We start from the raw sequence: 131176 nt of genomic DNA, 5'->3' as shown, positions 1-131176 counted from the left end.
CAGAGTGTCACTGACACATTTCAAGAGCATGGGGGCCCAAGCAAGATCTTAGCCTTTGGGTGAGTATTCCTGGGTATGCTCGCCACCAGCTTTTATGTCTCAAGAGAGAGCCGCAGCCTCCTCAGGAGACCCTCCAAGACCAACAGGAAGAAGCAGAGACACGAGGAATGCACATACATAAAAGGCCACGTGAAGACACAGTGATGAGGCAGCCACTGCAACATGAGAAAGGAGAGGTCTCAAGAGAAACCAGTCCTGCCAGCACCCTGACCTTGAATTACCAATCTCCAGAACTGTGAGAAAATGAACTTCTGTTGTTTAAGCAAAAAAAAAAAAAGCATGGAAGATAGAACATATATTGGTTCAGCTATTTTTGGAAAATACAATCTACCATACTTGGGCTTATAAAATGAACCAATTCAGTGGAAGCTTAAGCTCCAAGCAGGAGCTAATCAAGAGAAATCTTAGACACAAGTCATGAACCAGAGGTTCCAGCCAATCTCATATAGCTATTAAGGAGCAGGGAATAAATGGAGAGTCATATATTGACATTCCTGGATAGGAAGACTCAACGTTGCAAAGAGGTCAGCTTAGTCTATGAATTCCATGCCATCCCAATCAAAATTGGAATGTGGTTTATAAAAAATAATTTTATTTATTTCTTTTTGGCTGTGCGGGCTTTTCTCTAGTTGCAGCGAGCTGCAGCTACTCTTCATTGTGGTGCAGGGGCTTCTCATTGCTATGGCTTCTCCAGCGTGCAGGCCTCAGTAGCTGCAGCACATGGCCTCAGGAGTTGTGATTTCCAGGCTTAGTTGCTCTGTGGCATGTGGCATCTTCCCAGACCAGGGTTCAAATCCGTGTCAGGTGGATTCTTTACCATGGAGTCACCAGGGAAACCCTGGAATGTAGTCTTTATGAAATTTGACAAACTGATTCTAAAGAGATTCTAGGAGAGAAGTGGCATGAAAATAGCCAAAAAAAAGTTTTAAAGTAAATGAGAAACACCTTTATCACCAGAGATCAAAACATACTCCATAGCAAGTAGAGTTTTATCAGCCCAAGGATAGAATAAAGAGAGAGAACACATATTCACACTCATCACACACATTTAATCTATGATAAAGGCCTATATATTTAGTTTATGATAAATGTTAAATTTAAGGTCATTGAGGAAAGGGTAGATTAGTCAAAAATTTTTGAAGCAATTGGATATATAGTCAGAAAAAAAGTCAGTTTTATAGTAAGGAATACTTTTCTGAGCAATAGACAAAACCATGAAAAGATGTTTAAATTTGACTTCATAACACTTTTTAAGTTGAAACATGTAAACTATCATATGTGAAACAAATCACCAGTCCAGGTTCGATGCATGATACAGGATGCTCGGGGCTGGTGCACTGGGATGACCCAGAGGGATGGGATGGGGAGGGAGTTGGGAGGAGGGTTCAGGATGGGGAACACATGTACACCTATGGCGGATTCAAGTCAATGTATGGCAAAACCAATACGATGTTGTAAAGTAAAATAAATAAATAATTTAAATAAAAATAAATAAATAAGTAAATAAATGTCTTTATATTAAACATGTTTAGATAAAATTAAAAACAAAAAAGGAAATATTCATCATGTACATTATCAAAGACTTAATTTGAATAACATGCAAAAGATTCTTACAAGTCAATAAAACAAACCCTGACAAACACTTCAAAGGATTATCTAATTCGAATCTTATACAAGCTATTTAGAGAATGGAAAAATAAGTAATACTCTTAAGCTCATTTTATGGGGCTAATAAAACCTTAATATCCAAAGCAGTGATGGACTGTAACAGAAAGGAATATTGGAGGCCAATCTGTTGTATGAATACAGATGGAAAAATCCTATTTAAAATATTAGCACATTGAGTATAGCAATCTATTAAAGGAAACATCATGACCAAGTTGGTTTTATACCGGGTGTAAAATTAGAAAACCTATTAATGTGATTCACCACATTATTAAAGAAGTTAAGATGATTTCAAAATGCCAAAAAAAGAAACTCAAATGTCTGCTCTTGTCTTTCCACCTGCCATAGTCATTACCTCTGCAAGAATAACCTGAAAACGGGGGCCCAAGAAGCCAGATACCAGACCAGAGGGAAACAATGACATCACACCCTTTCACCCTCATCTCTCCCAGTGGGTGCGCAGAGCCTGGACACAGCATCATTAGTCATTAGTGAAGTCACTCAGTCGTGTCCGACTCTTTGCGACCCCATGGACTGTAGCCGACCAGGCTCCTCGGTCCACGGGATTTTCCAGGCAAGAATACTGGAGTGGGTTGCAGTTAGGGAAATGCAAATCAAAACCACTAGTAATGGGCTGCTACATCACACTCACTGGTGTGGCTATAATATAAAATCAGATAATGAAAATGTTAGCAAGGATGAGGAGAAATTGGAACCCTCATACACTGCTAAGAGGAATGTAAAATGGTACTGCCAATTTGGAAACAGCCTGGCAGTTCCTTGTTCATAAATGTCCATTATAGCATTACTCACAATGGTCAAAAAGTGGAAACAACCCCAGTGTCCACCAACTAATGAATGAATAAATAAAGTACAATGTAATATATACATACAATGGCATATACATATAATGTAATATTAACTGGCAATTAAAGGAAGTACTGATACATGCTACAACATGAATGAACCATGAAGACATCCTAAGTAAAGGAAGCCAGTCACAAAGGACCTCATATTCTATTATTTTATTTATACAAAATGTTCCTGATTGATAGGTGAATCTGTAAAGGCGGAAAGCAGATCAACGATTGACTAGAGCTGAGAGAAAGAAGTGGTTGAGGAGAAATGGGTTGTGACTCTTATAGGTACAGGGTTTCTTTTTCTGAGATGATGAAAACATTCTAAAATTAACTGTGGTGATGATGGTACAACTTTGTGAAAATACTAGATATTGTTAAATTATATGCTTTAAGGAGATGAGTTGTGTGAATGTGGATTCTATCTCAACAAAACTGTTATTTAAAAAACTTATAGAATTGAAAAACAGAAATAGACAAATGCACAGTTTGAGTTGAAGACTTCAACATCCTTCTCTCAACAACTGATACAACAGCTAGAAAATCAGCAAGAATATGGAAGAACTCAACAATCTTCTCCAGAAAATAGGAGAAAACACTTTTCAGTTCACTTTAGGAAGCTACCATTGGTCTGAAAGCAAAACTATAGAGATATTACATTATAAATAAATAACATCATATTTTATCAGTTTCAGGGAAATATATAAAACTTATCTCCCTTTATGTCCTTTTAGCCTCCCTCATTTATCCTCCTTAATTATCCTAAACGTTTTTTTGACATACACCTAGAACCACATCAAAAAGTCTTACAATTTTTGCTTCAACCTCCAAACACAATTTGGATCTATCAGTTCCGTTCAGTCACTCAGTCGTATCCAACTCTTTGCGACCCCATGAACCGCAGCACACCATGCCTCCCTGTCCATCACCAACTCCTGGAGTTTACCCAAACTCATGTCCATTGAGTCGGTGATGCCATCCAACCATCTCATCCTCTGTCGTCCCCTTCTCCTCCTGCCCCCAATCCCTCCCAGCATCAGGGTCTTTTCCAATGAGTCAACTCTTCGCATCACGTGGCCAAAGTATTGGAGCTTCAGCTTCAGCATCAGTTCTTCCAATGAACACCCAGGACTGATCTCCTTTAGGATGGACTGGTTGGATCTCCTTGCAGTCCAAGGGACTCTCAAGAGTCTTCTCCAACACCACAGTTCAAAAACATCAATTTTTCGGCACTCAGCTTTCTTTATGGTTCAACTCTCACATCCATACATGACTACTGGAAAAATCATAGCCTTGACTAGACCGACCTTTGTTGACAAAATAACGTCTCTGCTTTTTAATATGCTGTCTAGGTTGGTCATAACTTTCCTTACAAGGAGTAAACGTCTTTTAATTTCATGGCTGCAGTCACCATCTGCAGTGATTTTGGAGCCCAGAAATATCTGGGCTCCCCATCTATTTGCCATGAATTGATGGGACCGGATGCCATGATCTTAGTTTTCTGAATGTTGAGCTTTAAGCCAACTTTTTCACTCTCCTCTTTCACTTTCATCAAGAGGCTCTTTAGTTCTTCTTCACTTTCTGCCATAAGGCTGGTGTCATCGGCATATCTGAGGTTATTGATATTTCTCCTGGCAATCTTGATTCCAGCTTGTGCTTCTTCCAGCCCAGCGTTTCTCATGATGTACCCTGCATATAAGTTAAATAAGCAAGGTGACAATATACAGCCTTGACGTACTCCTTTTCCTATTTGGAACCAGTCTATTGTTTCATGTTCAGTTCTAACTGTTGCTTCCTGACTACCTGCATACAGATTTCTCAAAAGGCAGGTCAGGTGGTCTGGTATTCCCATCTCTTTCAGAATTTTCCAGTTTATAGATTGCTGCATTTTAAAAAAATTAAATTTAGAAGCTTGTCAGCAATATTTCCTCAAAATTTTGCTATTCCTCATAATCTCTCTCAAATTTTTCTGAAATTCCAATTATACACATATTAGAGCTTTCAATAGTGTCCCATAGGTCATGAAGTTTGTGATTACTTTTCTACAATCTTTTATTTTCCTTTGTGATTCAGGTTGCTTGATTCCTATTATTTTGTTTTATATTTATGGATTATTTCTTTGTGTCAAATCTGTTATTAATATATCCAATACATTTTTAAATTTCAGATGTTATTTTTTCATTTCTAGGCTTTCCATGTGGTTCTTCTTTTTTTTTTTTTTAACTGTTTCCAAGTCTCCCCAAACTTCCTCATTTTTTAACCTAATGTAAGTAATCATCCTTTCTTGTGGACTCTTAAACGTATTTCTCATGGTTATTTTAAAGTCCTTGGCTGCTAATTCCAGTATATGAGTTGCCTATGGCTCTGTTCCTATTGATTTATTTTTCTATTTGACTATGAGCCACATTTTCTTGATTTTGTTGTATATGTACATATACTGAATATGAGTGATGTGTTATAGAGACTCTGAATTTTGTAATATTCCTCCAAAGAATGTCAAATATTTTTCGGCCAACAGTTAAATTACCAGAAGATCATCTTGAATTTTGGATGTTTAGTTTTACTCTTTGTTAAAATAAGTCTACTTTTGGTTTTGCTCCTAGTTCTAGGGTCTAACTCTTAGTTATAGGATATATAGCTTTTTCCTAAGGTGTGGTCCTTTTGAGACCTTAATAGAATGTCCTGGGTATTTACTAAGGATTTCTAACTTGGCATAATTTAACTCCAAACTGTCATTCTTACTTTGGGCAGTAGCTGAAATCTTTGCTCAGTTCTCTCATCCTTCATTATTGATTTCCCCGTGGGGTACTTGGAGTCTTGTTCATGCGTGTGCTATTCGTTAGCTAAGGATTAGAACTCAACATTCAAAAGGTTAAAATCATGGCATCTCGTTTCAATCACTTCATGGAAAATAGTTGGGGAAACAATGAAAACAGTAACACTTTTATTTTCTTGGGCTGCAAAATCACTGCAGACGGTGACTGCAGCCATGAAACTAAAAGAGGCTTGCTCCTTGGAAGAAAAGCTATGACAAACCTACATAGCATATTAAAAAGCAGAGACATCACTTCGCTGACAAAGGTCTGTATAGTCAAAGCTATGGTTTTTCTAGTAGTCACGTACGGATATGAGAGTTTGATCTTAACGCTGAGCGCCAAAGAATTGATGCTTTTGAACTGTGGTATTGGAGAAGACTCTTGAGAGTTCCTTGGACTGCAAGGAGATCAAACCAGTCAATCCTAAAGGAAATCAACCCTGACTATTCATTGGAAGGACTGATGCTGAAGCTGAAGCTCCAATATTTTGGCCACCTGATGCGAAGAGCTGACTCATTGGAAAAGACCTGATGCTGGGAAAGATCGAAGGCGGGATCAGAAGGGGATGACAGAGGACAAGATGTTTTGGATGGCATCATCAACTTAATGGACATGAGTTTGAGCGAGCTCTGGGAGATGGTGAAGGACCTGGAGACCTGGAGTGCTGCAGTTCATGGGGTTGGAAAGAGTAGGACAAGACTGACAGACTGAACAGCAATGAAGGATTAGAGGGGAGTTTATGCATAGAGTTTTGGCCGTCTCTCCTTTTGGCTCTTTCGGTTTTGGAGTTTTCCCCTCAATTTTAGACACTGTGATAATCCTAACTTTGTCCTCTGATTTATCGAACAATAGATTTCTGGATTTCTGCCTGAAATTTAGCTTCGCTTTGCTGTGAAGATTGGGGAATACCTTCAGCAGAAAATCCATATTCAGTGTAGCTCCTTTATTTTATTTTTAAATTTATTTATTTATTTTATTTTTGGTTGTGTTGGGTCTTCATTGCTGCTCATGGGCTTTCTCTAGTTGTCAAGAGCAGGGAGTACTCTGTACTCTGTACTGCAGTGCATGGGCTTCTCATTGCAGCGGTTTCTCCTGTGAAGCGAAGGCTCCAGGTGTGCAAGCTTCAGTAGTTGTAACCTGTGGGCTCAGTAGTTGCGACTTGTGGGCTTAGTTGTTCCTCAGCAGGTAGGATCTTCCCGAACCAGGGCTCGAACCCATGTCCCCTGCATTGGCAGGCAGACTCTTATCCACTGTACCACCAGGGAAGTCCCTCCCTTATTTTAAATGCTAAACTTTTCCTTCAGTTTATGCCTGCTTCTGGTCACTTTCCTGTTACATAGTTCAGTTTTTATGTTAAATATTTTGACATCCACTGTTACCAGAACTGAAACTCAGCCCATTTTAGGAATTTAACAACTATTTAGTGAACACCTGCTTTATACTGGGTAGGTATAACTGAACAAGGTAGACACTTCACAGAGCTCACACCTGGGGCTGGGAGCTCAGATAAAAAGGAAGCCTACTGGAGGCGGTGTGAGGGAAACTTGGAGGCCTCTGGAGGCCCACGGACTATTGATGTCAACTCTAGTGGAGACTTTACTAGGGATCCTATTTATAGCTCCTTCTCAGATGTGCTTAGCACAACCAAAAAAGTTCCTTGCGTTTTTCATTATGCTCTTCCTCTTTTCCTTCCTTCCTTTCATCCTCTTTTACTTTCTTCTTTCTAAAATACTGGTAAAGAATCCTCCTGCCGTGCAGAAGACTCTGGTTCGATTCCTGGGTCGGGAAGATCTGGAGAAGGGATAGGCTACCCACTCCAGTATTTTTGGACTTCTCTTGTGGCTCAGCTGGTTAAGAATCCACCTGCAATGTGGGAGACCTGAGTTCAATCCCTAGGTTGGGAAGATACCCTGGAAAAGGGAAAGGCTACCCACTCCAGTATTCTGGCCTGGAGAGCTCAAACAGTCGGACATGACTGAGCAACTTTCACTGTTCTAAAATACTAACTTCCCTGGTGGTCCAGTGGTTAAGAATCTGCCTTCCAAAATGAGGATATAGGTTCCAGTCCCTGGATGGAAACTAAGGCCCTACATGCCCCAGGGCAATTAAGCCTGTGCTCTGCAAATTACAAGAGTCCGTGTGCCACATAAAGGAGCTTGTGCACCACAACTAAGACTTGATGCATCCAAAAATAAATAAATAAATAAATGTTTAAAAGTAAAATAAAATATTCACAGCATGTTATCTCTGTACACAGACACTGTTCTGTACGCTACAGAGGGTGTGGTTATCTTTAGCTGGTCTTTAAAGACTCTACCCCCAGAAACTAAGCCTCTACAACCTGGATTAGCCCAGAGAACATGAACATTGTTTTAAAAAATGTTCATTTCACTAATATTTCCCAAGGACCTTCTTACTATGTGTCAGGCCTGAAGTGTGAGGAATTAATTAAATGACAAAAATCATAAAAATGGTAGCTAGAAATGACTATTAAGAACAACATTCATCATGTATATATTTGTATTATAATAATATATATTTATAAGAATATACAAAGCACTTGCTATAAGACAGACATTGCACTCGTGTGTTATGTGCATTTGGTTAAGTCTCCAGAACCCCTCAATGAGATAGGTCCCTTGATTACTCCCATTTCATGAAAAGAAGACTGAGGCTTGGAGAAGTGATTTGCCCAAGAATGCTCAGCTGGGTTTCCACAGTTTCTGCCTTATGGTAGGTACCAGGAATGTGCATTTTCTCCCTTTTCCATTGAGATCACAGTGTATGGCTGTGCAATTTGAGCTCCGCACAAAAGTGGATGACAGAACAAGGTGTGGAATAAAATCCGTCCCTCCCACAAGCCTGACATTGCTTTCACTGCTCCTCCCAGTCCTTATGGCGCTAGTGGTAAAGAATCCTCCTGCCAATGCAGGAGATGCAAGAGACGTGGGTTCAGTCCCTGGGTTGGGATTGGGAAGATACCTGGGAGAAGGGAATAGCAATCCACTCCGGTATTCTGGTCTGAAGAATCCCATGGACAGAGAAGCCTGGCAGGCTACAGTCCTTGGGGTCGCAAAGAGTCGGACATGACTGAGAGACAGCTTCAGCACTGCTCTCCTTAGAGGCAAATTCTTAACTCTTTTTGAGTTAAGGCCTGGAGCACTCAAGTTTACAATCCTCAGACCTCTAATCTCTAAGCTTCCAATCTCCTGATCCTTTCTCTGCATTTTTATGGGGAGGAGGTCCAGAAGAAAAGGCAGGCTCCCTTCCCCACCCATTCCTCCCTCCCTGGGAGAGCCCAACTCCTTCGTTGTTGTTCAGTGGCTCAGTCCTGACTCTGCGACCCCATGGACTGCAGCAGGCCAGGGTTCCCTGTCCTTCACCATCTCCCGGAGCATGCTCAGACTCATGTCCATTGAGTCGGTGATGCCATCCAACCATCTCGTCCTCTATGGTTCCCTTCTCCTCCTGCCTTCAATCTTTCCCAGCATCAGGGTCTTTTCCGATGAGTCGGCTCTTCGCATTAGGTGGCCAAAGTATTGGAGCTCCAGCTTCAGCATCAGTCCTTCCAATGAATACTCAGGATTGATTTTCTTTAGGGTTGACTGGTTTGATCTCCTTGCAGTCCAAGGAACTGTCAAGAGTTCTCCAACACCACAGCTCAAAAGCATCAATTCTTCCGCGCTCCTGGCCTGCCGGCATCAGGCTTCTGGTACTCTGCCGCCACCTAGTGGTTATCGGCCGCATCACACCATGCTGAAAACAAGGTGAATGGAAAGCCTTTTTCTCAGGCAGAAGAATTCTAGGGAGATGGAAAGGAGAGAGAAGATAAAACACGGGAAAGACCACGACTTCTGGGGAACTGCGACTTAGAATTTGTATTCAGCTAGACTTGGGTCGTGATTCTACCACAAACTGTGTGACCTTGGGCAAGTCATGTCGCCTCTTTGAGCCTGTTTGCTCATTTGTAAATGCAGGGAACACTCATTGCCTCTTGATGGCCAAGAAGTGCTTAGCATAGCGCCCAGCAAGCTTTGGATGGTTATTTTAGGTAGAAGGAACTTTGTAAGCAAAGGCAGGGAACAGGATGAATGTTCAGAATACCAGGTAGATGACATGATCCCTCTTCCCTGCTGGAGTGGGGTGGGGGTGGGGGGCACAGGTCTCTCAGCCACAGCAAATGGGGGGAGCTGGAAGCCCTTCCTGGAATCAGCTGTGTATTCTAAGCTGAGCCCCCGTCTTAAGCAGGTTTGCTCCCCTGGACTCTGGCAGTCCTCACATATAACTGGACAGAAAATGCCAACCATCATACTTCCTTGTCAAGCTTCAACAAATCTCCTCCAAATTCCTGCGACCTGCCAAATTCTGGTTCTGGTTCCATGTCTCCCCCTATTTTTTTCCATCTGAGTCTTTCTCAGTTCTGGTATGACATTGATAAACTGCAGTGCTGGATTTCCCTGAGCTATGAAGTGAAGTGAAAGTCGCTCAGTTGTGTCCGACTCTTTGCGACCCCATGGACTATATGTTTATCAGTCCATTCCCGCTGCAACCCTAGACTCCATTCTCTTTTGCTTGAATTTGAGTTTTTTGTTTGAATTTGACTCTTTGCCTAGGTTTGGCCCCTTGTTTGTTTCTTGTGTTTTCTTCTGGAAGCTCCAGGGCAGAGTCTATTTCCTAGTCTTCTCCAGCTTCTTGAGGCTTCCCCGATTCCGTGGTTCATAACCCCTTTCCTCCATCTTCAAAGCCAGAAGACTTACATCTCTCTTACCATTCCTTCATAGATTCCTCTCTGCTTCTGTCTTCTGTTTTCTTCTTCTACTTTTCTTTTTTAAATCACATTTCCTTGTGATTACATTGGACCCACTGGTGTAATCTAGGGTAATCTCTCCATCTCAAGATCCTTACCTTCATGATACCTACAAAGACCCTCTTGCCATGTAGTTTAACAGATTCACAGACTCTGGGGATTGGGATGTGGACATCTTTCAGTTCAGTTCAGTTGCTGAGTCGTGTCTGACTCTTTGTGACCCCATGAACCGCAGCACGCCAGGCCTCCTTGTCCATCACCAACTTCCAGAGTGCACCCAAACCCATGTCCATTGAGTCGTTGAAGCCATCCAACCATCTCATCCTCTGTCATCCCCCTCTCCTCCTACCCTCAGTCTTTCCCAGCATCAGGGTCTTTTCAAATGAGTCAGCTCTTCGCATCAGGTGGCCAAAGTATTGGAGTTTCAACTTCAACATCAGTCCTTCCAATGGACATCTTTGGAGGGCTATTATTCAACCTACCATAGTCTTCTCTCTGCTCTTGAAACATTTGTGTCTGTCCTACATGAAAAATACATTCACCTATTCAAAAGTTCCTTCAAAGTCTCAGTCTTTTAAATTATCAACTCAAAGTCCAAAAATCTCATCCAAATCTCTCAAGCTCAAAAGTCTCAAATCTCATCATTGAAATTATCTGTGTTAGAAATTGGATGACACTCAGTATAATCTATCCTGAGGCAAAGTTTCTCTCCATCTGTGGACTTGTGAAACGAGAAAACAAGTTTTCTGCTCCCAAAATAGAATAGTGGTGCTGGCATAAGGCAATAGTTATAGACATTTGCATGCAAAACAAGAGAAAAAGAAAAGATAAAGGAATCACCAGTCCCAAGCAATTTCAAAATTAAGTTGGACAAACTCCATTCGATTTCAAGGCTTAGGAAGCTCAAGGTTCAGCCCTCTGGGCCTACAGCTTTGCCTTCTGAGTCATTTTTCCTTTTTCTTTAAAGATAGCACCTGTTTCAGACTTCCCTGGTGGCTCAGACAGTAAAAGCATCTGCCTACAACTCAGGAGACTCGGGTTTGATCCTGGGTTGGGAAGATCCCCTGGAGAAGGAAATGGTAACCCACTCCAGTACTTTTGCCTTGGAAATCCCATGGATGGAGGAGCCTGGTAGGCTTCAGTCCATGGGGTCGCAAAGAGTCAGACGGCTGAGAGACTTCACTTTCACTTTTCAGGCTAGACTTTTTTTTTTTTAAGATTTTATTATATATATATTTTAACATTTATTTTTGTCTTTTCATACTGTTCATGGGGTTCTCAAGGCAAGAATGCTGAAGTGGTTTGCCATTCCCTTCTCCAGTGGACCACATTTTGTCAGGAAAGGAGTATGAAAAGGCTGTATGTTGTCACCCTCTTTATTTAACTTATATGCAGAGTACATAATGAGAAATGCTGGGCTGGATGAAGCACAAGCTGGAATCAAGATTGCTGGGAGAAATATCAATAACCTCAGATAGCAGATGACACCACCATTATGACAGAAAGCGAAGAAGAACTAAAGAGCCTCTTGATGAAAATGAAAGAGGAGAGTGAAAAAGTGGGCTTAAAACTCAACATTCAGAAAACTAAGATCATGGCATCCGGTCCCATCACTTCATGGCAAATAGATAGGGAAACAATGGAAAAAAGTGAGAGATTTTATTTTTTTTGGCTCCAAAATCACTGCAGATGGTGACTGCAACCATGAAATTAAAAGACGCTCGCTCCTTAGAAGAAAAGCTCTGACCAACCTAGACAGCATATTGAAAAGCAGAGACATTACTTTGCCGACAAAGATCCACCTAGTCAAAGCTATGGTTTTTCCAGTGGTCGTGTATGGATGTGAGAGTTGGACTATAAAGAAAGCTGAGCACTGAAGAATTGATGCTTTTGAACTGTGGTGTTGGACAAGACTCTTGAGAGTCCCTTGGACTGCAAGGAGGTCTAACCAGTCCATCCTAAAGGAGATCTGTCCTGAATGTTCATTGGCGGGACTGATGCTGAAGCTGAAACTCCAATATTTTGGCCACCTGATGTGAAGAACTGACTCATTAGAAAAGACCCTGATGCTGGGAAGGATTGAAGGTGCGAGGAGAAGGGGACGATAGAGGATGAGATGGCTGGATGGCATCACCGACTTGATGGACTTGAGTTTGAGTAAGCTCTGGGAGTTGGTGATGGACAGGGAAGCCTGGCCTGCTGGGGTTCATGGGGTCGCAAAGGGTCAGACATTACTGAGAGACTGAACTGAACTGAATATTTATTTATTTATTATGTGAAGCTGCACTGGGTCTTTGTTGCTGTGTGTAGGCTTTCTCTAGTTGCAGCGAGCAGAGACTACTCTTCATTGTGGCGCGTGGGCTTCTCATTGCGGTTGTGTCTCTTGTGGAGCGCATTCTCGAGGTGCATGTGATTCAGTAGTTGCAGCCCAAAGGTTCAGTAGTTGTGGCACATGGCCTCAGTTGCTCCGCAGCATGTGAACTCTTCCCAGATCAGAGGTTGAACCCAGGTACCCTGCATTGTTAGGCGGATTCTTATCCAGTGCAGCACCAGGGAAGTCCCTCAAGGCTAGTTTTATCAGCCCGTTTCTTGCCTATAGAATTTTGGGAGTTGTGTAGTCTTTCATTTCATTCTCTCTGTCCCTTTTAGCCCAAGTTCCACTGTTTCTCCTGGTGTAAAATTCTCAAGAACTTTATAGATCTCTCATGTACGTCCCAAGAATGCACTCCACTAGACAAGAAGATCCATAGATCTTCCCTAGATAATTTCATTTCTATTTTTGGCTTCTGTTGAGATACCTGAGGGGAATCTGTGGGTTACATACTTTATCTCTCCAGAACACCTTGTGTGACTGAATACTCCAGTCTTTTGATCTTTCAGAGAAATTAATAAGAGATTGTCAAATACATCCTCAGCTTTTCCCCTCCAGGAGCTTTCCTGGCAGTGAATCTTTTCATGTTAACATCATATGCAATCTAGATAGGCTGAGAACTCCCCAAATCAAGTCCTGGTTCTTATTTGTTGGTCAGTTCTTCCCTCAATTTATCTGTTTCCTCTCTCATTTTACCAAAAGTAACAAGAAACCAGGCCACACCCTTCAACTCTTTGCCTGGAAATCTCCGCAGCTAAATATCCGAGTTCATTGTTGATTAAGTTCTGCTTTCCACAGAACTCAGGCACACAGTTCTAATTTGGGCGGAAGGGTGGGGAGCTCCTGAGTATCACCCTTTCCTCCAGTTTCCAGTGACATGTCCCTCATCTCCTCCAAGCGGAGCGGGAGCTCTCAGAGGCAGCGCCTCCAGCACCCGTATTGCTACAAGTATATTCGTGTGCTTTAGGTATTCTTCCAGTCGTTTATGTTTTCTTGGCCGTGCTTTTTTCTGAGTCCTCACCGGCAGTCCACCCATATTTCTCCTAAGGTCTGTCCAAGGTGATCCAGGGTTTTTTGTTTCATGTCTCTCAGAGTTTTTCCTGCCTCTTCCCACTGTCCAACTCCAAAGTCACTTCCACTTGTTTAGGTATCTGTTACAGCAGATGTTATTAGTTCTTATTGCTGTTGTAAAAAATTACCCAAAATTTAGTGGCCTAGAACAACACAAGTTTGTTATGTCAAAATTCTGTGGGTCAGAAGTCCAACACTGGGCTAAAATCAAGAGCTGAGCATAGCTGCTTTCCTTTCTGGAGACTCTAGCGGAGAGTCTATTTCCTTTCCTTTCCTTTTCTACCTTCTCTCTCTCTTTTTTTTTATTTTGGCCACGCCATGAGGCATGTGAAATCCTAGTTCCCTGACCGGGGATCAAACCTGTGCTCCCTACATTGGGAGCACAGAGTCTTAACCACTGGACCGCCAGGGAAGTCTCCTTTTTCTACCTTCTAAGGGCTTCCCACATTCCTTGGCTCACAGTCTCTTCCTTCCATTTCTCACAGCCAGTAGTGTTACATCTTTCTTACCATTCTTCCATAGCAAAAACTCCTCTCCCTCTGTCTTCTGCTCCTCACCCCACACTTTCACTTTTAAGAATGTTTGTGATTACATTGAACTCATCTGCTTAATCTAGGAGAGTCTCCACATCTCAGGAGCATTAATTTAATCATGCCTGCAAAATCCCTTTGGTCACATAATGTAACATATTCATAAATTCCAGAGATTAGGATGTGAACATGTTTGGGAGGTCATTATTCTGCCTACCACCACACCCATGCAAATTTTAGCCAGCATGGCCTCCCCAGACAAATTCGATCATGTTAGTCTCCTGTTTAAAATTCTTAAAATGAGTTTTGCCTTGGGGGCATGATGCTGAGTGAAAGAAGCCAGACTGAGAAAGAAAACAACCATATGATCTCACTTATATGTGGAACCAAAAAATGAAAAGCAAAAAATCTCATGGATACAGAGAACAGATTGGTGGTGGCCAGAGGCAGGGACTGGTGATGGTGGGGTGGGTAAAATAGGTGAAGGCAGTCAAAAGTTATAAACTTCCAGTTGTAAAATAAGTAATCCTTGGAAATGTAGAGTTCAGCATGATGGTGATAGTTAATAATACTGTATTACATAAGTGAAAGTTGCTAGGAGACTAAATCTTAAATATTGTTTATCACAAGAAAAAAAAATTGAAACTTTGTATGGTGATGGATGCTAAGTAGACTTATTTCGGTGATCATTCCATGATATATATAAATATCAAAACATGCTGTAAACCTGAAACTAATATGTTATATGTCAATTATACCCCCAATTTAAAAACCCAAAACCAACAATAGAAAAAACCTCTTAGGTGGCTCCCTGTAGACTTTGGGATGGACTTCCCAGGTGGTGCTAGTGGTAAAGAACCTGCCTGCAAGGCAGGAGACGTGGGTTCGACGTGGATCAGGAAGATCCTCTGGAGGAGGCAATGGCAACCCACTCCAGTATTCTTGGCTGGAGAACCCATGGACAGAGGAGCCTGGCAGGACCATGGGGCACAAGGAGTCAGACACAACTGAGGGACTGAGCACAGACTTCGGGTTACTGATCAGATTCCTACTGTAGCTGTTATAAAGCAACGTTTTGCAATCTGTTCATCCGTATCTCCTGGACACTCTCACCTTCCCCCTCTGTCCAGCCTCAAGCACCCCACTAGACAGCTACACTGGGCTGTTGCGGCTACACAGTTCCATGACCGCGGTCACTGTTCATCGAGTTCAGTGTCAGGTCCAGTTGAGCATCATCCTCTTCTGGACCTTCCCTGGGCTAGGTGTCCCCCTGCAACACCCTCCAGCACTTTTCCCAAGGCAGGATGTGTTTTATGGCATTGGAGTGACCCGTGGACTTTTCAGTGTCTCCCTCTAGATTGTAAGTCTGTGAGGGCAGGGACTGTGCCTGCCCGGCTGCCGTGTCCTCTCTGCGTGGTCCCGCTAAGGTTCATTGTGAAGTAGGCTCTTCCTGAGTTTTCTTTGAGAAGTGATGGACACGATTCCTTCCAGCTCACACATTCTGTTCCGTGAACTCCACTGCAGGGTATGCTGGAGGATTTTGGCAGAGGTGTCCAAGGCAGTCACCGTGCTTGTGGGAGTGATGTGAGCTTTGAATGACAGAGGCAGAAGTGAGAGTGCTAGGTGGCCAGACTGTTGCCTCTTTAATGATTGCTGCTGATTCCCAGCTCAGAAGGCAACACTTCCAGCCCCAGCTGTCGCACCCCAGAATATTCAAGGAGTTTCCTTTCTGCTGATGGAATGGAGACTTCTCAACTCTAAAAGTTCCCATTTATTTGTTTTAATTTTGTTTTTTGTGAAAAACAAAATAGTAAGTAACATCCAGATTCCCACCTCTTAAAAATTCTTTCTTTCTCAAGCTCTCTCTCTCCACATACACAGACACACAAATGTGATCTGCTTTTCTTCAACATATCAACATATCATGGATTTCATTGATCAGTACATACTCTTTTTTTAATGCCTGCATCTATTGTATGCAATCATGTAATGTTAAAACCATATTCCACAAATGAAGGACACTATTGTGGATTCCAATTATTGTTTTTTGCAGTTACCAATGTTGTTCTTCAATCTGAACCTTAGGAACAATCCATCCCCAACCAAATTCAAATCTGTTTTTGCTCAGCTTCTCCTCTTACCCTGCCTCTATCTTGCCTTCTACACAAATTTCTGTCCTTTCCCAGGTTTTTTATTCCAAACCAGGTACAGGTAGAGAGAGGAAGTTGAAGAGGTCAGAGAAAAAGGTTGAAGCCTCGAGGCTTTTGGAGGTTTGGCCAGTGAGAGGCCTGGAGAATAGGGGATGAAGTGTGGCTGCGGCTTCCCTTCAGCGCCCTTTGGGAAATAAAGCATTGAAATTTTTTTCTACTGGAACTTGATTTTTTTAAATTTTCTTAATTAAAAAAAAACTTTTTATTTTGTAGTGGGGTATAGCCAATTAACAATGTTGTGATAGTTTCTGGTGTACAGCCAAGGACATGGTGTACATGTGCGTGTCTCCATCGTCCCTCAATCTCTCCTCCCAGTCAGGCTACCACATAACATTGAGCAGAGTTCCATGTGCTATAGAGGAAGCCCTTGTCAGTTATTCATGTTAAATATAGCAGCGTGTATATGTTCATCCCAAACTCCCTAATTATCCCTTACCCCCATTCTTCTCCCTGGCAGCCCTGTTTGTTTTCTAAGTCTGTGAGCCTGGTTCTGTTTTATAAGTAAGTTCATTTATATCATTTCTTTTCAGATTCCACATATATAAGAAATGTGATACGATATTCCTCCTTCTCTGTATGATTTACTTCACTCAGTATGACAATCTCTGGGTCCATCCATGTTGCTGCATATGGCATTATTTCATTTTTTTTTTTAACAGCTGAGTAATGTTCCATTGTATCTAAGTACCAAATCTTCTTTATCCATTCCTCTGTTGATGGACATTTAGGTTAGGTTACTTCCATGTCTTAGCTATTGTAAGCAGTGCTGCAATGAACACTGAGGTGCATGTGTCTTTTCAGATCATGTTTTTCTCTAGATACATGCCAGTGGGATTGCAGGGTCATGTGGTAGCTCTATTTTGAGTTTTTTAAGGAATATCTATGCTGTTCTACATAGTGGCTGCACCAATCTACATTCCCACCGACAGTGCAGGAGGGTTCCCTTCTCTCCACACCCTCTCCAGCATTTATTGTTCATGGATTTTTTAGATATAGGCATTTTGGCTGGTGTGAGATGATATCTCATTGTAGTTTTGATTTGCATTTCTCTAATAATTAGTGATGTTGAACATCTTTTCATGAACTGGCACTTAATTTTGATTGCTGAGCATTTTTTCTGAAATATAGTTGATTTACAATCTTGTGTTAGCTTCAGGTGCACAGTAAAGTGATTCAGTTATACACATGCATTAATATGTATATATCTGTATTCTTTTTCCTATATTCTTTTCCAATAGAGTTTGTTACAAGATATTGGATATAGTCCTTGTGCTATACAGTAAATCCTTGTTGTCTATCTGTTTTATATATAGCAGTGTGCATCTGTTAATCCTATAGTCCTAATTTATCCCCCATTCCCCTTTCCCTTTAGTAACCATAAATTTGTTTTCTATGTCTGTGAGTCTGTTTCTGTTTTGTATATAGATTCATTTGCATCATATTTAGATTCTGCCTATAAGTGATATCATATAATATTTGTCTGTGTCTGACTTCATAAGTATGATGATTTCCAGGTTCATCCATGATTGCTGAGCATCTTTGAATGTGACTCCATGTAAAGACTGGCCTGTTTGGATGTGTGAGGATTACCAAACAATACTGCAGTGGATACCATTGAATGTGCTTCTTAAGGTGTTTTTACTATTATTTCTGTAGGATCCATCGCCAGATGAGGACTCCCTTGTTCAGTAGTATGTGCATTTAAATATCACTCCAAAAAAGGTATCAAACCACTTTCCAAAAAGTTTGTAGCCCCTTTTATGCTCCCACCATGGTTTGTGAGCCTGGCCATTTTTCTACACCCTCACCAACACCAGACCTTATCTATCTTTCATGTGTTTGCTACTGTGATAGGAAAAACATGCTCTAGCCAAGTAATTGCTTTTCTTTTTATTAGTAGGGAGGTTGTGCCAGACATTTCAATGACACAATTTTGATGAAGTTGACATTTTCACTCTATGTTTATGAATATGAATGTTTTAATCAGAATTGTACCCAGGGTTTTACAGAGCTAATACTTTCAATTCCTCCAGAGTTCCAATGAGTTATCCAAAATTGTACCATAAATGGCAGAAATAGGCTTAGAAATCAGCTCTCATAAACTCTAATTCAAAAAGATACATACACCTCAATGTTCATAGCAGCACTGTTTACAATAACCAAGACATGGAAGCAACCTAAATGTCTGCTAACAGATGAATGGATAAAGTAGGTGTGGTACATACATACAGTGGAATACTGTGTTGTTCAGTCACTCAGACATGTCCAGCTCTTTGCAACCCCGTGGATGGCAGCACACCAGGCTCCCCTCTCCTTCACAGTATCCTGGAGTTTGCTCAAACTCATGTCCCACTGATGCCATCCAACCATCTCATCCTCTGTTGTCCCCTTCTCATCCTGCTTTCAGTCTTTCCCAGCATCAGGGTCTTTTCCAATGAGTTGGCCCTTGGCATCAGGTGGCCAAAGTATTGGAGCTTCAGCTTCAGCATCAGTCCTTCCAGTGAATATTCAGTACTGATTTCCTTTAGGATTGACTGATTTGATCTCCTTGCTGTCCAAGTGACTCTCAAGAGTCTTCTCCAGCACCACAATTTGAAGGCATCAGTTCTTTGGCGGTCAGCCTATTTTATTGTCTAGCTCTCACATCTCCACATACTGGAAAAACCATAACTTTGAATATATGGACCTTTGGAGACAAAGTAATGTCTCTGCTTTTTAAAACGCTGTCTAGGCTTGTCATTGCTTTTCTTCCAAGGAGCAAGCATCTTTTAATTTCATGTCTACAGTCACTGTCCACAGTGATTTTGGAGCCCAAGAAAATAAAGTCTGCCACTGTTTCATTGTTTCCCCATCTATTTGCCATGAAGTGATGGGGCCAGATGCCATGATCTTAGTTTTCTGAATGTTGAGCTTTAAGCCAACTTTGTCACTCTCCTCTTTCACTTTCATCAAGAGGCTCTTTAGTTCTTCTTCACCTTCTGCCATAAGGGTGGTGTCATCTGCATATCTGAGGTTTTTGATATTTCCCCTGGCAATCTTGAATCCAGCTTGTGCTTCATCCAGTCCAGCATTTCTCATGATGTACTCTGCATAGAAGTTAAATAAGCAGGGTGACAATATACAGCCTTGATGTACTCCTTTTCCAATTTGGAACCAGTCTGTTGTTCCATGTCCAGTTCTAACTGTTGCTTCCTGACCTGCATACAGATTTCTCAAGAGGCAGGTCGGGTGGTTTGATATTCCGATCTCTTTCAGAATTTTCCACAGTTTACTGTGATCCACACAGCCAAAGGCTTTGGCATAGTCAATAAAGCAGAAATAGATGTTTTTCTGGAACTCTCTTCCTTTTTTGATGATCCAGCGGATGTTGGCAATTTGATCTCTGGTTCCTCTTCCTTTTCTAAAACCAGCTTGAACAACTGGAAGTTCATGGTTCACATATTGTTGAAGCCTGGCTTGGAAAATTTTGAGCATTACTTTACTAGCGTGTGAGATGAGTGCAATTGTGAGGTAGTTTGAGCATTCTTTGGGATTGCATTTCTTCGGGATTGGAATGAAAACTGACCTTTTTCAGTCCTGTGGCCACTGCTGAGTTTTCCATATTTGCTGGCGTCTTGAGTGCAGCACTTTCGCAGCATCATCTTTTAGGATTTGAAATAGTTCAACTGGAATTCCATCACCTACACTAGCTTTGTTCATAGTGATGCTTCCTAAGGCCCACTTGACTTTGCATTCCAGGATGTCTGCCTCTAGGTGAGTGATCACACCATCGAGATTATCTGGGTTGTGAAGATCTTTATTGTACAGTTCTTCCGTGTATTCTTGCCACCTCTTCTTAATATCTTCTGCTTCTGTTAGGTCCATACCATTTCTGTCCTTTATTGAGCCCATCTTTGCATGAAATTTTCCCTTGGTATCTCTAATTTGGAAAGTCCCATAATCATCCTTTTATCCCATGTTAGAGATGAGGACACCAAGGCACATAGAGGTTAAGTAGATTGCCTGCAGTCAAGCAAAAAGTAAGTGGAAAGCTCTTCATTATTTCTCATCCTCATGACAACATGTGCAGTGTTATTTTCTCTGCAATTCAAACACCCATTTTCCATCCTTTCTAAGGTCACTCACAGGAGCACCTTTTCCATTACGGCATCTCACAGGCACTTGTTGGAAATAGAAGAGGACTGGTGAGTCAGACAGACAGCAAGAATTTTCTCCAACCTTTCCAGAGAGTCCAGGTTGGTGGGGGGGACAGTACTCCCCACAGGTCCTCTCAGAGGATGTGGGGGTAAATTCCCCACCAGTAAGGGGGAGCAGGTGTCTGGTCATGAGATTCCCGTCTCAAGAAGTCAGGGAATAGCTGCCCGGCTGGATCCAGTACCAGAGACCAGGCCAGAGGAGCCAGAAGAAAAGTCATGAGATCCCCCAGCCATGACCTTCAGCAGGGTACCCAAACAGAACCAGCTGAACCTCAGGCTACCTCAGCACTGGGTATATAGGAATCGGGTCAGACCCATCACACTGTTTTGAAGATCAGCAAAAGGCACAGAAGGCAACACACAAATCTGAGATCCCTGCCTATGACACCATAAGAGCTTGGCCAGATGAGGTCCAGGAATCAGTGAGCACTTCAAGAGCAGACCAAAGTTCAACAAAGGGTGATACATCTGTTTACTGGCAAGAGACAAAACCAAGAGGAAGATTGTTTTACTGGTGCAAAACTGAACTTGTGTGGCAATTCGCAAATCTGGGCTACTTCCTGTTTAGGCACTAGTTGTGCAATATATTTGGGTAATAGGACCCCGCCTTGCTAGATCAAGGGAAATTCCCACCCGGCTCAAGGGTGCTGACAGTTACCTGGAGGTCTGTTGAGTTTACTGGATGAATATTTTAAGGATGTGGTACTTGAGGGCTAAGAACCTAAAAGCCTGCTTAAACTCAGGAACTGATTGAAAAGAACCAAAAGAACACCATTGTCAAACAGTTTAGTCCTGTGAAGAATGTTTCTGTATAATCTTCTAAAACATTTTTTATAAAGTAATTTCTCTGAGTTAAGAAACATAAGTAATAATATTCTGCCCTACTATGCTGGTTCATTCATCCTAAGTAATGGTTGTAAACTGCCAGAGTTGAAAGACTTCTGAAGACACAAGGGAGGGGAGAGATCCAACTGATCCTACTCTTTAAAAAAAATAAAAGTACATATATTTATTTGGCCACACCAGGTCTTAGTTGCAGCACCCAGGATCTTCAATCTTCATTGTAGCATGTGGGATCTTAGTTCTCTGACCAGGGATGGAACCTGCAGCACATGCATTAGGGGCATGGAGTCTCAGCCCACTGCACCACCATGCAAGTCCCCAGTTAAGCCTACTGTTTATGGGGAATCACAGGGACAAGTCACAGGTGACAAGTTCTTTTGCACTTATTCCACTCGCCTTGGAAACATTCACTCCTGTTCTATTTTTCGGGTGACTTCTTGGTGCAAAGGGTGCCATTCTGGATTGTCCCAGCCTTGATGGATAGCAGTGGTTCTTACATTGTAGATGTTCCATCTCCTCCTTTCTCATCATTTGAAAGAGGCAATAGAGGGCAGGACTGAGAGGTTTGTGGAAAGAGGAGGAACTGTAGGACCTAGCAGGTGTTTCTCCCACACTGGAGGAATACCCATCTCTCTGGGTATCTGTTGGAGAGTGCTCATTTCAGAGATTTCACAGGAAAGGACTCTGGACAGGAAAATGGAACTCTGGTGCTAGTCTGAGCTCTGTCCTTCTCTAGTTAACCTGGACCTCGAATCTGGTTGGAGTCTGAATTTATTCTGGTGATAAATACAAAATCTAATGACTAATTCTTTGATTCCTCAAAGGAGTGATTCTTAACCTCGTTTGGGTTGTGTATATCTTAGCAAAATTTAGGGCCCACTCCTCAGAAAAGTGAACACACCTGCACAGCCATGTTCTAATGAAATCCTTGTTCTAATTTTACAGGATTGACAAGGTTTAAAGTCCATCTGTGGGCCCAGGTTAAGACATCCTCCAAGCTTTAATGATATTAGGAACAGTGTAGAGCTCAACCTCCTCAGCACAGCACACAAGGCCCTTTATAATATGGCCCTTTGCTCTTTCTCCAGCTTCTCCTAATGCTCATCACCTGGACTCTTTCTAACAATTCACTGTTCTCCTTTCCCACCTCTGCTCTTTCAGGAATACTCTTTTTTTTTTCCTGCCTGGACTGTTCTGCTTGATTGCCTGGAAACTAACTCTATTAAGATAGAGTTAAGCACTCCTTTTTGTATGTTATGTGTACCAAAATAGGGCATCTTGATGGGCTGTTTGATCATTGGTATCAAAGCAGTCACTTTGTCAAATCTCCATGTTGACATGTAAAAACAGTGTTTCTTTTAGCCAGTGTGGCAGGACAGGATTTTCTGTCCCCTCTTTCCCCTGGGCAGGGATCCTTTCTGCCTAATTATGGTAAGAAACACCATGCCATGAGAAGCAGATAATATTAATAAGAATTCAATTTCTATGTCTTGTAGATTCTCCCATCTGAAGAATTTGCCAAGTTCTAAGGCCATTTTGGGGACTTCTTAGGTGGCACTAGTGGTAAACAATCCTCCTGCCAATGTAGGAGATGCAAGAGATACAGGTTCCATCTCTAGGTGGGGAAGATCCCCTGGAGAAGGAAAAGGCACCCCAGTCCAGTATTCCTGCTTTGAAAATTTCATGGACTGAGGAGCCTGGTGGGTTACAGTCCAGGGGACTGCAAAGAGCGGGACATGACTGAGTGAGCACACACAGAAAGCTATTTTTGCAGAAGAGTGACAAGATCTTCTGCTGCTTTTCCATGATGGGGTCAGGAATGATGCTGTCTATCGCCCTGACCATCATAAACCCTGTGGCAGATGCTGTCTGCTTACTGTACACAGCCATTCCCAGCCCTCTTCTCTACTGCTGCCTTCAAGTCTAGGGCCTAGAAAACTATACATGCCTTCCCCATCATCTTTGTAGTTAGGGGTTGAGTCATGTAGCCTGATTCTGGCTAAGGAGTCTTAAGGGAAAGTATGCTGGAAAGTTCTGGGAAATTTTTTGCTTTCCTGATAAAAGGAATTTAAAGCATTCTTTCCCCCTCTTTCCATCTTCAAAGATAATGTGATGTTTGGCACTGTGACAACCGTTTTGTGACCATGAGGTGATGAACATGAGAGTGGTTCTCAAACTTGAGTGTGCACCAGAATCACCCAGAGGGCTTCTTTTGTTTTAATATTTAATTAATTAATTAATTTTTGGCCATGATGGGTCTTCACTGCTGCACCTTCACTGCTGCACGTGGGCTTTCTCTAGTCGTGGTGGCTGGGGGCTGATCTTTACCTGAGGTGCACTGCAGTGACTTCTTCTTGTGGAGCACAGGCTCTAGAGCCCACAGGCTTCAGTAGTTGTGGCTCACAGGTGCTATAGCAGGGGTCTATTAGTTGTGGTTTACAGGCTTGGTTTACCCGAGGCATGTAGACTCTTCCTGGACCAGGGATTGAACCTGTGTCCCTTGCATTGGCAGGCAGATTCTTAACCACTGGGCCACCAGGCAAGTCCCAGAGGACTTCTTAAAACACAGACTGCTGGAACCTATCCCAGACCTATTCCTAGGTCTGGAATGAGCCTGGGAATTTGCATGGTTAGTAAGTTTTCACGTGATGCTGATGCTACTGAGCTGGGGACCACCCTTGAGAACCACTGAACATGAAGGTGAAAATTCAATAGCCTGATGAGGGCACAGCAGAAAGATAGAGTGTGGGTGCTGATGGCCTTGTCAGGCAGCTGAATCAATGTAAATAATTGCCCTGCCTCTGGATTTCTTGTTCTGTGAGAAAATAAACCACTATTTGTTTAAGCCATGGTTATTTGGATTTCTTGTGACTCACATTCAAAAGCATTCTGAATTTACAGAGAGCGGAACTCTGTGCGGAGGGCAGATGGAGAGAAAAATCCAGGCGGATGCTTATCTGAGGCTAATTTAGCATGGAGTAAAAACCGCTTCAACAGGAAATGTTTTGAAACATCTCTCAGAGTTCATGGGTATTGATCATAGAAAGACTGTGGGTTTTTAAAAATATTATGTTAACTAAAAATGTTCTTATCAAAATAAAACATGTATAAAATTTAAAAAATCTGATTTTATGAAGCTTATAATGACAGAGGAGAATGCCCTGCTCCACCCCTACCCATCCTGTCCCTACTCCTTTGAGGCAACCATTTTCAATTCTTCTTGTTTCTTCTGGAATTTACAAGTTTACCTAAATGACATGCTTATACTACAATTATATACCTTTTGGGCTTTGTTTATTCATGTCCTGCTGTGGAAGATGAGCACTTAGATTTCTTTCTTTATATCCTTCCCTACTCCACGCCACATGCTTCCTGTCCAACATTTCCCCAGTGTAGTTAAATAACAATGTTTTGTTCAGTTAATACTCAATCTCTCTCATATTATGACTAAATATTATTGACAGTTGAGTCTTGTATTCATTGATTACATTTTTCTGGCTAATTTTTCCCCTCTGGAGTCAATAACTGCTCCATTTTTATTTGTTTAATTTTCTATGAATCTATGATAGATTCACTCCAGCTAATCTCTGAATTTCACTTTTCTTGGCCCTGGCCATTCAGTGCTGCAGTCTAGGGTGGCCATTCTGTTGTATCACTGTCACCTTGGAATTTCCCTTCACCATCACCGTGGGAATAGCCTCTGTCCTTGTCCTCCTAAATATTCTCCTTTTTGGACTTAGTGTTTTCATTTTTCTTGATTTACTCTGTCATTTTGGACAAAGTATGCATCAGTAAGGGTTCTGAGAGATGAATTAGTTAGGGTTCCAACAGGAAGCATATGGCCAACACAAAGAGGGCAACTGAAGAGAATTTAAAGAAGGAATCATTTTACAAAATGTGGGCAGGGTTTAGAAAAAAAAAAAATCAAGGGGCATGATGTACCCTGGGGTTAGCAACAACCGGAAGCTCTTACCCTGGGAGCAGGTGTTCCCAGAACATGGCGAGAACCACAGCTACAGGAGAGGGCTGTCTCATAGGCACTCTGGCCGTCACTTAGGAACGTGGTAGTTCTGTCAGCAGGGAGAAAGCAGAGAAAGTAAATAACTCATCATCTTCTTTTTTCAATTTTCTGGCCATGTTGCAATGTCATGTGGGATCTTAGTTCCCTGACCAGGGATCTAACCCATGCACCCTGTGTTGACAATGTGGGGTCTGAACCACTGGACCACCAGGGAATTCCCCGAATGACTCAGCTTCTATTTGCTCCTGCCCTCTGATATTCTACTCATGCCTCCAGTTGGCTGAATCCAACCAGAAGTCAGTGTGCAGAAGAGCTGATACTGGGCACAGAGCTTCTTGGGGCACAATGCAGTGTGAAGGGTGGAGAGTAGGGGCAGGAGGAGGCAATGAGGCACAGCCAGCATAGGAAGCAAAATTTTTAAATTTAGAGTATCTGAAAGTATCTTTACTCAGTGCTGCCTTTAGAGCAATAGTTTTGCTAGTATAGAATTCTGAGCTGGCATTTCTTTTTCCTTTGGGATTTTGGAGGCAATTTCCATTGTCCCCAGGCCTCCAGAGTTGCTCTTGAGAACTCTGTGCCATTCTGATTCTTGAATTCTTTTTGTGTGACTCGTTTTTCCTTTCTGGAAACTTAGGATCCTCTCTTCCCCCCAGTGTTCTGCTCTTTGATGAGGGTTAAGTTTCTGTTATCATACAACAGGGTCCCCAGAGTAGGCCAGGCAAGGTTAGGCATACTTGCTCAATTCCTCCTAGGCCCTGAAAATGCAAGAAATACAAATATCGGTGCCCACTCTCCTGCATCATTCCATAGCTGCAAATCCAACTGCTCACATGTGATGCCTGGTCACCATTATGCACCTGCGAGCAACATAGCAAGAAGGCTGTGATGGTGAATTAGGCAGGGATTCAGACACTGCTGGTACAGAGGGCTCTGCCTCCTCTCCCAGATTATTAGTGGTTGATGATAGTCATGGGAAATTTTCTTGTGAAACTAAGAAAGAGAAGAGGCTTCCCTTGTGGCTCAGTCAGTAACGAATCCGCCTACAGGAGATGCAAGAGATGCGAGTTTGATCTCTGAGTCGGGAAGATCCCCTGGAGAAGGAAATGGCAACCCTCTCCAGTATTCTTGCCAGGGAAATCCCATGGATAGATGAGCCCTATAGTTCATGGGGCCACAAGTGTTGGACACGACTTAGCAACTAAACCACCACCATCATCTAGAGAGAGAAGAGAGGTCGAGACGTTTAGCAGAGGTCAGAAGCTCAAGCTGTCTTGAGAAAAATGGTGGGTTGATACACAGCATTGAAGTCTGTGCCCCTCAGATTCCTTGGATCTCTGGACAGTGGGCCTGAGCCCCTAGGTGAGAGGGAGAGGTTCAAACACCAGCTAAGCTGCCTTTAAGCAAGACCTTGTAGGACTCACACCAGTCACTTGGGCCCAGATGACAACGTGTGAAGGAGTTGGAGAGGAGCCATCTCTCTGTCCTTGCAGGGGACTACAGCTGATCACCTGGAGTCCTGAAAAGTGCTGTGAACAGCAAGAAATAGTGCTGTTGACAGAGACATGGCTTTCTCACAGAGCATCCCATGAACAACAGAAAATGGAGACTCTTCTCAGAGTCTCAGGCTGTGGAAATAGACAAATGGGAACTGGAGCAACAGAAGAGGGCACACACCTCAGCCTCAGAGCTCAAAGAGTTGGCCTACAGAGCAGACATATGTCTGCAAGGCAGCGGAAGCTTTTAAATAATCACAAGTTCTCTATACTGAGAAAAAATTGAGAGTTGACTGAAGAAAGCTATTGAATAGATTATGAGTTCACTTGAGACACTGAGTTCATTTACATGTGATAACATGGTAATAAAGTGGGAAACCTAATTATCCAGCTTCATTTTCAATTTTTATTTTATATTGGAGGGCTTCCCTTGTAGCTCAGTTGGTAAAGAATCTGCCTGCAGTGCAGAGACCTGAGTTCGATTCCTGGATCGGGGAGACCCCCTGGAGAAGGAAATGGCAACCCACTCCAGTATTCTTGCCTGGAGAATCCCATGGACAGAGGAGCCTGGCAGGCTACAATTCATGGGGCTCCAAGTGTCAGACACAACTTACTGACTAAACCACCATTTTATAATGGAGTATAATTAATTTATAATGTTGTGTTAGTTTCAGGTATATAGGAAAGTGATATAGTTTTACATACACATATTTCTATTCTTTTTCAAATTCTTTTACCATATAGGTTATTACAGAGTACCGAGTAGAGTTCCAGGTTCCCACCTATACTGTGGGTCCTGGTTGGTTATCTCAGTTTTCTTGACTAAGGTCATTTTATTGAGTATTACCTTGAATAGGCAAAGTGTCTGACCAGCAGATTAGAAACTGCTTTATTTCAGTATATGACTCAGGAGATCTGATCTCTTAGCAAGAAGATACACTAATGATAGTTTCCAATAACAACAATCCCCAAATATTCACCATATCATTTTTTTGGGCGTAGTATTCTGGGCAGTTTACCACAGTGACTGTTCTAATATAACAGTTTAAAAACAAGTTTCTATTTTGTACTTGTATTTATGTGAGTTGGGGTTTCAAAATATTCTGATATAAAGACCAAGAGGAGAAATCACCTGGAAGTTGAGTATATGTGGTGTCAGGTCTCTTCAATTTATCCCAGTTTTCTGAACTCCATAGGTATAATGCAACCAAACTGTGTCCAGTAGCCACTGAGACAGATTAGAAACTCCTCTCTGGTGGTAGCTAATGTGAAACAGTTTAATGACAAGATAACACAGTCACAGTATGTAATAGAGGGAACATTTTTGCAAGAATTGTCAAGGAAAAATTCAAGACTTCAAAACAAATATGTGTACTTGGGAAGAGAAGAAGTTTGCTTTGGCTGTATTCTGAGACCCTGGAATATGCATTCACTTTCCCTCTGCATTTTTTTTTTTTCTTTTTTTGACTGCATCGCCTGGGATTTTAGTTTCCTGAAAGTGAAAGTGAAGTCGTGTCCGGCTCTTTGCCACCCCGTGGACCCACCAGGCTCCTCCGTCCATCGGATTCTCCAGGCAATAATACTGGAGTGGGTTGCCATTTCCTTCTCCAGGGGATCTTCCCAACCCAGGGATCGAACCCAGGTCTCCCACATTGCAGGCAGACACTGTAACCTCTGAGTCACCAGGGAAGCCCTCCACCTTATGAGAACTCAGTGTTAAATCCCCTGCTGTGAACCAGGAAGTGGGCTCTCAGAAACTTTCAGCACCTTGATCTTTTACTTCCCAGTCTCCAGAGCTATGAGAAATACATTTCTATTTATAAGCCTCCCAGTCTATGGTATTCTGTTATGGTACTAAGACAAATGCCATCTTGAATGTTGATGGTTTCCATGTCAGAGGGAAAGAGAATCTGAGGAGTCTGAAAGCAGTGATTAAATGCTTAAGGCATGAAGGGACACATAACCTTTCTGCTCAAACTCATTGGCCACACCCAACGGTAAGAGAGCCAGGAAATAAAATCCTACCATGTGCCCAGAAGGCAGAAGGCCAGAAATATTTAGTGAAGAGCATTGATTGTCTATCACTCACTGTGTGCCAAGAGCTATTCTAAGTATACTACAGGCATTATCTCAGTTAAGCTTCACAAAAATCCTGTGAAAGAGGTGTTTAATATCACTGTCGTTCACAGTTTGTAGATGAAACAATCGAGGCACAGAGAGGTTAGGTTACCTGGTGGAAGTCATATAGATAGTAAGCGGTAAAGCTCAGGATTTAAACCCAGTCATTCTGGTCCCATAATCTATGTGCTTAACTACTAGACTAGACAATCTCTCTCAAGATGGGAAATTTTGAGAAGTGTTGCCATAAGTCATGGAGAGGCGCTAAAGGGTTTTTAAGCAGGAGACAGTCAACCAGATTTGCCATTTAGAAACCTCTCTCCATAGAGTCAGCCTACTTATTTAACTTATATGCAGAGTACACCAAGCGAAATGCCAGACTGGATGAATCACAAGTTGGAATCAAGACTGCTAGGAGAAATCTCACCAACCTCAGATACGAAGATGATTCCACTCTAATGGCAGAAAGTGAAGAGGAACTAAAGAGACTCTTGAGGGTAAAAGAGGAGAGAGAAAAAGCTGGCTTAAAACTCAACGTTCAAAACACTAAGATCATGGCATTCGGTCCCATCACTTCATGGCAAATAGAAGGGGGAAAGTAGAAGCAGTGACAGATTTTCTTTTCTTGGGCTGCAGTCCATAGAGTCACAAAGAGTGATCACGACTTAGTGACTGAACAACAACTACTCCAAAGAGTACAGGGAAGGATCAAATTAACTAAAATGCTGCTGCTAAGTCACTTCAGTTGTGTCCGACTCTGTGTGACCCCATAGACGGCAGCCCACCAGGCTCCCCCATCCCTGGGACTCTCCAGGCAAGAATACTGGAGTGGGTTGACTAAAATGAGACTAAAGCAAAAAGTCTATTTGCATAGTGTTGGGATGAAAATGAGAACTTGAACTAAGGCACAGTGATCACAATTTACTAGGTAAGCCTGAGCCTTTCTTTCATCTATTTGAGACTCTGTTTCATCATTTTTTTGGAAAAATTGTTATGTTAATATTATTACCTATCCTGTTGGGGCTTTCTCTGGATTAAGATAGATAACATAAGCAAAAACTCTGACAGTACTAAGGCTGTGGGATCATGGAGATCTAGGTTAAAAATCCCAGCTCTACTACTCCCTAGATGAAGGAGTTTATTATTCTAAGTCTCAGTTTGCTCATTAGTAAAATAAGTGTTAAAATAAGAAAATCTAAGTAAATTAATGGAAGAAAAATGATTACAAATGGGATATAGGTTGAGAATATTAGTTTCAGAGGAAGGCAGAATTTCTTCTAGAGAAAGAACTGAGAATTTATTTAGGAAAAATACCTTAATAAACTTATGTGTTTATGAAAGTCAAATCTCCTTAGTGGTTTAGAAGGAAAGGCATTTAGACAGAGAATCAGATTGTTTGATTAATACAGTAGTAGAAAATTTTAGTTTTTTTCTGATGAAAGTTTTGCTTTGGGGGGGAAAGTGATGAGATGGTATGGTAGTTTAGTCACTAAGTTGTGTCTGACTCTTGCAACCCCATGGACTGTAGCCCACCCATGGGCTTTCCTGGGATTTCCTGGGCAAGAATATTGGAGTGGGTTGCTATTTCCTTCTCCAGAGAATCTCCCCAACCCAGGGATTGAAACTGTGTCTCCTGGATTGCAAGTGGATTCTTTACCGATGAGCCATCAGGGAAGCAAAGAGATGGAGGAGAATTTGACTAGAGATAATTCTGAACATCTGGTCTTACCAGCTTCCCAAATCCACTCTTCCCATAGCAACCAGACTGACCTCTTAAAACCACTAATTGAATCACATTGTTCCCTCTCAGCCCACCCCAGGACAGTGCCTCATACTTAGAAGTTTCTCAGTAACAATTTATTAGGTGATTGAAAGAATGAATGAGTGAATAAAAACAGTTGCCAGATGGCAGATGGGTCCCTAAAGAAAAGGACAGCCACTGAGAAATTCTGTACTTACTCCACTCTGTAGTAAGGGTGGTTATAGACAATGATGCTTAATAATCATTTTAATTAGTTATCTATTCTTGTGTTTTACTGTAATCACCCCTCCTCTCCACTTCACCTCTCCAAATAACTTTCAGTAAAGGTCTTCTGCACAAAACTGCACATTTTGGGAGAACTGAGGAATTAAACAAGAAAGCGTTTAAGCAAAACAATGTCCAAAGATGTCAATAATCATAAGAGGGGACCTAATGAACAGAGAAACCCCGAATTCAGAAAGAGCAGGCATACCAAGTAAGAGGTAACCAGAATCCTCTGAAAATTTGGGGGAGGTTGTGATTGATGTTCCTTTATTCTGTGTTAGGAGGTTGTTGTTATTCAGTCACTATATCGTGTCCGACTCTTTGTGACCCCATGGGCTGCAGCACGCCAAGCTTCCCTTTCACCATCTCCAGGAGTTTGCTTGAACTCATGGCCAACGAGTTGGTGACGCCATTCAACCATCTCATCCTCCGTCACTCCCTTCTCCTCCTGCCCTCAATCTTACCCAGCATCAGGATCTTTTCCAATAAGTCAGCTCTTTGCATCACATGACCGAAGTATTGGCGCTTCAACTTCATGACATCAGTCCTTCCAATGAATACTCAGGGTTGATTTCCTTTAAGATTGACTGGTTTGATCTCCTCGCTGTTCAAGGGACTCTCAAGAGTCTTATCCAGCGCCACAGTTGGAAAGCATCAATTCTTCGGCTCTCAGCCTTTTTTATGGTCCAACTCTCACACCCATAATGACTATTGGAAAAACCATAGCTTTGGCTATATGGACCTCTGTTAAGAGGTTTAGAAGGTAGTGAAGTCGCTCAGTCGTGTCCGACTCTTTGCGACCCCATGGACTGTAGCCCACCAGGCTCCTCCATCCATGGAATTTTCTAGGCAAGCGTACTGGAGTGGGTTGCCATTTCCTTCTCCAGGGGATCGCATCTTCCCGACCGGGTGATCGAACCCGGGTCTCCCGCATTGCGGGCAGACGCTTTACCGTCTGAGCCACCGAAGAAGGTAGGACCCTTCTATTTGGCTGTTGAAGGAAACAATAAGCTTTGGAGCATTCACAACCCAAAGGTTACATAAGGATGGTAAAATTTTAACTCATAGAGAGGTTTGGGGGATTATATTGGGGTCATTCATACAAAACGCTCAGCACAGTGCCTGGCACGTAGTAAGAGCTCAGTTATTTGTTGTTTCCCTTCACTTTCCTCCACTCCCTCCACCCGCTCTCCGCCTGCTCCATTCATTCTTTTCCAAGGACATGCAGGGGGCGTGCCCAATCCTCTCTCCGCCCCATCCAAGCCCCACCCCTCACTTCTGCCCGGATTGGTTCTTGAGAAGCGGAGCGGAGGGAAGAGCCCAGTCCGGAGCGGCGGGGGCGGGGCGCATGCGCGGGCTGGGCTGGGTGGAGGAGGAGAGGAAGAGCTGCCGGAAGTAGGCGGCAGAGGTGGTGGCAGAGCTGGCGGCAGCTGCCAGGGAAACCGAGGCGCGGGAGCCGTAGCCCGCTGACAGGCAGGCCCGGGGTCGTCTCTGCGCCTGGCAAAAGCAGGAGGCCCGAGCGTCCCTGTTGCCTGGGCCGAGGGTCCCTGCCAGTCCGGCTGCCTCGTTGGGACCCGGGCCTTTCCCTAAGCCCGCCAGGGGGCGCCGCTCTGAGGGGGCTGCAGAGTTGGGGGGCGGGCGCGGCTGACTGGAGAAGGGGCGCTGGACGGGCAAGGGGAGAGGGCTCCCTCGTTCTCAGGAGGTGCCCCGGGCCGGGGACCGGGAGTCCTCACCTTCGGACTGAGGCCGGGGTTTCTGGGGGCCAGGAGGGCGCGTCGCCCTCTGCCCCCGCCGGCACCCTGGCTATGACGGGCAAATCGGTGAAGGACGTGGATCGGTACCAGGCGGTCTTGGCCAACCTGCTGCTGGAGGAGGATAACAAGTTTTGTGCGGACTGCCAGTCTAAAGGTAGCGCATCCTTCCCTGCGGGCGAGGGGTCCAGCCTCCGGGCGACACGGGGGAGGCGACCTGTGTGTGTGTGTGTGGGGGGGGGTCTCTAGAGCTTAGGGGGCCTCGATCGTCTAAATGGTAACGCGTGCTACCCTTGTTGAGGAGGCTGCTAGGTGTTCTGGGGCGCCGGGATTGGTGTGGGGAGAGGTTGCGAGGGCGAGTGTGTGTGTTGAGGCTGGGGTGGGGGGCGGGGGCGGCGATGGTCGGGTTTGGGGGAAGTGGCATGGTGTGTGTGGGTGAGAATGTCTATATTTCAGGGCTCTGAATGAGTTCTGCCGCCGACTGTCAGTGCAGCTCGCAGCCTTCCACTTGCAAAGCTGGGGGGTGAACTGCAGCGGGGCGCGGAGGGGGTGGGGAGGAGAGGGAAGTGAGATGACGGGGAGGAAAACTGCTTAAATGGTTTTTAAAGGTGGTGAGCGTGGCTGCCTGCTATTTGGTTAGCAGTTCCTTCTGTCATTTTACAGCCTTGCTGAGATCTGACAGAGTGCTTAGGTGGCTTTCCTCTTCCACGATGTGTGGAGGGGGGAACTGGCTTATGCAGTGACACAGTGCGGATTTCTAGACAGCCTAGCCCTGGCTTGTGGAGTGTGTTGGAGGCCTGATGTGTGTGTGGTGGCAGGAACTAGCAGATTATGACTGTAGTGCAGGATCGGTTTAATCAGTGCAGAGAAGGAAACAAGGGCCGCATCGAATTTGTTACTTCCATGGTGATCATCCTTCCAAAGGTGAAATATGATCATGGCAGAGCTATTTAGTCTTTGTTTTCTGTGTCCTCAAAGATTCATGATTTGATACAGTTACAAATCAGTATGCTACCAAAGCTTGGTTATTAGTGAAATATTTGCACTCGAAATTGATAGATTACAAATATTTTGGTTCCTTATTTTCTTTCTGAATTCTTTGGAATATAAATTGGAGTTGGGAAAATTCCTTTTTTGGTTTGGGAGCTATTGCTAATTTACTTTTGTTCATAACGCAGTGAATTTACCTGGATTGTTTGCCATATAGCATGTTGGGCATATAGTACACAACAAAGATTCGAATGTATTTGTCTTTATCAGTACTGAGAAAGGAATTACATGCTTAATTGATACTTTCACTTAGTTACCTTTTATTTTGAAGAAGTAACGTTATGTAAGGAGATGGGGAGAGAGACACTGGACACCGAGTAGTATATTTTAGTGTCTTTTACCAATGACTAAAAGGCATGTGCCATTAGGAAAGTAGATCCCCCGACTTCTTTCCTGAATTTTTGCATTGGCAAGAATTCATTTTAAAAAGTATTATAGAATCAGTTTATGTTGAGTAGGTTAATTTCTTATAGTTGACTCTCGTGAGATCTTCTGCTAGCTCTATGGGAAGATTTGGCTTAAAATTTGGGAGTATATCTCTTTGGCTTGACTCAAATTCCCTTGTGTCCTCAGTTGACAGATCTTGAGTCACAGTGAAGCAACCCTCTGAGTGAGCACTGCTCCATTTGGGGAGTCAGATACCATTTTGATAATCGGTACCACCCCCATCCCCCATTTCCCATACCACTCTTGTACTTACTCATATTCCAACAAAACATAGCACATGAAGAGAGGTTGATTCATCACCTCCAAATTTTCTGTTGCTCTTTATCAACAGAATTACTGGGGATCAGGTAATAAAACATTAGTCAGTTCATTCTTAATGAGAGATGGTAACTGCTGGCCTGAAAACTATTAACTGCTCTTAAGAGTAGAATCCTGGGTCCTGAAATGATTTCTTTTCACGAATTAGCTTTACATTTTGGCTTGGTGGCTTCAGTGACTTGGCCATTCTATTAAAAATGAGATGACAATGTGTCAGTCAGTCATCGTTCAGTTCAGGTCAATGAGATATTTGTGGCCTCAGTTTTCGTAGTTTGTGAATTAGCTAGCCCCTTCTACTCTTTGAACTCCTCCCATTCATTTTCCCTCTCCTTTTTCCTGATTGTGGTTGTCGTAATGGTCATGTGGACAAATGTCAGATTGTGGAAGGAAGAGACACTTGAATCCGTAGATTAAGTTATCTCTTAGCTCTGGTAAAAAACACATTTAGTGGGAGGAGGAATTTTAAAGCTGCAGGCTAAAATGAGGTTTGTACTTGGGTATTTATCTGTAGGTCTCATGTCCTTTCTTACTGAGAAAATTGAGAGCTTAATTGTATAGGACCTGGTGAGTGATTGCTTACTAATCCATTAACATAAAATCAGGTGATGTAACCCTGAACTGCAGACCTATGAACAGGTATTTTTGTAATGTTTCAAAATAACTCTGGCAGTAATTCTTTTTTTTTTTTGGCAGTAATTCTTAAAAAAGAATCTTATACTGATTTAAGAATAATATTATAAGATACGTAATTTGAATATCAGAATAGAAAATAAACATGTGTTCTGTTTGTGTAGTATAAGTTTTGTTGGTTCTGGGTTTTTTGTTTTTGTTTTTAACTCTCTTGAGCATGAGACTCACAAGTTTCCAGTACCTCTAAGGCATTGAAATAATTTATGTGGGAATGGAGGCTACTTTGGTACTGCCTTTAAAACAAATGCTTCGACTTGCTTTAGGCTGAAAGATGTGGTTTCATCACCCAAAGCCTTTAACTTACTGTGACCTTTAGGGTAAAATTTTGGGCTGACTGAAGTTGTGGTAGAAGAAAGGACAAACATACTGAAAATTTCAGATATGTTAATGGTTAACTCCACCTGTTGAGGCCAGGTCCCATTTTTGGAGGTTTAGTCTGTAGCTCTGTAGTTCCATATTTTATCTGTATGCCTGGAATAACTCCTAATCAGCCTCTTCAGAGAGTGGTTTAAGCTGGACACTATCCTATTTACCATGAAAGGATCTACCTTTCTGATGACCTGCATACTTATGTCCAGTGTTGGGATGTTCCTTTCTTGGTATCAAGGTTCGTGAAAAATTGAGAGCTGTTTAATGAGCAAAGAATTAGAATGGAAGAAATTTGATGGTCTTGAGGAATATTTACTTTCAACTGTGAAATACCACATAGAATTCTGGAGTCTGACAAAAACTTTGTAATACCTTTTTACTTCTCTGTTCTTCTACACCCCCTCTCAGAAATGTTTCACTTCAAATCTCCTGGCCACTGCCTTTGTTCCAACTCCCATTACGTGTTCTTAAATTCAGATTTCCTTTTTGAAAAACCACTTTCATGTGGTTCAAAATTCAGAAAGTTCAAAAGGGAATATATTCAGTGAAAAGTTGTGTTCCTGTCCCTGACCCTTTAACCAACTTTTCCCAGTGCTTCTGGAGGTAACCCCTGCTGTTATGTGACTTTTAAGAGATGATACATACATAGACAACTTCATTTAAGTATATTCCTTTTCAGTGCTTTTATGCAAATAATAGCATGTTACCCAAAGTCCATGGCACCCTGTGTTCTTTTTCTTCTTCTTTGTATTTACTTATTTTATTTTTTTTTGGCTGCATCAGGTCTTACTTGCAGTCCACGGGATCTTTCATTGTGGTGCTTGGGCTGAGTAGCTGCAGCGGGTCCAGTAGTTGGAGCACACAGGTGTTAGTTGCCCTGCAGCATATGGGATCTTTGTTCCCTGGCCAGGGATTGAACCTGCATCCCTGCGCTAGCAGACAGATTTTTAATCACTGGACCGCCAGGGAAGTCCCATCCTTTCACATTTTCAGTCAAGTGTATAACATGAAGGGCATGGAGAGTCCCTCTCCACGCACAGTAAGGAGTGTCCCTGTTCTCTCAGGGGGTAAAGCTGAAAGATATGCATGATTTGGAAACATCTGCTCTCACTGAAGTCATCTTAGACAGTGCCCTAGCCCCCATCCATAGCACCTGTAAGCTCACCTTTCAGGTGCAAAGAATCAGAGCTGTAGACTTTTAAAAATATGTATTTATTTATTTATTTTTTACCTCCTCAGGTCTTAGTTGCCCCAAGGCATGTGGGATCTTAGTTCTCCAACAAGGGATCACACCCACATGCCCTGCATTGGAAGACAGATTCTTCCAATGGAAGGACTTCCAATGGAAGTCACTGGACCACCAAGGAAGCCCCAGAGCTGTAGACTTTTGTTGGAAAGTGAAAGTCACATCTGACTCTTTGTGACCCCACAGACTATATATACAGTCCATGGAATTCTCCAGGCCAGAATACTGGAGTGGGTAGCCTTTCCCTTCTCCAGGGGAATCTTCCCAACCCAGGGATCAAACCTAGGTCTCCCGCACTGTAGGCAGATTCTTTACCAGCTGAGCCACAAGGGAAACACAAGAATACTGGAGTGGGTAGCCTATCCCGTCTCCAGGAGATCTTCCTGACCAAGGAATTGAACCGGGGTCTCCTGCGTTGCAGGCAGATTCTTTATCAACTGAGCTATCAGGGAAGCCCTTTGATGTTGGAACATCCAGTTAAAGTCTATTATTCTGCTTATTTTAGCTTTGGGATCTTCAGCATACCACCTGGCTTTCTCAGTTTAATTTTCCTCATTTGAAAAATAAAAATGCCTTGTAAACTAAAGTGTTACACACACGTAAGCACTATTTATCATTACTATTGCTGAACTCATTTATTTCATCTTAATTTTATTCATTCATTCCACTTTCAGACTTTATTCCCTTAAATACCCTAGTTACTGGAAGCCACAGTTAGAATGACTCACTGAATAACTCACTGAATAAAAAAACTCACCTAGTTTTTAAGCCAAAACCATCTCCTGTATATGGGTTTTTAGCATTTTTGCAAATGTACTTTATGTACTCTTGATGATGGTCCCTGGATGTTGCTTGACACTTAAAAGTTGTATGAAAGATTAGACCAGGATGTCTTTGTGTAGACATTTTAAAAATATTAGTCCTAAATTCTAACTCTGGTAAATTCATCTCTAGTTTTGCTTTACTTTTGTTTTCTGTCAATAGCTAAATCATTGCTTGTTGAATATCATTCCTTAGAATATGACCATTGTTATTAGTTTTTAATTATTTTAGCTGTATCTGTGGCACCTTTTAAGAGATTTTTTTCTTAATTGCCACAGACCTGGACAGTAGAAGGTATTTTCCTTCCATCTCTAGTTGTTAGACACCCTTCTCCAGCCAAGATCAAATAACTCTCTTATCTTTTTACAGCTCATGCATCTTAACTCTGACCATTGTAGTTAGGCTGACAGAGTTATACTGAAAGTAATTAAAGTTATTAGGTTGCCATTTATTTTAGTTTACTTATTTATTTGGTTGAGGCACACCAGATCTTGGCTGTAGCTCACAGGCTTAGGTGCCGTGCGGCATGTGGGATCTTAGTTCCCTCACCAGGGATCAAACTGGCATCCCCTGCACTGCAAGGCAGATTCTTAACCACTGGACCACCAGGGAAGTCCCTAGGTTGTCTTTTAATATCAACTTGTTCAACCTGTTCCCTGGGAGACACTTTCCTATTCCTTCTCCCTGTCCTTTAAATATCATCCAGTGGCAGTGGGATAGATAGTACAAAATGCCTTGTCTTCTCAGAGTGCAATCCCACACTGTATGTATTCATTCAGAAAATGCTCTTAAGCACCTGCTTTGTGTCAGACACTACCAAGACTTGTAGATTAAAAGATAGGGCCTTTGGTCTCAGGGATTTTATAGTCTAATGGGCAAGCAGATGTGTAAACAGATAAATGAGGCAATGTAGTAATTATCATCGTAGCATTGTGTGCAGGGAGAAATGAAAGCAAGGAAGGAAGGAAGCAAGTTGAAGGAAGCAAGCAAGTCTGCTTAGGAAGTCATGGCTCAGAGAGACAAGTAGGCTATGTCTTGAATGATAAGCATGATTTTGTCAGGTGAATTCAGGGGACTTTGCAGTCCAAGCCGGGGAAGAAGAATGTGCAAAGCCTCCAAGACATGCTGTTAAGTGTGTGTGAGGTTCTTTAGTATATTCTCACTACATGTTGGGGATTGACAAGGGCTAAGGTAGGCAGAGACATGTCAGATTAGCTCTGTAATTGACTTGCTGTGTGGCATTGAAATTATAAATATGCATTAGACTCTGTTATATAAGAAACCCACAGGATTGGAAGTCCACCTGCTACTCAAATGGAGTTGTAAATATAGCAAACGTGAAATGTTTTCTAATTGCTGAGTAGTAAGGAGGGTCAGAGTATTGTGCCCACTAGATCTCCCTTCATAACTACTTTCACTTATCTTAAAGAAGTCTAGGGAAATACCAGCCGTAGATGTCATGCCGTTTCTGGAGATGATGACGTTGAATTTTTGAGGCTGAGCATGCTCTCACACTTAAGCGGTCTAAGAATATTTCATGCGAGCCCTTGGTTGTTCAATGCTTGTGTGTGTGTTCAGTCATTGTCTGACTCTTTGCGACCCCATGGACTGTAGCCCTCCAGGCTCTTCTGCCCGTGGAACATTCCAGGCAAGAATACTGGAGTGGGTTACCTTTTGCTTCTCCAGGGAATCTTTGCAACCCAGGGATCAAACCTGTATCTCTTGTGTCCCCTGCATTTGGCAGGCGAATTCTTTACCATGAGCGCCACTTGGGAAGCCGGATGTGTAAACAGGCAGCTGCAGCCGCCTTTCTCAGTATACCTTTCAGCAAATCTATTGCTTTTAAATAAATCAGAAAACTACCTTCTTTCTGCATTTTTCATCTGATATCATGGTATGTAGGTGGCAGCTTTCTTGGGCAGAGTTGTCTGTATAACTGTTCACCACATGAGTCATTGTCTGTTTCTGTTCTGCCTAAAAATTCCATCTTGGAAATAATGTCGTGCAGTTGGAGACCACAACGCTTGGCTTGTTATGTGCATATGTGATACTGGAAGCTACCTGCGCCATAGGGAGGAGATAAAGTGACATTAAATGGACTCAAACTCAATTCCTCCAAGTGATAGCTCCTGTGAGAAAGATACCCAGCAAGAAGCTGCATCAAACACTCATGTGTTTTTCATTAAAGCATACAGTGCCTAACTTTTATTATTGTGACTGAAGTGACTTAGCAGCAGCAAATCCTTATCACAGTTGTATTTTTGTTTGAGCAAGTTGCCAGTTTAAGTAGATGCTAACTTTGAAGAAGTTCTCTACTGGCCCCTGGAATGTGACAGTTCAGCATACCACACTGAAAAGGTAGGAACCACGTCTATGTAGAGTAGAACCCCTTAAAGTTAATTCAGTTTTACCAAATGCCTCTATTTTTAAAGAAATATTCCTCTGCTAGTTAACTTCTTAAAATTGTAATTTGCTGCAGTTCACTAGAAGGTAAACTGCATGAGGGCAGGAGTTTTGTGCCTGTTTTGTTCAATATAGTATTCCCAGCATCCAGTATGGCCGGGCACAGGTCATGTTCTCAGTAAATATTTGCTTGAATGATACAAATCCTTTGTTTCTTATTAAAAGAAGTCCTTTATAATTTATCTGAATGTGTAATTCTTAGGAAATCTAAGTTTTAAAAATATATTTAAAAGTCAGGGACCCTTCAGAGAAACAGAAAACACTATAGGAGATACAAGCAGACGGAATTTAACATGGAATAGGTTCCACAGGTGATTAAAGAGCCAAGAAGGTCAGTGGGCTGGTGAGACAACCCAGAGATTGGCAACACCTGGGACCTCCTATGCCCTGAGGAAATTAGAAGGTGCTGAGGTCAGCAAAGGCCAGAAGCCTGAGCCACCTGCTGTGACCAAGAAGAGTGGAGAGTAGAGCTGTCTGGTGGCAGCTGGAACCGGACCAAGTAAGATAGAGAGTGTTACCCTGGCTTCCCCCCTTCTCCTGCCTCTTATCCTTATCAGTGCCTCCCATTGATGGAACTTACCAAGAAATTAGTTGGCAAGGGAGCCTGGGAGATGTAGTTCCCCATGATAGTGTGGAGGAAGGGGAGGATCCAAGTTGAGACAGGCAAAGGCACTTAAATCTCCAAGATGCAGTTCTTTCTGCTTGTAAGAAAACAGTTGAGTTATTTTGGATAAAGGATAAGAAGGGTGTTCAGGCCAATGCTTCTAAGGGAGCTTAACTCTTGCCACAACAATAATTAGTCCTGGGAAGTAATGTAACAACTCAGTCATTGCCTGTTTAATTAGGATGCATGACTTCTGTGAAATCTGTATTTGACTTTCCGTCTGTGCCAGGAGCAGTTTATCGTTTGGTTACTTGGAAAATAAGTTCCCACCCTGCTAGTTCTGGGAAGCCTCAGGCATGATGTGTGATACTGAGCTTGCCCCATCCACAACTAAAAACTCGAGTGGGTAGCACTTAAGATGTGCGAAGAGTTTTGAGGATTGCAGCCTTAAAACATGGTACGGATTAGACTTTCCTGATTGTTAAGCTGGAGCCAATTTTCCTTGTGTTGGGTATCTCTTTAAAATAGTTTGATTGGTTTGTCTGTTCCCTTCCCTCAACATGCTTACATCAGTTACCACTGGGTGAGAGAGGTGAGATCGCTGGACAGACCGTCTTCTATGTTGTTGTTGCTCAGTGACCTAGTCGTGTCCGACTCTTGCGACACCACGGACTGCAGTCTGCCAGGCCTTACCGTCTCCCGAAGTTTGCTGAAGTTCGCTGTCTTCTATACTGTACCTGAAAAATATTTTGTCTTATTCAGAAAGTTGCTACTGCTCCTTATAAAGACAAAGCTTCTCAGGTTATTGCTACTAGTTTTCTTCTTGATGATGAGGTGTTTAATAAGTTATGTGATACAAATTGAGGACTTTGTAGAAGTGCTTTTTTTGTCAATCAGGTCATCTGCCTTTGGGCACCTGCCACATTATTGGAATTGGTGGAACTAGGCCAGCAAGGGTTTTTCAGTGGAGTGTGAGTGTGCTTTTGCTTTTAGGTGATTATTTTCCCGCAGAAGCTATGGGTAAGGACCTCTCATTGAGTAAAGTTACCATTGGTAAAAATTGCATAGGTTTCATTGTTTTTCTCTTCTTTCCCAAAAATTAGTTTCCTCATAGCAGGTACTACTGTAATTCACACATGTGATTGAAGTGTAATTTGATATTGTAAAAAGCATATCTGCCCACTTCCCAGAGTACCAGTTCTTCCCAGCCAGTCCCTTTCACCTTAAGAGGTACACCTATGTGTTCTTGAAGCCTCATATTTATTAATTACAATATTTCACTACTGTATTTGACTCTTCCATTTTCCAAACTTTCTCCTTTCCTACCCCACTCTTCTGGATCCTGTATTTTCCCCACAGGCTTTGTGGATGCTGCTCCATTGATGGCTGTACTGCAGGTCCCTTCCCAGTGGAAAACCCCAGAGATGAGCCAAATCTGCCTTCAGCTGTGGCCACCCATCAGCGTAAGGTCACCCTGGTGGTCGTCTTCAGTTTGTGCATCACTCCCCTGAACCCCCATGCTCCCTCTTGTGTGGCTAGAATTTGTCCTGGGGTCCCACCTCTGCAGCCTGTTGCTGGGATTTTTTTGTTGCTGCTCGTTTTCAAATAATGTTAAGTAGTTTTCTGACCATTTTTGTTGACCATAGCCCTCTTTTCCCCATTTGTATATTTCCTATGGGTATTCTGGTTTGCTTTTTAAATAGCTGTTGGATATGGTTTATTTAGAAAGTACTGGATTTCATAAGTACACTTGGAGAACACTTTGTTTATCCTTACTTGATTTCAAGTCAAACTTTCAAAAAGAAGTGTCTTAATCAGAAACAATGAGAACTGGATCCCTCAGGCTTCGTGTCATTTCTCCTTACCCAAGGAACAAGCATGTAACTTTTCCATTTTATGATATATTGAAAATAATAGAGCAAATACAGGAGGAGGAGAGACCTACTCTCAGCTGCAGCTGATAAGCCTGTCCCCACATAGAGATGTGAGGAAATAGAGCACCTTTTCTTTCCCTTTATTGCAAACAGCCACACTGTCTTTCATGGCAGTTGCTGGTGATGGGAAGTCCATAAATATCCCCACGCCTGTATCACAGAGCTTACATCTTGAGATGTGGGTTTACATTTTAGTCCTACAGTGTTATTTCCTGAATGCACACAGCGAACTTTAACTCCTTCCTCTTTTCTTATCTTAGTGGAAGTCCCCTCTGTGTGTGTGTAAATTTAGAAATGCGTTCTCTAGTGTTTCAAGTCTTGAGTTAAAAATTGTGTATTAATATAATTTAGACGGTTCTTGTTCGAGTGCCTTAAAAAAATAATTACCTACAGAATTTTCCATCCTGTGCTGTTGATGGAGGGGACATTGGTGTCTTTTCATGTTGACACTTGACCACTTGGGTTATCACTGACCCAAGCACTCTGATGAGAAAGAGGAAGGAAACTCCCTATTCTTATCATGATGCTTGTGTTCAAAATAGCTGGAAACAATGGACTTAATGGAGACCATTTGAAGTGTGACAGCCGATTTGAAAAAGAAGGAATGAAAAGACTCAGCCTCTTCTGCTGTGTCGAAAGCGTTTTTATTGAGAGAATAGCTGTAAGGGACTGGGAACTTTGTCTCTCCCAAGGTAGATGTCAGGAGTTGAGTTAGAGGAACTGTTTCAGACTGAGGGGAATTTTGAGGTCTTTCTGGTAGTGTGAGTGCTGTGTTAACATTCCTAGCTTTCCTGTGAGAAAAAGGAAGCATCATTAAATACAGCATTGGAATCCGGAAGATTCCAGATCAGCTCCTCTGAGCCTTCTGACTTGGTTTTGAGCCTTGTCTGTGAATAAGCATCTGACATAAGTGACTCAAATTAAGGATCAATAGGAACAGATTCCCAGGCCAGTTGTGCTTATTAGCTAAACATCATTAAATGCTATTTCTTTAAAAAAGAAAAACTATCTTTTTCTCATTATGAAAGTTATTCATATTTTTGATGGAAATCATTGGAAAGTGTGAAAAAGTATAGTAATGTAGAGGACATTTCATATAATCCTTATCACCCATTTTTACTTCAGCTTATACTGTAATATAATTTTATATCATTATTGTTTTGCTTAATATTTATCATAAGCATTTTTCCTGACATTAAAAACATTTAAATGCCTTTATTGTACTCCATTGTTTAAATATATCATTACTTAATTCTTGCCCAGTTGTTGAACATTTGGGTCTTAAATTTTCAGTGTTATAAATTTTTTTGTAATGAGACAATGTGAATTTTGGTGTTGCTATTAGACTCATGGGTTATTTATGCGTTCAGAGTTGAGTAGTGATGTGTGCCTTTTAATTTTAAGGAGTTGTCAGGGAGTTCTCCGATTGAGCCCCTGTAGAGAAGGAGATCCAACCAGTCCATCCTAAAGGAGATCAGTCCTGGGTGTTCATTGGAAGGACTGATGCTGAAGCTGAAACTCCAATATTTTGGCCACCTCATGTGAAGAGTTGACTCATTGGAAAAGACCCTGATGCTGGGAGGGATTGGGGGCAGGAGGAGAAGGGGAGGACAGAGGATGAGATGGTTGGATGGCATCACCGACCCGATGGGCATGAGTTTGAGTCAACTCTGGGAGTTTGTGATGGACAGGGAGGCCAGGCGTGCTGCGATTCATGGGGTCACAAAGAGTCGGACACGACTGAGCAACTGCACTGAACTGAGAGGTAGCCTTGCTGTGGGGGCTGTCGTTTTGAACCGCCTCATTGTAGTAGGCATTTGAGACAGCAAAGAGCTGGGGAGAATCCAGGCTTAACCATAAGGAACAGATTTACAGGACATGATCACAGCAAGATGGGCCAAGATATATTTTTATATCCGACGTGCACTTTGCACACTATGTACTTGATATGTGGAACTGTTCTGTTGGGCCATTGATCAGCATCTTATGTTGTTCGTACAGGCCTCCTTCACTTAAACTCAGGCCACTGGGAAAAAGGATTAGAAGCCCTACTATGGTGGAAAGGGGATAACAGCCACTGGTTTTGGTTTTTGTTTTACAAGGCTTTCTTTAGATTGTGGATTCCATAAGGACAGGGACCGTGTTCCATGTTTCCCTGTTACCTAATGCTCAACATCTGCTGCATAGTGTCTGTGTTTCTGTAACCACTTTTTTGGAGTATAATTTGCAACATTGTGTTAGTTTCAGATGTACCGCAAAATGATTCAGGTACACACAGAGACACTCACACATACATATGTGTGTGTGTGTATACACATTCTTTTTCATTCTTTTCCATTATAGGTTATTAAAAGATATTAAATATAGTTCCCTGTGCTATACAGTAGGTCCTTGTTGTTTATCTATCTTATATATAGTAGTGTGTATATCTTAATTCCAGACTCCTAATTTATCTTCCTACCCGCAAAAATTTTGCTTTTAGGTTGAATTACTTTACATTTGTCCCCAGTATCATCTTTTTCTCATCTCTTTCCAATCTGCACTCTTGACTGGGTTGGTGCAGAATGATGTTGTTTGCTGAATGGGGGTAGAGTGTGTTCTGTGAGCATCGTGAGCACTATCCTAGTCATGCATGTTCAGGTCATACTCTTTTTCCTGTTTTATTTCTTGAAAGTCACCTTTATCCTCTCAACTCAGGTACTTGAAGCTCTGTGACATTGCAGCAGGCCCAGCAGGCGAATTTCCTGGTTGCTTTGTGGTCATTGCTTTTGTGTGCCATTTCTTCTGTGTGCTCCTGGCATCTGTGCCCCGTTGAAAGCTGGAGCCAGTCACAAAGCTAGTACTCTGTCCTTTCCATAGGAGGTTTTATTGTGACACATCATTCATTGGGTGAGGGAAGGGGGCGGGATGTAGCAGGGGGCATGAAACTGGAGGCTGAAATAGTAGCCCTTTAGCCTTTTTTGTGGGATGGGAGTGAATATTTAGACACTGTTCTCAGGTGCTGTAGAAATTAATCATAACCTTGCAGAGCTTTTAGAAGCTGTCCTTGTCCCTGCTGGAACAGGTTTGTCTAATTCGAAGAACACTGCTTTGGCTCTTTTGAAGCTGTGGTTTTTCCTTGAGACCTGCCTTGGGTTCCCCTGCATAAAGTTCCCTTTGCAGGAACTTTCTATCCACACAGCTGGCATCTTGCCCCACCCTCTTCTGGCCTGTACCTCATCATACCCAATTCTGAAACACCTGGCTTGTGAAACCTTGTAGTGAATGTCTTCCTCTGGAAGGGTAGATCTCCACCTTTGCTCCGCTCCCTTAAGCCAGGGCTGTTTCGATGACTAACATTCTGTGTGTCCCTGAACTAACTGGCTGTACTTTGATCCTGGGATTCATTTCTGTTCTGCTGTTTGTTTAGGAATGGAAGTTCTCTAGCTTTTGCATGCAGTTGTGATGCAATTAAACTGGCACTGGTTTTCCATCTGTGTGCCATTGGTTGGGGGCTCCTCTGATGTGCTGGGAAAGCTGCACGCCAGTGTGGAAGGGAGAAGTTCACGTGTCTGTGTTCTTGTGCACGAGTTCATCTGCTGACTCGGAAGGTTTTGTCTAAAGCCTCTCTCTGCCTGTGTGAAAAGCATGAGCTTCCCTTCAAACAACTGAAAAATGAGTTCTGCCTGGCCGCTTGTTCTTCACTCTCCTCCACTTCTGGGCTTCCTCTGAGGAGGAGGACTGTGGGTGAGAAGGGGTGGGAGATGAACCTTCACACACAAGCTCAGGCATTGGGCTTTCCAGGAGCAGAGAGTTAAAAAGTATGTGGTAAGAGAAAAGAGCACTTGAAGAACAGGGTATCGATATAGTGACTATTATTGAGCATCTTCTGTGTATAACACATTTCAGGCGGAGAAAGATGATTCTAATTCCAGTCCAGCTGATGATTTCTTCTATGAACTTGGGTAAATGACTTGACCTCTCTGGGTCTTAGATTCTCCAGCTGTGCTTGGACTAGATAATTCTTTAAGTTCTTTCCAGCTTTGGAATTGTGTATCTCAGTGTTTATCTCTTTGTTATGGAACAAGAGAGGCAGCTTTTCCACAGGATTGGTATATTCTTATATCTCACATGCTCCAAACTAAATGGCTTAAAATAAAGATGGCTTCTCTAGGGCAGAACTTCTCAACCTGAGCACTATTCATGTTTGGATACTTTGTTCAGAGGTTGTCCTGTGTAGGAGGTTAGGGAGAACCCCTGGCCTCACCTGTTAGATTCCAGTCCCACTGTCTGCCAGTTGTGACGACTAAAAATGTCTCCAGACACTGATGTTGCCACCTGGGGGGAGGTTACTTCATTTGAGAAGTACTGCTGTAGAGGAAGAAGAGTGGGAATGGAGGATGAAGAGCTGTTTCATTGGTCAAGAGCTCTATCACCCCTCTTTGGTAGCTTATTCTAAAGATATGCCTCCCCCAAATGGGCAGGCTCACTTTGCATCTTCAGTATTTTTTTCAGGATATGAATAGATACTGGTTGTTGCAAAGAGGAAGTTAAAGCTTTAACCGGAAGTAACTAAAGAATTAAATGTCCCCAGAGGGTGAAGACAATACCTTCTGGTGAATCAAGTTAATGTCCGCTTCCTGAAGTGAGGTCATGAGTGATAGGAAATTACTTTAATTATAATGTCAAGTTTTGAAATATCAGTTCCACCTGGTATGAAATAATTCCACCTGTGTGAAATAATTGCCCAGCTGTCAGCTCAGTGATCCATCTCTATATGCCTCCTCCCCCCAGCCTGATGAAAGCCATTGAGATAGTAACCGAAATGTTCTAGCTTTCTTACAAGATCTGGGTTTTATCCTTATTACTCTTGCTATAAAATGTTGGTTTTATTTTATTCTTTTAAAATATTTTAAATTTTTTAACCATTTTTTGAGGTACAATTTATAACATTGTGTAGTTTTAGATCTACAGCAAAGTGATTCAGTTATACTTGTATATATATGTGTGTGTGTGATTCTTTTCCATTATAGATCATTAAAGATATTGAATATAGTTCCTTGTACTATACAGTAGGTTCTTGTTGTTTATCTTATGTATAGTAGTGTGTATATGTTAATCCTGGGGCTTTCCAGGTGGCTCAGTGATAAAGAATTTGCCTGTTAAGCAGGAGATGCAGGTTCAATCCCTGTGTCAGGAAGATCCCCTGGAGAAGGAAATGGCAACCCATTACAGTATTCTTGCCTAGGAAATCCCCTGGACAGAGGAGCCTGGCAGGCTACTGTCCGGGGGTCACAGAAGAGTCAGACACAGCTGAGCGACTGAGCGTACACTTTTACTTGTCCCCAGTGTCATCTTTTTCTCACCTCTTTTCAACCCACATTCTTGACTAGGTTGGGTGCAGAATGATGCTGTTTGCTGGTTGGGGTGGAGTGAGCTCTGTGAGCATCCTTGGGATGCTCTGGGCCCCCAGAGCCATGACTGAGACACGTGAGCCTGTGTCAGTGTCCGTCCCTCAGTCCTGGCAGGCTCTGTGTTCCATTCCAGCTGAGCCTCCGCGGGAGTAATTGGCCACATGGAGCCTTCAAGCCAAACAATTGTTTGTACTGAGATAGTCTCACTGTTTAGCTCCTAATGAAATAATCTCCTTCCTGCCCCCAATGAAAGCAGCTCTTTTTCATTTCCTCCCTCCCCTTTTCAGAGAAGCCGTGCCTCAGCTACCACTCTCCTAGCTTATTCATAAATGCTTTAAGCAGGGTCTTTGTGTAGAGGAAATTAGCTAGAGCCAAAATATCCCGGCTAACTGGGATACAAGGAACATTAAGGACATCCTTCTTCCTAATTTTCTGTGTAGGATATTTAAATCATTGTGTGATTTTCTGAGTAATAAGGGATTCAAACCTCAGGTCCACATAGGAGAAATACTCATACTAGGTTTTTTTAAAAGTATGCCATCTTAGGCAGTTATTACCTAAAGGAGATGACAAAATAAAAACATGTAGAACCCAGCAACAGAAAAACTGTAGATGAGTGCCATAGGAGTACTGAGAGTCAGAATAGGAAGGAAAAAAGACTTGCTGGAGAAAGTGGATGGAGCAAGATTTTCACAAAATGATGTTTTGCAAGTAATAGCTCATGTAGAGCTGTTTGTGAGCTATGTTAAGTTCATTCAGAAAGTGTAAGTAATCTAGTTTTCCTTACTTGTCAAAACTGAGGACCTCCAAAACGTAAATCCAGGAAAGTGAATCCACAGGTAGAGATGGAAAGGCGTCCAGATGACCCCAGCGTGTCCTGCTTCTCTTTCCGTTGTTATGTGCCTCTCCTGGATTATTAATGCTCTCAGCACTCTGCTGCCTCTGCGCTAAAGCTCTGGCTCGTACATAGACACCGATCATTTCCTTTGATTCTTTGCTCTTAGCCCAATTAGCACCATTCAGAACTCTGAGTACAAAGAGGGAGCAAAAAAGAAAACTTACCACAAAATATCTGAAACTGAAAAACAGTCACCCTTTGAAAGTTTAATTGCTCATCCTGCCTTGACTTCTTCCCAGTCCATGTTCAGCTTCATAATCCTGAGGTCGCTTGCCTTAGCTGACAACCAGTGTAGATGCTTAATTACTTTGCTTGATTTTTTTTTTTTTTTTCCCTCAGCACCAGGCCCTCCTCCATGGGAATGGTGCTATTTAAGAACCCACCACCAGGAGTTTTCTCTCTAGAGAGCTCGACCCAGAGCATAAAGCCAAACTAGCCTTCTTGTGGTGCTGCTGCTCACTTAAGGCTCTTTTACTCATTTCTCAGCAGATAGAGAAATCCGGGCCTCTTCCTAAGGTTACTGGCATAGTCAGAGACCTGATCCTGCAGGCGGATCTCAAGATTCTGGAGGATCTTGAGGGTCTTCCCACTTGGAGGCCCAGCACTCTGTACCACAACTTTCATATTGGTCTCTCGTGGGAGCATTTATTTAAAAAGAACTGTGAACATACTGTTTTTGTTTTTTTAAGAAGGTAAAACTTTCATTTTGATGGCATAAAATTTTAAAACATTTAAATAGCAAAGATATGCTAAACAAAATAACAGAGGTTAAAGAGAAATTAGAAAATCAAGAAACAAAAAAAAGTTGCAAAATGAGTTCTCCTAATCTATGCATTTATGGCTAAACCAATAAAAATAGTATTGTTTTTAGCTGGGAATGTTGTTTTGTTTTTACATTCTTTTAAAAACCAATCAAAAATTTTGGGGATAAATATTGTTACTTTTATAGATTTTTAATAAGTTTATTACACTTCTTGTTTCAAATGTCTCCACCAGTCATATCAAGCTTCAATTAATGAATTAAGTAATAGAGGGTCTTTTATTGCAGCCAAAGTACAACAGTTATACTATCTAATTCTAGAGAGTCCAATAAAGTAGGACTACTATGTTCTTAGGTATATTAGGCTCCCCAGGTAGCTTAGTGGTAGCTTAGTAAGAATCTGCTTGCCAATGCAGGAGACCCTGATTTGATCCCTGAGGGGAGATGATCCTCTGGAGAAGGAAACAGCAACCCACTCCAGTATTCTTGCCTGGGAAATCCTATGGACAGAGGAGCCTGGCAGACTATAGTCCGTAGGGTCGCAAAGAGTCAGACATGACTTAGCAACTAACAACAACAACACCAACAAGCATTATATTAAACCCTATCTTAGAAATTATAATAAGAGCAAATGTAACATCAATTGAATAACAGCCATTAAGTCAAAAGAGAGAAAACAGACAAATGTCCTGCTGTGGTTGTGAATATTGAGGACATGGCCGCTGTGGAATTAAAGCCAGACATGACCCTGGGTCCCTCAGCCCTCAGGGTTTAACTCCTCCTTCCCTGGGAACCTGATGAAAGAGAGGGATGCCCTGACCTCTCTGGCCTCTGCTTGCTGGTCTGGGGTAGGGATGGGGGTGGGTGGGGGGAAGCTAGGGTTTAAATTCTGCTTTGGCCAATTTGTGTCTCCATTTCTTTTCTTAGCTCATTGAGCTTTCTCTCAGTCAGCGGAGATGCCAGCCAACTTTGTTGAGGATTTTTTTTCTCATGGGACATGATCCATCTTTGATAGAAGGAAGTGTTTCTTTCCAATTCTCTCTCGAGGTCTTTGGCCAGCTTTCTGTAGGAGTTGCACTTCTGGTGTACACTGCTGATGTTTTTGTACACTTTAGGAAGTTTCTTCCTTTTAAGTTTTTGTGGTTTTTCAAAAAAATTTTTTTTAGTTTGTTTATTTTTGGCTGTGCTGGGTCCTCATTGCTGCGTGTGGGCTAGTTGCAGCAAGCAGGGGCTATTCTTTAGTTGTGCATAGGCTTCTCACTGCGGTGGCTTCTCTTGTTTCGGAGCACGGACTCTAGAGTACTGGCCTCAGAAGTTGTGGTACACAGGGTTAGTTGCTCCCTGGCATGTGGGATCTTCGCAGACCAGGGATTGAACCTGTGTCCCCAGCCGGACAGGCTGATTCTTAACCGTGGGACCACCAGGGAAGTCCAGTTTCTTCTTTATTTCTAAGCAGTAAATTCCCTGCTTGATTACCTTTGAGCAAAGTTTCATTATATATTCTTGGTGTGGTTCAGTCAGTATTTCAAGTTTCAGCAGAAGTTTTTGAATTTCACTTTCAGGTTATGAATATTCAAATTGCAGAGAGGCTTGTTCAGTTTGGAAATTTCTCATTTGATTTGTAAGCTCTTTTTCATTTGATTGTCTTCACATAATTTTAAAAATGTTCCTTGCTTTTCTCCTTCAAACCTTTTTAAGAAAGTATTTAAATAACAGCATAATGAGTTTCTTTGAATTGACTTCTCACTCATAGTCTAGGTGGTCTCCATTTTCTGATCCATTTCTTTTTTTTGTTTTTAACTTTTTTATTTTATACTGGGGTATAGTCAGGAGAAGGAAATGGCAACCCACTCCAGTGTCCTTGCCTGGAGAATCCCAGGGACACGGGAGCCTGGTGCGCTGCCCTCTATGGGGTCGCACAGAGTCGGACACGACTGAAGTGACTTAGCAGCATAGTCAGTTAACAATGTTGTGACAGTTTCAGGTGAACAATGAAGGGACTCAGTCATACATATACATGTATCCATTCTCTCCCAAACTCTCCTCCGGTTCAGGCTGCCACATGACACAGAGCCGAGTTCCCTGTGCTGTAAGTAGGTCTTTGCTGGTTAACCATTTTAAATATAGGATCCATTCTTTTTATGTAATTCCAAATTACTGTCATCCATAAAATCTCTAAAGAGAGCACGGAAATTTATCCTATTTGTCACAGAATTTTTAGCTGGCTCTTTTTATCATTTACAGTCTATTGAGTTTTCAAGCATTTTTCCCCTTCCGTTCCCACACTCTTTGCCTCCATCATGCAGCTTGTTGGGAAAGCAGTCCTAGGTTTTTCTAGAATGAGTGTTTTCAACCATACCATCCATTCTTTCCCTCTGAAGTTATGCATTCTTCTGGGATGCTTTTAGGGTGTTTTGACACCAGTCACTAGGGTTTGGAGAGATTTTGATGTATCTTTGAGTGGCCATGTATGTCCTTGAAAGCAAGCCACCATCACTCTGTGAAATGAAAGTTTAGGGGGCTCACATTTAGTTCTTTTTAGAGAAAATCTACTGTGTCCTCAAGTAAAGAGGTGGACCTGTTTAGGTTTTTATTACATTTTGCCATACTCAGTGTTTGTAATAGCAGAGGACTGGGCTCCAGTGGAGGGAAGCACCAACTTGTGTGAGATTCTTCACCCCGGTGGAAGATGTTTTGGCCAGCTCTTTCCCTCTTCTTAGAATATGTCAGCTCTCTATTATGAAAACAACCATAGCATCACATACCAGAACCTCCCAGGGAAACCCCAGGAGACTTGGGCTTTGTCTCAGGCTTTCAGAGAGCACCACTAGCAGTATCGCACAGCTGCTGCTCCCAGACTGGCTGGAAAGATACCCCTGTGGCAGTTGAAGACCTTCTGGGCAGAATCAGGGACTTACCTTGTCCAGGAAGGAGTCCCACAGTCTGTCTCAAATCAGAAAAAGGTATCTGGGTGTCTGTGGGTAGGAGTTACCCTCTCAAATTTTTCTGCGTGGCTGGAACCTGGCAACTGGCAGCTGCACACACAGTTTTAGGGGAAGTGATGTCTTTGTTGGTGTACAGAAGTGAGAAAAGAGTAATAAAAGTTGATTCTACAAAGGCCCAAATCGTGGAAGAATTTAAGCCACATTTAGAAGTTTGGAGTTCAGTTAACAGTGGGGGTGTAAGTTACATGTCTTTGAATGGGACAGTGACATCATTAGAACATACCTTGGCAAAATGTCCTTTTCAAAGCCAAACAAACAAACAACAAAGTTCAAACTTGGACCTGGTCCTTTCCCTTCTGAAGTATTCTGGGAAGTAGAATTGAGTAACAATGGTACAGATTGGTTGATTTAGGAGTTTAGAAGTTCTTTAGTACTAGAAATATCACCTGAGTATACCTTACCATCCACTGATGGGATAGCCAGAAAGGAAGAGTTAGAGCCTAAAGTGAAAATGAAGTCACTCAGTCGTGTCCGACTCTTTGTGACCCCATGGACTGCAGCCTACCAGGCTTCTCCGTCCATGGGATTTTCCAGGCAAGAGTACTGGAGTGGGTTGCCATTTCCTTCTCCAGGGGATCTTCCCGAGCCAGGGATCGAACCCAGGTCTCCCACATTGTAGGCAGACACTTTACCCTCTAAGCCAATCCCTGCCATCCAGTAATGCTACTGCTAAGTCCGACTCTGTGCGACCCCATCCCTGGGATTCTCCAGGCAAGAACACTGGAGTGGGTTGCCATTTCCTTCTCCAGTGCATAAAAGTGAAAAGTGAAAATGAAGTCTCTCAGTCGTGTCCGACTCTTTGCGACCCCATGGACTGCAGCCTACCAGGCTCCTCCGTCCATGGGATTTTCCAGGCAAGAGTACTGGAGTGGGGTGCCATTGCCTTCTCTAATAATAAAATAAGGCAAATAAGCTAAATTTACTGAAAGTTAACTGCCCTTCCTTCGGTCTTTTCAGAGTAGTTTAATGAATTTTAGAGATACAGTTACTATCTTTTAGGCCATAGCTTTGTGGCTAGCTAAATAACATGAGATATATACAAGCATGTTACTGGACTAGTTCACAGCAAGGACTGGTTTTCCTAGGCTTTAAAGAAGATGGATAGTCAGTGTGTGAAGAAGCTGAGAAAGTTGCTGCACCCAGCTGTAGACAGGTGCCTTGTTTTAGCTCTGGCCCTTTGACTGTTTTTATTGTTTTAGACTTATTCCTTTCTGTAGGCTCTTTTTCAGTTATATTTAACTTTCTGTATCACCACCCCGCCTCCAGAGCAAAGTCAAGGCTGGTGTTTTGTCTCTAAGCAAGCTCTGCTTAACAACAAGAGAAAGATGAAGAATGTCTCCTTCTTTTTTCCCACTAGTCCCCAGTCTGCTTCCCTGTTGACTTCCTAGTGTTGCAAGCTTTAATGTCTTTAGAGAAAGACCATTTTAAGTTAACTACTGAAATGGGTTTAGATGTAGATTGACTCCTTATTTCATCAGCGATTGCTCAGCAGTGTTCTACTTCACTCACTTTTTCTGGTTACCTGGTGGGAGGATAGTGTTGCTTTGCTTCATTTCCATGGATGTCATAGCAGTTTGTTTGCGTCGTCTGCCCTATCGTTCGTTGACCTCCTGGATTAAGTTGGTTCAACTGGCTTGTATTTTGGTTGAGTGTAGAATAGCTGCTTTCTCTAGAATCTCCAAACCTCTGTCTTTATCTCACATTTATTGTTATTTTATATAAATATGGGAGGAGTATAGAAGCAGCACCAGGAGGTAAAAGTGATAAGAAGGCAAATTAATGGGGCGCAGTATAAAGAAGACATCACTAACATTCAGTGCCGTCCAGCAGTAAAATGGCCTTCCATTCAGGGAGGAACCAGATTGAAGGATCTCGGTAACTAATGAGAAGTTTAGACTCAGTGGCTTTTTCTTCCTTTTTTTTTTTTTTTTAAGAAATTATTTATTTATTTATTTGGCAGTTCTGGGTCATACTTGAGGCATGTGAGATCTAGTTCCCTAACCAGAGATCAAACTCTGCCCCCACCCCCACCCTGGTTGGGAGCACAGAGTCTTAGCCACTGAATCACCAGAGAAGTCCCTAGACTCAATGACTTCTAATGTTCTTTCCACCTCTGATTTTCCAATTTTCAATCCCTTGGTATAGTATTTACCTTTATTCTCTAATCAGTCTCAGAAATCTTTCAATTTGTTTTGTCTCAAACATTTAAAAAGCCTCTAACTTCTTTTTTCAAAAATGTGAATGTGGACAGTGTCTCTTTTTGACAGAAGGAAATAACATTTTTGCAAGATGGACCAGGTGGAAAGGGACTGACTTCTCTTGCAGAGCAATCTGAGAGCAGTGGTTGATTGAGTAAGCTCTTGTTTTGGCCTCATGGTTCCTTAAAATGTTTGTGCTTACAGAAGTTCAAAGTAACTGTTTATTGTTATTTTGGAATAGGGAACTAGGTGAATTCTCTTTTGGGTAGATAGAAATAGGCTGGTAAACATACCTCCTGAGTAGCCCTATGTAATTTCTCCAAGATGCCTCTGGTGTTTACGTGTATTCTTCTTTGTAGTAAATCAGGGGTTGAAGGGATATAATGAATGGAATTGAGATAACTAGCATTAGAATTGTTCTTAAGACAAGTATGGCCTCTTCTTCACTTTGACCCCAGTTTCATGTTGCAGTTAATGACAGGCCAAGTCCAAGAGAAACTGAGGTCTGTTTTTCAGATCAGAACATGTTGATGGAGGTTCTTCCTTACGTGTCTATCACATTTCAGTGCCAGTCGTAGGTTTCATGAACTGAATTTGATCTCATATTTTTAGATTCATCAAGACATCTTTGTATGTCAGCTCACGTTACACTTTCAGAACCACTGAATTTCCAGCAGGAAAGGATCAGCCAGCAGAACTGTAGTAGCAGGAGAACCATTATAGTTAATGGCTTACCCTACCCGCTGCGCAGGAATCATTTCTCTATCTCCCTGAGAGTTGATCATCCAGCCTCGTCTTGAACACTTACCTTTATTGGTATTCCACTATTTCCAGATATGCTGCATTTGCTTTCACACAACCTTAATTATGAGTTAGGAAATTCTTCCCCAGAGTGTGCCAAAATCAACTTCTACTCATTGGTAATAGTGCTGCCTTTGGAGCCCCATCAAAGTAACCTAATCCCTTTCCTGTGTAATATCTTGGCCTTGCAGGTGTTTGAAAACTTCTCCCTTCATTTTGCAAAACAGGAAAAAATGGTATGCTTTTTATCTTGCTAATTTGTGACTCCATTTACCAAAGGAAGTACATTTTGCATGTACTGCTTGCAAGCGCTGTGCTAGATGTTTGGGATAAATGATGAAGAAATGAGGTTGTTGCCTTCCAGAGCTGATAGTCTGTTTAGGGCAAGAGAGTCTTGTAAGCAACCAACTGTAATAAGATATTCAGTTTGGGAAGAGCAAAGCATGCAGCCATAGCGAAGGTCAAGATTTATTCCCTTGATGGCCTCGCAGAAAAAGGTGCCACTGGGCTAGACTTTGGAGTTTGTCCAGCGGGGAATAGGGGAGAAAGCCGTTCCAGGTAGGAACAAGGTGTAGTCAGAGAGAGGCGTGAGTCATGACATATTTCAGAGTGATGACTTGCGCGTCCTGCATGAAGCACAGTCTCTTAAAGGGCCTTACTGTCATGCTAAGGTGTTTCAACTTATCTTGCAGCCACTAAGGAGTCACAGATGACTGTGTTATTTTGTTTTTAAAATACCTGTACTGTTTTTTCTCATTACAAAAGTAATACAAGTTCCTTGCGAATAAGTCAGAGAATGTATAAAAAAATAGGAAAACAAATATCTCACAATCCCACTACCCAGAAATATTAAATAGCTTCTAATATTTTACATATATTCTTGTAGACATTTTTTCTGTACATACATATACATTTATTCACATCCTTAAAAATGGGTTGATTTGTTCTGTGCCTACTGTTTAAAATCAGATTTTATCACTCCAGTGTTCTGTTCTTGCCTGGGAAATCTCATGGACAGAGTAGCCTGGCAGGCTATAGTCCATGGCATCACAAAGAGTCAGACACAACTTAGCAAGTGAACAACAACACACAATCAGGCAGACTGTGATTTGGGGAAATAGCTCTTGATGGAAATGTGGCATAAAATGGAGAGTGAAGTGACCTAGAAATATGGAATATAGAGTTTGGTAAGAAATTAAAATTTGTGTGTAGAATAATAGCTGCAAATATTCAAACAATAAAGTTCATGGCTAAAGGAAAAAGAAAATCAGATTTTATATAATTACTATAACTTGTACATGTTTCTTTATTAAATAAAGAGCTACAAATTTTCCCCTTAATTTTATAGTGATATCATAGTTCTTTTATGTAATCTGTTGATTTTTTTTGTTAGAACATGAATATTTTAAGAACATTCTTAATGTATTTCCTTGTGTATTTGACCTATTGTTTCCCTGATGAATTCTTACAAGGGTGGAAAAGGAGGGTTCAAAGGATTTACTTACTTCTAATTAATTTTTAAACAAATTTTGCCTCCCTGTTATGTGCTAGCAACTGTGTTATGTGCTGGAAATGTGACAATGAACAGCACAGATCTGTCTGCTCTTGTGGCGCTTATAGTTTAGTGGAAAAGACATGTTCAGCAATCACACAAATAAATATATGATTAAATATGATACAACTTAGAAAAAAATAAGGGTAAGTGAAAGTTTATAACCTTTAAAAAGTCCTTATTTCTAGAGATATATACCAAAGTATATATAGGTAGAATGGTATGATATTTGGGGTTTGCTTCAAAATATTCCAAGGTTGGGACTTGAGCATGTGGAAGTATATTTAAAATAAGATTGGCCAGGGGTTGATAATTGCTGAAGCTGCTGGTTAATTACACTCAGCTTGTTTGAAATTTTCCATAATGAAATGTAAAAACTAGAAGAAAAGTTGGAAATGAGAATATAATCTGGTTTAAGTTGAGGGACTGAGGAAAAGCTCTTTTGAGGAGGAAACTTTTCAGCTGAGACCTTCATGATATATGGGCGTTGATCAGGCTCTCAGGAATGGATGGTGCTTGGGGAAAGAGCTTTTTAGGCAGTGGGAGTGACTTGTACAAAGGCCAAAAGCCCTAAATAAGGAACAAATTGGTGTTTTGAGGAAATGAAAGAAGACTAGTGTGACTGGAACTGAAAAGCTGGGCCAGATCATATAAGTCCTTGGAGACCTGTTAAGGATTTTGTACTTTAATCCAACCATGATAGAAGGCTTCCCTAGAAAGGTTTTAAGCAACTGAGTGACAGGGTCACTTTTGCTTCTTTAAGAGCTTAATCTGGCATATGGGAAAAGAATCTAAAAAATAGTAGATGTATGTGTATATATATAACAGATTCATTTTACTCTGTACCTGAAACTAACACAACGTTGTAAATCAACCACATTAAAATTAAAATTAAAAAAAAAAAAAGGAGTTCAAGCTGACTGTTTCACAGAGAATAGTTTTTGGTTTGGTTTGGAGGAGAGAGGAATGTAAAAGTGGAGAGACATTCATTAGGAGGTTATTGCACTAGTCCAAGAGATCTGGTGGGTTTGAATTAGAAAAATAGTGTTGCAGATGGAGAGGAGACATACCAATTTGAGAGAGACTTGGTCTTGGTGATGCTATAGAGATGGTGGTTGAAGGAGAGAGGTATAAATGAGGTATGAATTTTTGACTGCTGCATTTGATTGAATGGAGGTGAGATGGAGATGAATAGATCAAGATGGAGAAGAATGGAGACAGAAGATTTTGTGGCAAGAGATTGAGAGTTCAGTTTGGAATATACCATTCAGAAAACTCGCACCAATTTATATTTTCACCTCTATGTTTGAGACTATGTGAAAAGTTTATATTTGGGGCCTGATTTGTACAGTTCTGTGTTTTAGAGAGATTTTCCTAGTGGGAGCCTGGAGTTACTAGTCTATGAGCTCTTTGAGTTAGAGAATCTCATCTTCACTGTCTCTGCCTTTGTATTCCTGGTACCCAGCAGGCAGAGTATTTGGCACATAAAAGGTACTCAGTGAAAAATGAAAGTCGTTTAGTCATGTCCAACTCTTTGTGACCCTATGGACTGAGCCCGCCAGGCTCTTCTGCCCATGGAATTCTCCAGGCAAGAATACTGGAGTGGGTAGCAGTTCCCTTCTCCAGGGGATCTTCTCAACCCAGGAATCAAAGCCAGGTTTCCCGCATTGCAGGCGGATTCTTTACCATCTACTCAATAAATAATATTAAAAGAATAAATGCTTAACACAACATTGTAAATCAATTATTTTTCAATAAAAACTTTTTAAAAGCTCCAACAAGAAAAAAATCTTATGCCATTAAAAAAGAGAGATTGAATGCTTATGGGTGAGATAGGAGAAGGTCTAGGTAGAAATGGATAGTTTCTGGGAAAGTTTCCAAGGTAGATTCAACAGGGCTTGAATGGAAGATGGAAGAGAGTTTCTCTCCCCTCCTGGACCCTTCCTGTTGAAGAGCTTCTCAACAGCTCCAAGATGCTGGCAGTTCTAATTATGGGTAACCATCGATTTAGCAGGTTTTTTTTTTTTTTTCGCCTCAACATTTATTTTTTGGAACTCTACAAGTTAGAGATTCATGAGTTATAATTATAATAGTGACTTCAGGCTATCTGTAAGTCTAGTTCTTTTGTCTCTGCTGATTTCTCAGGCCCAGACAGAACACTTCTGGGCCCAGCAGCTCTTGTGATGAGGGAAATTTTAGCAAGGAAAATTTGCAGCCGAGCATCAGTAGTTAACTCAGTTATGCAGAAGCCATCCAGTAGTTGAATGTAGATTGGATTTACTCATATGCTTTCCATTTTACAAATGGAGAAGTAAACCCTCCAGATACTTGTTAGAAGGCGTGCAAATAGTTAGGGCAAGCCCAGGTTTCCCTGATACTGGGTTGGTACTTATTAGAGCCGATTTCTTGACGGATTTGCCAAATCCAAATACTTTCTTCATTTTTACTGGTCCCTTATTGCAGAGTGATTATTTGTTAATTTTAATATTGCTTAATGCTTCCTGAGCCCGCTCATAGGCCCCTGTTGAATATGTTCACTTAGCCATGACTTTGTCCTCATGTTGTGCTAATCGCTACCAGTTTATGTCACTATCTATCCTCTTTGGTTTCAAAACAGTTCAGAATATTGCCTCTCAGAGTCTCTTTCTATTTTCAACTTCAAAATGGCATCCTTTGTATATTTTCTCCTTGGTTGCCGTGACCAGTGTGTATGGAACAACTGGATTATCTTTGCCTGTAATGCCATATTCCAGTAGGTTGGCCTTGTAGCAGCAATACAGGGTACTGTGTAATCCAGACACGTCAAATAGTTGTCAGCTTTTCGTCTTCCTTTGTGTGTGTATTGGAGGCATGTGTGGACACAAAGGCAGCGTGTGGGTGTATAACAGAAAAGGGTAACAGGTGGGGGTTTAGGGAGTACATTTCAAGGAATATTTGGGGGGAGATTTAGAAAACTGCTTAAAATTTCATGTTTTCTAGAAGACTTTGAAATTGTATCGAGGGAAAATTTCTTCTTTCTGCTGTTCAGTCAGTTGATTCTGGTTCTGATGTTTTAGGACTGGAACTCACATTTCTGTCTAACAAGAGCGTTCTATGGTCTTGCATGGTGTTGATATATACATATGAGTGCGTTAACATGCCCTTATTGATGAAAGTAGATGAATGGGAAGTGGGTTCCAGAAATCTCACTCTGTGCCATGTTCTTTAAGTTGCTCTCTTTTATTATTATCCCTCCATAGTCTCAGCACTGTAAGGTGAATATTACTCTACACATTTTGAAGATGAGGAAACTGAGGCTTAGGAGGTTTCAGTGTCTCTCTGAAGGTCACACAGCTAATTGTTATTGAAGCTGACCTTCAAACCTCAGTTTTTTCCTGGCTGCAAAGATTATGCTTTCAGTAACAACCCCGTTTCCCCATATTTTCAGCCATATAAGTAACTGTCTCTTCTGTGTTTTCCTTTTCTTTAATTTTGGAATCCTTTATGGAGCATAAAGTTACAGCTTAATAAATCAAGCAGCATAAAACTAAAGGAAGCTGAGTGTCCGAGATGGAACAGCCCGTATTTCACTGGGGAAAGGTTGTAGGAGAGGTGTGGGAATGGGGCAGAGGAGGCTGTCCTTTGACTTTTTGTGAAAATATTATTATTGCCTGTGTTTCTATACTGAGGCCTTATTAGCAGCTCCAGGATATCAGGATTTAGTCCTGTATTCCTCAGAGACTTTATACTCTGGAATGCGATCTGGAGAAATTCCGCAGTTGTGACAGTGGCTTTGATGTTTGGGAATCACCTTCTCCAGACTTAGGGTCAGGAAGCAAATAGCGTAACACTTCACAGCTAACTTTTAATTCGTGTTTTTGGCTTGTGATTTTGTAGCAAACAAGTACAATTTAACTATCTTATCATGAGTTCTAGAATCTAGAGCAAAGGAAAAATGGTAAAGAGACATGAAATATTAACTTTTGGTCCCACTTTTAATCCTGTATAATTTCGATTTTATCTTGAGTTCCTTTATAAAAACTGTAACCCGAAATAGACCCACAGCACCCTAAGGAATCTCATTTCCATCTATTTAGGTTTTCCACTTTGTGTTTATGTAACTCACTGCCACTGAAAGAAGTGTCTGGATCATTTGTGTGCTTGTTAGTTACATGGCAGATCTACTGTGCAAATCTGGGAATTTGAAGGGACTGAAGGTCTTTTTATAAGATAAACCTGAGTGTATCAAGATTATGGCAGTAAGAGGGTATTGGGATAAAATTTCAGGCAGAGAACACCACCTGGTGGTTATAAGGAGGACTTGAGCCTTCTGTATTTGCAGTTTTTAACCATAGTATCTGAGTGATATCTTTATCTAGAAATTACCTTTTTATTTATAATAGCTGCAGATTCAAATTTCTAAGAATAATCTTCTTCCATATGACTCTAGCATTCCTTCATTAAAACTTCTGTCAAGGAATCTAGAAAAATGGTACTGAAGAATTTATTTACAGGGCAGCAATGGAGAAACAGAAATAGAGAATAGACTTATGGACATGGGGAGAAGGGAGGAGAGGCTGAAATGTATGGAAAGAGTAACATAGAGACTTACATTACCATATGTAAAATAGATGGCCAACAGGAATTGCTGTCTGGCTCAGGAAACTCAAACAAACAGGGGCTCTGTGTCAATTTAGAGGGGCGGGATGGGGCGGGAGATGGGAGGGAGGTTCAAAAAGGGGGGAACTATATGTATACCTATGGCTGATTCATGTTGAGTTTTGACAGAAAACAACAAAATTCCATAAAGCAATTATCCTTCGATTAAAAAAAAAAAAACTTCTGTCAAAACCCTCAGACTAACCACACTATTGTCTGTGTTCAGCAGAACCAAAACCTTGTGTCCTTTTTTGTTCCAAATGCAGGTCCTTCCTATTTATCTCTGTAGAAAACCAGTTAGTGTCTTTTCACTTGTTTTTCACAACCTCTAGCTCTTGACATCATGCTTCTTTTATGTGATGAATTTCTGCATACTGGAGTGGTGGCAAAAGAAATATTAGTGATTTTTCAGTAAATCTTTGGCAGATGTCATATAAAAGTAAGTCGCTTTTACCCTGTATAAAAATTATGAAGAGGAGTTTGAAATTTCTCCAGAATGATTATTAGGGTGAGCAAAGTTGGCAGGGGATGAGAGATTATGTAACAGACTTTTATTAAAATACATGTCTGAGATTTTTTTAATTGCTATAAGCATCTTTATTATATGATAATTTTGAATCTAGAGAATGCTGTAGTTAGGTAAAGTAGGGACATTAGCTCTAGGGAAAAGGATCCTATTAAGTGAATCTGGATGCATATTTTATAGTCCTGGTGGGGAGAGGAGGATAAACAGTTTTAAATTTCAGGCTTAGCCTTGAGCTGGCAGGGCATGGCTGTATCTTTTTTCCTAGTAGGAAAACTGAATCCAGGTCTCACCACCCTTGAAAAGTTTCTTGAGGGAGGGCTGTTCATGAAACATATTAAATAGAATGTGACATGACCTGCCACTGTTCTCCTGGGATTTTTAAAAACATAAGTAACAATATTATAATATTTGCAGTTCAACCTTTATGAGACTCTAAAAAAAGCTATTGTTCCATCCACAAATGCCCACATGTTATATAATTCTATTTCTATGAAATGTCCAGAATTGGCAAGTCTATAGAAAGAAAAAGTAGATTTGTGGTTGCCAGGGGCTGGGGTGGGGGGAAGTTTGGAGGAAATGGGGAGTGCCTACTACTGGGCTTGAGATTTCTTCTTGGGGATGATGAAGACATTTTGGAATTAGATAGTGGTGATGGTACATAACTGTGTGAATATACTAAAGACCACCATATTATACACTTATTTTTTTTTTTTTCATATTATACACTTAAAAACTTTAAACCTTTTTAAAAAAGGCTCATTTTGTTTATTGGAAAAATAAACAAAACAATGACCAAAAAAAGGTGATTGTAGGAATTCCCTGGCAGTCCAGTGGTTAGGACTCAGAGTTTTCCCTGCTAGGCCTGGGGTTCAATCCCTGTTCAGGGAACTAAAATCCTGCAAGCCTCACAGCACAGCCAAAAAAATAAAAACAAAATTTTAAAAAATCTGAAAGGTGATCGTGGTAACAATTCTCTCACTTATATTCTAACTGAAATGTTATCTGATAACCTAAATAATTCTGGTTTGGGTCTTGAATGTTGTTTTAATTTTTACTTTATTTCCCTGCTCCTGACCTCCACAGGGCCACGATGGGCCTCCTGGAACATTGGTGTGTTCATCTGCATTCGATGTGCTGGAATCCACAGGAATCTCGGGGTGCACATATCCAGGGTAAAATCGGTTAACCTCGACCAGTGGACTCAAGAACAGATCCAGGTACTTACACAACCCAGGAGTGAGTCAACCGCTCCCATACTTCATGCGAAAGTAGTTCCAGATGAATTTCAGTCAAACTGGGCACAAAGGTGAAGATGGAGGGAAGTTTAAGTATTCAACACTAACGCCATGTTAAAAAATTTTTATCTTTATATTTAAGACACAAGTTATTCCACTTATATTTTACCTCCTTCAAAACACAAATGCTCTATGGACTAGGACCCCATGGATCCATGAAGACATGAAGGAGGATCTTTGTATTATTTTCTAAGGCCCTTGGCATTTTCAGATCTAATGTTTGTAATTTTAGATACTCACTTAAAAAAAAAGTCCAAACCTATACTTTAATGTTTTTTATTGCAGAAATGCATATATGAATACTGCTTGCCGTTAGGTTGGTGGGCTGAGTGTGAGACACTTAAGTTAGTGAATCCAGCCTGGCTGGAGAGCTGCAACTTGATGTGGCTTCCCTGTTTTTTGTTCTCTTCCTACATTGAAACTTCTTAAAGTAATTTACAGATATATATATATATATATTTTTTTTTTTTTTTAGTTGTTGTTGTTGTTTGGGGGAAATCTCCTGGCTCCAAAGAAAACCAGTTGCTAAAGTTGATGTTGTAAATAAGAGGTTATTCTTGACAGAAAATGGCTTTAGAAGTTACTTTAGGTTATCTTTATAGATTCACTGAAGGACTAAAAGATTAGTTATATTTTTCAGTTATACTTGACTGTATCTTATGGAGGAAATTACATGCCATGGAGATAGTTGAGAATTTGAAGATGTTTAAAAATCTTGGAATTTATCTCTCACAAATGTTAAGGAGTCTTTCAAAAGCCTAATGAGAAACATATTTGTTGGTAATACAGTGGATAGGTTAATTACTACTATAAACTCAGAATTGTAGTTGTTCCTAATTACTGCCTGCCTGATTAGGCACTGATTATTGACTGCCAAGTAGGCATTTGGATTGGCAGCTCTGTCTTGGACTTTCAAATGGGATCTTAAATTACTATTGAATCAAATATATCTTGTTAGACACATCTTTCAATAAAAGCAGACAGAGTGGCAGGAAAGACAGCTGTGGAAGGAAATGGTTGGGAGCAGAGCAGAGAGAATCATGGATTGGAAATCAGAATACACAAGTTTATATCTCGATTCTGCCACTCCCTCGGTTGGTTCTTCAATTGTAAAATGATGCAGTTGGATGAGAAGTTTTTCAGTTCTTCCCTAATGTGACATTCCTTGTTTCCACATCTCTTTGATTGCAGTGCATGCAAGAGATGGGGAATGGAAAGGCAAACCGACTTTATGAAGCCTACCTGCCTGAGACCTTTCGGCGACCTCAAATAGACCAGTATCTTTTTTGGAACAACTTTGAAGGCTGAATGGTTTTATTGGTAGTGGTGGTGGTGGTGGTAGTGTCTTGGGAGAGTTACAGAAGACTCAGGACCCATGATCTGACTGGGCCATCTTTATATGTGGATGAGTTGAAGTCTGGCTTTTCCTCTCTCCTGCAACCAAGACGTATAGAAAGCCCACGTGTACTCTCTAATGTCAGAATGGTGGTGTCACACAGGGGCGACGCAGCCAGAAATTAAGACTGCTGTGGTTCACTGTGAATTCTTCCATAGAATGACATCTCCAATAGTCTTTGGAGCTCTGAAACTATTGTTTGATAAAAAGAATGGTTTATTGTGCTATGTGGATTCAGCAAAACTGCCACTAATTTTTAATGCCCTTTTATGCCCTACCTGAAAGAATTAACTTACTGACCAGTTAGTCCATAACTTTCTTCCCCCAACCCCTCAAATGGAGATAGCACCCAGCTCATAAAACCGAACTCCGTGAAGTCAGTGCTTCTCAAAATATGGCTTGTAGACCATCTTGTTAGAGTTTGATTTGGGTGACTACAGGGGGAACGTACTAAATGTAGATTTGGAGCCCTGCAGAGGACCCCAGATCAGAATCTGGCAGTGGGGCACGGGAGTCCCGTATATTTTTTTTAAGGGGCACTCAGATGTCTGTTTCAGTCCTGTTGACTTAAGGACTTTAAAATAGATAACTGACTGCTTTACCTATATTCTCTCAGTAGAACAGCCACAGGCTCCACTGATGTCAAAATGAAGAGTGACCCCATTTCTGCTCTCATTACTCTGAAGGAAGATCGTAGGAAATGGTGATTCCCTGCAGTAGCCATGAAGGAGGCATTTTAAGGTTTTGGTTAGGGATAGGCCAGAAGAGACAGGAGCCACATGGGGAAACCAGGCAGAAGGAAGATAGGAGAACAATGCTCATGGGATACCAATTGACCTTTTATAGTCATTCTGTGAGAAAGATTTGTTTGCTTTATCCTTAATAAGCTTCTTGCAGTGCGGTCGAGGGATTTATTCGAGATAAATATGAGAAGAAGAAATACATGGACCGAAGTCTGGACATCAATGCCTTTAGGGTTGGTTGTAAATCCTTCAAGTTTTGTTCATAATAAATAATTTGCTTATTAATTAGGCCTGGGGAGAATTTGAAGAACAGCTACCAAAATACTCTTAGACCATAAAAACAAAAATTGTAGAATAAAGCCAGCTGTTGAATCAAGACCATGAGATATCATGGAGCAAACTTTTGCCTCAGGGATGGACCAACCATCAGTGAATTCTTTACCGTGATCTGAATTTAGATGTCAGTGATTCCCAGTTCCAAATTATTTCTTTATATGGATATGTTGGGCATACCAGATCAAATAGAATAGTATCTGTGTGCATATATACGTGTGTGTGCATTTTTTTTCTGTAAATGAAGTCATCAAAATTTGTGTAATTATATCACCAGAGTTTCCTCAAATTTGACCAGCATATATTTATTTCCATTGTGTCAGTGGACTGACCGCCAATGGAATGCTTGTTCTTGAGAGGAGTTTTAGGAGACTCCCAGTTGCCAAATACACTCTTCATCCTAGACATGTGGTTAGAATCTGAAATACAGTGTACAGGAGGAAATATAACATGGTTTCTGGAAGAAGAAAATATGCCTAATGACAGCTAGAGGGGAACCAATAAATATGACTAACTTAAACCTTCAAAAAGCCTTTGACAAGACTGTAATAAATTTGCTTTGAAATAATCGACTGTTTCTCTAGCTAAGGAAGTATGGAGAATATGGGATTCTCCAGTTCTAGCAAAAGACCTATATACCTATCATCTGTCCTCTGTCTGTTATTTATTTTAATGGAAGATGTACTAGCCAGTGAAATCATTACATTTACACAGGGCTCTAAGCCCTTCCAGATAAAGTCAAACTAATTGGAATTAGCTCAAGACTGATCTTTTGATCTTGTGTGAAAAGGGGCACTAACCAGTAGCTGATTTCAATGTGGGCAAGTAAGTGCAGGGTAATACATGTAGTTAGGTAATGATAATTCCTTCTCAGCTTTGTATGAAGGACTCTTACATCATAGTCATCCAGAAAAGGGATGTGTCGTATCTCTTCCAAGAACGACTTAACCCAGCGTGCATTCTTGATGGCACCATCAAGAAGAGTTTGAAACTAAAAGAAGCAGACATTTTCTTTCCTTTGTAGGAAACTGTAGTCTGTCTGCTTAGCTCTGTTTTTTGTACCAGAACATATGAAATCAGACAAGGTAAAAAAAAAAAAGGTATCTGAGGTAATTCAGAAGGCAGGAGAAGAGGAAAGAGTTGCTGTATGAGATAGATGGTATTCATTCACAGTTATGTTGCTGTTGTAGGATACCCATGAAAGCAGCCTGTTTTACTCACTAAATGTTTTCACTTAGAAAGGAAATGTCTCCTGTGTGCCAAAGAGCTATTTCAAAGCTTTTTATTTGATGTATTTAGACTTTTAAAAAATGTCTTCGTGAAGATTTATATGCCAAGAATTAATATTTGCTAAGTGAAGGCATTTAATATCAAATCTAAAAGAAACTGGCTTTGTTGAAGAGTATTCTTTTTAAATGGACAGATAAGATGTTTTTAATTTTGAGAAATAAAGTGTTCTGTATTAAAGTGATACACTATGTATGCAACAAGCATAGCTGCATGTGTTCTTCATGATTATAATATCACTTTACAGATAATATGAACGTTAAAGTAGAAAATCTGTGCCTACTCTTAACTTCATAATGACTGTCATCAGTGTGTTTCCCCCATTTTCCCCTGTGTAGTTACTTTTGGGAGGCATAATTGTAACATAGTTGGATAGAATGTCTCCTGTTTTCCTTTAACTTAGCACATCATGTTTTTACCTGTCACCTGTTTACTTGTTACTTTTCACAACTTGTAATCATTGCCTCTTGTTCAGTGAGTAGCTAGATCACAGTTTATTGTACTATTCCCCTCTGTGGCATAAAGGTTAAGTTTTTCTTCAGATATGTTATTCTGGAATGAACTTCTTGGCATATGTAACTTTTTCCATGTTTTGGATTATTTTTCTTAAGGTACATTACAAGATACAATCTTGGTCAAAGGGTTTCAATATTTGTCTCTTTGTACTTTTGCCAGTATATTTTTTAGAAGTTGTACTGTTTTATACTGTCTTCTCAGCATTGGATGAGTAGAGTAGTTTTACTCCATCCCTACCAATATTAGATAGTACTATTAAGATTTTTTTTCTCCTCCCCAAAATGGTTTTTTTTTTTTTTGGCCATGCCTCGTGGCTTGAAATCCTATTTCTCCAACCAGAGATCAAACCTGGACTCTCAGCATTAAAAGTTCAGAGTCCTAACCACTGGACTGCCAGGGAATTCTGCCCAAAGGTACATTTTAAATTTCATTTTTTGATCATTATCAGGGCTGACCATTTTTCATGTGTTTGTTGTTCAGTTGCTAAGTGGTGTCCAACTCTTTGTGATCCCATGGACTGCAGCATGCCAGGCCTCCCTGTCCTTCACCATCTCCCGGAGTTCACCCAGGTTCATGTCCTTTGAATTGGTGATGCCATCCAACCATCTCATCCTCTGCCACCCACTTCTCTTGCCTTCAGTTTTTCCCAGCATCAGGGTCTTTTCCAGTGAGTCAGGTGTTCGTGTCAGGTGGCCAAAGTACTGGAGCTTCAGCTCCAGTTGTGCAGCATTTTACAAACAAGATTAGTGAGGGCAGGAGAAGGGGGTGACAGAGGATGAGATGGTTGGATGGCATCATTGACTCAATGGGCATGAGTTTGAGCAAACTGTGGGAGATAGTGAAGGACAGGGTAGCCTGGCGTGCTACAGTCCATGGGGTCACAGAGTCAGACACGACTGAGTGACTAAACAACAAAACCCTCTGGCTAGAAGAGGCAGATGGGGGACTTCAAACTTTAATCATTGTATTTATACAATATCCTTTAATATATAACAAATTACATTTATGTTCTGTTGTTCTTTTGATCCAGGTGATAGCCCTGTGGGGTTAGTTCACAGCTCTTATTACTCACATTTTATATATACGGAAACACTTCACACTTGGCTCATATTTGTAAGGGAGAGAACCTTTGGTTGAAGCCTATATGTCAAGTAAGATGAACGTTTTTCACTACTGTACCAAGATAAGCAAGTTAAACTTGGGTCCAAAAGGGACAGCAAACCGGTGAAATGTTTTAACCTCTATAGATAACCTGGTCTTCACACTAACAGTCATACATGGATTAGACAGAACAAGGAGGGAGGTACTTAAGAAATTTGAAGGCCTCTCTACAGCCTTGAGGCCAGAGTGGAAGAGGCCAGTGCTCATATCCCACAGAAGACCCTCCCACAGTCCGTCAGACTGCTGCATCAGATTCAGTAGGGATTTGTGTGTCCTTTTGAGACATTTAGGATTATAATTTGTTGAACTGTTAGTCACCGTGGGGCCTGTTCTTTGTCTTGTTTTTTTAAATCATCATAGAAAGAAAAAGATAACAAGTGGAAAAGAGGGAGCGAACCAGCTCCAGAGAAAAAAATGGAACCTGTTGTTTTTGAGAAAGTGAAAATGGTAAGTGGGGGAAGTATGTGTGCTGTGTGGATGGGTTAGGGTGTGTTGACATGTGTGGAGGGGAGGAGATGGGAGGGGAGGGGTGGGGAGGGGGAGGGCTAGTTGAGAGCAAGCACATTGCACCATTGCACCTGGGCCTAAAAGAGGGCCACATTCAGATTAGATCACCCACTGCCATTTCTGCTGCCTTCCCATCGCCTTGTTGCTGCCTGACCTGCTCTGTCACACTGCCTTTGAAGTCCAGATGGGAGCTTGGGAACGGCACCTGTCCCCTCTGAGCAAGAGGCACGTTTCATGGCAGAATGCCAAGGCTCTGTGACACCTTCTGAGCAGATGCCACAGTAGTCCTTCTCTCCTTAGGCCTTCTGTACCTCATTTTCCTGTTGCTGTTAAGAACAGTCCAGAAGCCAGGCCATACTAATTCATTTTAAACCATCCCTTCTTGTATTCTCGCTCTGTCATAATGAAGTAGGCACCTTTCTTTTCCCACTGGACACCTTATGGCTGTGGTAGTAGATATCGAAGATGGGGCTTCCCAGGTGGGGCTAGTGGTAAAGAACCTGCCTGCCAGTGTAGGAGATGTAAGCGACAAGGGTTCAATCCCTGGGTCACAACTCTTAACAAAGGAGTTTGGAATCTTGGGAAAGAAGACGTTTTACTGTTTTCCTTCGAGAGTCTTTTAGCATCATTCTGAATCGTATTGTCTGCAGAACACAGTCCGTAGTGATATTGGCAGAGTGAATTAGGTAACCTATAAAATGAGTTCCCTTTTGGTATTAAAGGCTTTCTAATCACTGGGAGAAGTGTTGACCATTACCTTTTGTACCATCAGACACCTGCCTTTATTCTTTGCTTCTCCTGGGACCAAAATCTGCTGCTTCTGTTGGATACCCTGGTCTGTGGTTGTCTTGGTTTTGGAAAGATCTGTCTCTTTAGAAAGCCAGCCAAGTGCAGATGACAGTTTTGTTTTTCACTTTAGGTTTGATTTCTGCACTATGCCTTCTGATTTGGTTTTTTTCACACAACACTTCCTGAGTTCTGTTTCTTTGGTAACTCTCTTTGAATAACAGCATCCATGCCACAAGAATCCCTGTGGCTTTACGGTTGGAGAGGGGAATAGAGGCTTCAAAAACACCTGCTTATTTCTTTCTGTAACATATTTTAACCCTAGCCACAGAAAAAAGAAGATCCACAGCTACCTCGGAAAACCTCCCCGAAATCCAAAGCTCCTGTGGTGGATCTCTTGGGCCTTGGTAAGAGCTAGATTTTTCCACGCCTGTAATCTCACCAATGTTGATGAATCCTCTGTGATCCTGGGGAGGCAGTTAGAGATGGGGTTCTTCAGTTGGTGGCTTCATTACTAAGGTTGTTCCCGCCTATTCTTCCTGTTGTTTTACACCTAAGCAGTTGTTCTAAGAAGTGCTGACATTCTCTAGGGAGACAGTACAGTAATAGAGGAGTGGTTAAGTCCAGTACTGGTTAAGCATGGCCTTTGAAGCCAGAGTCCCAACTCTGCCACTTACTGTCTTTGTGATCTTGGGTAGCTTGCTCAACCTCTCAACATTACTTTCCTCCTATAGTGAGGATGATGAGTCTACATCAGAGATGTTGTTGGAAGGAGTAAATGAGATAATGCCTCTAAAGCTCTTAGCTCCTTGCCCCCACACACTGAGCATTCAGTAAGCGTTTGCAAGTTTCACTAGACCGGCACCTGTGAGCCCTGCCCACAACCCTTGTTTTCCAGGTGCATCCTGTTTCTGAGATGGCCCCTTACCTTGTGGTCATTTTCCTCCAAACTTTTGAAACCCTGAGCTAGTGGCTCTGCCCCTTTCAGAAATAGAGCCTATCTTACCTTTCATAGTACTGATGGCTGTACTTTGTTTCAGTCCATTCCCGCTGATTACTGGCTACTTCAGCTTCTAATGTCTGTACTTTTCATTTCTCTCTGAGAATAAATCCTACACAGCTTTGCCCCTCAAATAGCCAGAAGGGAGCCAGCCAGCTCCTTTGCAGTGGTGCTAATGTAGCCTTCAAGCCCAAGTTCCTCCTGTCCTCTGCCTGAGCTACAGGCTTTTCCAGTGTGTTCTCGGGAATCTTGTAAGATGCCTCCTCCAAGCTGTATGGTTCCAGAGCCTAGATTTCAGGGTCTGTGATTGGAGCATGTGGGCCTTCTCTACTTTGTGTCTGGAAGAGAAGAAAGGAATGGGCTTAATAAGCAGGGCTGCATTTTAACTTTGGTCTCTTTTTCCAGATGCTCCTGTATCCTGCTCCACTGCAAATGGTAAGACCAGTAATACCTTAGAGAAGGATTTAGATCTTTTGGCCTCTGTTTCATCTCCCTCTTCTTCGGTTTCCAGAAAGGTGAGTCTTGTGGGTGCCTCAGGAGGAAAGAGCATTCTGTAAAGGGTGCTTTTGATAACTTTAATCCTGGAATCAAGTCATGCATTCTTGGTGGAGTTTGACTTTGGTTTTCTTGATTCTTCCTTAACCCTGTCATCTCTGTTACAGCCTACTCATTCCATTTTGTCTCTTGCCCAAAAAGAGTGGGCCCTTTATGTGAACTTCTGTTGAAGATGTGTCACGTTGTAAAGGCTAATCCTATAAGTCAGCTCCTCAGCCTGAGTTATTTCCAGAGAGTTTGTAAATAGGAAAGTCTTGAAACCGTCAGTGACTCCCATTTGTGGAATACCAGCTGTGTACACTAGACGCAGTGCTAGGTGATTTTGTGTATTTCACTTATGATTTAAAATATTCACCACAATCCTGCAAAATGGGTCTTCTGGATGAGGAAAGAGTTCAGAAAAGTTACATGACTAGCCTCTCGTTACACAACCAGTAAACAGTGGTACTGGGATCTTAGTTCCCTCTGACTGCATCATTTGTAGGTAATTTTAATTTGTTAGTTTTTCACCAAATCACATTGTTTTGCTAAGGAGCAAAGAATTGTACCAGAGCTTATCAGGTGTTTCCAGATGTTTGTACGGTAAAAGTGTCAGGAAGCTACTAACTCGAGCCATGTTTTCTCATGGCAAATGTTAGAAGCAGCAGAGAGACAAGGGACGTCCTTACAGAGAACCCCAGGGGGACCATTCCAATTCCTCCCTGCCCTTTGTCCTAAGGTTGTAGGTTCCATGCCAGCCCCAGGGAGTGCTGGCTCAGTTCCGGAAAACCTGAACCTGTTTCCAGAGCCAGGGAGCAAATCAGAAGAAACAAGCAAGAAGCAGCTGTCTAAAGACTCCATCCTGTCACTGTATGGATCCCAGACGCCTCAGATGCCCACCCAAGGTAGAGTTCATAGGGGTCACGGCAGTGTGCCAGGTAGAAACGGGAGGGCTTCCATGCAGGAATTATTTCTTGTGCCAGGGGCCCTGACATCATACTCCAAACAAGCCTGAACATGACTTTTCTTGTGAAGCCACTGAGTATCAGGAGATGGATATTAATGTAACTCAGAGCCGTGCTTCTGTGGGGTCTGGCCTCTCTGAAGCCTGACTCGGGGTCTGGATCTGGACCCCTAAAGGGGAAGTGCCTGGGTCTGCAGCCCACTGGAAGCCAGAGCAAGTCTTGTAGAGAATCTGTCTGAGGAATTCTAGCTGGAAGGAGTAGCTGGAAGGAGCGTTTGGATTGACCTTGTGTGCATTCCTCTTTCACAGATCTGTATGTCTGTTCTCTTGGCAGCAATGTTCATGGCTCCTGCTCAGATGGCGTATCCCACCGCCTACCCCAGCTTCCCTGGGGTTACACCTCCCAGCAGCCTAATGGGGAGCATGATGCCCCCACCAGTAGGCATGGTAGCTCAGCCGGGAGCTTCTGGGATGGTTGCCCCAATGGCCATGCCTGCAGGCTATATGGGGGGCATGCAGGCTTCCATGATGGGTGTGCCAAACGGAATGATGACCACCCAGCAGGCCAGCTACATGGCAGGCATGGCAGCTATGCCCCAGACTATGTATGGGGTTCAGCCAGCTCAGCAGCTGCAGTGGAACCTAACTCAGGTAAGCGGCTCCGTTTCACTCAGGACAAGAGTTCTGAGCCTCCCTCAAGGCCGTCTCACTTAGTGTCTGCCCCCTTATCCTTTGAATCCTTATAGTGTAAATGAGATATCGCCAGAGACATTCTTGGGTTTGCTTCATTTATTTATTTATTTTAACAGAAGGTCTATCTAACCTCAGACTTTCTGAGGCATTTTGGGTTCCTGTAGAATAAGGGTAATTGCCTAATTCTAGAACTCTCCACACAGTCATCAAAACAAAACAACCTGTACAGATAAAGAAGAAGTGGCAATAAAAGCACCCGTAAGCAATGACTGTCGCATCTAATAGAATACTACAAACCTCAAATTACATGATTATAGACACCGAAATTCAGGGCTTCCCTGGTGGCTCAGTGGTAAGGAATTTGCCTGCCAAGGCAAGAGACACGGGTTCAATCCCTGGTCCAGGAAGATCCCACATCCCGAGGAGCAACTGAGGCCATGTGCCACAACTATTGAGCATGAGCTGTAACGTCCAGGAAGTGCAACTACTGAGCCCCAGTGCCGCAAGTACTGAGGCCTGTGCGCTCTGGAGTCTGTGCTCTGCTACAAGAGAAGCCACAGCGGTGGGAAGCCTGCACGCTGCAACTAGAGGGTAGCACTGCTCGCAGCTAGAGAAAAGCCCTCATAGCACCAAAGACCCAGCACAGCCAAAAATAAATAAACGTTTAAAAACACCGAAATCAAGCAGAGCCAGCACAACAGAGAGACCGTGTGAAAAGAGGAGAAGGAGCAGGGGGCTAGAGGTGACAGAGCATAGATAAAACACCCCCAAGAAAGAGAAAGCCCTGCCCTGATTAGAGACGTGCTGAGAAGTGTTCTGAGACCTGGTGGAGTATAACTCTGTTACTTGGAGAATCAAAAACAAAGGACTTGAAATAGATAGGACTATAGGGGGTAGCTTTGGCAAAGCATTGTTTCTAGGAGAGATGAGGATGACTTAGAATGAGGGGGTGCTCTTTGGAGACCTTGTGGTGAAGAAGTAAGAAGTGAGAATCACAAAATCAGATCTACCATCCTCCTCCCCACCAAACAGTCATTTCACTTTACTAACGGAAGAGGGTGCTCTTGAACTAAGAAATGTAGTAAGTCTCCCCAGATCCTTTTCACCTGTGCTGATTCAGAAAAATAAGGTTCTACAAAGAATCTGCCTGCCAATGTAGGAGATGCAAGAGATGAGGGGTTTATCCCTGGGTGGAGAAGATTCCCTGGAGGAGGAAATGGCAACCTACTCCAGTATTCTTGCCTGGAAAATTCCATGGACAGGGAAGCCCGAGGGGCTGCAGTTCATGGGGTCACAAAGAGCCAGACACGACTGAACATGCATACACACACAAAATAAACAGAAAGTAGCAAGTGACATTTATGCAAAACTATTATGAGAAGAAAATAGAAAACAAAGTCTAACATTTTGAGAAATGAAAATTCTTTCTCCAAAACCAGTCACGAAGTAGAAGAAAACTGTTACACAATCCTGAATTAAGTGTCCTCAGCAGCAGCAGTAACAAACACTTGCAGGTAAGACAAAACAGCTTGAATCAAAAAGTGAAAAGCTTAGAACCAAAATGGACCAATAACTGGAAGCTGTGAAATGAAAGTTTACTGAACTCAAGAAGCAAATTGAGAAACGACACAATTATCTTAAAAATAGACTGAATTACAAGTTAGTCAGAGGAGAATAGATTCAACTGAAAATATATTTGGCATAGAGGAAAGGCATGAAGTAGCTCAGAGAAAAGAAACTAAATATAGAGAGCACTAAAAAGAATCAGAAAGAAAGAACTTAAGCAAAGAAGATCTAACATAAATATGTTTGTTTGGCGACCCCCAAAGGTGGCACTAGTGCTGAAGAACCTGCCTGCCAATGCAGGTTCTCTTATGTCTGGGAAGGTCCCCCGGAGGAGGGCATGGCAGCCCACTCCAGTATTCTTGCCTGGAGAATCCCATGCATGGACAGAGGAGCGTGGAGGACTACAGTCCATAGGGTCACAAAGAGTCGGACACGACTGAAGAGACTTAGCACTCACACAAAGAAGAAAGATAAAATAGAACAGGATTAAAAATTTAAAACTTAATATAAGAACATTTCCTAGAAATAAAAGACTTGAATGTAATGTTGAAAGAAACTACTGTGTATGAATCTGGAAGAACTGACTCAAAATGGTCACCTCGAACATATCCCAGTAAAGTTTTAGGCTTTGTATGATAAGAAAAAAAATCCATGAGTCCATATTTTTTAAAAAATGGCTGTGGGATAGAGGGAGAGAAAGCCTTCTTTGCAGAAGAATGACAACTAATAATTATAGAAAGAACAGGGTATTCACATATTTGCAAAGATATACCCTTCAGATTACTTAGTAATTACAATGAAAGGACATATGATGGATACAACCTTAGATAAGTGATCAAACATAAAATTGTCAACAGTGGGACACATTAGTTTTATGCGTTTCTTGGTATCTTGTACTAAGAAGGATATAATATCACTTACATAGAATCTTGGGGGTCTTCCCTGGTGTTCCAGTGGTTAAAATTTCACTTTCCAATGCAGGGGGTGTGGGTTTGATCCCTAGTTGGGGAAGCTAAGATTCCACATGCCTCACATGCCAAAAAACCAAAATATAAAACAGAAGCAGTATTGTAACAAATTCAATAGACTTTAAAAGTAGTCCACATCAAAAAATATATATATTAGAATTTTTGCCAAAAATATCTAACTTGGATCCAATTATAAGAAAACATGAGATAAATCTAAATTAAAGGATTTTCTCTAAAATAACTGGCCTGGATTCTTCAAATGGTGTTAAGAAAAAATGGCGGGGAAACTCCTCTAGGTTAAAGGAGGCTAAAGAGATGAAAAATGAAATATAATGTATATTAGAATATAGTATAATGTGAAATATCTTGAACATGTTCATTGTATTGTGATTCTAGGAAAGTCTTCTTTCATATGAGACCTAAGAGTCAGACTCTTTGCAACCCCTTGGACTGTAGCCCACCAGGCTCCTCTGTCCATGGGATTTCCCAGGCAAGGATACTGGAATGGGCTGCCATTTCCTTGTCCAGGGGATCTTTGTCTCCTGCATTGACAGGCCAGTTTTTTTTTTTTTACCACTAGCACCACCTGGGAAGCTTCCTATGAGATGCCTCCTGACTTATTAAGAGGTGAAATGTCACAATATCTGCAATTTTCAATGTCTATCAAAATTTTTTTAAAGCTGATACATATGTATATATCAAAGATAAAATAAAGCAAAAATGTTACCAGTTGTTGAATTTAAGGAAAGATGTATGGGTCTCATTACCCTAATCTTTCAACCTTTCTGTAAATCTGAAATTTTCTTTAAAAGTTGGTGGAAGAAAAAAAGTTAGCCTTTCTCCTAAAGGAAAAGATCTTATACAGAAAATGTACCAGACTTGGGAAATTTAAGTCATTTTTCTTTGATAAATAGTTTTGTCTGTTCACTGCCAGGAGCCAGTCTTTTAATCAAATTCCTAGAGGAGCATCAACCCCACCCAGGCCTGATGCCACCAACCCTTTTCTCCCAGCAACTTGCTTTCTCATACTGTGAAGACATGTTGGTCTTTTTTTTCTGCCTGCCTTTGTTCTTTCTGAAAAGTCCAGTTTCCTTTTCTTTGTCTTCTCTCTACTGGAGCATGCACAGCACTTTCCCTGACACTCTGGATAATGACTTTGCTGGAGAAAAGACAGGAGTGCTGGCTGGCTGGGGGCTTCTCTTTATACTCTCAGGGTTGGCTCCAGCCAGTTCACAATAGGCCCCTTCTTTTCAGAATGAGAGTGGAAAGGAAACAGAATAACCTCCTGTGCCGCTTTTATGTCAGCTCACTCCAGGATTCCCCCTTCCCCTCCCTGAGCATTAGTCTCAGACAGCATCTCCCTTTGGCAGAGGCCTCCATCGTCATGGTCTGGTGTCCCCGGAATGATCTGTGCAGGTTCAGGACAGTTCTGTCCACGACAGAGCTCCCCTTTGTCTCACTCTCCTCTCCCCGCAGGCGGAAGGACTTCTTCCCGCCCTTTGCTCTAATTGGCCCCGTGCCCACCGCCTGTCTGAAAGCCTCCTCTCTCCCTTTCAGATGACCCAGCAGATGGCCGGGATGAGCTTCTGTGGCACCAACGGCATGCTGAGCTATGGACAGTCCATGAATGGTGGGAATGGACAGGCAGCAAATCAGACGCTCAGCCCTCAGATGTGGAAATAGGAACAGCACACCTGGATGACTACCACTCTCCCCATCGCCCGGTCTCCCTGTGTTTCCTCTTTCCCCATCCCCCTCTCCTACTTCTCTCTGTTTGGTTTAGAAGTCACTCGGTCCGGGTCACTTAGCACTTGGCATCCTGCCTAGCCCAGCCGCATCGCAAACCTGCAGACCTCTCTGTTGCTTGTCCCCCAGCTGTCCTGATTCCGTCCCCAGCCTCAGCCCAGGTTCTCTGCTGGCAGCCGCACCTTAGGAGCCGTTGGCAGAAGGCACTTAGACGGCAGGATAGATGTGCACACCTCTGAGCACCTGTCCCACAGGGTGGAACTTCTGTCAGACTCAGAAAGGTCTGTAGGGGATGTATTTTAGGCAAAGAGGGGAGAGTTTAGAGGTCCTTCTATATGTGATGGTAAGTTATTGGGTTGACCAAAAGAATGTTTTGGCCAACCCAGTATTTCCATAGGTTTAAATTTTGGGGGTGAGAAAGGCATCATGCTCCCCTGATTTATGGAAATTAAGGAAGTACTGAAATCGAATTAAAACAGTCTTAGAGCGGTTTGGCCCCAGCCCTGGGGCAAGGATGAGCAAAAATCTGACTCTACTTCATGCTGAATTGTTTCCTGGATCTGAGACTTCAGGACTTGCTGCTTCGGTCAGCCTTTCGTAGCACCAAAGACTCTTCAAAGGTCCCACACGAAGACACACACCCCACTCCCTGCCTTCATCCGGTAGGATCTGGCTCTGTGGCTGGAGGACCAGCTCCTCCAGTGGGAATGCAGAGCTTAACATGTGTACGCTTGTGTGCGTGTGTGGATTCCATCTCCCACTCTCTCCCCGTCTGCGCTGGGTATTTTTGTTTTTGTTTTTTTGGTTTTAGGTTTACAACAGAGAGGAGTTAATTTATCAACAGCCTAAAACTGTTGCCAGTTTTTCTTTAGTTAAAAAAAAAAAATTTACCATCTCATTGGTAGCTCCCTTCCTCCTTTCCCCTCTCCGACCGGCCAGTCGCTGTTTCATATTGGTGTGTCCAGGCTGCCCTGCGCCCCCATCTGTCCAGGTGTATGAGGCAGGACGCCTGGGCAGCCTTCCTCTCAGTCATCGTTCACCCCACTTGAAAATTAAAACAAGAAAACGTTGCTTAAAAGATTTCATCTGTGGGAACCACAACTCCTGGTTGCCTTTCTCCTGTGTATGTGTAAATTCCTTAATAAATATTACAGGGAAGCACTGCTCGCTCATTCTCACCGTGTGTCACTCGTGGAGGAGGGTGAGTCCCACCCAGGTTTTCTGCTTTCCAGGGGCAGTTCCCTCACTTTCTGTATTTTGAAAAACGATTACATTTAGAATGGATAAACAAGGTCCTACTATAGCATAGGAAACTATAGCCAGTCTCCTGGGATAAACCAGAATGGAAAAGAATATTTAGAAAAGAATGTAAATATATATGTGTGTGTGTGTGTGTGTATAACTGAGTCACTTTTCTGTACAGCAGAGATTGGCACAACATTGTAAATCAACTGTATTTTAATTAAACAAAGAACAACTGCATAGGGAGCATACCTAAGGGCCAGGTCAAGACTCAGGCAGTCAGAAAGGTGACCTTTTCCCAGTGGAATCTAGAGTTGTGAGGGAGTGGATTCTGGACGTCTGTAAGGGCTGGAGTTCCGGACCATCGGAACTCATCGGAACTAGAAGTACCCCCCAACAATAGAAAAACTGAGGCCCCTCCCCCTTTCCTTCCTTCCTTCGAGTACACCTTTTGAATACTTCCGGGTATGAGAGGATAGCACAATGACTCAGAAAGCGCTGAACCAGGCTGCCAGTGTTCATATCCCTTCTCACTCTGTGACCTGGCTACTAAAGCCCTGTGTATCAGTGTAAAATGGGGCTTGTGTAAAATGAAGCAATTCCTGTGGTACATTTAGCACACAGAGCACTTTGCCCGCAAATGTTAGCAAATATTATGTGCCAGGCCTATGTCAATTCATTCAACAAGTGTTTAAAGAAAGCTTTCAATGTGCCCAGCACTGTCTTAGGCTCTGGAATAAAACAGTGAATCAAAACTCCCTGAACTCATGGGATGGTGTGGGTAGGAGAGATGGACAATAAACAAGTAAATGAACGATCTGATTTTGGGTGGTAATAATACCAGGTAAGACAAGATTAGGGGAGAGGGTGGGTATGGGACCGTTTGAGTGGAGCAGTCAGAAGGAGGTTACATTTCAACTGAGACCTGAATAAGGAGCCAGTTGTGTGGAGATCTGTAAAAAGAGCAGAGCAAAGGTTGACGTCTGCACTGAAAATGGTTTGGTGGAGGTATTGGGTTGAGAGTCACCAGAGTGTGGATGGTATATAAAGCCTTGAGACCAGGTGAAGTCGTCTAAGGAGAAAGCGTGAAGAGAAGACTGAGCCTTAAGGTTCATCAGCTTTTAGAATTTGAAGAGATAAGAAAAAACATTTTGAAGAGAAAAAAAATGAATCACAGTCCCTGCTCTTAAGACGCTCACAGAGTCATGGGGCAACAGACTGAATCTCTTAGACATGCTTTATGGGAGCTAGGAAGGTCGGGGAAACCTTCCTAAGGACAGAGGCACTTGAGCTGAGTCCTGGGGGCAAGTTAGCAGTTAACAATCGAGTGGTGTGGAGCGGGGAGAATAGTCCAGGCAGATTGTACCATGTGATCAGAGAGAGAGACCTGCAAAACCACAGAACATTCCAAGAAGCACAGGCAGTTCTCTGTTTCTAAGGTCTGGTATTAGTCAAGGTGTCATGAGAGGTGGGACCTCGCTGGGGTTGGACCAGATCACGGGGGGCTTCCTGCAGCCCAGGAATGAGTTTAGCCTCAACTGTGGTAAACAGTGGAGTGACACAATCAGATTTGGGATTCAGGCAGCTCACTCTTGCCTTGCTGACAACATGTTTGAGAAACAAGACCAGATCTAGGGGACCAGAGAAGGGCAAGAGCTGAATAAGGACCAAGTTATTAGGGGGTAGGAAAAATGAAGCAGCTCAGAACAGCATCTCATGAGGCACACGAGATGCTAACAGGTGCAGCACAAAAACGCTAAAATAAGCTTGGGAAAGATTGCATGTCATATCAACTCTTGTACATCTAGAATATAAATATCCAAGTAGAAATGGCTCTGAAAAGTTCTGTGGTAAAGACGTTTTAAAGAAAAGTTAGTAGATTATATTTTTTAGAGCAGTTTTAGGTTCACAACAAAATGGAGCAGAAAGTATAGAGTTCCCAAACACCTCTGTCCCTCACCTAGCCTCCTCCACTTTTGACATTCTGCACCAGAGGAGTACATTTGATACAATGAACCCATAGCAACAGATCGGATCATCCAAAATCCATAATTTACATTAAGGTTCGTTCTGGTGTTGTGTAATCTATGGGTTTTGGCAAAGGTACAATGACATGTAGCCATCATTACAGTATCATACAGAGTCGTTTCACATCTTGCAAATCCGCTGTGCTCTGCCTCTCCATGCCTCGCTCCCCCATAACTCCTGGAAGCTACTGATTTTTTTTTTCACTGTCTCCATAGTTTGGGCTTTTCCAGAATGTCATATACCTAGAATCATACTGTTTGTGACCTTTTTCAGATTGACTGCTTTCACTTAGTAATATGCATTTTTGTCTTTTCATGGCTTGATAGCTCATTTCTTTTTAGTGCTGGATAATATTTCAGTGTCTGAATGTACCATAATTTATTTGAATCTATTCACTTACTGAAGGACATCTTGATTGCTTCCAAGTTTCGGCAATTATAAATAAAGTTGCTATAAACATCTGTGTGCAGGTTTTTGTGTAGACATAATTTCCAATTCCTTTGAGTAGTTACCAGGGAACATGGCTATTGGATCATATGATAAGTGTATATTTAGTTTTGTAAGAAAGTGTCTTCCAAAGCGGCTGAACCATTTGCATTCCTAGCAGAGATGAGTGAGTCCCTATCGCTCTGCATCCTTGCCAGCACTTGGTGTTCTCACTGTTTGGGGATTCAGGCCATTCTAATAGGTGTGTGGTGGTATCTCACTGCTGTTTTAATTTATAATTACCTAACACATAATGTTGAGTATCTTTTCATATGTTTGTTTGCCATCTGTATACCTTGAGTAGATTAAGTTTAAGAACTGTTTATTAAAAGAGTAGAAAAGTTTATCTCAGAGTAAGGGAAAATATCTTTTTATTTATTCCTGGCTGTACTGGGTCTTCGTTGCTGCTAACAGGCTTTCTCTGGTTGCAGTGAGTGTGGGCTTCTCATCGCAGTGGGTTTCTGTTGCAGAGAGCAGGCTCTAGAGCATGCTGGCTTCGGCTCAGTGGTTCTGGCGCATGGGCTTAATTGTCCCAAGGCATTGTGGAATCCGCCCAGACCAGGGATAGAACCCGTGTTCCCTGCCTTGGTTGGTGGATTCTTAACCACAGGACCACTAGGGAAGTCCCCCTGGGCATATTATAAATAGATAATGCTTAACATTATATTAGGGTATTCCCAGGTGGCTCAGTGGTAAAGAATCCACCTGCCAATGCAGGAGACACAGGAGACGTGGATTCAATCCCTGGGTCTGTAAGATCCCCTGGAGGAGGAAATGGCAACCCATTCCAGCATTCTTGCCTGGAAAATTCCATGGACAGAGGAGCCTGGGGGGCTACGGTCCATGGGGTCTCAAAGAGTCGGACATGACTTAGCGACTAAACGTATATGCATGCATACAAACCTTATATTGGCCAATCCTAAAATCTGGGATGACAGAAATTCCTTTGTATAATGTAGAGAAAAGCTTCCTAAACTCAAGGAATTCTGGGACGAATTACCAAATATATCATTCCTTTTCCCAACCTGATAAAACACTGAAGGCATTCCCTTTACCCAATGGCTTGAGACATACTTTGTTAGAGAAGTGCTAGAATCATTAAAACACGACTTAGTAGGTGTTCTCTGTAGGCCAAGAATACTAGTGAAGTGTACTTCCTATTTTCAGTGGACTTGAGCATTTCCAATAATAGCCTTTAACAGTGGCCCACCTGCAAGTTATTATAATCAGAATGGATACCAAGATCTTTGGAGGTGATTAATTAATTGAAGCTAGGGACCCAGACAAATGGCAGCTCACTAGAGCCCCACTTGATCTGTATAGCCAAATTTTCTCAGGGTTTGGAGACAGATGTCAGTAAGATAGAAATACAGCCCTATGTTCTGTTGCTAGACCTGAGTTCACAGCCTATTGAATAATGGAGAGACAGATATTCTTGAGGATGGAGCTTGTAAAAGCCTTATTAATGTGTAATGTTTATCTTCTGGCTTTCCCCAAAGGGACCCATTACCATTTTATCTGGGTAAATACACTAGGGAAACTACACAAGCACCTGGGCAACAGTTGGACACTAGCTGTTAACTATTGCTATGTCCTACTCATAGTATTTTTGTCCATGTGTCAGAGTGGGAGCATATGGTGATCAGGTAATGATGGAGTTTTGACCTAAGTCAGCCTCACCATAGGCCAAGTGGAATCTTAAACCCCTCCTGTAGCAGTTCCCCCCAAGTTTCTGAGTGTCCAGTTAGAAAAAGATGCCCTTAGCAACTGATAGATTTCTTACATTGGCTTGACCTGCGAAGTAAGGACTGTTGAGGAAAGAGTGGAGGAAGAGGAAGACCCTGAAACTCTTCCTTACTGAAATAATAAACCAGAACAGTATTACATCTCTGGGGGAAATTTAAGAGGCCCCAGGTCCATTCAACCTGAAGTCTAGCTGGTGCAAAAGATGGATGGGTTTGGAAGAATGATAGTAAATTATGGTAAACTTCTCTGGGCTAATACCTCCAAAGTGGGTTATCCTCATGACAGGTGCTGTTCTAGAAGGCATCTCCTTATTGAATTTAATCAGGATAATGCTTGACATGTCACATATGTCTATTAACATTATACTTTGGGAGAAGTAATTTATCCTGATAAGCAAAAATATCAGAAACAATCTGCTTCCATGTGATAGAACATCAGTGTGAGTTTACTACCCAATCTGAGGAATGTGCCATCTCTTAGATCTATGCAGTAGTTCAGCGTGTAGAGGCTTTGGCTCTCTCTTCAAAGTAGATTGTATTTTCCAAAGATGGCCTCACTGGCATACACCCCACTCACATCCTCATCTTATAATCGTGACATTGGCCTTCTTCCATTGAAGAGGTCTATTTTCTCTTCCTTTGAACATGAATAGGCCTTTATAACTGCCTTAACCAACAGAATACAGCAGATACAACACTGACTCTCTTCCCAGGCTACATTATACAAAGGCTGTATGGCCTCTTCCTGGTTCTCTCTCTCAGGACTCTTGCCCTTCATACCGAGCCAATATATTTTAAGCTCAGGCCACATGGAGAAGTCACATGTGGGTTTCTGGTCAACAGCCCTGGCCAGGCCCATGTGACAGTGAATACCCTTCGGATGATTCCAGTTCTTTGCCTTTGTGTCTTCCAGTTAGGCTCCCAACATCATGGTGCAAACACAAGCTGTCTGCTCTGTGCCCTGTCTGAATTTCTGACTTACAGAAACTGTGAGAGACAATAAAGGATTATTGTTGTTTTAAGCAGGAAATAATAGGCAATCTATCATATAAACCAATCTGTAAGGAATCCTGCCACATCAATGAATTATTTGAGGCATGTTGGGCTGATCCTTTTAAAGGAAGGAATAAGTTGTTTTCTCTCCTCTGTATTAAAAAGAGAAGTACCACACCAGATGAGTCCCTTTGGATTTGTGAAGCATATACATGATAGATGTGTTGACCCAACCAGTTTTGGGGGTGATGTGAAAAGCTGCCTATTTCAAGTAGAGCCCAGAACGACAGATGGTTCTCTTATTCAGGCTACAGGCACTTCTTCCCTCAGCCCTTGCGATTCAGTAGCTCAGTAGCAGATCAGGATACTGTATGGACCCTCTTACAAGCCCTAAGTAAAGAACCAATAATGGGACTTCCATGGTGGTCCAGTGGCTAAGATCTGCACTCCCAAAGCAGGGGCCTGGGTTCGATCCCTGGTCAGGGACCTAGATCCCACATGCTGCAACTAAGAGTTCACATGCCGCAACTAAAGATACTGCATGCCGTGATGAAGACCTGGTGCAGCTAAATAAATAAATATTAGAAATAAAAAGGAACCACCAAGGAGGCATTTATGGTTTTCGAAACTAAGCTCTCTTTGGCGAGCAACTCTTTTCCTACTTGGCCTTGGTGTGGATTGAATGCCAGATCAAGAGATCCCAGGTGCCATGGGCTTCCCTGGTGGCTCAGACGGTAAAGCATCTGCCTGCAGTGTGGGAGACCTGGGTTCGAACCCTGGGTTGGGAAGATTCCCTGGAGGAGGGCATGGCAACCCACTCCAGTATTCTTGCCTGGAGAACCCCCATGGATAGAGGAGCCTGGCAGGCTACAGTCCATGGGGCCTCAAAGAGTCGGACACAACTCAGCAACTAAACACATCACAGCACGTGGAGCCAGAGCTGCCCAAAACTGAACCGAGTAACGGTCTGCCTGCATATCCTTGGAGAACCTTCAATGTCAGCATCTTTAGATCTTTTTCTCTTTGGCCGGGTGGAGTCACTGGAGAAGTTTTACAAATTTGCTGCCCAGGGAGTATAGACCTGGCTAGAAGCATTTTGGAAAGAAGACTGGGAATCTCAAGTTCAGTGTGTAAATGTTCACATATCCTTGCCCTGTTCCCTGTATTTCCAGCATAGTGCCCACCCCTCAACTCTGCCTGCGGTTCTTCTGTTCAGAGACCCGTCTGTTTTATCTTTTTCTTAAATGACTCCTCCAGTCTCCTGCAGAGATGGTCAAAGGACAGTCACCTGACTGGAGTAGTGGAGAGACACTGAGAATTTGCTTCTAACAAATTTGCAACCAATGTTCTATGGTTAGCATGGCCTGAACTCCCCATTTTCAGAGGGGCCCCTAGGCGACCAGTGTGTTTGCTTCTGGGGATTCTGGAATGTAAATTAGGTTGCTTCTTGGCTTTCCCACTGCTCACTAAGGAGTCAGACTTTTCTGGACTCATAAGGCTGTCGGCACTCATCCGTTCGTTGTTCAGTTGCCAAAATTTTGTTTTTCTCCTCTCTATTCAATGTATCCTTGGGTTTATGCCTTTGGTTTTAAGTCCTTTTTTTCTGCAGTTATGATGGGATTTTTGTGAGGGAGTGGAGCTAAATACATGTGTTCCATCTGCTCCTTTTAACTAGAACTTAAGACCATACGACAAGGACTAAGAAGGCGGAAAGGACAGGGGGTGAGACCCTTCTTCTGGAAAGGGGTGTAGTTTTCCCAGGGAAGAGAGTTATGGACTACAGCCTCAAAGAAAAGGACACCTGTAGGATGAGGGTTGTAACTACAGTCCCTGAGAAGTTCAGCGTGCCAAGTACTTTCTTTTTAAGAGAGGTCAAGTTAATTGCGATTGTAATTCTGAATTTCCCTGACTCTCCTATAAAAGTTATCATAAAACTGCTCAGTCTGGTTTATGAATTCTGTGAGGGTTTAAGGAAAGCAGGAAGAAAATGGCCTTATTCTGTCCCACTGTCTCCCAAGATGGAGAAAGGGCATTAACTTTGAGTGCCCACACCCTAGTGAAAGCAATAGATCCTGGAAGATTGTTTCAGAGAGGACAAGAGAAGAAAGAAAATCATCTGTTTACTCTCATGTGTTAGTGAAGGTTGTTCCTTTGAGGAGAAAGAACTCCAGCAAAATCCTGAATTATTTAAGTGGAGTGACAAGTTGATTTATAAACCAAATGAATTCACTGGAAGCAGAAGCTCAAAGCTGGGGTGACTGTGAGGCTGAAAGACAATTTTTATTTTTAATTTTTTATTGTGGTTGATTTAAAATGTGTTGATTTCTTCTCCATAGCAAATTAACCCAGTAATACAAATTATGCATTCTTTTTAATATTCTTTTCCATTATGGTTTATCCCAGAACATGAATATTGTTCCCTGTGTTATACAGAATATCATGTTGTCTGTCCATTCAATATGTTATAGTTTGCATCTATTAACCCCAAACTCCCTGTCTACCCCTCCCCCTCTCCCATATATGAAAGTACACAAATTGTAAATGTGCTTGTATTCATTTTTAATGTGTATTAGGAGAAATAGAATTGGTACATTAAATATAGAATGTAGGATATTATTGCTCGGGATGAGGGTAGTGTGCACTGGTAAGGCACTCACTTTATAGGGACTGCATGGAAATACCCTGGGGGTCCAGGGGTTGAGACTCTGCTCTTCCACTACAGGGGGTGAAGATTCAGTCCCTGGTCCGGGAACTAAGATCCCACATGCCACACAGTGTGGCCAAAACAAAAACAAAAAATACAAAGACCGTATGACTTGTAGGATCACTGTTCCTGCCTTCAGTGACTGTCTGATTTGGGTTCTCTCAGAAACATACTCTGACAAAGGATTGGGCCCAAGTAGTTTATTTGGGAAATACCAATAGGAAATGAGGGAAGGAGGTGGAAAGGAAGGTAGCCAGTAAAAGGTACATTATTAAGCTAGTTACCTCTGTAGGAGTGTTGTGTCCTTAGCCGCTCAGTCGTGTCTGAGTCTGTGAGACCCCATGGACTGCAGTCTGCCAGGCACCTCTGTCCATGGGGATTCTCCAGGCAGCAACCCTGGGTTGCCATGCCCTCCTCCAGGGCATCTTCCCAACTGAGGGATCGAACCCAGGTCTCCCGCATTGCAGGTGGATTCTTAACCATCTGAGCTCCCAGGGAAGCCCCCTCTGTAGGAGACGAGTTTAATCTCACTGAAACTCTGGGAAACTGCATAATAACCTGAGAATCATGCCATCTAGTGGTGACCAGTCTGAGTATTGTCAAACCAACTGATGAGAGTCATTGGTTGAAGGCTGGTGGTGGGGGTGCTTGTATGTCTGCTCAGTCGCGTCCAACTCTTTTCAACCCCATGGACTATAACCTGCCAGGCTCCTCTGTCCATGGGGATTCTCCAGGCAAGAAGTGGGTTGCTGTACCCTCCTCCAGGGGATCTTACCAACCCAGAGACTGAATCCACATCTCCTGTGTCTCCTGCATTGCGGGCAGATTCTTTACCCACTGAGCCACCTGGGAAGCCTGGTGGTGGGGGTAGTGGGAGGGTAATCAGTGTTAATTCCCTGCCCAGCTGCAGAGATGCAAATACAGGCAGCTGGCATCGCTGAAGCACACTGGAAAGTCTAAAAGGTATGCATACGACACAAACAACATCAGCTCCTGCAACTAAACTTACCATTGTAAGTGCTTGGAAGCGATAGAGTGCTAGCATAGATTCCTCCTGCACTTTTTCCATCATTCTGCTGGAAGTTGACAATTATTTGTGATGGAAAATACTTAGAAAGTTAAATAATTATAAATTGAAATTGGGCCTCACTCTGTCATTAGTCATAGTGTTAATTTCTACTTGACCCTATCAGACATTAGTGGTGAAAGTGGTAATTCTAAAGAATAAGGCTGAACATTGTAACAGAAATGTGAATAGCAATTGTGATTTGAATAAAATTTACAGATGGAAAAGATTAGTTTTCATTCTAATCCTAAAGAAGGGCAATACCAAAGAATGTTCAAACTATCATACAATTGTACTCGTTTCACATGCTAGTAAGATTATGCTCAAAGTCCTTCAAGCTAGGCTTCAGTGGTACATGAACCAAGGACTTCCAGATGTACAAGTTGGGTATAGAAAGGCAGAGGAACCAGAGATCAAATTGCCAACATTCCTTGGATCACAGAAAAAGCAAAGGAATTCCAGAAAAACACCTACTTCTGCTTCACTGACTATGCTAAAGCCTTTGACTGTGTGGATCACAACAAACTGTGGAAAATTCTGAGAGATGGGAATACAAGACCACCTTATCTGCCTCCTGAGAAATCTGTATGCAGGTCAAGAAGCAACAGTCAGAACTGGATATGGAACAACGAACTAGCTCAAAATTGCGAAAAGAGTACGTCAAGGCCGTGTATTGTCACCCTGCTTATTTAACTTATATGCAGAGTACATCATGCAAAATGCCAGACTAGATGAATCACAAGCTGGAATCTAGATTGCTAGGAGAAATATCAATAACCTCAGACATGCAAATGATACCACCAAAATCAATGCAGATGGTGACTGCAGCTACAAAATTAAAAGATGCTTGCTCCTTGGAAGAACAGCTATGACAAACCTAGACAGTGTATTAAAAAGCAGAGACATCACTTAGCTGACAAAGGTCCACATAGTCAAAGCTATGGTTCTTCTGGTAGTCATGTACAGATGGTCTTCCGCAATAGCTCAGTTGGTAAAGAATCTGCCTGCAATGCAGGAGACCCTGGTTTAATTCCTGGATCGGGAAGATCCCCTGGAGAAGGGATAGGCTACCCACTCCAGTATTCTTGGGCTTCCCTTGTGGCTCAGCTGGTAAAGATGCGGGAGACCTGGGTTAGATTCCTGCATTGGGAAGATCACCTGGAGAAGGCAAAAGCTACCATCCACTCCAGTATTCCAGCCTGGAGAATTCCATGGACTAGTCCATGGGGTTGCAAAGAGTCTGACATGACTGAGCATCTTTCACTTTCGCTTTCATGTAGGGATGTGAGTTGGACCATACAGAAGGCTGAGCACTGAAGAATTGATGCTTTTGAACTGTGGTGCTGGAGAAGAGTCTTGAGAGTCCCTTGAACTACAAGGAGATCAAACTAGTGAATCCTAAAGGCAGTCAACCCTGAATATTTATTGGAAGGACTTTTGCTGAAGCTGAAGCTCCAATACTTTGGCCACCTGATGTGAACAGCCAACTCATTGGAAAAGACCTTGATGCTGGAAAAGATAGAAGACAGGAGGAGAAGGGGGTGACAGAGGATGAGATGGTTGGATGGCATCACTGACTCTACAGACATGAGTTTGAGCAAACTCCGGGACACGGTGAAGGACAGGGAAGCCTGGACTGCTGCTGTCCACGGGGTTGCAAAGAGTCAGATACAACTGAGTGACTGAACAACAAGCCATCCAATCTGTGGTATTTAGTTGTAGCAGCCCAAGCAGACTACTCAGTTCAGTTCAGTTGCTCAGTCATGTCCTACTCTTTGCGACCCCATGAATTGCAGCATGCCAGGCCTCCCTGTCCACCACAAACTCCCGGAGTTTACTCAAACTCATGTCCATCGAGTCAGTGATGCCATCCAGCCATCTCATCCTTTGTCGTCCCCTTCTCCTCCTGCCCCCAATCCCTCCCAGCATCAGGGTCTTTTCCAGTGAGTCAACTCTTCGCATTGAGGTGGCCAAAGTATTGGAGTTTCAGCTTCAGCATCAGTCCTTCCAATGAACACCCAGGACTGATCTCCTTTAGGATGGACTGGTTGGATCTCCTTGCAGTCCAAGGGACTCTCAAGAGTCTTCTCCAACACCACAGTTCAAAAGCATCAATTCTTTGGCGCTCAGCTTTCTTCACAGTCCAACTCTCACATCCATACATGACCACTGGAAAAACCATAGCCTTGACTAGACGGATCTTTGTTGGCAAAGTAATGTCTCTGCTTTTTAATATGCTATCTAGGTTGGTCATAACTTTCCTTCCAAAGAGTAAGCGTCTTTTAATTTCATGGCTGCAATCACCATCTGCAGTGATTTTGGAGCCCCCCAAAATAAAGTCAGCCACTGTTTCCCCATCTATTTGCCATGAAGTGATGGGACCAGATGCCATGATCTTAGTTTTCTGAATGTTGAGCTTTAAGCCAACTTTTTCACTCTCCTCTTTCACTTGCATCTAAATGGCTAACTAGTTGTCTTCACGACACTTAATGAATAATCATCACTTTGCTAATTTGAAATTCCACTTTTATAATATATTAAATTTAAGTAAACTAACAAGTCTGTTTGGAGGGTTTCAATTTAATTTTATTAGTTTCAGAGTATATTTTGGTGCTGGTTTTATCTTATTTTGATTATCAAGCCTTGTATTATATTGGTAAAACAATTTATACAAGTTACATTGGTAGGTCAAGTCTGACATCAGTATTGTTGGAAAATTTTATTGGCCATTCTGGAATACTTACCATTCCTGGTAAACTTTAGAATCATTTAACTTATTAAAAGGAAAAGTTGAGATTTTTATTGGGGAGCATTAAAGTGGAGGAAGCTGACATATTTAGAAAGTTCTATTCTAATCCATGAACATGATGTACATCACTATTCTTTCCATTTAAATCATTAATTTTTGTGACTTTATTGATAAGGTCCTGCATAATTCTTATTTATTCTTATCAATATTTTATTATGAAAACATTCAAACATACAGGAAAGTTGAAAGACTTTTACAGTGAGCATCCATGTACCACTACCTAGACTTTACCATTAGCGTTTTATTATATTTTATGCCATGGTTTTGTTTAGTAGCAGGTAGAAGAGCAGACTGCTTGGATTCATCACTTGCAAGCTGTAAGATGCAGGACAAGCTACTTAACTTCTCCAAACCTGTTTTCTTATCTACAAATTGGGAATAATAATAGCATTTACCTCAAGAGGTTGTTATGAGGACCACATTGGTTAAAATATATAATGCACTTGGAACAAAGCTTCATACACTGTAAATACTACATGCTAGTATGTTACTCTGCTTGGGCTGTTATATAACAAAATATCATAGGCTGGGTGGCTTAAACAATGGAAATTTATTTCTTCATAATTCTGAAAGCTAGAAGTTCCAGATCAAGGTTTGGCAGGATCAGTTTCTGGTGAGGGCTCTCTTCCTGGCTGTACATAGGCGACTTCTCGCTAAATCCTCATATTAACTTTCCTCAGTGCCTGCCTTCAGAGAGAAAGTAAGCTCTCTGCTGTCTCTTCTTAAAAGGACACTCATCCTATGGGATCAGGGTCCCACCCTTATGATCTTATTTCATCTTAATTATAGAGAGTCCCTGACTTATGAGTTTTCAATTTTACAGTGGTGTAAAAGTGATATGCATTCAGTAGAAACTATAATTTGAATTTTTACTTTTTTCTTGAGCTAGCAATAATCGGTATAATACTCTCTCATGATGCTGGGCAGTGGCAGTGAGCCTCAGCTCCCAGACAGTGACAGTCACAAGGATAAACAACCAATACACTTACAACCATTCTGTACCTACAACCATTCTGTTTTTCACTTTCAGTACAGTATTCAGTAAATTACATGAAATATTCAATACTTTATTACAAAATAGGCTCTGTGCTAGATGATATTGGCCAACTCTAGGCTAATGTAAGTGTTTTAAGCACATTTAAGGTAGGTTAAGCTAAGCTAGGTGAGGTGTATTAAATGCATTTTTGACTTACAGTATTTTCAAAGTACTATGGGTTTATCCAGATGCAACCCCATCATAAGCTGAGGAAGGTCTGTGCTTTCTTATTCCAAATATAGCTACTCTGGGGGTTAGAGTTTCAACATATGAATTTGTGGGGCTAGTTGGGGAGACAGACACTCAGTTCATAACAGCTAGCAGTGACATTGCTTTATTCTGTTTTCTAAATTGTTGCTTTTGTAAGCTATCGATGTAGAAGATAAAATAGCATTAGAGTATAGTCATTTCTGCAGAAAATACATAAAAGATATGAAAAAATGGTGTGGGTATGGGTGTGTGTAGGTGAGTGTGTGCAACAAAAGTTAGCAACGGTTACTCGTTGAAATTATAGCTAATAATTATTTCGTATTTTGTGGTATTTCAGAAATATAAGGAAAGCAATTAACCTAAGGACTTCTTGAATGCTGGAACAAAAAACTACATAATCGTTGTTGTTCAGCCACTAAGTCGTGTCTGACTCTTTTAATGAAACACTGGATTCCATTCCACTTTCAGTCTTTTCTATGTACATATTAAATGAAAGTGGTATGGATCATTTTATACCAATGCTGTTTCTACAAAAAAAGAGATATCGATGTTTTCCTTTGTCAAGGGTTTCAAATCTCCCCGCGGAAACATTCACAAGTCTATACCCGGCAGAGGAGAGCTGGTTCTATTCAGTAGTCTTCAGACGGGCGAGAAGACAGGCTCCGTCTCCTTCCGCAGGAGCAGGCTTGCCTTACGCTGGGTTCTAGCCCCAGGCTGCAAGCAAAGCAGAGTGATGTAACCGCATCCCGGGGCGCATCCCTGGAGAGCATCCCCCGAGGCGCCCGCAGGCTGCTCCGGAGGACGCTGGGAACCGCGCGCCGAGGCTGCTTGTCGCGCAGGCGCTTCGGCCAGGGCTGCGCTACGTGGGAGCGTCTTGTCCCTGCGCGGTGACCGGTCCGCGGAAGCGGTCAGAGCGGGTGAGAGGGGTGAGCCAGGGCTCCCTTGGGTCTGGAAAGCGGTCAAGCCGGGAAGCGCCGCCTCTGCCCAGCCCGGCGTCATCTGTGGCTCGCGGTGTGCTCCCAGTCTCTGAGTCGGGTTGACACAAAGGCTGCGAGGGCTGGGCCAGACAGGTCCATCTTTGGAGAAAGGTTTATCATCTCCATTTACAGAAGAGGAAACGGGATCAGTGGGATTACGTGGTTTGCCACAGCCGACAAGGGAAGGAGCTGGACTCAAACCCAGATCCCTTTTGATTACAAATCGCAGACTACTTTAAAAGTGGTGTTGTTCAGTCGCTAAGTCGTGTCTGACTGACTCTGCAGCACTCTAGGCTTCCCTGTCCTTCACTATCTCTTGAGTGTGCTTAAACTGGTGTCCATTGAGTGGATGATGCCATCCAACCATCTCATCCTCTGTCACCTCCTTCTCCTGCCTTTTATCTTTCCCAGCATCAAAGTCTTTTCCAATGTGTCCAGTCTTCACATTGGATGGCCAAATTATTGGAGCTTCAGCTTCAGTCCTTCCAGTGAATATTTGGGTTTTATTTCCTTTAGAATTGACTGATTTGATTTCCAAGGGACTCTCAAGAGTCTTCTCCAGCACCACAGTCCAAAAGCATCAATTCTTCATTGCTCAACCTTCTTTATGGTCCAGCTCTCACATCTGTACATGACTACTGGAAAAACCATAGCTTTGACTATATGGACCTTTGTTGGCAAAGTCATGTCTCAGCTTTTTAATATGCTGTCTAGGTTGGTCATAGCTTTTCTTCCAAAGAGCAAGCATCTTTTAATTTCATGGCTGCAGTCACCATCTGCAGTGCTTTTGGAGCCCAGGAAAATGAAGTCTGTCACTGTTTCCACTTTCCCCCCATCTATTTGCCATGAAGTGATGGGACCGGATGCCATGATCTTAGTTTTGTGAATGTTGAGTTTTAAGCCAGCTTTTTCACTCTCTTTTTTCACCCTCATCAAGAGGCTCTTTAGTTCCTCTTCACTTTCTGCCATTAGGTGGTATAATCTGCATATCTGAAGTTGTTGATATTTCTCCTTGCAGTCTTGATTTCAGCTTATGGTTCTTCCAGCCCAGCATTTAGCATGATGTACTTTGCATATAAGTTAAATAAGCAAGGTGACAATATACAGCCCTGACGTACTCCTTTCCCAGTTTTGAACCAGTCCGTTTTTCCATGTCCGATTCTAACTGTTGCCTCTTGACCTGCATACAGATTTCTCAGGAGGCAGGTAAAGTGGTCTGGTATTCCCATCTCTTTAAGAATTTTCCAGTTTGTTGTGATCCACACAGTCAAAGGCTTTAGCGTAGTCAATGAAGCAGAAGTTCTTCTGGAATTCCTTTGCTTTTTCTGTGATCCAGCAGATGTTGGGGAATTTTTTTTTAATTAACAAGCCAAAGTAATTTTGTTACATAAATCAACCCATTTACTATAGGCTACCAACATTATCAAATGGTGGTGCTTCTACTGGTCCTTCAATTCCTTCAGTCTTCTGATGGCAGACTTTACTGCGACAGAAGTGGTGTTGTAGGTCTTGGCACCACCAGCTGCTGTTTTCATGCAGGAACCACAGTGCCAAATGCCCACAGCTCATCTCTTCATCTTGGTTTTGCCACAGAAGGAGCAGGTATTCTTGGCATGCTGGCTGATTTCAGTTCTCTTCACCATTTTCCTGAGGGAGGCACCATAACAGGTGGTGTATTTGCCCACGATTCCAACTTTCTTGGTGCATTTAGCCATTTTAACACAACCTAGGTCTGAGCCCAAGAGCAGATGTTGGTAATTTCATCTTTGGTTTCTCTGCCTTTTCCAAGTCCAGCTTCTACATCTGGAAGATCTTGGTTCACGTACTGTTGATGCCTAGTTTGAAGGATTTTGAGCATTACTTTGCTAGCTTGTGAAATGAGTGCAATTGTATGGTAGTTTGAACATTCTTTGGCATTGCCTTTCTTTGGGATCAGAATGAAAACTTACTTTTTCCAGTCCTGTGGCCATGGCTGAGTTTTCCAAATTTGTAATTTCCAAATTACTTTAAAGGTAGTACTGCCTAAAACAAAGAATTGGGTTTTATTAATTCTTTATGCTTCTAGACACCAGCAGTGCTTTGGACTATGTGGGTTGTGTCTATCCACGATCTCCGTGTATGTGTTGTAAAACAAATTTTCATTGATTGGTGTAAGTTCTGACCATGTAATCGAACTTTCTAGATCCTTTTACTGACACTGATATTTTTTGCCCATCATGGTGATTGGGAATAAATACTTGGAGCCTCCAGCTGCCTGCTGAGGAGACAGATGGAGGCAAGGATGGGAGGTATTCCTTGAGAGTCTAGAGAGTAAAACTGTCCAGACTCCGGATTTTGGTGCTGTTTGTTCCCCAGGTTCCTGAGAGTGGAGGACATTTGTGCAGTTGTAAAGCCTCCTGTCAGAGACTCTGGCGGTTTCCTCATCAGAAAGTGGAGAAGCCCAGTCAGGACTCTGCCCTGTGGGTGGAGCCAGAGCTCCCCAGAAAGGAGTGCTGAAGTCAGCATGCTACAGTGACTCCTGATCACCTTGCCCACCGAGGCCAGCACCTGGGTGAAGCTGCACCATCCAAAGAAGTCCGTGCCCCTGTGGGAGGACATGACTGAGATGTTTAAAGAGGAAGGTAAGACTGGACTGCTGGGTGGGAGGGAGGAAGAGCACCATCCTCCAGAGTGGGAAGGAATGTAGACATCTGAGCAGAAGCATCTCTTGGGGAAGCAGTTGGGTAAAAAGCCTCTGGAGTTCTTTATTGCTCCTGGCCTAAGGTTTTCCTAAGTAGTAGTGGTTAATTCAGCCCCAAGCCAGTATTTTAGGGTCATGACTGTTGTATGTTATTTCTTTTCAACTTCCCTATGGGTGTGTGAGGCTGGGAGAACTTGCCTGATTTTCCATACTTTAGAGTGAGGAAATGTGAATCAAACAAATGACCTGTCCAGGTGCTTGGTATGTAGGTCAGAAGTAGAAGGCAGGAGGGAAAGTACCAGGTGAGACTGGAGTATCTTGTGCTCAAATAGCAAGGAAGAGCTCAGAGACTAATGGACCTGTGTTTGAAGGATGCAACAGCCCGGTTCAAACTGGGGACACTTTAAGTATCCAGATTGATTGTAACACCTTAAATAAGTAAAATTCCACACATTCATGATGATACTTAAAATAGAGGAGGAAGAGGGGAGAAAACTCATCTGTCAACATTGGAAGTGATTAAGACACTGATTTTCTTACTTTGAAAATACATTATTAGGGGATTGAAGGATGCGTTGACCTTGCTTTTTAAATCCTTTTCAGAAAATACCTTCCAGTAATGAATGTGAAAGGAATGGTGGGATATTTTACTGTAAATGAAATAATTAGAAGATTGATGGGGAATAGGATATTCACAAGGTGTCAAAGTGTCACCCCTGCAAATGAAATGAAATGAAATGAAAGTTGCTCAGTCATATCCGACTCTTTGTGACCCCATGGACTATACAGTCCATAGAATTCTCCAGGCCAGAATAATGGAGTGGGTAGCCTTTCCCTTCTCCAGGGGATCTTCCCAACCCAGGGATCGAACCCAGGTCTCCCGCATTGCAGGTGGATTCTTTACCAGCTGAGCCACAAGGGAAGCCCAAGAATACTGGAGTGGGTAGCCTATCCCTTCTCCAGTGGACCTTCCTGACCCAGGAATTGAACCAGGGTCTCCTGCATTGCAGGCAGATTCTTTACCATCTGAGCTATAACCCCCCACAAATCACTTGCTAAATGTCAGGGAAAGAACATACTTTTCCAGTGGCAAGATCTGGTGGTCACTATCTTAACCAAGTGTTCCAGTGATGGGATGACCTGACATTTTGTGCCTTCTGGGTCATGTAATATAAAGCACATGGTATCACCCATAATATATCCCTTCCTAAAATGTTTAACTTGATCCAAATTAAACTTAAAGGCTGAACTTCTGGTTTAAAGAAAATATAGGGGATGGAGAAGTAAGATAAATCTAACCAAGAGGATACAGTAAGACGACACCAGTGTTTTAAAAGCCACTGTCATGAAAAAAGTAAGAGAGGCTTTGAATAACAGCCACTTTGAGTGTGTGAACCTTGGTTGGCTCCTGGTTTGGAAAAAAATCCAGGATTAAAGATAGTTTGGGAACAGTTGAGGAAATCTGAATATTTACTGAATATTTGGATGGATATTACTAACTCTCTGAACTGAGATAAATGGTATTATGGTTATGGAGGAGAAGATTCTTTGAAGTATTCAGGGAGGAGGTATCATGACAGCATGTGGAATCTTAGTTCCCTCACCAGGGATTGAATCCACACCCTTGCAGTGGAAAAGTGTGGAGACCTAACCACTGGACCTCCAAGGAAGTCCTGTGATGTCTGCAACTCTGAAATGGTTCAGAAAAAAATATAGATAAATGAAGTAAATATGGCAAATGTTAGTGATTATTGAATGTGGGTGGAAGATATATGGGTGTTCAGTATTCGTGATAAAAAGTTAAGGGAAAAATACAAGGACAGTAATTCATGTGCTTTTTAAAAAATTTCTCCAACCAAGATGGGTTTATTCAGAATCAGCAGAGAATTGCAATTTGTGGTCTGCAACTACTGTGAACCATGTACAAGTCCCAAGTGATAAGGATAGGAGAATACTTTTATAGAGAAAAAGGAAGTTGGGAGAGCTATAGTTAAAAATAGTGCGTAGCTTTTCGCTGGCTGAATGCTTGCCATGAAAGACGAGGAGTCTCTTCTTCCTGTTGGACTCTGCTATCATTGCAGAGTATGAGAGCTCCCTCTTCTGGTCTCCCGATTTTATTTAATTGAGTGAGTGAGTCACTCGGTTGTGTCTGACTCTTTGTAACCCCATGGACTATGCAGTCCATTGAATTCTCTAGGCCAGAATACTGGAGTGGGTAGCCTTTCCCTTCTCCAGGGGATCTTCCCAACCCAGGGATCGAACCCAGGTTTCCTGCATTGCAGGCAGATTCTTTACCAGCTGAGCCACAGGGGAAGCCCTTTTTAAATTGAGGTTTCTGTTAATTTCTACATTTCCTCCTTTTGACCAAGATCTTCCTCTGGAAACTTGGTTAGTCAAGAGCCAGGTTTTCTAGTTTCATCAGTCCTTTTGTCCCTCAATGTCAAGAAAGTTCTTTCCGGAGTAGTGTCTTACATCAGAGGGAAAGTGTACAAATTGGAAACCTATTAAGGTCAATTTGAGTAAAACAAAGGGGTAGGAGGGAGAACTCAGACACTTTTTATCTAAAGTGCTTATGTTATCAAGATCATAGACATTGGAGATTATCTGAAGCATTATGTCATCATTACAGCTTTAGTGACGAACTTCCAACAGTCCTGGTCTGGATATGTTGGGAAAGCTGCCTCATCTCTCTCTCATGATATTGTCTGCTTCAGTTCTAGGAAATACTTACTTTTAGGTCACCAGATGATATGCATTTCTACTACTGGTGCTTTATTTAGGTGAGTCATGTGACTCCAGGAGTCTATTCCCTGGAGTGTAGCAGCACAAGGATTGGTTAGCAATACCTCTTAGGAGCCTTTCTAGGGATATTACAGAGAGTTTTTGGAGGTGTCTTTCCTAATGGATGAACTCTCCATTCTAAGGTGTGATGCTTAAGATCTACATCTTCCAAGGGAACACTGCTAGTGTTGGGCAGTCTCCTGTAGAGACGTGGGTCAGAAGTGGCTCTCCAGCGGGACGGCAGTACTGACAGCAGCAATCCTGGAAAGTGCCCCTTGGCGTGAACCCTCTTGGAGGTCGCCATTAGCCCTACTCTCTCATCTGCTTTAATTACAAGTTGTTTTGCTTTTTTCATTTGCTTGCATCTTGTGGGATCTTAGTTAACCTGACCAGGGATTTAACCCTGTCCCTTGGCAGTGAAAGTGCAGAGCCCTGACCACTGAACTACCAGGGGATTCCCTAGTTCATATATTTTTACAAAAGATTTATTTATTTGTTTATGACTGTGCTGGGTCTTTGTTGCTGCATACAGGTGTTCTCCAGGTGCCGTGAGTGGGGGCTACCTACTCTCTAGATGGGGTGTGCAGGCTTCTCATTGTAGGGACTTCTCTTGTTGCAGAGCACAAGTTCTAGGCGCTTCAACAGTTTCAGCAGAGCTGGGCTCAGTAGTTGTGGCATATGGGCTTAGTTGCTCTGTGGCATGTGGAATCTTCCCAGACCAGGGATCAAACTCATGTCCCTTGCATTAGCAGGCGGATTCTTTACCACTGAGCCACCACTGAAGCCCCATATTTTTAGCATGTCAAATTCAGCCAGTATTTCTTGAATTCTAGTAGCCTGGCAGGGTGTTATACTTAACTAGCAGATGGGAAAAAGTGAACCAGATAAAGTTTCTACACATATACTCATACTAATACTCAATTGAAAGATATAATTATAAAAATAAATATAGGAGAAGGAAACGGCAACCCACTCCAGTACCCTTGCCTAGAAAATCCCATGGACGGAGGAGCCTGGTGTCCATGGGGTATCTCAAAGAGTCAGAACTGAGCGACTTCACTTTCATCAATAAATTACAATTTTCAAACTCAAAAAAAAAAAAAAAAAATAAATAAATAAATATAATAGGAGGCAGCCTGAGATACCAGAATAGAGAGAAAAACCAAGCTTTGGAGGAATACAGGGGAGAGGAAGTTTTTTTCTCATTAAGGGGATCTGAGAAAACTTCACTTGAACTGATCTGGAAGGATACCTCAGTTTTTCACTCTGTAGGCCTTGGGGGAAAGTTCTGAGCTGGGTGCTATTAATATCTAGGTATGTTCAAAGAGTGGATTATGTGGTAGGTGTGTCTAGTGTTTAGAGGCAAGAAATACTTGGAGGAATAGCTTTGGACTGTTTGTGGAGGATCTTGAAGTCTATGATATGATAAAGTGTTTGGATTTTTCTTTCTTGTAGTGGGGAATGTTTGAGGATTTTTGAGGTAGGTCTGTGCTTTTGGACCAGCACTGGTCATTGGGAAACATTAATCCCGTAATCAATGCACTGAAGATCCTCCCAGTAGGAGGCTCCAATCTGCTCTTGAGTGGCTCTGAATGTCCCTCTTTGTGAATGTATTGAGAGAGGGGCTGTATTCAGCAGGTTTGCAGGAAGTTTTCCTATTTAGGGGGATTTGGAGAGGTGCAAACTTCGTAGCTCTTTTCATTTCCCAGCTCGGCTATCTCAGGATGCTGATGAGACCCAGGAAAAAAGTTTTGAGGATGAAGTGACTTCTGGGTCCCTGACAGCAGAATCCCAGGTGGGTCGGAGTTTCCTGTCACTTTCATGAAATTGTTTCTCATTTAAGAGCCCTGGACTTTGATTTTCTTTAGGTTGACTTCCTGGATTGTATTTTCTTAGCCTGTTTGAAATCAGCCTGCATGGATTTATTTTACAGGTAATTTCGCCACCAGTAGTAACCTTCCTGAAGAACCCTCTTGTTTCTAACAAACCTCTAGCCATTTATCCAACAAATTTAAAAATCATGTGTTGTGTGTGTGTGTGTGTGTGTGTGTGTATGTATGTGGAAAAAGTACATAAAGTAATTCTTTTTTTGGCCATGCCACACAGATTGCAGGATCTCAGTTCCATGACCAGGGATTGAACCTGGGGCCACAGCAGTGAAAGCCCGGAATCCTAACCACTATGCTACCAAGGAGCTCCCTGTAATTCTTGCTCTTAAAATTCACATGATGTCATCCAGGGGAAAGACAAGCATTGTAAAACATTTTAAGCAACATTTTAAAATGAACAGAGCGAGGTTCTGATATTCTTGGAGATGCATGCACTTCCTTAAAGACCTTTGAGAGAGGATCTTTGGTCATGTCCAGGAGCAGAATTGTAGATGAAAAGAGGAGTAGAGAAGCTGCTGACAGGTCATAAAGGTTGCAAATGAAATAGACTGAGCAGAAAACGAAGGAAAGCTTCCAAGGGTCATACATTAGCTCATTAGAAATCCAGTGGTACTGGCAGCAGGCCAAGTTCTTTACAACCAAACGCCAGAAGCACAGGGAAACTCAAGAGAGTTAGAGAGTTAGAGAATTAGAATACCAGTGTAGAAGGAGATATTAGAGAACAGGAGAGTTTTAAAGTGGAGAGATCTTAGCTTCCAAAATCGCATGGTATAGGGTTTAGTCTCATGTCTTTGGGGCTTTCCTGATGGCTCAGACCAATGTAGGAGAATCTGCCTGCCAATATAGGAGACATGGGTTCAATCACTGGGTTGGGAAGATCCCCTAGAGAAGGAAATGGCCACCTACTCCAGTATTCTTGCCTGGAGAATTCCACAGACAGAGGAGCCTGGTGGGCTACAATTCATGGGGTCACAAAGAATCAGACACGACTGAGTGACTAACACCAAGTCTTTAACTTTGCTCAAATTCAGTTTTCTCATTGGTTAAATGTAGATGCTAGTGTTGGCCTCATAGGGCTGAAATACATTCCAGAGTTATTTATGATCCATAAAAAGCATTAAAATATTCTATATACTTAAGGAATTTGTTATTATTTCAGCCTTCTGGCTTCTGAGTTCTTTCCCCATTTGGTAATATTTAAAAAAACAAACAAACAAAAAAACCTCAAATGGCTATTTGTGTAGGTTGTTCACAGCAGACCCTAGTACTTCCCAATAGAGTGTCCGCTTTGGTCAAGGAATCTTCCTTACAAGCCACAATTCATGCTCCCTCCAAAAATGTGCTATTCTCGCATACTTTTCTTACTAATGGAAATCCCTAGCTAAGGGTCTTACCCATGAAGAAATGTTCTCATTTATAACCAGTTCTTTCAGCCCAACCAGGGTCCCTGTCTTGTCTTGTGGCCTTAACCTCCATTTGGACTCTCCCCTTTCTCAAATATTCCTGATTTTTATTGTCCTTAAATTACTATATACTGTTCTATGACCTTCTCTAATACAGTTCATGAGTGTTTTGCCTTCAGCCAAACTGCGAGTTGGAAGAGACAACTTACCCGCTCCCTGCATTGTTTTGTAACCTCCATCAGAGAATCAGCCAAATGGTTTTCAAAAGAGTGTCTGTGGGAGCTGATGAAGGCTGAATGACAAGGAGATCTCCTTCTAGCCTTTCTCACATCGGAGATGGTGTTGGTCTTCTTTACAGACTGGGACCTGGTGGATCTGAGTCGACGAAAAGAAAAAGAGAAAAAGAGAGAGACAGCAGTATCTCTTGGGTTATGTGGAAAACCAATAAAGCCCATACACAGGACTTGAACCGCTCACGAAGGCACAGGGCGCCCTCTCAAGGAGGTCTTGAAAGCCCGGGTGAGAAAGTGAGCTCAGTAGGTTTCCACGCTCCGATGAGAATGAAGACAGAAAGAAGGACGTGGGGGACCCAGGTCTCTAGTGGAGCAAAGGTATTTTATTAGCAGAAATGCAGGCTTATATATCTTTAGTAAAATGATTACTCAGCTATTACAAAGAATGAAATTTCATCAGTTGTAACAAAATGGATAGTCTAATATATAACAAGGTCGCTGATGCTGAAAAGAGTCACTGAAGGGAGTTACTGAAAGGAATCCAAGCTGGTACCCTTTCCCATGATCTCAGTCCTGAGAACTGCGTGCAGCTCTACTCGTTCCCAGAATAGGAACTGATAAGGAACAGAGAATCCTTGAGAAATGGCACACAAAGGAAGAAAAGTGCAACATATCGGATTCTTTAAAGTTGAACGTCCCCTGACAATTCCCCCCTTTTTAATTTTTTCATAATTGGGGGTAACTGTAGATACTTTAGTGAAAAAGGTCCTGACCAAATGAGTTGGTTTAGTTTGAACAATTTTAGTTGAAAGGCATTGGTATAATATGCATATAACCATTAGGACAATTATTAGCATTACAATTCCAGATCCAATACTATGTATAATGCTTTGCAACCATCTTCGAGGGTCTAGCCTGGATAATTGATCACCTAGCTGTTCAGCTAAGGTTTCTAGATTGTTGGAAGAGGGTAGACTCTTAGAGAAGGCTTTAAAGATTTTTTTGTAATAATTGTACATTTAAGGAAGCATTATCATGTAAGTCTTGCAAATGAAATTTGATTTGTTTCCAATTGTAAGCACTATAGTTGAACCAAACAGGGGTAATACAAAATTGAGTAGAATTTCAATCACATTTTAGTATAGCTTGTTTTTGTAAATCTATTAATTGATCTCTGACCCATTGGAGGGCTATTTTTATTTCCTATATTTCATCTTGAACTTCCTCATTTATCTGAGCCTGAGTGGTCCACATAGTATGAGCATCTTTAGTCCAATTTTGGATAAAATTGTGTGTTTGAATTGAGGTTTGTAAAGCAATGCTGGCGACAGCAGCAGTAGTGTAAATGGCTATTAATCCCAAAATGCCAAGAATTAGCCATCCAGTGAATTGTTTAGATCGTCAGAGTAATTTAGTAAGTAACCGGGAAGCAAGTCTGGTCATGGGACCTTCCTCTCAGGGTCATTGGAGATCTATTGGCAACCATATTACATCGAGATCGAAGAATCAGAAGGGATTCATTTTTTATAGACATGGAGGAGTTAAGACAAGTATATAGTTTGCAATTTATACAAGTTACAGAATGTAAAGTCTCATTAAATTGTAAGTTTCTTATAGCTACAGCAAAAGGAAGGGGAACACAAGCTTGTATGAATGATTATAATGAAAGGAATAATGACTAGAACCATGACCAGTCTCTGTGAAATATCCAGTCGAAGTTACAAGTTCTTCGGTGTTCATGGCAAATTTCCAAATGTCTCATTGTTTAGGTCCAATCTGTTTATTGAGGATGATTTGAGGGCGAGGAGGTGCCATCCCACCTCTGCCACCAAGAAGTCCTTTGTCATAGTAATGTTTCATCGTAGTATTGGTAGTCGTCCATGTTACTTGAGTAGTATAACGACATACAGTACTGTTAATATCATCTGAACAGTCAGATAACCATATACCATGGGGTCCCCAATCAACAATGGTATAATTGGCCACAAACATTAATTTTCCTGATTTGGTTTGATATCTGTCCCAATGAACAGGAGTATATTTAAAGTTTTTATAAGTAAACCCTTTACATAATGTTTTTTGTCCTTTCCCTAGAGTTTCAGTAGTGTTGACATGGTTCTCATAAAAAGAAAGGGCAGTAAATAATCCAAGCAATGTCCGATAGTCTTTTTTTGGAGGCAGGACGAAAGCCCAAGTTTGTTGGCTAACATTTATGTATAATTCTGTTGGGCCCATGTATAAAGGAAGGATTTCATAACCTAGAGAAATATTAATTAGTCTCTCTTCTTCCTCAGGGCATGAGGGCCCCTCCAGGCTCTAAGGAGGAGGCATATATACTGAGTCATTAGTGGGTACAATTGGTCTTATGTCTGTCCATATTATAACCTGAGATAAAAGGGGGGTTAGGTATATAAGCCCAATAAGTATAATTAATCAAGTCAGCCTGAGTGGGGGAAGCAAAAGCAAGCAAAGCAAGCATAGCAACAAAAATATTTTGTGGATTCCAAGGCATTCCCTCTTGAGAAGCCAGATTTTCAGCTTGATTAGTAAGGGTTTTTATCTGTCCCCAAGTAGGGAGATCATGAGGTAGATGATGTTGAGTGCAGCATTTTTTGGAAATCTCTAAAGCCACCATGGCTTGTGTTGGAACTTCCTCTTCCCAGGGATTTAGCTTTTTCCTCTCTATCTTGAATGTCGGTGGTTCCCCAGGGCTGGATCTTCCAAAGGAGCCAACTGACTTCGTTGGATCCATCTGGAGAAATAGAAGTATACCTCTTTCTCTGTGATATTAATTTTCCAGATTTTCATTGTTTAGTTAACCCATCTGATACCAAATGGGCAGAGGAAGGGAGGTATCCTTCAATGCCTCGAAATGTTTTTCTGCTTTTGTCAAAATATCTCCTTGTGGTAAGTTTAAAAAATTTAAAGCAAATAAAGCTGTATTAACAATAGTTATAGGTTTAGAGAATAGCTTATGTTGGAATCTAGTAAAGTCTGTCTTAGATAAGGAAGACAGTAGTGTTCCTGTGTATTCTCCCTTTTTAAATTTTTTTATTAGTAGTTTCAGTGTGTGATGTGTTTGTTTGATTATACCTTGTGCTTGTGGATTATAAGGAATATTTGTAACATGTTTAATAGAAAATGATTGTAAAAATTGTTTGAAGTGTTTAGAAATATAGGCAGGGCCATTTTCTATTTTTATAGAACTAGGAGTTTCTATTATAGCAAAACAAGTTAATAGATGAGTTATAACATGTTATGCAGTTTCACCTTGAAGAGGTGTGTCCCAGATAAGAGAAGAGTTTGTGTTGATACAGATACGTAAGAAAAAAGATGGAGAGAGTTCAGGGCAATGAGTCACATCCATTTGTCCTAATTCATTGGGTTGTAATCTTCAAAGATTGATATCTTATGTAATGGGTTGAAGATGTAAGGGTTTACAAGTAGAGCAATTATTAATGAATTTTTTCGCTTGGTGGTTTGGAATTTTCTATATTTGCTGTAAGGAGCCAGTATTATTGTGTAATAAAGCATGTTGTTCTTTGGGAGTAGCAAAAGAAACAAATTTATTAGCTTGTTCATTACCATGAGTCATAGGGCCGGGAAGGCAGGAATGTGTTTGAATATGAGTGATATAAATGAGAGAAGTGTGTTTTCTAATAATAGATTGTAGTTCAAAAAAAAGTTGTTGAATAACAGGTTGGTTGGAATTTATAGTAGAGGTTTTTATATTTTTTAATGCAAAAACTGAATATAAGGAATCAGAGCCTATATTAATGGGGTAAGGATGTAAGTAAATAACTTGAATGAGAGCATATAATTTGTTTTGTTGAGCAGAATGAAATTTAGTATAAAAATTTTTATATTTTTTAAGAGACCAGAATGAGACTTTGGCATTTTTGGTCCCGTCTATATAGAAAACATCAGCTTGAGGTATAGGTTGTGAGCTGATGATGTGGGAGATAATAAATTCAGTATTTTTGAAGAAATTCTAGAGCTTGTTAGAAGGATAATGAAATGAAATTTCTCCAAAATATTCCAGAAACACTATTTGGAAATCAATAGAAGTTTGTAATGTGTTCTTGAATTGAGATTTATTAATAGGTATAACAATTTTATGAGGATCAGAGCCAATTAATGTCTTAGTTTTATTTCTTTCATTGATAACAATTAAAGCAATTAAATCAAGATAGGGTGTAAGTGATTTTGTCCCTCTAAAATGGGTATAGATCCATTTTATTCGGTGTTTTAGTTGGGCAAGAAGTCCTGTGGGGGAATGAAGAGAGGGGAGTATAAATAATTTTAGAGGTAAATCGAGTCTAATACATGTAAGAAATTGCTTTTGCAATTTATTTTGTATTAAATAGAGTTTTTCTTGTCTCTTGTGAAAGTGAACGAGGGCTATTTAAATTGGGATCTCCTTTCAAAGTATTAAATAAATTAGTCAGTTGATAATTAGCAATGTCTAAAGAAGATCTAATCCAATTTATATCATCTAAAAGTTTTCAAAAATTATTTAAGGTTGATAATTTATCAGTACGAATCTGTGTTAGTTGAGGAGTAATGTGTTGTCTATTAATAATAAACCCTAAGTAATGGTAAGGTATAGAGGTTTAGATTTTTTTAGGGGTAATAATTAGTCCAGAGTCTTTTAAGCATTGTTGAGTTATATTAAACATGTGTTGAGTTTCTAAAACAGATGGAGCTGAAAATAATATACCATCTATATAATGAATAACAAGAAAGTCAGGAAATTTTTTTCTTATAGGTTTCAGGGCTTTGGCTACATAATATTGACATATGGTAGGAGAATTCATCATTTCTTGAGGTAATATAGTCCATTGGTATCGTTTATGGGGCCTGGTGTGATTAGGATAAGGAAGAGAGAAAGCAAATTTCTCTCAGGCTAGAGGGTGTAAAGGTATAGTAAAAAAGCAATTTTGTAAATCTATAATAATAATATGGAATAGTAGTAGTATGGAATAGTAGTAGGTGATGGGATTCCTGGTTGTAATGCACCCATAGGTTTCATAGATGTATTAACTTTTTAAAGGTCTGTTAAGAGATGCCAATTGCCAGATTTCTTTTTTATAACAAAAATGGGAGAGTTCCAAGGGGAATAAGATTTCTCAATATGTTTTAATTCTAATTGTGTATCTATAAGTTCTTTAGCAGCCTGTAATTTCTCTTTTGTAAGGGGCCACTGCTCTGTCCAAATAGGTTTGTCATAATTTTAAGTTATTTTAATAATTGTTTTGTTTGTTAAATTAGCAGTGGCCCCTAGGAAAAATGTGGAATGTATATTTGAGTTTGTCATAGTATAAGTAAATACCTTTCTATTAGATTAAGGGGTGTCTTTATCACATAAGGTTGTAATGTTGTAGGCTGGCCTTCTGGTCTATCACAAGGATAAATTTGAATGTTTTGATAGACTTCTTGTATTTTGGTTTGAGAAATTTCTGTAACTTCGTAAGAAATTTTCTGTATAGGCCAAGATTTAGACCATAAGTGTTTGGAAATGATAGTGATATTGGATTCAGTATCGAGGAGATTAGAAAATCTTTTATCATTAATTTTGATATTTATATTTGGTTGGGCATATTCAGATACCAATGATGTCCATAAGGACTGTTTTTGATCTGTATTTCTTAATTTATTTATCTGTATATCATTAGAGGAGTTAATAGAAATATAAGGTAAAAGAAGTAATTGGGCAATTTTGTCTCTCTTTTTGAATTGTCATAGTATCTGAGATGACATGATAATCTGAATTTCGCTCTTATAATCTGAATCAGTTATTTCAGGGTGAACAGTAATTTTCTTAGAAGTCAAGCTAGATCGGCCAAGTAAAAGGCCGAAGGTTTGTGGAGGTAGGGGTCCAAAAAGTCCAGTAGGTATTCTAGAAGGAATTGTTTGAGGGAAAAGATGGAGTTTGTCCCTGTTTTTCTTTGAAGGAGACCTGGGGAGTCCCCTGTTTGAAGTTTTTCAAAATAAGTTTTCTCTCAATATCATATATAGATTGACAGTCTTTGGCCCAATGTATCTCTTTATGACAGTGAGGGTAGATTTTGGGAAATTTTTTATTAGTTTTAATTTTTTATTAATTTTAATTTTTTTTTGCATGTTTCTTAGGGCAACCTTTTTTTTAAATGGGTCTTATCTCCAAATGCAAAATAGCCTTCATTTCCCTTTTTAAAAGCAGCAGCCATTGTTTCAGCTAACATTTGTATTTTCTGTGTCTCAGACCCTACATTGCGGCAAGCCTTCAAGTAATCAATAACAGTCCTGGTCTCAGGTATTGGAGTGATAGCCCTTTGACATTTTTGATTTGCATTCTCATATGCAAGCAGTTTTTCTAGATGTATTTTGGTTTCTTCTCCAGTTACACTATGGGAAATAGCAGTTTCTAGTCTAGCTAGAAAATCAGCATAGGCTTTATTAGGCCCTTGTAATATCTTAGTGTAGCTGTCTTTAGGTTCTCCTTGAGGAGTAATTTGATCTCAAGCTTCAAGGGTAACTTCTTTTAATTGTTTGATGAGCCCCCAAGATGATAGCTTATGGTGAATGATTCTGTCAGATTAGTAGTCTCTGAAGGAGAGTTAATTCTGGGAACAAAGATAGGTTTCAGTCATTGAGAGCTTTGTATAAAGTGACAGATCAGAGAAAGCTTCTGATATAGATACCAGAATGGGGTAGAAAGAGTATTTGTCTCAGTAGTTTAAGTGGGACCTTATATATTTCTCAACTAGCTGTTGAGAATAGGTAAAAAGAATACCTCAATGTTGTAAGAGTTCTATTAGACCCTTTCCCAAGACATATATCTGGAGATAACTTTGGCACAATATTAGCCAGGGAGAACAGGTTCCAGAAAACGTCTCTGGGCAAGATATATTGTTGCTGTGCAATCAGGGGTACAAGTCTTGAGATACAAGTTCCCAGGTAAGATTTGTTATAATTATAATCATTATCATAGAGCCTAAGAAAAGCATTTCAATGAGTAAGACATTGTGCTGTGTAATCATTAGTTTTGGACCTAAAGAAAGGTCAGTTCTCTGGCAAGAGACATAGTTGTACAAGGCTTAAGGAAAGCATGAGTGAGAATGTTTGCTTCCTCTTTATAGGGCCTTGGACTGTCTGCTTAAGCTTTAATTCTTTCATTTCCTCCTGCTTTTAGGAGAATATGGTTGTCAGGGAAAGGGGTGGAGAAATCATTCTGTAACTATTTCCTGTTGGAAAGGGGTGTAGACCCTAAATTGTTGAGGCAATATATTTTCTTTATCCTCATATTGAGGATCTTTGATCTAGGGGCCCCAAGTAATAGTTGGAAGAGCCTGTGGCTATCATAGGAGCCTGAATAATCATTTGTAACTTAAATGCCTCAAACCTCTTACATATAAAATTCATTATATAGTTACAGATATAAAAAGCAAACAGCAAGAATGAGATGACTACAGTTATTACAGTCAAGATAGTTTTCCATCATTTGGAGATAAGCCTCTATTTGCTGACATGAAACTGAAAGTCTTTGAACTTTAAATAAATAATGAAGTAAAGTAGAAAAACGGTGGGGCTTTCCAGCCATTTGTCCCATAACCCCGCACTTACCTGATCTCAGTAGGTTCCAGTCACTCTGTCCTGAATACCATGAATTCCAGGTCCCTGTTCGGGTGCCACTTGTTGGTCTTTACAGACTGGGACCTTGTAGACTGGAGTTGATGAAAAGAAAGTGAGAAAAAGAGAGAGCAGTATCTCTCAGGTTACGTGGAAAACCAGTAAAGCCCATACATGGGACTTGTACCACTCACGAAGGCACAGGGAGTCCTTTCAAGGAGGTCTTGAAAGCCCGGGTGAGAAAGTGAGCTTGGTAGGTTTCCATGCTCCAATGAGAATGAAGACAGAAAGAAGGACGTGGGGGACCCAGGTCTCTAGTGGAGCAAGGGTATTTTATTAGCAGAAATGCAGGCTTATATATCTTTAGTAAAATGATTACTCAGCTATTACAAAGAATGAAATTTCATCAGTTGTAACAAAATGGATAGTCTAATACATACAAGTTTGCTGACGCTGAAGTCACTGAAGGGAGTTACTGAAAGGAATCCAAGCTGGTACCCTTTCCCATGATTTCAGTCCTGAGAACTGCGTGCAGCTCTACTCATTCCTGGAATCGGAACTGATAAAGAACAGAGAATCCTTGAGAAATGGCACACAAAGGAAGAAAAGTGCAACATATTGGATTCCTTAAAGTTGAACATCCCCTGACAAGATGGGTTCCCACGTGTGGCAGGCTTTCTCATACAGATTGACATAGACCTATCTGACCTGAGGAGACTCTCTGCTGAGGGCTCTTTTTCCACCTCTGTGATAGATTTGCTTAAAAAAAAAAAAAAAAAAAAAGAGGGTGTCCAGGAAAACTTGGCTACAATCTCTTAGCATATAGATAAAGTTAGAACAACTTCCTGATTCAGGCTAAAAAGAAATATATTTGATGTTCTAGGAACCATTGACCTTCAAGGACATAATTGTGGACTTCACCCAGGAGGAGTGGGGGCATTTGGTCCCTGCTCACTGGCATCTGTATCGGGAGGTGATGCTGGAGAACTATGGAAACCTGGTCTCAGTGGGTAAGGGTGGATTCCGTTTGTAACTAGAACCTGCCTACTGGAATAAGAATCTTTATTTCTAACTGAACTGCTCTGCTTGGGCTTTGGGTTCTGTGTTAGAAATTTCTAGTTCTGTTTGAACAGCAAGTCAGAATTGCTGTGGTCTTTGGTGATCTTTCTACTTTACCCTGCAGAAGGCCTGACTAACAGAGCACTGTCTGTAAATTCTTGGGATACCTCTCTGATCTCAGCACATGCAGTTTTTTCTTCTTGTGAGCAGGATATCAGCTTTCCAAACCTGGTGTGATTTCCCAGTTAGAGAAAGGAGAAGAGCCATGGCTGATGGAGAGAGAGGTTTCAGGAGGTCCAGGTCCAGGTAAGAGCAAGGCAGGTGGAGCCCTTATGTTTTCCAGAGAGTTCAGCTTAAAGGCTTCTCCAGGCTGTGGGGAAGGCTGCAGTCACCTGGGTGAGACCCACAAAAAACTCGATTACCACTCTGTCCCTGCTTTCCTACACTTGCTTCTTCTCATTAGTTTCTCTGGAGTCAGAGGAAAAGAGATGCCTTTCTCTTCAGGGTTAACTGCCTTTACCATTTCTTCTGACCTGACTTTTGTGGTTTTCTTGCTTTCTTCAGCATTCTAAACCTTGCCCTGATCATAGTTTCTTTCTCATGTACATTCAGATATCCATGGATCTCTCTTCATTTAAAACAGTGCTCTTGGTACTTCCCTGGTAATCCAGTGCTTAAGACTCTGTGAAGACTTTGTGTTTCCACTGCAGGGAGCATGGGTTCAATCCTTGTTAGGGAAGTAGGATCCCTCATGCTGCAGTGCAGCCAAAAAATCAACCAACCAACCAACCAAACAAAAGAAGCACAACAAAAGACAAACACCCCCCAAAAATCAGCACCCTTCACTAGATTCTTAAGTCATTTTATCATGACTTTCTCTGATTCCATTTAAAATTTTTTCCTATATTCTATGATTAGCCCTTCAATTTTGATTCTCTTTTTGACTTGTGTAATTTAACCTTTATTTCAGATAATACATGACTCTGAGAAATCATCACAGAATTCCTTCTTAGCAAATCCAATGGCTTTTCATAGTCTTCTTTGACTTCTAAGAGTAGTAAAAATGACACTGTTTTCCAAGCTGGTTTCTATGAGTCCTATACTGACTTTAACCCCATATTACAAATGAGATAAAGAAGGTACTTAGGTTAAGAAATCTGTCCATGATCATTTAGCCACTATTAGGTGGAATCAGTGTTTGAATTCTAATCATTCTGCCCTCCACGGTTTGCATTCTTTTTTTTTTTTTTCATTTATTTTTATTAGTTGGAGGCTAATTACTTCACAACATTGCAGTGGGTTTTGTCATACATTGACATGAATCAGACAGTTTGCGTTCTTATGGAGCTTTCCTATAGGGAAGCATTAGGTTATATAGACCTCACCACCTTCGGGTTATTGTTTTCTTTCATCAGCTAGTTTAATAATTTTTGTCTCTTCTGTCTCTCTTATTGATTCTTCCATGCTTCTCATCAATCTCCTTCTTAATGCAGGTGTATCACTTATGCCTGTGTTAGTCTAGCCTAACCTACTATAGCATATAGACTCTAAAGTTTGGCTCAAACTGAATAGGGCTTTCTTGCTCATATATTGATCTGGGGGAGTTGGCTAGTTCAGTGGACAGTTCTTGACCACCTTGCATTCAGGGACAGAGATTCCTTCCACATGGTAGTTCCATCATTCTTGAGGGCCTCCTCATGGTCTAAGTTTGGCCAGCAGTAGCGGAAAAGCACAAGGAGGGCATGGCAACCCTCTCCAGTATTCTTGCCTGGAGAATCCCCACGGACAGAGGAGCCTGGCGGGCTACAGTCCATGGGGTTGCAGAGTCAGACACGGCTGAGCGACTAAGCACAGCACAGCACAGAGGAAAAGCACAGAGGGGTTCCTTTGGGAGGTTTTTATGGGCCAAACTGGAATGGCTCACATCACTTTTCACTCTCATTCACTTAATGTTACTTCACTCAAATTCAGGGAAGATTGGGAAGTATAGTACAGTTGTGTGTCCAAAAATAAGATGTTTCAGTGAACAGCTAACAGTCTCTGCCACAGTCCCCGAGGAGCCTCTCTCTTTCACTGCTGTCCTGTTTCTGCACAAACTCCCACAGATGCATTGTCATGTTCTCAACGATCCCTTTGACGTCTGTATTCTCCATATCTTCGTTTGTGTCATACATGTTCATGTGAACTCTATTCCCTCACCTCCCTGGTGTTTGGAACATCTCTATATAAATACACTGTTGTTACTTCAAGCCCGGTACATCCAAAATTGGAAGCACTCATCTCTCTCCCAAACTAAGTTCTCATCCTGACTCCTCCTGTCCTTTCAGCCTCTAAGACTAGAAATCACTGTATCAGCAAGAATGTATCATGCTTTCTACTTTGTTTTCCCCCCATCCTCCATGTTTTCTTCTTTGGTTTTATCTACTCAGTCCACTTCTACATCTCTGTTGATGTATTGTTAAGCCAGGTCCCCATCATCCCATGCCAATTACTATAATTTCTAGCTGCATTTCTGGATATCTTATTTTCTCTTTCTGAATCCTTTGAATGTTACTGCCAGATTGGACCACTCAAAATATCTCATTTTTCTTGTTTTTACCCTAAAAAGAAAAGTTAAGTGACTCCTTATCCCCTATAATAAGTAATCCAAACACCTCTATTTGCTTTTTGGGTCCAGTCCAAAATTTATCCTGCTATTACCAAGTACTTTGTATGTGCTTTGACTAAAATGAACTTAGACATCCTGCAGAATAAGTTTGCTGTGAACAGAAACTATTGATGCTTTAGGATGACAGAGTCCAGAATAGTTGGATAGAAGTAGAGAGTAAAAATCCAGGAGACTCCCTCATCTGATTTATAAAAATCACATCTGAAAATGCTGTGTTATGTGTACTATGGATAGAATATATATTCTCTATCTGTTAAGATTTTACAGTGTACATAATATTTTGTCACAAATTAAGAAACCATTTTTCAACTCTTATATAGACAATATTATGAAGATAGATAAAAATCCAGTGAAAGGCACACATATTCACCAATAGCACATATACCCATAACCTAATAATTTCTTTTTAGTAAATCCTATGAAACACTGACAGAAGTATACACAAATTTATATATAAAAGATAAAGGGAAAAAATGGAGATTACCTAAATATTTTTCAGTAGAGAAAAGTCAAAGAAATATATCTATAAGTGGAATGTGGGCTTTCCTCATAGCTCAGTTGGTAAAGAATCTGCCTACAATGCAGGAGACCCTGGTTCAATTCCTGTGTCAGGAAGATCCACTGGAGAAGGGATAGGCTACCCACTCCAGTATTCTTGGACTTCCCTTGTGACTCAGCTGGTAAAGAATCCACCTGCAATGCAGGAGACCTGGGTTCGATCCCTGGGTTGGGAAGATCCCCTGGAGAAGGGAAAGGCTACCCATTCCAATATTCGGGCCTGGAGAATTCCATGGACTGTATAGTCCATGGGGTCGCAAAGAGTCGGACATGACTGAGCAGCTGTCATATTTCACTAAGTGGAATGCAGTTATTATAAAGAATAAGATAAATCTAAATGTATAGACATAGAGGGGGGCATGAGATATAGTTTAAAAAAACACAGAATTATATTTATGACCATATATACACAAATGCACATATTTACATATATATATTATTGAGAAATGTCTGAACATCTGAACAGATTCATTCCATAATCCTAAGAGAATAAAGGAAATGGAGATGAAATTGACAGAGGCTATCTTTTTTTAGTGAATGCATTTCTGTATTATTTAACATTTTATTTGAGCATGCAAAATGAATGAGGTACTTAAATTTTTTAAGTAAATAAAATTTTGTCATAGAAATAGGAGGTTGAGATATCGTGTTAAAATTCTTATCTTCCTGTCTTATCTCTTGATATTTGCCCTTATAGTGATGTTTTCTTCTTAGTCCATTTCCTCTTGCAGTTCTCATAGATGAACTCCTCCCAGTTTTCAAAGTCACTTTCACATACATTTTTTAAAAAGTCTTTCATTTTGTATAGCTCCTCAGAGCTTCATTTATTTATTTGACTGTGTCAGTTCTTAGTTGCAGCATGCAGGATCTTTGTTGCATCATGAGCGATCTTTTGTTCTGATGCATGGACTCTAGTAGTAGCACACGATCTCTGAATGTGGGCTCAGTTGCCTGGTGGTATATGGGATCTTAGTTCTCTGACCAGGTATCAAACCCATATGCCCTGCACTGCAAGGCAGATTCTTAACCACTTGATCACCAGGGACGTCCTATCTCATATTCTTTTAACAGCTTCCTTGCTTTGACCACTTTGTTATTTTCATATTAGCTCTCTAGGTGGCAGAATCCTATTTGAAGACTATTCAGCCCTCCTGTACCTAGTATATATTATTTTCCCCTTCTCTTTGCACTGTGGCCATTTATTTTTGAAGTGCAGTGAATATGGGTTATTTATATTTTTGGATTTCTTTCATACTTGGAGGATGAAACAGAAACCAAAGAGACAACTTTAAAGAATGACATTTCATGGGAAGAATTACACCATGGCCTGATGATGGAAAGGTTCATGAGAGGAAGCACCTTGATTTCCACATTGGGAAGAATCTCCAAATGTCACAAGTTAGAAAACCACCAGGAGAACCAAGGAATGGGTGAGAGACAAATACCCTTGATCCACAAGAAAAGGCTTACTCAGGAGAGGGGCCAAGAATCTAACAAATTTGAGAAAAATATTAATATGAGCTCAAAAGTTATAGGACCAGTAGGCCCTCCAAAAAAAGACACCATAGATATGACATATCTGGCAAGAAAAATAGATGCAATTTAGATTTGATTAATCATTCAAGGAATTATACAAGAATGAAAATCTTTGAATGTAATATATGTGAAAAAATCTTCAAACAGCTCATTCACCTTATAGAACACATGAGAATTCATACTGGAGAGAAACCTTTCAGATGTAAAGAATGTGGAAAAGCCTTTAGCCAAAGCTCATCCCTTATTCCACATCAGAGAATCCATACTGGTGAGAAACCCTATGAGTGTAAGGAATGTGGGAAAACCTTCAGACATCCATCATCTCTTACTCAACATGTCAGAATTCATACCGGGGAGAAGCCCTATGAATGTGGTGTATGTGAGAAAGCATTTAGCCAGAACATTGGACTGATCCAGCATCTGAGAACTCATGTCAGAGAGAAACCTTTTACATGCAAAGACTGTGGAAAAGCATTTTTCCAGATTAGACACCTCAGGCAACATGAGATTATTCATACTGGTGTGAAACCCTATATTTGTAGTGTATGCAGTAAAACTTTCAGCCACAGCATATACCTAACTCAATACCAGAGAACTCATACTGGGGAAAGACCATATAAATGTAAGGAATGTGGAAAAGCCTTTAGCCAGAGAACACATCTTTCTGTCCATCAGAGAGTCCATACTGGAGTGAAACCTTATGAATGCAGTCATTGCAGGAAAGCCTTTAGGCATGATTCATCCTTTGCTAAACATCAGAGAATTCATAGTGGAGAAAAACCATATGATTGTAATGAATGTGGAAAAGCCTTCAGCTGTAGTTCATCACTTATTCGACACTGCAAAACACATTTAAGAAATACCTTCAGCAATGATGTGTGAAATATGTTCAACATCAAAGAATCCCCCAATTGGAGCAAAAGCCTCTAAATTTGTGATTTTCTGACTTTCAGATTTCAAGAACGAATATTTTTTTTAACGGTTTGACCCAATGTTACAATTACTAATTTTGCTGTGTTAAAAAAACAACCTACCTATTATTAGCATTGCTTTGGAAAAGAAAGGGCATTTTATTATTTTAAAATATAGGAAGACTATAATTATAGAAAACAGTCTTTTACATTAAATTAGTTTTATGAAAATCTCCCAAATTTGTCTTTATTTTTCTCATTTCACTGTGGGCCAGTGAAATCATCATGACAAGCCAGTGATCTGTGATTGATTTTAAGAGTCACAGATTTAAATATCCCTTTAATGAATCAGAATAAAATACAACCTTTTACTATAGCCCTTTATATGGCTAGAAGAGGTAGAAATAAAAATGTCAATTGTCTCATTCTAGAAGAAATAATGTTAAAGAGAGTTTTCTAGACTTAATAGGTAACCAGCTAAACATGAGGCACATACATTGGGGTTTCCTAGAGAGAAGTTGGCAAATGTTTTCTGTAAAGGGCCACATAATAAACATGTTAGGTGTTGTAGGCCATATGACCTCTGTCAGAACTACTCAACTCTATCATTTTAGTGCAGGAGCATCCAGAGACAATATATGGGTATCTCATCCATGGCACTGCTAATGTTTTGGGATACTTTGTTGTGGGTGGCTGTCCTGCTTTGTAGGATGTTTAGCAGCATCCCTGGCCACTGAATGCCAGTAGTTCCCCCTTCCACTGTGACAACCAGAAATTTCCCCAGACCTGGGGAGGGCAAGATAATTCCTAGTTGGGAACCACTGACATGAATGAATTGCTATAACTCTGCTCCAATCAACTTTATTTAAAACACAAGTGTTGGTTTGCATTTAGCCCAAGGATTGTAATTTGCCCATTCCACTATGTAAAATGAATATATGTATAATGATTAATACTGACACTAGACTACCATTTAATGTCATATTTGTATGTTCAATTATATCTATGCCAAAAGTCTTATTTCCTTATCAATCCCTTTGGTATTTTGTTGCAAAAAGGTTTTTTAAAATCACAATTGTAATGCTGTTGTGGAAGCCTAGGAATTATTTATGGAGATATTTATGTAGACTTTAGTTCATAATGATGCTTTTTTTTTTTTTATCCATCCACAAGTGCTTTGGGATGTATCTCTAAAAGATAACCACCACTCTTTTAAGACTTAACTGCAATGCCATTATTATACCTAAGAAAATTAGACCATAATTCCTAATACATATTGATGTCTTTTGAAGATAGATATATTAAGATTGGTGGATGCCATTTTAATTGTCTTTTACTTTCCAATTGCCAATTGTATGACATTAAATTTAAAAATGTGTTGTCTTTTGAGTGAGAAGGTCTTTGAAACAGCTCTTAGAAAAACACATTTAGGGACCCACCAAAGAGGACCAGGGAGACGGTGACTGCAGGGGCCAAATTGAGGCAGGGACGTGTGAGAGGGGAAGTGGAGGAATTGATTCATAGTACTTCACTGTCTTTATAAATACTTCATCCTTTCAAACATCAGTGGAGATTGGTCAAGTTCAGCTTCTTACTCTTAAATGGCAGTTCAAAACAAATAATTTAACTGCCTGAACATTGTGTGAACTATCAAAAGTAAAGCTGTTAATACAGAATATATTCCATTATCTCTAGATATTTTATATTAGTATATTTACCTGAAAAAAACTGGCTTCTAACTCTTAAGTCCTGTATGACTTTGATGGGCAGAAGGACAGAGTGAAGGTGTTCACTGTACCTTATATATGTTCTTCCATGTTTCTGTGGTCTTAGATTTCCCAAGAATTTGGGTTTTTTTGATTGCTTCCTTTAGTGAAAAGCACAACCATCACTTTTCTCTATCTACAGTCTGTGTCTCAGTGATCTTACATGGTCTCCTGGCTTAAAATAACATCTCTGTTGGTATTTTATGGTTGTTATCAACTGCCAAATTCATGTCTCCAGCCAAGACCTCCATTCTGAACTATAGCCTATTCCTGCTACTGGGCCTTTACATTAGCTGTTCCTTCAGACATCCTACCCTTCCTTCCTCACTTTTGCTCAAATGTTACCTTTTCACTGAAGCCTGTTCTGACCATGCTACTTAATATTACAACCTTTCCCTTGCCCCCTAACTTTTGTATTCCCAAATTCCCTTAATGTCTTCTGTTCCTTCTTTGTCCATATCACATCTTACATAACATACTAGATATTGATAATTTACACATATATTATGCTTATTATTTACTCATATTTTCCCTTAGGAGAATGTAAGCTCCATGGGAGCAGGGATCTGTTTTGTTCACTGGTGCATTACAAGTGCCTGGCATACAGTAGGGACTCAATAAATACTTGCTGAATTGTTTTGATTTGAACTGAATTGAACTGGGTATCTATGACAATAGAGAAAGGCCATTCCTATGCTTTCTCACCTAGCTTTTATAGGTGAGGAAATCTTCTTGTTTCCTTTTTTTTAACACAAATTTTTATTTTATTTTTTTAATATTTATTTTTATTTGTTTGTTTGGCTGGCCGGGTCTTAGTTGCGGCACACGGGATATTTAGTTATGCAATACAAACTCTTTAGTTGTGTCATGTGGGATCTAGGTCCCTGACCAGGGATCAAACCTGGGCCCCCTGCGCTGAGAGGGCAGAGTCTTAGACACTAGACCACCAGGGAAGTCCCTCCTTCTTTTGCTTACAAATGGTTCAGAATTTATAAGCTTTTAAGAATGGTGAATCATAACAGACATACTTTTAAGATAGCAGGTTATTTTTTAAGTTAATTTGTTTAAAATGCAATTAACTAGGGGTGATTAACTATGTGAGTTTCTCTTTATTTTGTAAACATGAGTTTACATTACCACCTTTCCTCATCCCAAAAGAGACTAGAGTTTATCCTCTGGAGAAGGACAAGTTGCTCCGGAATCAGGCACACCAGACGCAGTACCTGAAAGAGGTCAGGAAGTAACTCAAAATACAGGAAACAATCTTTTCAGTGATGACTAGATTAAAAGTCATAAACAAGTCATTAACAAGTTATCAGTTCAGTTCAGTCCCTCAGTCATGTCTGACTCTTTGCGACCCCATGAATTGCAGCATGCCAGGCCTCCCTGTCCATCACCAACTCCCGGAGTTTACTCAAACTCATGTCCATCGGGTCGGTGATGCCATCCAACCATCTCATCCTCTGTCGTCCCCTTCTCCTCCTGCCCCCAATCCCTCCCAGCATCAGGGTCTTTTCCAATGAGTCAACTCTTCGCATGAGGTGGCCAAAGTATTGGAGTTTCAGCTTCAGCATCAGTCCTTCCAGTGAACACCCAGGACTGATCTCCTTTAGGATGGACTGGTTGGATCTCCTTGCAGTCCAAGGGACTCTCAAGAGTCTCCTCCAACACCACAGTTCAAAAGCATCAATTCTTCGGCGCTCAGCTTTCTTCACAGTCCAACTCTCACATCTGCTATAACAAGTCATAGCAGAAGGTAAAGGCCCTGCTCATTGAAATTATTCCTTAGATATGTGTCTTAACTATCTACAGTCAGCCAGAGGGCAGAAGGTTTCCTGTTTGTCTCCATCCTGAATTCACCTCAGGGTACACCATTCGTGAGGTCTGCAGTGGCTGATGCCTTGATGGTGGGCAATTCACTGGGGTGGCAGAGAACATTACCTTTCTACATTATTATTATTATCTATTTAATTTTCCCAGAATTAAGATCCAAGAAAGCAGGGACTGAGTTTTGATAACTGGTATTTCCCCAGAGCCTGTAACAATGTGTGAAAAGACCTAGGGATTCAGAAGATAGTTGAATAAATGAATGAAGGACAGAGAAAGCGCTTTCGCAGGGGAAGAGCTGGGCCGGTTACCTAGTCTCTTGGGACCGCTGTCAGGAAACGCGGGCGGTCCCCCTGGGTGGCCGCTGCCCAGGGTCTGGCAGTCGTGGGGGCGGCGTGCCCAGGCGCGCTCCGCGGAATCCAAGTTCCGGATTTTCGGGAGCGCCTGCCTCCCTGGACAGGGCGAACTCTCGCTGCTCCCGATGGGCGGAGCCGGCGGCGGGGCGTGCCGAGCCGCCGGAAGACTCGAGGGCACCGGGGTTGATAGCACTGCGGCTGCGTCGCGGGCAGCACCCGGGACCCGCCGAGGCCTGGGCGAAGGCGAACAGGGGCGCGGGCAACGGCGCTTCGCTACTGCGGAGGGGCCGGGACACCCGGACTGAGGCCCAGGAGGCGGGGCGCCGGTGGGCCTCGCCACTGCCGCCGGCCTGGCATCAAAGCAGCGGCTGGCGAGCGGTAGCCTAGCCCGGGTCTGTTGGAAGCCGGTTCAGCGTTCCCTTGGCCTTGCGGGTCCCCAAAGCCCAGCTCCCGGGAGTGTGGCTGCGAAAGGACACGTTGGAGGGGCTGTGGGTTTATCTGGTGCCTCATCACCTACCCTAGGCCGCCTCTCAGGAATTTGGAAAAGAGCCCTGGTCCGGTCTGGAGGCCGATAGTCCTTTGGGCTTCAGAAGGAAGCCTGCGTGAATGTTTGGCGTTTTTTAAAAAAGTCATTGTGTTGGGTGTCGATGTGGTCTGTCTATAAAAGGCTGGGAAAGAACAAAATCTCTTACCCGTTCTTCTCTAAAGAGACACCCTCTGGAGCTGTAAGCCTCAAGAACCGGCTCTCTCACGCCCCCCATCTCTGGTCCTACCAGCGTACAGGGCCGCTCTGGTGAGTAGGAAGCTACGCTATCTGTGTCTGTAATTTCTTAGGTCCGAGAGAGACATGTCTGGGAGTAGTGAGAAGGGGTTACGCTCGAAATGAAGCTTCTCTGTCGTTAACCATTTCGTGAATAAGATTGGAAAGTTTCTCCGCTTGGGTAACAAACCATTTTACTTTTCATATATTTGGGGGCAGGATATTTTTCATATGCTCCAATACAGCTCCTTTCTCTGCATCAGTCACAGCTGAAAACAAGAAGCCAAACACCCTGCCCCACAAACTTCAAAAAGTTGGGCCAGCTCCCTTTTCAGGGAGCTAGGACTAGGATTGTTCTTGAGGCCCTAATACACTGTACTTAGTCGCTGTAGAGGCACCTGTTCAGATGCCAAGGGCTTCCACGAAAAGATAGGCGGTTTCCAAAATTTCCTGCCAGGAGCAGTTCTGCAGTAGTTCTCATTATATTTGAAGTACTATATTTGAGATACTTGAAACATTAAATTCAGATCTGTAATTGTTTTAAAAATAACTTTAAAAAGTAATGTTGTGGTTGCACATTAAAGCAAAAGGTTTATGATAATGTCTATTAAGGTACTGTATTCCCAACATTGTTACAACCCTACGAAGTATACTTCTTATCTGCATTTTCTAGATGATGAAATGGAAACTCAGAGAATTGAAGTGTCTTAGAGCTTTTAAGTGCCTGTGTCAGAATTCTAACCCAGGCTATTTGATTTCTAAGCTTGTCCTCTTAACTCCCAAGTCTGTCTGTGCCCAAGCAGAAGATACATGCAGCTTGCTGTTGTTGTTCAGTTGCCAAGTCGTGTCCGACTCTTTGTGACCCCATAGACTGCAGCATGTCAGATATCTCTGTCCCTCACCATCTCCCAGAGTTTGTCCAAGTTCATGTCCACTGAATCAGTGATGTCACCCAACCGCCTCATCCTCTGTTGTCCTCTTCTTCTGCCTTCAATCTTTCCCAGCATCAGGCTCTTTTCCAAAGAGTCAGCTGTTCGCATCAGGTGGCCAAAGTATTGGAGCTTCCAAAGAGGAAAGTCAAGGCAAGGTCTGTGCATGTTTGTGTATCTTTGGTATTTGTGTGTATCTGTGCTATTTGTGAAAGTGTGTATGGAACTGGAAATTAGAGCTGCATCCAAAGCGTAGATTATACTTACTTTCACATTGATGCTAAATCTTTGTTTTTGGATATTTTGCAGTTTTAAGTATGTTTCTGCAAGTTCTGGAGTTCTATCTGTATGATCGGTTTTCTGGATCCCTCCTCCCTGCCTTTTGCTCCTCTAGAAGAATATGAAGAGGCATAGACTCAGGCCTACTCAACCAGCCACCCCGCAAGCAGGCAGGAGTTAATTTTAGAGAGGAATCAGTTTTTCAGAGCTGTGAGAGCCACATCAGCCTCCAGGAGGTCCTAGGTTCTGGTGCCGCAGGCACACGCAAGAATCCTGAGGGCAGGAGACTGTGATCACAGGAGGACCACGCAACTGTGAGGCATCTCAGCAGAGGCTCTGGCCGTTTCCTCACGAGAAGTGGACAAGGTCAGTCAGGAGGCATCATCATGCTGCAGCAGCTCCTGATCACCCTGCCCACCGAGGCCAGCACATGGGTGAAGTTGCACCATCCAGAGAAGGCCAAGGAGGGGGCGCCCCTGTGGGAGGATGTGACCAAGATGTTTGAAGGAGGAGGTGAGAGTAGGCTGATGGATGGGGGGATGGAGGAGGAAGAAGGGTTCTCAATCTGCTTGGGAAAAATAGGTACACACATCACTGAGGTGGTCTCTGGCAGAGAAAATTGGGAGAGAGTAGGTCCTTGGGGCTTGTGCTTGTGGCTTTGGGGAAGGAAATAGCTATGCAAGAAAGTGTTAGGCTCTTAAGCACGGAGTCCCTGCAAGGTGTGCTCAATGCTGCTCCCATCTGTCCTCAAATAAACACAGGACAGGAAGACAGAATTCAGGGTGTTCCCCACCAGCAGCTGTATAAGTGTGATTTACAGACTTCAGAGTCAAAGGTTTCTACCCCCTTAAGCCCTCCAGTGGTTTTCCTTTATTAGTCCCAGTCAGTTTACCCCCATACCAATGCTTTTTCTTTCTTTTCGTCTCCTGCTAGGAGGAAGGAATGACATTCTTGGTTACTCTCACTTTACCTTGAACTGTTTTGAGTTCAGTGGGAAACATGTCCAAGGTTACACAGTATTTGCTGGCCGGGTTAGGATAGATGGATGGACAGAGGAATTAGTATATCTCATGGGGTCTCTTAGTTCATCTTTAACACTTCAAAAGTCAAACAGGGACTTTGTTAAGCATCTTGATAGATGGAAAAATGAATAATGATCTCTAATGCTAATTATTAATTGATAGAGATAGACACATACCCGGATGGAAAGAAGAGAAAGTAGCCTAAATACATTTTATGGTAAAGTTCTTTTGGAAGAGACAGGAAAATTCTTCTGATTGTATTTATCAGAGAAATTTTCACAAAGCAGATAGCACTGAATTGAGCCTTAAAAGATGTCTTTGGTTTTTATGGAAGAATTGGGAAAAAATACAAAAGTGGGGACCTTGAAGAGTGGTTCAGAGAATGGAGACTATTCTAGTCTAACTGAGGGATAAGAATGTGGTCAGTGCATGTGTCCCACAGATAAAGGGTGGTGGTTAGAGGAAACTAATACTGGGAAGATACGCTTCAGGCAGATTGTAGAGTGCCATGAAGTCCGTGGGAAGTGTTTGGATTTTTCTCACTTGTAAGTGGGGAGCCTTTGAGGATTCTGAACAGACGAGTGGCCTTGTAGGTCAGTGCTTCTGGATCATCATTGACCATTGGGAAACATTAATACCCCAATCAATGCACCGCAGGTCCTCCTCATTAAGGAGACTCTAGTCTGCTCTTGAGTCACTCTGAATGTCTCTCTTTGTGAATGTATTCAGAGAGGGGCTGTATTGAGCAGGACTGCAAGCAGTTTTTCTATTTAGTGGGGTACGGGAAGATGCAAACTTTCTGGCTCTTTTCCTTCCTCAGCTCTGCTATCTCAGGATGCTGATGAGACCCAGGGAGAAAGTTTAAAGGATGAATTAACCCCCGGGACCCCAACAACAGACTCCCAGGTGGGTTGGAGTTTTCTGTCACTTTCTTGACAGGCTTTTTAGTTTTTAAAATTATAATTTGCCCTTTTCTGGGGAGTTGGGTATATTGAGGCTAATGAATTTAACTAGGGAACTCAGTGCAAGTTGATCTTGTGCAGAAAATGGGTCCACAGTGGTGGCAGTTTCCCTCCTTTTAGAAAACGTTTCTTCGGACTTCCGTGGCAGTCCAGTGGTTACAACTCTGCACTTCCACTGAGGGGGTGTGGGTTTGATCCCTGGTTGGGGCACTAAGATTCCACAAGCTGTGTGGCCAAGAAATATTTTTTTAAAAAATGTTTCTTTCCAGCCAACATCTAATACAAATTTTTGTAGAGAAAGCAAAATGAATGATTTAATTCTAACCCATAAAAACCAACAGATACCATATGGGATCTAAGATAAACCTCAGTTTTTATGAGTATTTTATACTAAAAAATGGGTTAACATCTGTCACTTCATGAGGTGGCCCATAGAATAGTGGCACGAGCAGAGGTCAAATAACAGCTAAAGACCTGAGCAGAGAAGAAATGGTCAGGCCATGGAGCACACACATTAGACAGGCTGGGCAGTTACAGCAGGGTATGGAAACATGTCCTCACCACCTGGTAGAAGCACAGGTGAAGTAGAGAAGGAAAACTGTAGAGTAAATGTGAAAGGAAGACTTATTACAGAGGAGACGTTATCCGGGGACAGAAGAGTTTTTTTTTTTTTTTTTGTGACAGAAGAGTTTTAACTGAGAACTTGGGTTCTGAAATTAGATGGTACAGAATTTGAACTTATGTATGGTATTTACTTGCTCCGTGATTTTTTTTTTTTTTTTTTTTTTTAGGTTTTTTATGATGCCATTCTCTTTAGCTAATTCAGGTGCTAACATCTTTTAGGATTGAAATGCATTCCAGGGCTATTTCCAGTAATATGGAAGAAATAGTACTATTCTAATTATTTGGAGAGTTACCTTATCTCTACATTCCACTTTTCTGAAATTCTTACCTCCTGACAGTTAAAAATATTGGTGGGATTCTTAGCACTGGGAAAGGATTAAATTTCTTAAGATTGAGGTATAATTTATATATAGGAAAAACACTTAAGAAAGTATATGGTTCTATTTTGACATTTATACACCATGTAACCAAGTCAAGATACAGAGCATTTCTGCCTCTCAGAATGTTTACTTGTGCCCTTTTCCAATCAAAACTCTGTTTGGCCCCCAGTAGAGAGAGAGTACATGGGATTTCTGCTTTATTTCTTATAACTACATGTAAATCTATGATTACAATTATCTGATAAATCTATAATCTCAGAATAAAAACTTTGAGAAAGAATCTGTATGTGGCAGTGGTTAGGTATAATGCTCTACAAATGTCAGGTTAAGTTGATTGATAGGTGTTCAGATCTACATCCTTGATAAATTTTTGTCTACTTGTTCTATCACTTACTGAGAGGAGTGTTAAAATCTCTAATTATTGTGGTTTTGTTCATATCTCCCTTTAGTTCTATCAAGTCGAATTCTGTTACCAGGCACATAAACACATAGGATTATTGTCTTCTTAACGAGCTGACCATTTATCATTAGGAAATGTCTCATCATATTCTTTTTCCTAAGCCCACTTTGTCTGATTTAATGTAACTTCTCCAGTGTTTTTAGTTATTGTTGGTATGGTATAGCTTTTTTCATTCTTTTAACTTATTTGTGCCTTTATATTTAAAGTGTGGCCCTTCTTAGATACTGCCGGGCCTTGCTTGCTTAGTCTGTTAACAGTTACATAATCATTGACATGGAGCTTCCCAGGTGGCTCAGTGGGTAAGGAATCCACCTACAGGATTTCCCCAGTGGCCCAGTAGCTAAGACTCCGTGCTTCCAATGGAGGAGGCCTGGGTTTGATCCCTGGTCAGGGAACTAGATCCCACATGCCACAACTAAAGATACTGCATGCTGCAACAAAGACCCGCTGCAGCCCAAAAAAACCAAAAACAATCCGCCTGCAATGCAGGAGACGCAGGAGACATGGGTTCAATGTCCTGGGTAGGGAAGATCCCTTGGAGGAGGGCATGGCAACTCACTCCAGTATTCTTGCCTGAAGAATCCCAAGGACAAGAGGAGCCTGGAGGGCTATAGTCCATAGAGTCACAAAGAGTAGGGCACAACTGAAGTGACTGAGCGCACAGGCAGTCACTGATATGGTAGAATTTAAGTGTACATTCTTGTCCTTTGTTTGCTGTTTGTCAAACCTATTCTTTCATTTCTTTATTCCTCCTCTCCGGCCTTCTTTTGGATTGTGCAGTGTTTCAGTATTCTATTTTGTGTCCTCTAATGACTTTTTTAGCTATACTTTGATTTGTTTTTAGTGGTTGTCCTGGCCATTACAGTATGCATTTTAAACGTGTCACAGTTGAATTACTATTATACTGTTTCACAAAGAATATGAAGATCTTATTTTCCCATTTACTCTTCCCACTCTGTGTGTGTTGTCATCATGCTTTTCACTTTACATGTTATATACCCCATGATACATGTCCTTATTTTTGCTTTTAACAGTAAACTGTCTCATAAGAGATTAAGAAAAGGAAAAAAACGAGCCTTTCATATTTGCCCACATATTTACCAGTGCAGGCTTTCTTGGTGGCTCAGACAGTAAAGGATCCACCTACAGTGCAGGAGACCTGGGTTTGATCCCTGGGTTAGGAAGATCCCCTGGAGAAGGAAATGTCAACCTACTCCAGTATTCTTGCCTGGAGAATTCCAAGGACAGAGGAGCCTGGTAAGCTCCAGTCCATAGGGGTCACAAAGAATCAGACACGACTAAGTGACTTTCTTTCACTTTACCAGTTGGAGCACTTTTCAGTCCTTCCTTTAGGTTCTAAGTTTCTGACATCATTTCCCTTCAGCCTGAAGAACATCATTTAGCATTTCCTGTTGTATGGGTCTTCAAATGACGAATCCTCACAGCTTTGGTGATCTAGAAATGTCTTTATATGATCTTCCTATTAGAGGATCTTTTACTGGATATAGAATTCTAGGGTTACTGTTTTTTTTTTCTTTTATGCACTTTAACGATGTTCCATTGTCTTTTGGCTTATATTGCTTCAGATAAAAAGTGAGCTATTTTTCTTATTCTTTCCCCAGATGTGACATGTCTTTTTGTTTATTTTATACTAACTTTTCCGGTGTTCCTGTTCTTCCTTTCCTACTTTCTTTTCACTACTTTTATAATCTTCCCTTTTATCTTTGCTCTTCAGCAGTTTTAATGATGTGCATAGACATGGTATTCTTTGAATTTTTTTTCTTTTGGTGGAGGATTTGCTGCCTTTTGCATTTATGGGTTGATTTCTTTTAATCTAACTTGGAAAATTTTCAGCCTTTATTTCTTCAAATATTCTTTTCTTCTCATTCTTCTTCTGAGATTTTAATTACATGTATATTAGACCATGTGATATTATCCTTTTTTTTTTCTTTTTCTCTCTTGGTGCTTCTCAAATGGTGCTTCCATTTGAATACTGTCTTTTGACCTCTGTTAAGTTTCATTGATATTGCCTTCATCAGGGTCCATCTGATGTTAAGCCCATCCAATGGATTTTTCAGATACTGTATTTTTCAGTTGTAGAATTGTCTTTTAGTTCTTTTTTGGCATTTCTGTCTCTCCTCAATTACCGTGACGTTTTGACCTATTCCATCCATATTTTATTGTAAACTCTTCAACATATATTTTAATAATTGCTTTAAATTTCTTGTCTGCTTCTTCCAGTGACTTGGTGACCTAGGTCTTTGCTTTTTATGTTTTTATTTCTTGATTATAGGTCAGATTTTCCTCCTTCAGTTGCCTAATAATTTTTTATTATGATTCAGATATTATGTATAAAAGAACAGTGGAGGATGAAATATGCATAGATAGATTCATTTCCCTATCAGCGTGGGAGGACATTGGTATTGAGAATAACTATGGTTGCTTCCAGTTTTTTAATGAAACCTCAGATGTGTAGCTTCCTGGCCAAGCATCTGCAATTTCATATTGTTAGAGCAATCGTTGTATCTCTGGGAGTTGCAACTTTCTACAAGTTTGCTTTGGTGAACCAAGAAAGACAGAATAAAGGACAGAAAGGGCAAGGACCTAACATAAGCAGAAAAGATTAAGAAGAGGTGGCAAGAATACACAGAAGGACTGTACAAAAAAGATTTAATGACCCAGATAACCATGTTGGTGTGGTCACTCACCTAGAGCCAGACATCTTGGAGTAGGAAGACAAGGCAGCCTTAGGAAGCATTACTACAAACAAAGCCAGTGGAGGTGATAGAGTTCCAGTTGAGCTGTTTCAAATCCTAAAAGATGATGCTGTTAAAGTGCTGCACTCAATATGCCAACAAATTTGGAAAACTCAGCAATGGTCACAGTACTGGAAAAGGTCAGTTTTCATTCCAGTCCCAAAGAAAGGCAATGCCAAAGAATGTTCAAACTACTGTACAGTTGTGCTCATTTCACATGCTAGCAAGGTAATGCTCAAAATACTTTAAGCTAGGCTTCAACATTATGTGAACTAAGAACTTCCAGATGTTCAAGCTGAATTTGGAAAAGGCAGAGGAACCCCGAGATCAAATTGCCAACACCTGTTGGATCATAGAAAAAGCAAGGGAATTTAAAAAAAAAAATTCACTTTTGCTTCATTGACTATGCTAAAGCCTTTGACTGTGTGGATCACAACAAACTGTGGAAAATTATTAATGAGATGGGAATACCAGACCACTTTACTTATCTCCTGAAAAACCTGTATGCAGGTCAAAAAGCAACAGTTAGAACTGGACATAGAACAATGGACTGGTTCAAAATTGGGAAAGGAGTATGTCAAGGCTATATATTGTCACCCTGCTTATTTAACTTCTATCCAGAGTTCATCATGTGAGATGCTGGGCTGGATGAATCACAAGCTGAAATCAGGATTGCCAGGAGAAATATCAACAACCTCAGATATGCAGATGATACCAGCATAATGGCAGAAAGTGAAGAGGAACTAAAGAGCCTCTTGGTGAAGGTGAAAGAGGAGAGTGAAAAAGCTGGCTTAAAACTCAACATTCAAAAAACTGAGATCAGGGCATCCAGTTCCATCACTTAATGGCAAATAGATGGGGGAAAAATGGAAATAGTGGCAGGTTTTATTTTCTCCTGCTCCAAAGCAGGAGCTCCAAAGCAGGGCTCCAAAATCACCCTGAATGGTGACTGCAGCCATGAAATTAAAAGATGCTTGCTCTTTGGAAGAAAAACTGTGACAAACCTATACAGCGTATTAAAAAGCAGAGATATCACTTTGCTGACAAAGGTCCATTTAGTCAAAGCTATGGTTTTTCCAGTTGTGTACAGATGTGCGAGTTGGACCATAAAGAAGGCCGAGCCCCAAAGATGCTTTCAGACTGTGGTGCTGGAGAACACTCTTGAGAGTCCCTTGGACAGCAAGGAGATCAAACCAGTCAATCCTAAAGGAAATCAACCCTGAATATTCATTGGAAGGACTGATGCTGAAGCTGAAGCTCCAATACTTTGGCCATCTGAGGCGAAGAGCCGATTTATAGAAAAGACCCTGATGCTGGAAAAGATTGAGGGCAGGAGGAGAAGGGGGGCAACAGAGAATGAAATGGTTGGATGGCATCACTGACTCAATGGACATGAGTTTGAGCAAACTCCGGAATAGAGTGAAGGACAGGGAAGTCTGGTGTGCTGCAGTCCATGGGGCAGCAGAGTCGGACATGACTTAGCAACTTAACAACAGCAAACAACAAGAATGCAGGCATATGCAGATTCTGCAGAAAGTATGGTTCTGTGAAAATTTTTAAGGTGATGAGAAAGGCTGGTATCTTTCAGAGTGCAAAGTGATTTCAGAATGTAAAGAATTTCTTTGGGTTGAGTTGCATGAAATTCATCCCTGACCTGTGTTTGTTAATGAAGCATGAATATCTGGGCTATGGAATAGTTTCTCTTGATAAATAAACAATAAATGTATATATGTATAGACAGATAGATGTAGTCTGTTTGTCTGTTCTGTTTATTTGCAGAAGACTCTAAGCCTTTTCCTCTTGACTGGTGGTTAAGGTGAGGGACTGATTATTCATATTTTTCCTAGAGCTGTGGCTGAGCTCTGGCTGAGATGCACTTTAGTTTGATTGAATTCACTTTTTTTCTTTTTTTGGTTGCATGGCATGTGGGATCTTAGCTCCCCAACCAGGACTTGAACCCATACCCCCTGCAGTGGAAGTTATGGACCTTCCACCGCCAGGGTCCTTTATTGAGTTCACTTCTGATTAACCCAACTACTAGCGCCCCATGCCCTCACTGCTAAGGGGCTGATCCTTTTTGATCTATTCAGTATTTGAGCTAAGGAAGAGCTCGATCACAGTTCCAAACCGTTTTGTTCATCTTGCATTAAATTCCAGCAGGGTCCCAGAATTTCAGCCTTGGAGGAATGCATTGGTCTTTGTGACAGTAAGTGCTGAAAGCCTGTCTCCCTTCCCCTGGGCCCTCTGGTCTCATCTACTTCCACTTGCCCGCCTCCAGCAATGCTGGCCACTCTCCTGCTCCTCAGACAAGCCAAGGACATGCAGTCCTCAGGTCCTTTGTTCCTGCCTGGAATACTCTCCCCTTAGATTTCTGTGTGGCTCTTTC

The 131176-nt window shown here is 41.6% G+C and overlaps 3 protein-coding genes and 1 pseudogene across 9 annotated transcripts in view; 3 read left to right on the top strand and 1 right to left on the bottom strand.

Annotated features, from left to right (window-relative positions):
• The first annotated feature begins 32460 nt into the window (after positions 1–32460).
• On the top strand, positions 32461–79210 carry SMAP2 (small ArfGAP2). 2 transcript variants are annotated; one of them, XM_043461760.1, is made up of 10 exons: positions 32461–32992; positions 63633–63766; positions 65036–65121; positions 66138–66216; positions 69641–69727; positions 70899–70980; positions 71979–72088; positions 72847–73012; positions 73406–73722; positions 77856–79210. In XM_043461760.1, exons 1-10 carry the CDS (start codon positions 32890–32892, stop codon positions 77979–77981), a joined length of 1290 nt encoding a protein of 429 aa, XP_043317695.1. In that variant the 5' UTR covers positions 32461–32889; the 3' UTR covers positions 77982–79210. The 2 variants fall into 2 exon arrangements, with proteins under 2 accessions (XP_043317695.1, XP_043317696.1); XM_043461761.1 differs by lacking the exon at positions 32461–32992 and adding an exon at positions 46484–46504.
• A 15526-nt stretch (positions 79211–94736) lies between these two features.
• LOC122437158 lies at positions 94737–95082 on the bottom strand (annotated as a pseudogene).
• A 761-nt stretch (positions 95083–95843) lies between these two features.
• On the top strand, positions 95844–117431 carry ZFP69B (ZFP69 zinc finger protein B). Its single transcript, XM_043461759.1, is given in 6 exon segments — positions 95844–95961; positions 100511–100596; positions 110821–110947; positions 111207–111317; positions 115494–115772; positions 115775–117431. Coding segments are annotated over 6 exon segments (1587 nt in total). The 3' UTR covers positions 116641–117431.
• A 3334-nt stretch (positions 117432–120765) lies between these two features.
• Positions 120766–131176, top strand: part of ZFP69 (ZFP69 zinc finger protein) — a 16471-nt gene continuing 6060 nt past the window's right edge. For 2 of the 6 annotated variants that reach the window (XM_043461755.1, XM_043461752.1), the window contains exons 1-3: positions 120766–121411; positions 122617–123099; positions 124429–124514. In XM_043461755.1, the coding sequence (XP_043317690.1) occupies positions 122973–123099; positions 124429–124514 (213 nt within the window). In that variant the 5' untranslated portion in view covers positions 120766–121411; positions 122617–122972. Of the gene's footprint in view, positions 121412–122382; positions 122466–122616; positions 123100–124428; positions 124515–131176 lie in introns of all 6 variants that reach the window. The other 4 variants (XM_043461753.1, XM_043461756.1, XM_043461757.1 and 1 more) reach the window with 4 other exon arrangements.

The sequence above is a fragment of the Cervus canadensis genome, chromosome 2, assembly GCF_019320065.1.
Source record: "Cervus canadensis isolate Bull #8, Minnesota chromosome 2, ASM1932006v1, whole genome shotgun sequence".
Classification (NCBI taxonomy): Eukaryota; Metazoa; Chordata; class Mammalia; order Artiodactyla; family Cervidae; genus Cervus; species Cervus canadensis.
Note: the sequence above shows the minus strand (reverse complement) of the source record. Positions and strands in the feature narration are given on the sequence as shown.

What these genes read in the sequence shown, in the direction of transcription:
- SMAP2 (XM_043461760.1), top strand. Translation starts at nt 32,890, where the DNA reads ATGACGGGCAAATCGGTGAAGGACGTGGATCGGTACCAGGCGGTCTTG. An exon ending in GGTGGATCTCTTGGGCCTTG is followed by an intron (nt 70,981 to 71,978) that starts GTAAGAGCTAGA and finishes CTCTTTTTCCAG; the next exon opens with ATGCTCCTGTATCCTGCTCC. An exon ending in CTTCTTCGGTTTCCAGAAAG is followed by an intron (nt 72,089 to 72,846) that starts GTGAGTCTTGTG and finishes CTTTGTCCTAAG; the next exon opens with GTTGTAGGTTCCATGCCAGC.